This window comes from Desmodus rotundus, chromosome 6, assembly GCF_022682495.2.
Source record: "Desmodus rotundus isolate HL8 chromosome 6, HLdesRot8A.1, whole genome shotgun sequence".
In the NCBI taxonomy this organism is placed as follows: Eukaryota; Metazoa; Chordata; class Mammalia; order Chiroptera; family Phyllostomidae; genus Desmodus; species Desmodus rotundus.
The window spans coordinates 138,772,589-138,891,804 of record NC_071392.1 but is presented as its reverse complement, the minus strand read 5'-3'; the positions used below and the strand labels follow the sequence as shown (position 1 = coordinate 138,891,804).

The following is a 119,216-nucleotide window of genomic DNA, read 5'->3' as shown; positions in this document are numbered from 1 at the left end:
TGTATATTCTCCTACCTATATCCAGAGCAGTTATTTTGTTAAATATTTTATATATTGGGCTTCTGCAAAAGATTTCTTAGAGGAATATAGTTTTGTCTAGCTAGAAAAGTGCTTATACATTTTTAAAAAATACATGTTTTAGTGTCATTGATAAGAAGACCAAGATTTTGGGGATATGAAATTGCCATTGTCATTAGTGGCCAAGCCAAGGCTAAAAACCTCAACTCCCAACAGTCCCGCAATCTCTTTCCTACCGTGTTACCTGATGCCAAGTGTCTCCAAAATGACACTTAATATTTGGTAGATGCGTTGACCAAGACCTTCTTTGTCCAGAACTTTTGTTTCCAGAGGTACATCCTGAGCAAGACTGAGTAAACCAAGGTAAATTATAAGGTAAATTGAGAAATATTTGTCTCGCAGCATTGCTCGAGAGGAAAACAGGAAGGACAAAGCAAGACAAGGCAGGAAGTGGAAAGAAAACTCAGGGAATGGGGCGAAGACCAGGGTGTGTGTGTAGGCGGGTGGAGGTCAGGATCTGCCCACACAGGCAGGCTTCTGCCGTGCAATAGAAATTACAACAGCAATAACAGTAACATTATTTTTTGAATGTTTAATATGGGACATGCTCACAAAGCTAAATGCTTTATATTCATCATCACCTTTAATACTGAGGCCAGTCAACTCTCCATTTCCTTGAGAAGGAAAGAGAAGCTCACAGAGCTGGGAAGCAGCCTAAACTCCACCGAAGCCCAGGTGGCATCAAAGCACATTCTCTGAACTGCTCAGGGATGCCGGGACTTCAAAGCCACAGGATCACGGGGACCCAGACAGCCTTCCAGCAGCATCTCTTGGGACTAGGTTTGGCTTAGCCCTAGGGCCACTGACCCCAACTGAGGGGCACTGCCGGAAGGCTAGCATTAGACCTACCTTGACAGCTAGCTGAACTGGTCTAGGGAGATTCAACCACCTGCTACTCAGATGCAGGAGATTGTTTGATAAAGGACTAAGATAAAATGCTGACTCTCAGGTGGGGGGGGGGGCATTTTAGTCAGTAACCAAGTGGGAAACAATGGTCAATAGTAATCCCTGCATTTGTATAGCCCTTTGAGGTTTTCAAAGTACTTCCCCTCTGTGTGTTTGCAAGATCATTAGCACAGATGTCAGAACCCCTATTTGACAGAGATAAAAGCTCAGAAGGAAGGAAACGTTGGTTGGTTCGTGGAAGGTTCCACACATCTCAGAAGTGGTTGACCCTGGATTCAACCCCTTGTCTTCTTGGGTCTTTTCGTCTCTGCAAAGCACTAGAACGCTAAGGGACTAGAAAGAATTAGAAGCCTGATGGTGGGAGAGAAGCTCCACAGAGGGGCCCAGAATGCACTGGAAAACCAGGCCACCAGCTCTGCAGAGGGCACAGTGCTGGCTGGCCCTGCTTCTCCCAGGCTGGGTGGGGGCCCAGAGGAGCTGTGCCCAGAGGTATTTTTGTCTTGTTGCTTCAACCCAGGCAGCTCCACTTGCAATGATTTATGATGATTTGGGTTTGTTTTGTAAACATAGCCCAAACCAGGGAGGGAGTTACATTCCCAGGGTCTTCCTTCATGGGTGGGATTGCTCTAAAATTATCTTGCTGGTACTACACTGTAAGAGTTCTGAAGTTGTTGGACCTAGAACAGGAGCAGGGTGAGATGCCTCAGAGGTGGCCCAGCCCACCTGCCTCATTTTATAGTTGGTGAAACTGAGGGTACCAGTGGTCTGCGGTGTGCAACCAGCCAGGCCCACCGCCTGGGCTAGAATGCCTCCATACCCTCCAGACCCACATTGTGGAAGAACTACAGCTCTGGGAGAGACTGTGACACAGCAGATACAGTCTGTGGCTTCACAGAGCTTAGGCTTTGTCAAAGGAGATCAATTTTAAATGAATAATTAAAAGTGTGCAGAGAAGGATTAGAGGTACTTTCAGGGTTTAGAATAACAGGTGCAACCTGGCCGAGGGTTGAGTGATGACTGCCTTGAGGGCCTGAGGTTTTGAGAGAGAAGGAGAGCTGGTCCATGCAGCAGTAGGAGACAGCTCGTCTGGGCAGAAGGACCAGTGTGTACTAGAGACAGACAAGAGAACAGGTTTAAGACTGAACACTGGCCAGTACGGGGGCTCGGGGGCAGGAGACAGGACTGGGGAGTAGGGCAGGAGATCTGGTAGGCCCCATGGGAGTTTAGTGCGTGTTCTAAACACAGCATAGAACCATGAGTTTCAAGCAGAGGAACAGGGAAGGATGAGGTTTGGATTGCTTTGGAAGTCAGGCCTCTCTGCTGCATTGGAGGGAATGATCTGGGGAGCACTTGATACTGAGACTGGCTTCATATTCTGTACAAAGTGGCCTCCGTGCCTCAGCATCCTTCATCATCAGCCTATGCACAGCTGGGATAGGGGATTCCAGCTGTGATTTCTTGTAGGGCAGGTGTTGAGAACAGAGCTGGGCACAGGACACATGCTCTGTAAAACCCTTGTGACCTAAATTGGGACAAAAGCCAGACAATGGTGTCCTTGCTGATGTTCAAGGGACAGAATGGAACAGGCAAGGCCTGGAGGAAATGGATGTATGAAGGAGGGATGCCAAGGGGCCGGGTACAACCTGGTGGACTTTGGTGGCTGGCTTGGCTGATGTCTCTTGACTCGGATGGGGGCAAAGCTGTGCTTGCCAACCTGCAGCCAGAGAAAGAGGTGAGTGTCTCCAAGTGTCTGTGAATGCAGGGAGCTCCAGCACTATGAAAACTCTGCCCCACACAGTTTCTGCATACCAAATAGGAACATCAGAATCTGGAATTTTCCAGCCCTGATTTCTCACACTGCTTCCTTTTACAGAGAGGTATACAGTTCACAAGGCTGTGTAACGTGCTCTTTCTTTTTTCAGTTTGTGTCTTCCTATCCACCTCCCTGACTGTCTGTCTTTCCCTTTTTGCCTGCAAAGGAAAGATGTTGCAGTTAGAAGCTTGGGCTTTAGAAATAAGAAATCGTGGGTTTGAATCGTGGCTTTTCCACTTACCAGTTGAGTCACTTCGGGTGTTTCCTCATCTCTTGGATTCTCAGTTTCCCCCTCTATAAAGTAGGTGTATTAATATTTTAATCACAGAGTTGTAAGGTTTGAATCAGGCAATATGTATAATACACACAAGACCTTGGCACACAATGGGTGCACAAGAAGCTCTCTCATTTGTTCAGTGTTTATCTACTAGCTTTTGCGGGCCAGGCCCTGGGCTTGGCACTGGGGTCATAATGCCTATCCTTAAAACACCCCTTTCCCATCCTGATCAGGGACCATGTCCCTGTGTCCCAAGTGCACCATGCGGGGAAAATGGCTCCTCCCAGGAAGGGTCTGGAAAATGGCCCCTGATCTGGAGCTGGATTTAGATGTTGTCTACGCAACACTGTGAAGGACACAAGCTCCATTTTTTGCCATATTTTCATCTTGCAGTTTCCTTGTTCAGTTCTGTTCAAATGATCAGTCATGTTGTGCCTGTTCTCCCGTGGCAGGACCTGAACAGGTTCTACACCAGACCCCGAGGTAAGCTGTGGGCCTTGGCCAGTCTGATAAAGCCAGCAGGACGGCGACAGAGACAGTGATGGGACAAGACCTGCTCCAAGAGGAATGTCTGCAGGAGCCAGTCTCTCTGGTTTGGTGGTAGAAGGCTCAGTGCTTCTCCTAATTTCTGAAGGCTATCACAGAAAAAGGGGTCACATGTCATTTTTGGGTCCCCAGGAGACAGAACCAGGGCCCATGGTAGAAATCACCATCAGGCATATTTGGTCTCGTTAAGAGGAATGGAACTTTCTATTATCTTCCGGTGTCCAGCAATAGACAAGGCTGTCTGATAAGCAGAGCAAGCTCCAGCTCTGGCAATGCTCAAGCAAGGCTGTGTAAACACGCACCAGGGGGCTGTAAAGGGAATTTCTGCTTTGGGTGGGAGGTTTAATGGGATGACCTTTAGGCTTCCAAAGAGCTGGGAGGTGCAAGGCATCTCAGTTTTCATGGTCAGGGTCAGACCACCTTCCCTTGGATGCTTGCCAACTTCTTCCCTCTGGGGAATCACCCTGCAGCTTCATTTCTTCCTGAACCCAGTTCTGAAACCTTCCCACCATCTTGGCAACTTACCAATCCTGGGCCCAACACGTCAGGCCGCTGGGGCATGTGCAATACAGTTTCCAGTCTCTGTTCTCACTGGACAATTTAGTTTTGTTACAGCATCATTTAAAAATCTTCCCTCTTTAGGTATTTGTGTTTTCTTTCTTAGATTTGTCTTTCACATGCATTTCATATCATTGGCATCTGTTACTATACTCTTAAGCTTGGTATTTTGAAAAATCCATTAGTAGTAGAGTCAGGATTCAAATCCCAGCACCCCTACTTACTATAATATTGTCCCAGTCAAACCCCTCAATCTTGGCAAGAGATTCATATCTTAATGTCTGTAAAACAAGGGAATAATAACATCTAGCTCACAGGAATGCTGTAAGACTAAATAGATAATAATGCGCAAAGAACTTAGAACAAAAACCAACTGAGTAAATGTGAAGATCTAATGGCTTTATTAAGTGATTCATGAATATAGCAGCATCCCATGGAACAACTAGAAGAGCTCTTCAAGGGGCTGTCGGGAATGAAAGGTTTTTATAGACAGGAGGGTGGGGTATGGGAGTGATTAACCAAAACAAAAAAAGGATTCTTTTTAGGCCAGGTCATCTCCTTTTAGGGGGAAGGCAGGGGTTTTATCCTATATGTTATCTCACCAGTATTAATCAGAAGATTCCAGACTGATGGATTTAAAATTCCACTCCTGGGAAAGGCTGAATCTGCAATCAAGTTAGTTAATTAGGTTAATAAATTTTGGTTTGGAACCTGGCTTAGCCAAAGTGACTCCATTTTGGCCTGTTGTTTATTTTCTTCCTCCCCCCCCCCCACCTTTTTTTAACAGTTCACAATCCTTCATTTACTTTTTATGTATTAATTTTAGAACTACTTCTTGCACCTTTAGAAATCAGAATCACATCGGCATTGAAAAGGTTCTAGAAGTTTCCTAATCCAACTTAGCTTTTTGCTGCTAAGGAAAATTGAGCCTCAGAGGGATGAAGCTACTTGCTTATCTAGTAACAGAGCCAGGAAGAGGATACAGGGGCATCTGTGCTCTTGACTGATATCCTTTCACGCATCATAATTTTGCTAATGAGAATTAATTAAGGGTTACCATAATTTTCTGGTGCGTTGCTTTAAAAAATAACAAATCACAAACATGTAATTAAATAAATAAACATCAAAACCCTTTCCATAAAATTTGCTATTTAAATAATTGGAAAGTGGAATATTGGATTGTGCACACACAAAAAAGGGCGGCATGCTAAACCAGACAAGCTCAGGGGACGCCAGCACGCCTGCAGACTCAGGGATCGAAAGTGACTACATAGGATGGTCTGAACATAAAAACTCCTCACTAAAAGCGGCTCATGGCAGGTAGTCACGTCCTAAGCTCGTGCTTCCCTGGCAAAGGTCAATCTTCACGATAAGTGAGTCTGCCTTTTGTCTGTTCGCATCTAAGATAACACACCTCTGAAATATCAGAGTCATCTTTTGCAGACCCCTTGGGGCACAGCAGCAGGCACCCGATCGCTGACCACAGAGCCCCTTGTTGTCATCTGGTTTTGCCCACAGAACCACTAGCAGGAGCTGTGAATGTTTACTATCTAGTATTACTGATGTAAAAGAAGACTGTGTGGCTCGATTTTGCCTTTCTATCCAATCCCAGAGTGTCCCTGCTTTGCTTTCTCCCTCTCCCTTAGTCTGCTCCCAATAGATTTCAGGTAACCATCCTTGGGTCTCCTCCTTTAATTCTACTGTATAAAATACATGGGAAAACTGCTATTTTCTGGGCCAATCTGTTGAGATTTTTGCTTTCCAGGACTTCATTAGTTTGGCTCAAATAAATTCATAAAAATTCTCTGCAGATTTGGACATTTCTTATGTTGATAGGATTTCTATGCTACTCTCTGTTTCTGTGTTTCAGAGGGTGTCAGCCACTGGTTTCAGGGGCCCAGCAGCCTTGCAGAGCCCCCCATGCCTCTGAGAGGAAAGGGCCAGCCTGAGATACTCTCACGTGAATGCCTTTTCTTAACAGTTCCCCTAGATTACTTCTTGCAATACCACTTCTAGGGCCGGGGCTCCCAGCCTGTGCTGTTGAAACATTTGTGGATGTGCTACTAAACTTCTTTCATGGGCATCTAACACTTCTTTATGCTTCAGCTGCCTAGAACACAACACTCTTTATTGTAATGATGCCTGGTGGGGAGAACTTTGAGCCAGGTGAATGGCATGATGTCTTGTAGAGTGGGGTCAACTGGCTGTGAAGAGGTACGGGGTGATGCCAAGGCATTTCAAGGAAGACTTTTATGGAATAGGTGGGGCTTGGTTTTGGGAATATATAAGAAAGCATGATCAAGGCAGAACCAAGTTCAAGTCCACCTTCAGCTCAGGACTGAGGGTCACTGAGTGAACCATGCAGTACTGACTGTCCCATGGAGAGACCATGTTAAAGTCAGACCCGCCCACTCACATTGCCCATATTGCTGATTTCAAGTGTGCTGCCCCAAATGTCAGAATTTGAAAGTGTACTGTGAACAAAAAAGCCTGAGAGCCATTGTCCTAAGCATGCCACAGAACACAGTGTTCCCCGGTGACATAATTATGTGCAATACTGAGTTGAACGAAGTTCAACCTGACCCCTCACTGTAGGATTTCTCAGGGCCTTTAACACACTCATGAATAAATATGGCGACTTCCCAGAGCAGGTTAGAATGCTGCCTTTAGTCATCTATCTTAGTCACAGAGAAAAATCATCTCAAGAACATATGTGGGGGCTAGTGCTTCTGCGGAAACACTTTGGCGGGTCATTTTCCAGGAGGACTTCACCTTCTCTCTGAGCAACGCTTAAAGGGTGTTTATACAAAGGGTTAATTCAAAGACAGACCCCTCCATCGTCCCTGGTACCCAACCCAGAAACTCACCTGGCCACCTCACTCTACTTAAGGCACTTTCTGAATGTATTTGAGAAGATTCAAAAGATCACTCACTCCCCTTGGGATGGAGATGGGGCCACTTCTCAAAGCAAAAAGGAAAGCTGGTACCTTATCTACTCTACCTTAGGTTTAGAGCATCTTTTGGGGACTTGCCTCCTTAGCTAGATACTCTTGTAAACCTTGTTTGCTAGTAAGGTTGTTTCCAAAGTGTAGCTGCCAGCCTGCCCTGCACAGGACGCACAGTGTGTTGGAACTAATTTCTCCCCAGCTCACTGTGCACTGTGCAAAGCCTTCATGTTTTGGCCTGAACACTATAGCCTGGAGCTAAACCCTTGGCCAGTATTTTGTTAGCCTGAACAAGCTTGGAATGTCTCTCCAGCTTTCTGGACTCATTTTTTCACATCAGGAAATGAGGCGGTGAGACTAGGTGAAACAAACACTCACACACATTCAGTGAATCTATCCCAGCTAGATGCCTTGCTCTGGCAATGCAACATAGGGTGGTTTGGGGGTTGGTTTGTTTTGGGGTTTTTTTTTTGGTAGATATATGCCAATAAATTATAATACAGCATGCTATCTGCAAAGAGTGTCCCAGAGACAGGGAAGAGGGATGGATGAATTCTGTCTGGATGATCTTTATGATTCTTTCCAACACTGGTATTTTTACATATTGTGCCTCCAGGGTCTTTTCTTCTTGTTCTGGTTGGCCCAGAGGCTTCTGATTCTCAAAATAGCTGTTGGGGGCTAGATGCCTTTCAGCTGCTCTCTCTCTGACTAAACTTGATCTGGTAAAGATTTTGACTTAATGCAGCCCAGCAGATCTATCCTGCCCCCCTCCTCCAAGTAGGAGTGGACACTCCTCCTGACCACGAGTCTACCTTAGACATGGAGCAGAAACTGTGAGCCTGTCACTCACCCCCCAGAGCCTCCAAATATGAGAGAACGAGGATGGGTCCCTGCATGGACACCTCAGGGTTCTAGAGGCAGTGACTGCCGTTCCTCTCCCAGTCTCCCAAACCCTCCCGGTGGGCTGCAGGAGGGCACCCATTCTGCTTTAGCACCCACCCCTCTTTGCCTCCTGAGATTTAGAGATTCACTGTCTCCTTCCCTGGCCTTATTTTTATTCTCCTCCTCTTTTCCTTCCTCTTCTTTCCTTTCACACTCCAAGGGCCATTTGCCGAAGATGATGTCAGAAATAATGCAATTATTAATACTAATGAGCTGCTGGTCATAGTCTCAGACAGAGAAATCAGGACACGTGGTCTGCTAATCCCCAGCTGACCCAGGGTGAATAAGGGAAACCTTATTCACTACTTAGAATACTCTAGAAAGCCTTGACCATTCTCCCTCCCTTAACAACAACAAAAAAAATCCTATTCCACTGGGGACAAAATACCCGGAAGCAGCATTGTTAGTAGCTGTAGCCACAGGCCGCCCACCCTCTGCCCTTCCTCACCTTCACATCCCCAGGGAGGCTAGAGAAAACAAAGAGTGGGGCCCCAGAGAGCCAAGGGTGGGCTGGCACCAGGAAACCGGGAAACCTGGAATGTGGAGTTCAGGAATGGGAGGGCCACCTGGCTCTACCAGCTGGGGGCTTCTTAGCAGGAGGTGATGAGGAGGAGGAACTCCTAGCTTCCCCTCTGAGCATCCTCAGAAATCGGGTGTTCTAATCTTCAGCCTCCAACCTGAGCTCATGCTGCCGTACTCTACCCTAGCTCCTGTACTTCACTGGTAAGTCTGAGGCCATCCGATATTTTCTTAGAACTTTTAAGAGTGTCAACCACCATTTCCCTCCCTGCCTCCTTCCCTCCTTTCCTTCCTTCCTTCCCTCTTTCCTCCCTCCTTCCTTATTCTCTCCCTCCCTCTTTCCTTCCTCCCTCCCTCCCTTCCTTCTTCCCTTCCCTTTCTCCTCCCCTCCCCTTCCCTTCCCCACTAAATGTATGCCTTTTACTGGATTGATATTATCCTTCACTTGTCCCTCCCTGGACCTTCCTTCAGGGCTTCTGCAACACCCCCAGCTTCTTTTCTCTGGGTCTTTCCCCTCCATCTGACATAGAGGCAAAGAAATGCAGCCACTTGCTGACCCTACTTTTCACCCCGCTCCTTTGTTAACCTCATGCCACCACTCTGCCTTGAGCCTACTTTTTCACGAGTAACCAATGATCTACCAATAGCCTTATTTCTTCTTTTAAATTCTATTCCATTCCTTTCGGGCATTAAAATTTAATAAAATTTTTATTATACAAATGATACCCCCAAATAATATTTCTTATTCTAGAGTAGAAAGTGCAACGTCACCAACCCCACCCCATGCCATTCCCCAGAGGCAACCACTATACATAATTTGGTAAAACTTCCTCTGTCCTATAGCAAATATTAAATATGTACAAATATTAAAATTTTTAATTGTTTTTTATTAGAGTTGTCCCAGTTTTCCCCCTTTGCCCTCCTCCGCCCAGCCCACCCCCTGCTCCCACAGTCGCTCCTCACACTGTTGTCCATGTGAATTTACAAATCTGGGGTCATTTCAACACACCCTTCTGCAAGTGATATTTTCCTTTCACACTGTGGTGCAGATGTCTTTCCTTGTAAGTACATGTAGATACGTATCATTTTCAAAGTGTAGCTTTTAAGTATAGGCTATAGCATAATTTATTTAGCCAGTCTTCTTTAGATGGACACTGAGGTGGTTTCTACTTATTTCTTAGTTTATTAACTTATTAGTGTACTCATTCATGCACACGTTTCGTTCCCATCACAAACAAGGCTGCCGTGAACTCCTTGTATGTCTGTCTTTGCAAACTTACACTCAGAGTATTGTTCATGGCTCATCACTCTTTCTTGACCCTGAGTGCACCTCCAGCTTCTTGATCCTCTTTGCCATAGCAAACTTCTCTTTCCCCTGAGCATCCAATGCCCATTCACCTCTTCTTGCTTCTGTCCAAAGTCTCTCCTGGAATAATCACTTCTGACTCGCCCTTCCTGCCCAAGTCTCATGTAGAACCATCCCTGGTGCCCTAGGCCAGTCTTTTCTAATGGCTTTTGCTTAAGCAGCACTTACAATGCTCTGGCCCATGTGCTGGAGCAGACATGTATCATTCCATCATGGAATAGTGGGGGGAGGTATGGACCCTATTGTTGTTAACATTTTAAAGGTGATAAAAATAGAAACTTAGAAAGTTAAGGAACTTGTCTAGAGCACCCAAGTCATTCAGTGGAGGAGGAGCCAAGATTCAATCTCAGGCCTCTCGTACTGTATAACCCATGAACCTATACAACTACCACATCACTGCGCCTTGGGCTCTGGGGCTCATGGGACCTTGCATGTGCACCTGCTATGGCACCTACCACACAGAGTCGTGGCATTTATCACAGGTCTGTGTCCTTCCACTGCACCTGGGGCAGACCCTGGGTCTCTTCTTTCTGCATGTCCCATGTCGAGTACAGAACCTGTCACGTGCTGACATGGATTTGAATGAATGAACCTGTGTTTGCTAAATGAAGAATCCCAGCCCTCCTGGAACCAGCTTAAACTTCAGCCTTCGATAACTCATGTTGAGCTTGAAGTCTGCATCCTGCTAATTGATGAAAACAAAATACCCGTAATACCCAGGGCTCTAATTAACTAAATTATAAGAAGCTCTTTGGATTGGTAGGTTGTAGAACATAATGATTTAAGAAATAGGCTCTGAAGTAAGATGGCCTCTGTTCTGATTCCAGCTCTGCCACTTATTAGGCAAGTTCTTCAACTTCCATAATCCTCAGTTACCCAACCAGTAAAATGGAGCAGATGACAGTTACTTGCTAATTGGATTATCATGAGGATTAAGCGAGGAAATTCATGTGGAATGCGTGGCACAGTGCCTGCACACAGAAGGCACGCCATGAATGCTAGTGGCACTGTGGTCACTAGGGCCAGTATTAGCCCCTCAAAGTGAAATAGATCAAGCATGAACTTCCCTTACCATTCCCCCAAACTTTGAAAATAGGCTGTTTTTTTCTTAACTTTCAATTTCCACAAAAATTCTCTTTCTTGACCTTACTTGCAAAAGAGACATTTATAGAGCACCTTGTGTTTACCAGACTCCTGCCCAGTTGATCCCCCACCTGCTGGGGAGTCTGTAGTACGGGTGTAAGCATTGCCCAGCCTAGAAGCCCAGGAGAGGGTCAAACACCCCTGCTTTTTCCATTTGAGAACTTTACTCGATTCTCTGGAAAATACACCTGTTTTTCTTTTCACATGATTTTCTCTTCACATGATTTTCTCATGAAAATCTCAAGGTTTTGTACCTTGATGTACCAAGGTAGTTTCTAGACTGATTCATACAGGTGCCTGTGCTATCTTTGTTCTTTGAGACAAAAAAAGTTTTCCTATATCAGCAGCTCCTAAAAGTAAGACCACCATTGCTTTTGTGGCCTCTGTACGCCATTTCTACCCACATCTAAGCATTAATTGTTTAGGGGGTTTGTTGCGTTGCTTGTGTTTTGTTTTGTCTTTCCAAATACTGTATTTGGGAAGGACCCTACCCCTGATAACAGAAACCCAAACAAATGAAGAAGAGTGTTCCCTAACCCCAAACTCAAATCCCAACAACAGCAAATTACTCAGTATAAGCTTTCTAGACTTAACCTGTAGATCACTCAATTCCAGAACCATGTGTTCTCAGAGAGCCATGCCTACTGTTTAGTTATCTGAAAAGGAGGAAATTCTTTAGTAATGCCACTCAGCTCTGAAACTTGGGATTGTCTTTCCTTGCATCTAACTTACACACCTCCTATTGCAAACTAAGATGTCCCTTCTCTAGGTGACACACCTGTTCAGGAAATCTAGCTTCAGGGATACAGAGAGATAGACATGAAGGGGAAAAGGCTCGCTTCTCTGGTGAGTGTCTGCAGTAGGTGTGGCTTCATGTTATGCAAACACCTGGCTTCGTGCCCTCAGAAACCTGGCTGTCAGGGGATAGGCCTTCCTCACTGCCAAGTGCTCCTAGAAGCTTATTCGCTAGGGGTCTGCGGGATGTGTCTTTGTTCCTTGCTGCCCTGTGCCCTGGGTTCTTTGTCAGATGCTCTGTCACCTGAACTGCTCAAGCCACTGTGCTCAGGTCAGAGAAGGCTGTGGGCCAAATAGCAAAAACTCTTGCCTTGAGCCCACGATGTAACCTTGGACAAGCCTCTTCTCTCTGGGCCTCAATTTCCTCAACTGAGACGTAAAGAATTTCTTCTGAGCATTTCTGAGCTGACATTCCAGAATCCGTTGCCCAGCTAGGCCCATGACCTAGTTGTGAAGGACAGTGAGAATAGAGCCGTTGCTTGGAATTCATGGGTGGGGTGGGTGGGGCACCTCCTAATAATGAACTTGACTGAGGATTGGAGCAACTTGTTTGTCCAAACCACTGGTATGGCTGAATGAGGCCTGCCACTCCTTTGGCGTTGCTGCGAGGACATATGAAATGTGCTTATCAGAGACCATCAGGCTCGTAAACCTGCCAATTCACCATCCAACACCATCCAAGCACCAAAAAAGATAAAAATTGCACAAGAGGTGGAGCCCACGTGGTAACTGAGCAAATCATATTTCAACTCTTTCTCTTAGGAGCTCCTGGTGGAGGGTATACCCTGCTCTACCATTTTAAGACTTCTTGATACATTTGTCTCCCTGAGTGATTTTGTCCTCAAGAGGAACCACGCAGGAGGGCCCGTGGGGATTTTGAAAGGTAAGTGCTGAGCGAGTTTTGTGCCCTAATGATTTTGAAAGCCCGTCATGCAATTAGGGGCTTGGTGGCTTGAGTTGGGGAATGGGAGTCAGGAGACCTGGGTTCCAGCCCCGGCTTTGCCACTACCTGGCTGTGTAGTCTGGAACAAGTTGCTCCATCTGTCTGGGCCTCAGTGTTCTCATGACGTACCTCTCCGTGGTCTCCTCCTGCCATGGCACATGACAGCTCTCAGCCCCAAAGACAGAAATGTTCCATCTTGGGTGTAGAATGGGGCCAGGTCCGCCCCAATTGTTTCTAGCCCATTTCTTCCCTGGTGTAGACACATACCTTCCGTTGGAGGTTTAATCCCCTTCCCAAGCTCCTCCTCTTGGAAGGTATCCAGGAGCAAGTGAGCAACGTGGGAATTTCAGGCATGGAAGGGGAAGCACCCCAAACTGTTGTGAGAATGTCTCTTCCTCCGGTTGTCTGGTGGGAGGTGCGTGGCATATTTGGGCTCCAGCATTTCATAAAGGTTAAGAGCCCTGGTTTCAGACTTTGCCTGTCTTCTTTCATGCCCTAACCTTGACAATTGTTTCAGTTCACTATTCAGCAAATTTTAAAAACTGCCTGTATTTGCCAGGCACTGTGCTAAACTAAGATATCTTGCATACGTGGTTGCTTTTAATCCCTCGTGGTCCTGTCAAACAGGGACTAACTTTATACCCACTTTGCAGATGATAAAACTGATGGGACTTACCCATAGTCACTCAGCTAGCAAGTGGCAAACCCGGTCTACTGACTCCAAAGCCCTGGCTCTCAGTCCCTACAATCTGCTGTCACCCAAACTTTATTTCATTGAATCCTCATTTAAATCCTTGTTTGCGTTATTCCAAAGCTTCCACTTCAGTGCTTCAGAAGAGTCAGGGCCACTTCATGGATTAAAAAAGCATGTGTACTTCTGAAGGAGTGTGGAGCTGACAGACACTGGACCGTGGGGCGGGAAAAGCCCTGCGGTGTGTCGGACACCAACGACTCAGCTTCTAGAACTGCCTGACCTTCATCGGTACATCTGATCCACTCTGAACCTTGCCAGCCTTGCTTTCCTTGCAAGGATACCTTAAGAATCAGTTGAGAGCATGGCTATGACAGGACTGAATAAATTAAAAAGTGATGAAAGTAGCCTCACCATTATCGTGGTCCTATTGCTCTGTGTCACTCACCAAGCTGACCTGGAAGTTGCACATTGCCTTCAAGAATTTTCAGATGTGCCATCTAATGGTGTGAACCTGGGGGTCCCATGATGAAGCAGTAGGTGGTAGGTTTTGCTCTCAAACACCCCACAATCCTTCCTGCCTGACTCATTCAGAAATGCCACGTTCCGGGATGTGTGGCATTCTGACAGTTGGCACTGTGACATGGGGTCAACCCAGAAAGGCTGGGACGTGGCATTGCTGAACAGATTCAGGCATGAGAAAAGAGAAGAAGAAAACACAACTTTTATAAACAGACAGCCTGGGGCTTAGAAGAGGTGCACTTCTTTGGGAAGTCTGTGGAAGTGTAGCTACCCATCCATCCCCAGGTCTGGTAGTCCCTCGGGGAGCGTGCATTGTCATCTGGCTGCAGAACCCGGGACCCAAAGGCCTCACACTCTTGGACCACTGATTCCAGTTGGATTGGGTAGGGAAATCGCTTGCCTACTTAACCACTTGGCCCTCCAGGGACTGAGAGGAGATGACACCCAAAGGTGCCATCTTCAGTCCTCTTCGTCACTGAGTTTTTCCATTTGTGCATTAATCTCTCTCCTTTCACCCAGCTGTGTGCTAAGAATGGCCCTGGGAGAGGATTTTATTCCTTTTGAGATTCTGTGTATAGGTGGGAATCCAAGGAGGAGAGAGAAGCAGACCCACGGGTCCAGGCTTAGGACAAGAACATTTCTTTACTTAGAGTACAGAGGCTCCCAGAGGTCAAGTCAAAGGAGTTCCAGAGACACTTCCTGCCTCTGTAGGGCCGAGGGACTGTGGGGCACACCGTGGCTCTTGCAGAGGTCTCCTCACGTTGACCCCTCTCTGGTCATGGGGATAGGAGTGTGGTGCCAGCGATATCCCTGATGCCTAACATCAGCAGTTGCACGGCTGCTGGATGATCCTCTGCTGAAGGTGGCATCAGGTAAGTAGCTGTAGTCATGGAAGTGAAGAAGGTGACGGGCCAGAGGATGCTGACAGCAATCGCCATGGAGGGAAGGCCTGCAGAGCAAGTAGGAGACCTGGGCTGCAGGCCCAGCACCCTCTCTGGGACTATTTTATGAAAGAGGGTTAGGCAATATTTTTGAAAGTCCCTTCCAACGAGGCTGACCAACCATCCCAGTTTGCCCGTGACCGTCCTTGTTGTACTACTGAACATTTCACATCCAGGAATCCCAGCTTCTAACTAAAATTTCTGCATCTTGATTGTTCTTGTGACTTTCCTCTGAGCTGCTGAAGCCTCGTCTCTGGATGAGAAAATTACTGGGATTGATCCTTCTCTTAAAAGCATGAGAGCAGAGATGATACTCAAAACATGTAACACCCTCAATGGCAAGGCATCCATCCACCCAGCAAACTAGCCTGGGTCAGAAGCTGCAGGCTGTCCTGGCCGGCTGCTGCCATGCCCAGGAGTAGGCAATCCCACACCAAAACTGAGCTCCCATCTCCAGGACTGTGATAATTCCACCTCACTTTGTAGTCTTGCCAGTGACTTCGGGACCTGCAGATCTGAAGGATTAATGACCCAGCTTCTCTTTCGATTCTTGTTCTCCCACAAAAGGTGGTGACTTCCCAGTTCACTGGTCTGACCAGGCTTAGTCCAGCTTCTAGCATATAGCCTTTAGAGGTGAGTGTGCTGTGGGCTTTGCTGACTAAACCCAGAGAAGTTCTACCCTGCTGGGCGGCCAGTTGTGTTTTCATTCAGAGAGGACCCCTTACAGCATTTGGGATTGAGGAAGCTGGAAGTTTTGAATAATGGCTACCATTCCTATAGCAGAGGGCATTTATCACGTGACCTTTGGCTCTCACTCACTCCATACCTGTTAAGCCCATTGCACGGGGCCTCCGTCAAGCTCAGTGCTAAAGGGCGTTGAAAAAGGAGTTGGGTATGACCCCTAAGGAGGTGCTACAGTGTGGTGGGCAGACCACCCTACGAGCAGCTGTCCTGAGATGTGCTCCTGTGCTCTGACCCCTCTGAGTGCCAGGGCAGCGCACCGGAGGGGAATTTAGCCTGCGGTGGATGGCATCTGTGCAGGGCCTGGAAGGGGAGGAGGAGTTACAGGTGATTATGAGTGGGAGGAAGCCAGCATGCCAGGCACAGAAAATGGCACGCAGAAGCCTGAGCTTTGTCCCACCCCCTCTGGCATTGTGGGTGGTGATGTGGGCGGGGCTGTGGGCCACAGTGAGTTAAGGATTGCTGGGCCAAAGGCCAAGGTAGGCAGAGCCAGCCCTTGCGACACCACTGGCCCAGTCTGCCTGGGCACTGCTAGGAGCCCACATCCTATTTCCCAGAGCAAATGGGGACCCTAGACACCAGCTTCCTCCCTTTTCTTCTCATTCCTCAGAATACCCACCTCCTCTGTGTCAAAGCACCCGCTCTGACCCTGTCTTCACCTCGCCAGGCTCCTCTCCAGTCTGCCACCAGTCACTGTGCATCCCTTCCTAGCCCTCTGGTTGCCACTCCCTTTTCCAGTTCTGCAGCTGCCATGACAGTTCAAATCCTGGTCATCTCCCACCTGCCTGGGGACAACAGCCACCTCATGCATCCCGTGATTCAGGACGCTCTGTCACTCACCATCCTGTGTGTGCTGCCCAGAGGGATCTTTCCATAACAGCGCTTGGTTGACCTCCTGTGCCTTTTCTGAAACCTTTGTGAGCACATTTCCTCAGACCTCACTGACCACTGTGTGCAAACAAGGCCATGTCCATCCGTATAACCCGTTGTCTTTGGCTCCTGCCTCTCTGCTCACATGGGACCTCAGTCTCTCCCCAAGTGGTTCTGGAAGCCCCGGGGGCAGTGCTTGGGCATCTGCACCAGCCCGTGCGTGTTTGCTAGGTGTGCAGCCAGGCTGACACACACACCAGGAAGCGTTTAGACACTTTCATAGTGATCTGGCATACTGTGACCTCTAGAATATATAATTTTTTTATTTTAATAAAACAAACAAACAGGCAACTGCAACAACAAAAACAGCTAGTCCTTCACACAGACAATTTAAGAAGTGCTGGCCTAGGGTGTCTGTCTCATCCACAGACAAGTCTGGCCCCTCCTGTGTTCCCTCGTCAGCTCCCTGTTACTCACTGATAGCTCTGGGGTTGCTTTTCCAATCAATCAATCAATCAATCAATCAATCGAGGACTCAGATCAACTGATTGTTCAAATCGGTCCTGACTGCTTCCCTTTCCTGTGTGCTCACAGAAGAAGCAGCGTGTTTCAGAATAAGTACCTGCAGTTCAGGACATCTGCACTTTTATCATTAAATTGGGATTCCTATTTCAAACCACTGCTCATCTTCTTTCTCTAAAGCACTTTTTCTGTTTAGCTTGGTAATTAAAAAAAAAACAACCTGTAAAATCAACGTTATTAACATGTAAGTTCCACACAATAAAGTGCGCTTGTTTTCAGTGTACAGTTTGATGAATTTGACATTGAATACACTTGTTAGATCACCACCCTAATTAAGGTGTAAGACAATTCCATCTAGGAAGGTGCCCGTTCCTCCCCACTTCCACCGGCAGCCACAGCAGAACCGACCTGCTTCCTCTTGCTATAGGTTGGTTTGGCTTCTTCTAGAATATCACACAAATAGGATCATCCAGGATGTATCCTTTGACGTCTGGCTACTTTCCCTCACCATAACATTTGTGGGGTTTGTCTCTGATGTTGTATGTATTGCAGGCCAACCCTTTCACTTGCTGAGAAGCACGGTGTTGTGTGTACCACAGTCTGATGATCCCCTCTCCTGCTGAAGGATGTCTGGGCTCTTCCCTGTGTTTGGCCACTTAGCTGAAGTTGTCTGAATATTCATGTACCAGTTTTGGGATTTTTTTTGACAAATGTTTTTGTTTCCTTTGGGCAAATATCTGGTCCTTAAATTGTTGGGTCAAATGGTAAAGATTATGTTTATGAGAAACCAACATTAATCCACAGGACTTCTCTTTTTCAATGAGCATTATGTGCTTTCTAACTGGACCCCAGTTCCAGCTGCTCTGGAGACTGTCTCTTGTACTCAGCTCCAGGGACTTACCAACTCATATTTCAGGTGGAGTTCGTAACACAAATGAGGTTATGAGCTGTTGTGGGTTGTTTTGCAAGTAACCTGTGGTAAAAAAAAAAAAAAAAATTAAAAGTATTGATATTTGTAAAATTTTTGCCTTAAAAATATGTATGTGTAGAATGTATTGGGCACATCAGTTATACTTAGGAGAATGTCATTCCCTACACTTTTTAAAGGCCATACCTGCAGAAAGAAACCCTCTAGGGACCTTCGGAGAACCTTGTCAAGTATTTTCCTATCACTCTCAGGAAGCTTTGATTGTGTTTTCATAAATCCCACATGCCTCTGGGTCTTACTTTCCCCTCAGGATGTAGAAAGTGGGGCAATAAGGATGACTTTCCAGGCAAGTGTTGGGGACACCAATCACATCTCAGACTCCCTGTGGGGTCCATCACTGGTTCAGAAGTGGAACTGGGGATTGGTCAGGAGCTGTGAGCAGAGCGTGAACCTGCACCCCGACTTTGCAGTAGAGCAACAGGGTCTCAGCCACTCCGTGAGCCTTTCTCCGAATTGACCTCATGACATGTTAATGAAAGCGAGTGTCTTACATGCCTACTGAGATGCGAGTGTCTGATCTGACCTATGAGAAATGTTTCTTGGCTACTATCTGCATGAAGCATTGACTGCACTGGCCATAGCAAGATAAGCAAAACAATAACACCGACAACAACAAACCAAACCACAAAAATAAAAGACCACCCACATCTACCAAGGAAAGCCCCACACAACTTTGAGAAGATGTATTCTACCAGAAAAACAGAGTCAAGGAGAACCTAGTGATACCACTGCACAGATGACAACACTGAGGTCAAGTTGAAGAGGTGCTCGCCCAAGGCCACATGACTGAGACTGTTGCTGAGCAGGGTTCAGCGTCTGGAACTCCTGATGATCAAGCTGTGCCCTTTTAATTTGCCCCATCTGTCTCAGTAAAGGATATTTTTAGATTGTACTTATTCAATAAAGGACTATGTTCCTGTGACCCTGTCTTATAAGCCTGGGAGCCAAATATTTTATAAGACACATAAATTAAATTGTTGATTCTATGTGCCCCTTAATTGGTTCCACAGGACCATTTGGAGGCTCAGCTCAGACAGGAGTGAAAGTCTCCTCAGACAACTGGGAAGCACGATGAAGTGGAAAACATGACCCCTATCACAGTCCTCATTCCCCTGGGCTTGGTTTTGCAGGTAGTCAAGGACTACCCTCAAAGCTGTCATAGAATTTGAAAGTGTTTGAGCCAGAGGCCAATTGGAGAACATCCCCATGTCATATGTGGGGAAACTGAGGTCCGGAGAGGGGCAAGGATACCCGCAGGGCTGCATTATAGGTGACGGTAGTTCTCTGCAGAGGCAGATGCAGACTTGGCATTGTGTTTCCCAGAAGAGTGTACTTCTGTCTACCAACCCACACAGCCTGCTTAAAAGTCTAGCCTGCTGGTGGGCAGCTTATTCTAAACTTGTTTTGGCCACAATTAGACCCAGATGAGAAGAAATGGAATGAGGGAGGAGGGACAGGGAGGATGTTGGAGTCACTGGCTGTGCCTTTAAGACATGAGGCCTCTCTTTGGGAAGGATAGTATACATAAGCCCAGAGGACTAAAGTCCTTTTACCTGGGATTTGGCTTCAGGACTGTCTCCCCAGGTCTCACCCCTCTTGCTGAAGAGTGAAGTTTGCACTTTCTCAGAATGTTCTTATAAGTTACCAGCAAGTCTCAGGCTAGTTGCAGACAGCAGACTCACGGTGAGGCTGTCAGCCAGCACTGTGGGACAGGGCTCCGGGTCTCTCTCATCCTCGCTGCAGGAGGGCCTAGCTGACATCAGTGTCCCCAAGTGCAGAAGAACAGAAAGGAAAGCTAGAAGGGCCGTTTGGGAGCTAGCCCAGCACTCTCCTTTTACAGGCAGAGAAACAAGCCCAAGAAAGGGAGGTGACCTTCTTGTCACCAGTAATCCCCAAGTTAATGACAGATCTGGGAATTGCCCTAGGCTTCTGGACTCTGAATCCTATGCTCACATGAAGAGATAATATATATGTGCCTCCTGTGTGACAGGCATGGGGCCAGGAGCTTCACCATTCATTCATAGTTATTAAGCCCCTACAATGCACCAGGAAGTAGCAGCCTCTATGCTGCCAGTGAACATCATAGGCAATGAATGGCTCCTACCTCTGCATGGCTGCAGACAGACAAGCGACTGGGTAGATGCAATCCAGGGTGATACCTGTTATCACAGTGGAGATTAGAGGGCCATTAAGAGCATTCTGGATGGAAGATCATATGTGCAAGGCCAGTGAGGATCTGGAGGAAATTTGGTGCGGCTGAGATGGAGAGTCTAGGAGTAGACAAGGACGAGGACGGAAAGGCAGGCAGGACCAGATCACAAACAGCTACGTGTACAGCAGGTTTTGATACTTGAAGAGAAAACCCCTGGGAGATGTTGGAAGGTGGAGTCTCAGAGAAAGAAGAAGAAAGAAGAATGAGTCATAAATTGTGGGGCTGCCCAGCCTCCAAGGGACTCCAGGCCAGGGGCATCTGACTGCTCCTGACTGTTGAGAAAGTTATAAAGAGAATTTGGCTGTTGGGTATAAAGGACTAGATGAGCTCCCTGAAGGGCAGTGATTTCAGCCATAGGTGGAAGTGAGCCCTTGAGCCTCTTCTCTCCCTCAGTGGCCTTAATTCATGTCCATGAAATCCCAAGGTTGTTTGGACATTTGTTTGAGAACCACCACGCAAGTGAACTTGAAGGCCTCCTCACCAGGGCTCCAAAGTCATATTTGGAGAGCAGAGGAGAAAGCTGGGATTTAGAGCACCTTATGAAAGTGGGACAAATTTTCTCCCCTTACCCCCACAGCCTGGAGCAGATGGATACCCCTGCCAGAGCTTAGACATTGAGGGAATGTCACAGAGCAGTGAGCATCTCTTCTGTCATTGATTTATTTATAGATTTCAATTCCGTGGTGAAATTCTCCAGCATGTCATACTTTCTTGAACACATTAATCACAGTTATTGGAAAATCTGTCTGATAATTTTGATATTTGCATCACTTGTGAATTGGTTTCTAGTGTCTTTTTTCTCTTGGTTCTGTTTCTTGGTATGCAAAGTGTATTCAGTGCATGAAACATTACTGATGCATTTGTTATTCCGGCAGGTGGTTAGCTGCATTCAATCCAGTTAGGGGCTCAGCCAAGTCCAGGCTGCATTTCAGTCCTTGTTAGGTTTGCCTGCCCTCTCCCTCACCTCCGTCCCTAGGAGAGGCCCTCCAGGGGTTCTGAGTGAGACCCTGAGGTCTTTGTCAGGACCTTGTCTGTCTTGCCTCCTGATGGACATCAATTTTTGTTTCCCCAGCAAGGTGAGACTACTAAAATCTCTGCTGAGCTTTTCAAACACCTTCGCTTTGGCCTGTTAGCTTCTTGCTCTGATAGCTTGAGACTCAGCAAAGACCCATGGTGCAACACAGAAGAGGCTTGTCTACTCTCTAGAATCTTGGTCCCTGAAGTCCTAGTACCTCTGTTTGATGACTTCAGACAGATTAATTTCTTATGTTGCATTTTATCCAGTTTTCTAGTTGTTCTTGTGGATGCTGCAAGCTTTTTATCTCAGAAGCAGAGCAATGGACCATTAATCCTCAAGGTTAGGTGCAGCTACTCCAGCTGGAAGGTTGCCATGGTTTTCAGCAGCCTGCAGAGAGGCTTCACCACTGGGCTTTTTTTGGCTACTGGTTCTGATTCCAGGGTCCCCAGAGCTTTGCTGCATCACCCTTCCTCAATTTTCTTTGTCCACTGCTCAGTTAAAAAACCCTATTACCTGCCCTGAGGCTTGGATTCCCAGAGGTGGGGCAGGCAGGGGAGAGGGAGCAGGTAGGAAGCTGCCACTAGGTTCTCCATGGAGCAGTATGATGTCCCACATGGAGCATTTGGATATGTGTGGGACTTTTTTTCTTTTGTTGCCACAATGATTGGAAAAACCTACTATGGCCAGGGTTGCTTGAAACAGTCCTGCCCAAAGAGAATTTTTTCTTTTTTCCCCCAAAGTATTGTTTTCCCATTAAGAAAAGATAAGCCCCTTTTACTCACACTCTGGATTCGACCCACTCCTCTCTTTTCTAAGGAATTTTTTCAAACATATTCCTTCTCCCTTCACACCTTCATGTTCTATCCTCAGTGAGATCTATCCCACGAACATAAAAACAAGCTTGAGGCTCTCCAGTTAAAAGCAATACAAGTCAGACACAAGAATTTCCTTCATTTTTCATCCTCTTCTAGCTAACCACCTAACTTCTCTGCTCCCTTCTACAGAGAATCTTGATCCATGTTTACTCCGGGACTTGTTGCAATCATAGCCTGGGCTCAGTGGAAGACAAAACACTTCCTAATTCTATTCCTAGCAGCAGGATGAGGTATCCTCCTCACCGAGTTTCTTGGCCAGCCGTAACCCGGGGACCAGAAATAAATCAGGCTGCACTTGAATGCCTGGGAAAAGGCTACTGCAGCCCTAGCCAGACCACATGCCTCCAGGAGAAGAGGGAAGGAGAAGAGAAAACCAGTCCTCATCTCAGCTGCTCCAGGACATTATGCACCTGGCACCCCGGGGGCATCTGTGTCAGGTCTGAACCTGGCGAGATCCTCCATACATGCCAGTAGACAGACACAAAGCTTGAGTTTCATTTTTAATTCTGTCACAGAGTCACCTTGGCCAAGTCATTGTGTCATCATTCCTGGGGACTGTGGGATTCTCTGACCTCCTCTCTCCCTGCAAAGAATTTCCTGGGTGGAGTGGAGTGATGTCACATGCCAACAGGCAGTGAGGGGATGAGAAAGCTGGCTAACAATGTGTGAGACACAGATACTAAGTGGGAAGGTGAGGCTTGCCTGGTGGTCCCCTTGAGGGCCTGGGTCCCCAGGGTGGGGGAGTCCTGAGATATGAAGTGAGTAGACCAGGACATGAAGAGCGATGCCCAGGACCAGTGTTGGGGCTGCGGGAAGCAGTTTGCCAGAGCCACTGCCAATGCTCTTGGGCTAGTTTTGCTGCCTTCTTTGGGAGATCCTTCACCCACCCAGCCTTCTCCCAGTTGTGATGCTAAGTAAACAATTTGGTGAGGTTGCACCATGAGAAGGCAAGGCACACTGGCTTACTGTGCTTTTCGTTTGAGGCTCACTCTAAACACAGACGCACTCACTGCTAATGATTTTGGGCATCTTCCCACGTTGGGATGGTGGTAGGGTTGTGGTGGCGAAGGATTATGCTGTTTATAAGAATGGCTTCCCGTTGGTAGTGTGAGGCGTACAACATCCTTCAGAAATGCAGTATCCTGTATGCATCATGTTTCATTTGCCTCTGGCTGGGAGGCCATTGAGGGTTTGGACTAACATTAAAACAACTTGTCACTGAACTGAGACGACACTGTTGTGCAGCCTTCCTAATAAATGCCGAAGTCTGTGCTGGAATCCAGAACCGACCTGCAACCCCACCCTCCTTATTCCAGGAGCCCCTTCAATTGGGACTGAATCCTGGCTCTGCCACTGTGACCTTGGGCTCACTTTTTCACTTTCTTTTCCTCATTTGTCAACCGAGGATTACAGTGCCCATCTCATAGAGTTATTATGAGTATTAAATAAGATAATGCATGAAAATGCTTAACACAGCGCCTGGCACAGAACAAGCACTCAGTACATGCTAACTGCTGCTACTACCACGACTGGTAATCGGGAAAGAGGAAGAGGGAAAACAAGGAGGTGGGAACTGAGCACAGGCCTGTGACCCAGCCAGAGATTTGTCGTCACACTATAAAATATGCTCCCTGCCCTTGGCTGGCAGACCGCACCTCCTTCCTTGCACAAGTGCTGGGACATGGAGCTGTGTTCCCTGCCACAGTGTCTCCAAACTTTTCAGAACATGTGCTCTGTCAGTGAAATAATTTTAAATACCTTCTACAATATATGTATATTTCCTTATTTGTAAACTGCATACATGCACCAAGGTACTAGCAAGTACACTATAAAACATAAAAACTAAAACTTGAAAACATCTGAATAAAAAATACTAAAAAAAGCTCTAATATTCCCTCCCCCCAGCACCTTATTTTTAGAGACTTGTGTGCTGGTCTGTGGGTGGGCCAGGGGGCTTGAGAGAGGCCATTCTATCAGTCTGGCTTCTTGTCACCAGGATCAAATGTAATAGCCTTTATAAAGCAATTATATGATTTTCAGTTATGTTTGTCACTATAGTTGGTTAACTCATGTATGCACATAAACAGTAAGGAGAAGAAATTCCCCTAAATGTTATAGTTCAATGATAATATGGAGCTCCACTTTGAAGGGTCTAGTCATCAAAACCTTATAGGGAATCTACCATGCATGAAATGCCATGGAAAGAATTGAGGATGGAGATGAATAAGACATAACCCCAGCCACCCAGCATCTGGGCTTTTAATAGGTGAATACAGCACTGTGTGACATATACAGTGAAGGAAGTATAGCATCAGAATGAGAAGACGGAGCAGGGACTCTCAGGGTAGGCTTCCCAGAAGTGATTGCCTGGGGATGGTTTTAAAGGAGTGTTGAATAGACAGAAGAAGGGGTGCTTGGGCTAAAGATGAGGTGTGGAGTAGCCTCCTCATCCTGTAACCTAAATGCTGTCTCACATGTTCGACACAGTGGATATGATTGGACCGTGGGGGAAGCAAGGAAGCCAAAGATGATATTAGACAGCTGGTCAAGTGCCAGGTCCTGCGGCCTTGTGTCCCTTAATGGACTTTGAAATGAAACCCGAGACAGGGGGGCCTATAGGCAGGGGAATGGAATGGTCAGATTTGTAGGCCAGAAGGATCCTTCGGACAACCCTGTGTATGGAGAGTAGTAAGGCATGAAGCTGGGAGGTTAGGGACTCCTGGGATTCCAGGAGGGAGAGGGAGGGGCTGACTCTGTGGGAGGGACAGTGGGGCTGAAGGAGATGCCAAGAAACTGGAATGATGGAATCCTGTCTTGGAATCAGCAGGGCCCTCTTGGCTCCTCCCGTCCATTGATTCCATAGGAGGCCGAGGGGAGCTCCTTACTCCTGGGGGCAATGGGACTGGAGTAGAAAGCTTCCAAGTGCCAGGTCTGAAGACCCCAACACCTCAGACTTTTTCCAGGCAAACGTTTCTTAAGTTCACTGAAACAATTCCTGAAAGGCTGTCTCCAATCCCAGCAGGAATCCTAGCCCTCAGACCACCGAGCCTGCAGCCTACACCTAGCACAAAGGTCTGGCTCTTACATAGTGATGTTTTGTCGAATTAGTCTTGCCACACTCCCTTACCTCTCCATTTGATTTCTTATTCCTACTGATCCTCAGGCCACCTTTTACTCCCTCCTGACGGTCACTGTTACCCAGCCAGTTTCTCCTTGATGTTTCCAATCAATCCAGCCCACATCCCGGTTTGTGGAGCAGCATCAACAGCTTTAATGTCCTATTTTGACCATGTTGGAAGGAAGCAGGGGGAGAGCTGGTGGGACATGTTTACAAAGTCTGCAGTAGTGTGTACAGTAATGTCCTGGGCCTTCACCTTCGCTCACCACTCACTCACTGACTCACCCAGAGCAACTTCCAGTCCTGCAGTTCCATTTAGGGTAAGTGCCCTATACAAGTATATCATTTAAAAATATTTTTATATTATGCTTTTCTATTATGTTTGTTTAGATATACAAATACCATTGTGTTATAATCACCCAAAGTACTCAGTACAGTAACATGCTGCACAGCCTCAAAGCCCAGGAGCAACACGCTGTACCAGTAGCCGAAGTGTGTAGTAGGCTGCACCATTTAGGTCTGTAAATGGCATGCTATAACGTTCACACAGGGACACAACCATTGCTCAATGACATTTCTCAGAACGTACTCCCCTGGTTAAGCAATGCATGACTGTACTCCAAACTCCAGTGTCTTGAAAACAATAATGATCACTTGTTTGCATCAAGAATTTACAATCTGGGCAGGGCTCAAGGGAAAGGATCATCTTTTCTCCTTGCAACATCAGCCAAAGTGGCTTGACGAGGTGATGGAGAAGCCACTTCCAAGATGGCTCACTCCTACAGTTGGCAAGTTAGTGCTGACTCTTGGCCACAAGCTCACCTGGGGCTAAGGGTGAGGGGCCTCAGTTCCTGCCCATACAGGCCAGTCCTCATGGGCCTCTCCACAGTCTGCTTGGGCTTCCTCACAACGTGGGGGTTGGGTTCCAAAAGACAGAAAGTAGAAGTCATCATTTCTTGAGACCTGGACCCAGAATCTGATACAGCATCACAGAACCTAGATTTAAGGTGAGTGATCTAGAGCTCCTCTCAATGGGAAGAGTATGAAAGAATTTTTGGGTCAAGTTTTAAAGTGCCACATCTTAATTATAAAAATCCATAAAGGAAACTGAAGTCTTTCCATGATTTAGTCCTTGTTAACCAATCCACTCTCTCATTTCATGATAATATCGCTCTGTGCACAATAACCTGCTTTTGGTCCCTCCAATGTACTGTGTTCTCACTCACGTCAGGGCTCTTGCACCTTCTATTTGTGCCCACCTGGAATGCTTGCCCTGTCTTTACCCCAACTCCTAGCTTCAGATCTTAGCATAAAAGTTCTGTCCCAACACTCATCTAGGTTAAGCTCTCCTGTTTTAAACTCTCATTCAATTCCTGGGTCACTAGGTGCATCTTAAGTATGTTTAGAAAAAAGAAGTGATTAAATAAATGAGAAAAACAACCAGTATCTCTTTATTCTGAAATGCCTTTCCCGCCTCCATGTGTTCATGACTCACTTTCACCCCACCAATGTCCAGTCTCTGGAAGCCCATGAACTTCTTCTCTTGCAGCATTTCAACTCTTCTGATAATTCCTCCAGGAAGGTGATAGTTTTCCCTAGAATCCACCCAGGATAAACATGAAGCTGTCAGGACCCGCTGGCTCCACAGCTTGAATGGAAAGGCTATGTGCTTGTTTTCAGGGGCCCTTTGTTGAATGGTTACCGTGTTCTCATCAGCATTGTCCCTCTCTATTTTGAAGCTCTTGGAAGGCAGGCACAGTATCCCTCTGACTCACTTTTCTCTAAATTCTTAGAAAACAGGAAACAGATGGCTTGAGGACCAGAGGGGTAAATTGAATTTTAACAGGCAGAGGGTACAGAATGAGCAAAGACTGAGAGCAGTGGGTGTGCTCCCCGCTGTCTGATGGGCTGGACTTGGCCCTTATCATACCATGGCCTAGGATCAGTTTCTTTCAGGGATGGAGACAGATCTTATGATGGAAAACACTCTGGACAGTAAGCCAGAGTCCTGGTTTACCACCACCAGGGGCTGTCACTTAGCCTCCCTGAGAATTGTCCCCTTACTCAAAAAGACACTTAGACAAGAGGGTAACTAGGAGCTATTCCAGCTACAGTGATTCTGACAGTGATTAGCTCCTCCAGCTCTGTAGGCAGACAGATCAGGGTTCAAGTCAAGGTTTGCCCTTTTGCTCTGTGTGACCTAGGCTAAGTTACTTCACCTCTTTGAGTCTCATTTTTGTCATCTATAATCTGGAAATAATAGTTCTTTCATAATAGAGCTGTTTGAGAATTCAAATGATAAACTATTCAAAGTATTTAGTTTGTGAAGCACCTAATTAATCATTTAAACAAACAAACAAACAGTTATTGAGAACCTCTTACAGAAGGATACAGTGCAGTGAAGTGGTTATAATCTTGACTGTGGAGTCAGGTAACATATGAGTGTAAATACTCGTTTTATCATTTACTAACCATGTGACCTTGGGCAGGTCACTTACACTTTTTGAACTTTAGTGTTCTCATGTCTAGAATGAGGAATGAGTTCTCATCTCTTATCGTGATTGTTATTGTATAAGATATTGTACATAAAATGTTCATCCTGTGCCTAGTATATGATATATGCTTAATAAATAAAAGCTGTCTGTTTAAATTATTATTGCAAATAATCACTCTTTGTCAGGGAAGAACCTACAGTTCAGTTTGGCTGCACACAGGAAAACATGCAAAGGATGATGGGAGATGTGTCGCAAAGAGAGGCTGGGATCATATGTGGTGGTTCTTGAACAGCCAGAAGACGTCTTTGAATTTTATTCCACTGATAATGACAAGCCCACCGAAGAAGTGCAGGATTTCAAAAAGACTAATTTCAATGTAGAACATAGAGGATATCAACGAGAAGATATACTAGAAATGGAGAGACTTATTATTCATTTATTCATTCAATCACTCATTTATTCATTCAGTCTGTCAATTAACAATTACTGAGCTCTTACATGTAAGGCACTAGTTGGTGAGGATGCAGAGAAAGACAGATAATGATACTTAAAGAATAATAAGTGCTAGAGGAGAAAAGCCCCTAAATCAGATTTTTAGGGGGACCCAAACATTCTTCCAGAAGGAAGTAACATTTACTGCATTTTGCTGTGCATAATGTACAGTTTTTTGCCCAAATTTCTGAGGGAAAAATAAGGATGTGCTAATTCTGTATCTATATAAATGTTTTTGACTCTTTTATTTATACTTATGCATTAAAAGTGTAACTGCAGAAAGCAATAACGATATCTGTATGCAAAATAATACCTTGGAATATGATGATCAATTTTGTTTCTAAATATAAATAAATAAAACAATTGAATTAAAGAATTAACACAAAAGGGTTTTTTTCCTGAAAGTTTGGGCCAAAAATATGGGTGCACACTATACACAGCAAAATACAGGTAAATGGAAACCTGAAGTATAAAGGAGAAGAGTATTCTAGCGAGAAGTATCAAGTGCAAATGCATAGGCTGGGGAGCACAGTATAAATGAAGGACTTGAAAAATGTTGGACCTTTAAGAAAAAGAATGAGAATCAGAACACGGGTAATGACCATAGTGATAGAGAAGAAGTGGAAATCATTGTGGAAATCAAAGCTAGAGAATTTGTTGACAAACTGGGCATGTGGGAGACTTAAGAGGAGTCATGGTGACTTTAATGTGACATCTCTTCCCCTGTGAGTGACTCTTACTTTAGTTTGCTTTTTACTTCTCAAGAGCATGTGTGGGTTTTTGCTGTGTCAACTTGGTTTAGTTGGGAGCTTCATATGGTTCCCTTTATGGTTCCTGGCCAGAGTTGAACAAAATAGGAACTTGTACAGGGTTTGGAAGGCAGAAGTGAAGCAGCAGCCATGATTATCCTCCAAAGGTCACTGTGGTCAGATGTGGAGATAAGTACAGAGCTACCTGGCAGGTTTCAGCTCATCCAGCTCTTCTCCTTTACATCCAGCAGTTCTGGGCCTGCCACCTCATCCTTGGACCCCCAGAGGCAGCAGCCTCGGAGAGGTAATTGTATCCCTCAGACCTCTTCATGTACCATCCCTTTGTGAGCTCACTTTGGCAGCTGCAGGTGCTTAACATTTCAGATTTACTAAGACTGACTCCTTCTCTGATCTTTTAAATAGGCTTTCAAGACTTTCCCTTCCCCAGCTTCTCCCAGAATTGTTCTAGGTCTAATTTTTTATAATTTTCATAATGCTCATAATGAACCTACTCCCAACTGAACCTTGACTGGTATAAGGCCTAGCTAAGGATGGACTGATATGGCTGTTTATTCCCTTTAAAGAGAGATGTAGATTATTGTCTCATCTAGTCCAGAACCAAATAAAGATGTTTGTTTGAGACTCTGTTTTCCTCTCCCTTAACTCTGTAGACCAAAATATAAGAAATCATAAACCAGATGACTAGGCAATAACATAAGACAGGGGGTGGGGTGGGGAGGAAGAGTGTTCCAAGAAGAAAGGAACAAGATGTGCAAAAGATCCAGAGGTCACAATGCCTTCGTGTCTACCTTGGGGTTGTTGTGAACATTAAATGAGATAATGAGTGTGAAGGCATTCAGTAAATGGTATAAAGATGTGCAGATATGGAACCAAATTGGAAGGACCATTTATAAGAAAGACTTTGCATTCTGCTCTTCAGCTGTCCTCTGGGTTCTTCAGTTGAACCTCCATGCTCCAGCCGTCAGACAGCTAGAATTTCAAAGAACATAATTATGTGGTTAGTGCCAGCGGGGTCTAGAGTGTTTGGCTCAGGGAAAACCATTGTCTGCTCCTGAGCCAGTAGGAAAAAGGAACTGAGAGTACCTAAGGACCAGTTTGTTCCCCTTTCCTGCCAGAACTTTTCTGAAATGGAAGTATCCTGGCAACCTCAGAATTACTTCACCTTTCCTGTTCTTGACCCTTTCAATGTAGTTGTTCTCCTCTTTTCCTGGGACAAGCCAGGCAATAACACTCCTGAAGAATCATGACTCCAACACTTAACTTGCTGTGTGAATGTGGACAAGTTACTTTAACTCTCTACATCTCAGTTTCTGAATCTGCAAAGTGGGGATAATGACTTATAGGCTTGTTATAAGGATTAAATGAGCTTCATGTGCCAAGCCTTTAAAACAATGCGCAGCTTATAATGAGTGATCGGTAAATGTTAGTTGATATTATGATGATAAAATAAGAATTTTATTATTACTATTACTAATCATAAACCATAAGTCAAAAGATCAATATAGTCTTGTTAGTATCCAAGTCAAATGTTGTGATATTCTCCATAATCTTTATTTCTGGCATTTTATTCTTAGAAAAATCAAGTGACTCAGAAGTTCAATGGTTCCTGACTAGAAGGAGCATTTCTCATCAACTGTAGTACGTGTAAGGAGAAATTGGTCTAGTTCATCATTCAAGCCATGATAACCATCGAGTGGAATAAACAAGTGTTTAGCCTGGGTTCTCCACCAGCTACCACTCCACCTTTCTCCTTGCACTTAAAGCCATGTAATGTGTCTCCATGGGCTATCTCCACTTCTTCACCTTCTACTCACTCTCTGATCAGCTAACCTCCTCCTCTTTCTCCCCCTCCTCTTCCTCCTCCTCCTTTCTTCTTCTTCTTTTCCTCCTCCTCCTCCACTTCCCCCTCCTTTCATTTACATTTTAAGTAGCAAAGGATAAAACTTTTTGGAAAAATAATAAAAACATGTTTGTTATATGTTGTTAATAATTAAGGGAGAAAAATAATGAATAAAGGAAAGGAGAGAGAGTAAGAAAATGAAGTAAAACTAGAAAAGGAAAGAAAAAAAGGAAGGAAATGAGAAGAGACTAAACAAAGAAACAAAAAACCCTGGTAAAGCAAAATACACATTTGGGACCATTTTAATACATCCTTGTGGTTTGAATTTTATCTGACAATCAAGAAATTTGAAGAAGCCATTGTGATTCCATAAGATTAGTTTTTATTTTTGTTTTTCTCCAGGGCAAATTTTCCTAGTTATTTTTATTGCTCTGTGGGACATAGTTTTCATAATCTTTAATAGTCCAGTTACTCTTTGGGGGCTGTGTTCAGTTCCTCAGCATCCCTGTTAAAGTGCGGTGCTCAGCATTGGACAGGCTAGTCCAGACTGTTCCTGCCGAGGGGGCTGACAAACAGATGGTGCAGTGGGACTGTCACTTTCTGTGCTTGTCATGGGGGAGCTTCCATTTTCTCTCCTTTTCTCCCTGCCTGTCTTTCTCTCAAACATTTTTAGTCCTGATTCTAAAACTTCTTGGTCTTAGATCTCTGTACTTAAAAATATGATTGAGGACTACAAATAGGTTTTGTTTATATAGGTTACACCTGCTGGCATTTACCATATAAGAAATTAAAACATATAGTTTAAAAATATTGATTTACTAATTCATTGAAAAGTAACAAAATAACTCCATTACATGTTAACACAACATATGTTTATGAAAAATTTTCAAAAACAAAAATAATATCAAGAAAAATGACATTGCTTTATATCTTTGCATGTCTTTTTAACAACTGGCTTAGAAGACAACTTGCTTCTCATGTCTGATTTTGCATTTAATCTGTTGCAACATGCTGTTTTGTTGAAGCATGTAAATAAAAAGTCTGTTCTCACTCAGAGGCATAGCTGGGAAATGGAGGAATACTTTATCAGTCTTTGCAGATCATTGTGGGGATTCTTCTTTGGTGTTATTATAAACTTGACAAGTGGTAGTTTCTGAATAGTTAGTTGCAATGTGGATATCAATGAATTTTTCACATTTTATTACATATTGCCCATTAACCTAACTTTAAATGCATCTTTTACTATTCATGATTTTGTACCACCATGCATTGGTCGTGGGAGAAATGTTCATTCACTCACTCATGCTAATCTTTCAAATGTTAACACATTCCATTCTACTATATAAAAAAATCACATTCATTAATAGTACAATCTTATTAGAAAAATATCTAAGTATTGGGAAGCTGACAAGCTCATGATAGCAGAAAAGTCTTCCAAAATTCACTGGAAAGCTTGCATTTTATCATAGGCAACATTGGCAGTGACTTTCCTTGAGGTAAGTAGCTCACTTCATTCATTTTTGAGAAAATGTCTGCAGAATGCCCACATCTGGAAAACACTGTCAGTCAGTCAGTCAGACAGACAGACAGACAGACAAAGGCAGCTCATACTCACTGCAAATCCACAAGGATGCATTTTCTGCAGACGACTATCACACCGCGGAGCCTACCGAAGTCCCTTACACCTTCAGGTACTTCTATACTGTCACCCAGAGTATTAAAAAGAATACTCAAGGGTCAAGATGTAATAAAATTGACAATCTGCACTGAGTCACAAAACAGGGTTAAGTGAAACACGCGTTTTTCTTTCTGCTAAAGGACACAGTGGCGGTTGTGATTTGGGGGCCACTGCCTGGGCTCATGCTGAGGCACCAGCAGTTTTACCGTCATTGCATCTGCACCATTGGTGTTAATGTCAACACCGTGACAAAAGCAAAGCAGTGTTATCTTCACCATGGGTTTGGTTTCCTGGATCCCTTGAAAGGATCTCATGGCCCCCCAAAGGTCTGTGGACCCCACCTGGAGAACCAACTGTGTTTTCCGAATTCATTAGTGATGTTGAGTCTCATGCTGATCTTGCCAGCGGAGGCTGGGCTATCATCAACAGGCTCAGGGTCTTCAAAGAAATAACACCAATAACAACAGGAACTAACACATCTTAGGTGCTGGTCAGATTCTTTTCACAGATTATCTCCCAGCAACTCTTGGGGTAGGTTCTAGGTCGTCCCCACTTTCAGATGAGGAAACGGAAAACCAGAGAGGGGAGTTAACTGGCCAAAGATCACACAGGTGGTAAGTGGGAGAGCCCATGCTCAGCACCACTTTGCTATTGCGGGGAAGGCTAACAGGATGGGATTGGGAAGAAATTGCATGTCAGAGAGACAGGAGGTCAGAGCAGTGGCTGAGAGCCTTGGACCCGAGGGTCTAAGTAGTGATCCGAGGCTTTCCTCCAAATCTGTTTCCCATCTGACACTCACAAAAGCCCTCTGAGTTGGCGGGTCAGAGTTCTTAGCTCCAATTCAAAGGTAAGGCAGTTCCCAACCTCAATGTCTCTGCAGTGGCCAGGGGGAAGTGGGGTGGGGACAGTGGGAAGAGGGGATTGCAGGAACTATTATAAAGGACACATGGACAAAATCAGGGGGGATGGTGGGGGTGGGGGAGGGAGGTGGGTTCAGCTGGGGTGGGGGGGAGGGAAGGGGAGAAAAGGCATACAACTGTAATTGAATAACAATAAAAAACAAAACAAAACAAAAACCAAAAAACAAAGGTAAGGTAGTTGACGCTACTTAATTAGAGGAGGAGACCCTTGTAGCCCCAGGGAGCTCCACCTTCTCACCCAAGGCCCAGGACTTAGGACCTTCCTGGCAGCTTTTCCTCCTTGGGGAGTCCTGCTGTCACGTGCTGCAGGGGGCACTTGGCAAAACAGGCAATGGCGCCATCACTTTTAGAGAGAGAGAGAAAGGCAGGGCGGACATGTTAGCCCTGGCTCTGGCAGGGGCAAAGTGGCCCGCGGTCCACACGCTGGGCTGGCCAGTGGTGACAGCCCCCTCACCGCGGGGCCTGTGACTGAGGCTGTGCGTGATTCCCCATTCTGGGGATGCCATACCAATCCAGCCAGAAACAGTTTATCTGCCAACAGAAAAGGAGGCGCGGAGAGGTGCGGGGAGCGAACAAGACAGAGGAAAACACTGAAGCCTTTGAGGCCGCTGACAAGTTCGAGAGCAAACGCCCCCCAGGGGAGTTCGGATCTCTCTCTACAAAAAGAGAAACTGAGTCCTGCAGCAGGGAAGGAACTTGCCACACATCACACAGATTGAAAAGTAAGAATGCTGGCCCCGGATGCTTGATTCACAGCCCTTTCCGAAAAGACCATGTTTAGGTAAATAAAAGCAAGCGTGCCTGGCAACCAAGTTTGCTTTGCAAGAAGTTCCAGCTCCGGGGACACGTGCCTGTTCTGTGAAATGCTTACGCACGGGCACGGAGACCCAGGGTGGAATTCCTTTGGTGTCTGGGGACCCCTCTGCAGCATGTGTGAGAGCGTCCCTTTTGCACACCCCTCTGGGCGTTTACATGCCAAGCAGGTTTTATGTGCGTTCACGCAGACTCTTTCCCTTCCAATGCCTCGATTTTCGCCTTTGTTCTTTTGTTTATATTCCCTGGACAATTGACAGTTCCTGAGAGTTACAGGCCTCCTGGATGCGGAAGAGGGGAAATTTCAGGACAGTTCCTGAACGGCCCAGCCTTCAAAGCCTCATGCAAGGCCAGCAAACAGCCTCCAAAATAAGGGGGAGATCCTTCCCGAGTCAGGCTGGCTCCAGATGGGAGGCCTGGACGCTCTCAGCATCCTTCCTGGTCTCCTCTGCCGGGGGCAGTGCCCCCCACCTTCCTCACGGGGCTCCATGTAGAGAAAGCATTTTAGGACTAAGGGAAGAGTGCCTGGTCCCCCCATGCTGCTTCTTGTTAACAGGCTGAGCTCCGAATTTTAACAATTAGAAATGAATTCTTTAGCTTCAGGTTTTGTTCACCAGGGCAAATGACAGGATTATATTGTAGGACTACTTCTTCCTCTCCTTCTTCCCCCTCCTCTTCCTTCTCCTTCTCTTTCGTCCACAAATATTGATTGAGAACAAGCTACATTCCAGGTCCTGTTTTAAGAGCTGCAGATTCAACAATGAAAGAAGCAAACTCCCCGCCCTGGTGAAGCTGACGGTCCTTTGGGGAGCTCAGATAATATGTCATGTGATGCTAGGCTGTGTGTGAAGCAAAGTGTAGGGGAAGACCCTAGAGAGTGGCAGAAGTGACCATTTAGACTGGGTCGTTAGAGGCAGGTCTAGTGTTAAGGCTAGGGTTTGGAGGAGAGACCTGGCCGAACCGAGAGAATGTGCACCAAAGCCATGTGGGGGAAGACAGAAGGGTCACCTGTGACATGGGCAGGGTCTGCCTTCCACCCACGGACCACATGGGACCTCAGCTTAGTCCTGTTCCCAGGTGAAGTTCTCCACACTCTTGAAGACCCTTCTTAGGTCCCAATTAAACCTGTTTATCCCAGTACAGCTGGCTGTTATTTCAGCCTAAAGTTATCTTTCAGGGTAAATTTATTTTAAATAAACAAACAAAAAATCCTCCAAACAACCATTCTACAACCTGGGGATAGTTAACTAAATCTTTGTTTCTTCTTCTGCCCCTCTTAAACCTCCTAAGGTTCAAGAGCTAGAGAGTTGAACGTGCCCTCTGAGGTCAGATGACCCAACCCACTCATTTTAGCAATGGAGAAAGTCAGGCCTAGGCATGGGAAGGGCCTTGTGCATGGCTGGTCATGGGGCTCATTACATCATGGCGGAGTGGGGACCCACACCCAGGTGTCCCACTGATACAGTGCTTCGAGCCCTGCGTGCCACACACCACCTCTAACCCACATCTATTTTCTATACTTGCAGAATAACAATAATAGCTCACATTTCCCCAGGACTTGGGTTTCCTCTTGCAGTGTTGTTCTGTTCTTTTCTGAGGACATTTTCTGAGAAGAAAAACTCTCTGTAGGTTTCTTTCTTTTTTTTTCTTACTTTAAACTAAATATTATCTTTTGGCTCTGTGCTAAAGGTTTTATACCCCGGATTTCATTTAACCCTCATAATCCCTTTGTGAGACATTATTATAATTGTTCTTATGAAAAGACTGGGAAGCTCAAGTTCAGAGAGGTGAACTTGCCCAAGGTCACCCAGCCAGAGAATGGTGGAGCTGGAATAAAACCCAGGCAGTGGGACCCCAGAATCTGTGTCCTTCACCAGGCTAGTCTGCTCTTTACCTGCAGCATCTGTCACCAGAGTGCTCCTGGGAGAACATTTGTCTCTGACAATTTTTGTTACTTTCCTCACCTTCATTATCATAGCAGGTGGGCTAGGGCAAGGAGCCTATTGTCCCCCAGCCTTTCTCTAAAAGGCTGCTGACACATAGGGTGACATGCTGAGCAGTACCTGATTTTGACACCTGGGTTACAGGAAATGCAATACAGAATGGTTGACTTGGCCCAAAGACTACAAGGTCTGAGCTGGCTGGCAGCTATGGGGCATGAACGCTCTGTCCAGCAGCAGCCCTGTGACTTGGCTGGGGACTTGCTACACCAATCAGACCTTATCTCTTGGAGAGCAGTGAGATGTTCGTTATCAGAGGAGGCAGTGACAGATGCCCACTGCTTATGGATGTGTGAGCCAATCCAGTCACCGAGAGTGGACAACAATCCAGTGACTGATCAGTGTTCTGGCTTTCATGGGGTTTGGCTCTGCGGCTCAGATGGTGTCCTGTCTTCCTGACTTCTCTATGAATTCTCAAATGAACTCCTAGTAAATGAGTAACAGGAGTGGGTCTCTGTCCATGCTCCTAGAGAGGCAAATAGCCCTCCTAAGACCGTGTCCCTTCAGGTGCAGCAGTGGGCTCTGCTGATCACCCTCCAGCGCCTGCCCATGTGGGGCAGGACTTCCGCAGTCATCTATTTCACTGGCTCTGAGATCAGTTTCCCAGAGGGAGGCCTCATCCCAGCAGGTCCCTGAGCCCACCTCAGACCTGCTGAATCCAAATGTCTGTGGGTGGTGCCTGAAGGAAGCATCTTACCCAAACTGCGTGGATGCTTTTTATCACTTTTACTCCCAAGTGATTTTTATGGATCCTAAATGATCAGGGAGAGCTGACTAGGTTCTCCCTGGGTTCTACCAAATGTGGGGAGCATGCATTGTGTGGAGAGTGATGGGCCCTATTCTGTTGGGGAGCTGGAGGTGGGAAGCGCTGGACCACAGCAGCCAACACGTATTGGTATGTTTGAGGAACTGCTTGTATCTGAAATTGCAAAATGCCAACCATGAGTTGAATCTGCAGGTTGTGGAAGTTTTTTTGTTTGTTTTTTAAGCTTTTGAATTATGTGCCAATCTTAGTGATCAGAAGATTTCACACACACAAATCTGTCTTCTAACTTTTCTTGAAAATCTGGACAATCTAATAGCGCTGAGCCTTCCTTCTGTGTGGCGGTGATTGACTGTTGCCACCTGTATATCGAGCTTGAGTGCCTCCGTTGACTTCAGAGCCCCCTTCACCCTCGAGTCTCTGCAAATTTGAGGCTGTGTCAGTGGTTCAAGGAAAATGGGAATGAGCACATTTCCTGGGGGATATGAAGAATAGTCCTTCATGTTTGATAGGTCATTGTGACTGACTTGCAAAATGATGCAAGTCAAGATGGCTCCCTTTACTTGTGCCTGGTCTTTAGGCCATTTGAGTTGGGGCCTTGGACACACCCCCAGACCCCTCTGTGGGGCTATACCTGGAAGCTGAGCATCCACTATAAAACCGGACAATATTAGACACTGACTGTGGAGTGCAATATCTTTGTTGTACAGATGAAGAGGCAGTAGCCCTTCTGGAGGTCACCCAGGAAGTGGGGCAGGGCCAGGATGCCAGCCCAGCCCTCACTCCAGAGCATCCAGCCTTCCCATTCTCCTTAGCTACACCTGGAACTGTTTCCTCCCATTTTTCTTCACACTTGGCCATATCCTTTTCTCCCCTGGATGTTATTTAACTACGTAGTCCAAGTACAGTGCTAACTAAATGTTTTACAAGCATTTGATTTAATCGTCATCCCTATTTCACAAATGAGAAAGCTAAGGTTTACAGAGCCACTTTGCTTATCTGTAAAAGAGAAGGGATTTAAACCCAGGTCTGGGCACCATCAAAGCTTCCCTGCTACTCTGTCTTATAGTGACTAGCCCAGCTACCCTGCCAGGCAGGTATAGCTGTCCCCATTTTATAGATGGGGACAGCAAGAGGGTAAGTGGCTTGTCCAGGATCGCAGAGCCAGTCATTGATACAGTCAGGACTGAAATCTAGGTTTGGCCCCAGGGCCGGGCTTATAAACCTTGGCCTTTTTACTGCTCTTCCGCCCCACATGGATGCATCTGAGACCTTCCAGAAGTTCACATGCCTTGCTGGGTCTGTCATCACCCTGTAGGACTTAGTAGCACATAGAAATTTGGATGTGTGATGGGGGCTGGGCCCATTCTGTGGCACACTGCGTGTACTTGTGTAGTTTGTGATCCTGCCACATCCTGTGCGAAACCTAGTGAGTGCACGAAGCCCAGACCCTCAGGCGCAGTGACCTCCCCCATCTCCCATCCCACCAATGGGGAATCTCAGTCCATAGACAAGAAGGGACTTCTCCAGGGTCTCATCATGAGTGTTAACTCTCAAAAGACCAGAGCCAAAACTCTCCAGAGCCCAAACTAGGGCCTGGGTTTTTTCCTGCACTAGCTTTTCCTTTCCAACACACAGTGCTACAACAGTCCCTTCCTATTCTGATTTACTCAGTAAAATGCAGTGAGATGCCGCCATGCCCTTCTGTTGTCTGTATCTAACTCTGTGAAACACGGTGGCAGTGCTGTATGTCTTTGTCTCATTTTGTGGAAGAGGTGGCTGTAAACTCTGATCACTCAGAATCCTAAAACACGGCAGAAGGGCAGGATTCTCTCAGTGGTTTTCACACCATGCTCCAAAGAACCCTAAGGTTTCCCGTAGGCACTTCTGAGATTTTAAAAATAATGCCATCTTTGTCACCCAAGATACAGATTCAAACTGCCTCCAGAACATCTTGATTACTCATTTAAAAATATTTTTTATATATTGGTGTTTAGAGTAAGAGGTCATTTTAAAACAAGCGTCCTGCTGTTAAAAAAAGATATCAAATTTCTTCTTCTAAAATATCATAAATTAAGGAGCTGCAGGATACATCTGCTCGGAGGTAGAAAGTGACCATGGATCAATGTCAGGTATTCCAGCAGAGTGGAGGAAACCCAACCTTCACTTTGGGCTTAGCAAGCACCTTGCTGAAAGGTGACCCTGCCTTCGCAGCATTCCCACCCTCACCTGCTGGAACAGAGGTGTTCCCTCGTCCCTGCGGGTGTGCTCTGACCTGCCCCATTTCTGCCATGCCAGCCCTGGAATGCCCAGCTAGCCCTTTGCAGGAGGGTCTGAGCTTGCTGGTAGCTCTCAATGGTCAGACTGGCCTATGGGGTTCTCGACATCTCCACACTGTGCTGGAGAACACAGAGACCTGCCCACGGATCCTGGCCCTGGGGACCTGGGCGCAAGGATTGCTCAGGAGGTGGGGGTATTGTGATGGTTTCTGGAAATGATGCTGTGGATGAGATTTCCTTCTCTGTGAGTTCAGGGGATGAGAAATGTCCGTTCACACAGGATTAAACTCGAGCGAAGCAAACAGATGAAGCAATTACACTTAGGTCTGTTCTCTCTGCATCTCTCCAGCTGGGGCAAATGAGTGCCGGCACGCACACAGGGACTCAGACTCAGACCCAGGTTTAGCTGTAGTTCCTAGTGAAGTCATTTGACTAGTCTAGTCAGAGACCTGGATTCTCTGCTTCTCCACCTCTCCTGCTTGTTTTTTTTCTACAACAGGTAAATATCCATGGGCTTCTCCCCTGCCCTCCCTGGCAGCTCACCAGCCCTTGACCCCTCCCCATACTCATCTCAACACCATAAGGCCAGACTCCATCAGATCCGCGAGTTCTCAGAAGTGCAGGGCTGGAGGGGGTCGGGCCGTCCCCTGCAAGCCTGTCTTTGTACACGTGGCAGAGGGTGGGCCCGATATCTCAGGAGGAGGAAGTGGCACTTCTATCTTCCAAAGGAGCACCCAGGATTTCTGCGTCAAGCTGGAAACCTGTCTTAAATCAGATTTCACAAACAGCGACCCACTGCCACCCCACCCCTGCCTCCCACCTCCAGTCCTCTCCCCACGTTTTGTTTCATTCATAAACTGTGGGATGCTGCAAAAATATTTTGTAGTTTAAATTTTTTCTTTTCAATTACAGTTTACATTCAATATTCAATATTATTTTGTATTAGTTTCAAGTGTACAGTATAATGGTTAGACAATCATCTACTTTACAAAATGTCCCCCCCAATATTTCCAGTACCCAACTGGCGCTGTACATAGTTATTACAATATTGCTGACTGTATTTCCTATGCTACTTCACATCTTCACGACTTTTTGTGACTACCAATTTGTACTTCTTAATCCCTTCACTTTTTTCACCCAATTCCTCAACCCTTCTCCCATCTGGCAACCCTCAGTCTGTTCTCTGTATTTATGAGTCTGTCTCTATGATGCTCATTAGTTCAGTTTGTTCATTAGATTCCACAAAAAAGTAAAATCACATCGTATTTGTCTTTCTCTGACTGTTTTTTTCAGTGAGCATAACACTCTCAAGGTTCATCCAAGTTATCACAAATGGTGAGATTTCATTCTTTTTATGGCTGAGTAATATTCCATTGTATATATGTACAGCTTTTTTTTTATCTACTCGCCTATTGATGAGTACTTTTTCTTGTAATTTAAATTTAGTCAACACTTTAAAATGGAAAATTTTAGCCTCCAAAGTCTGTACTTCTGGCTTTTGTTGAAAAGCTGCCAAGTCTCATAAACTGGATCCCCATCCCCTGCATCAGTGTTCTGCCGAAGGCAAAGAGCCACTGCTTATTGTAGCTGGAGAACTGGCTCAGTTCACTTCTCTTTGCCGTTGGGCCTGTAGGCATTTGTATTTGCAACCTCTGACTTAAATAAAAATAATAAAATACTATTGATAATTGTTTGTGTATACGGAGGATTCTACCACCAGTAGACACCATGCTGAGAACTTCACATGTGCCTGTGATTTAATTCTCAGATGAAAAAGTAGAGGCTTGGGTGGGGTAAGAGATTTTCCCAAGGTCACATACATAAGAGAAGCAGAGCTGGGATTAGAAGTAGATCTGCCCAACTCTGCAAAGTATGCTGATTCCAAGGCCCAGGAGACTCTGAGTGGAGATGGTTTGCAAGGAGGTCACCCTCAGACTTGCTCCAGTCCTTATCTACATTGGAGTTTCAGACCAGGAGACTTTGCCACTTGCGTGCTGGCAAGTGTTCAGATTTTGCATTATTTTCTTTTCCAGGCCCCACCCCTTCTAGAAGCTCCTCCTCCCGGCTTCTCTGTTCATGCTGCAATGGCACACTTCTTCTTTTTATTTTTATTTTTTAAATTACAGTTTACATCCTGGCTGGTACGGGTCAGGGGACTGAGTGCCAGCCTATGAACTAAAAGGTTGCCAGTTCAATTCCCAGTCGGGGCACATGCTTGGGTTGCAGGCCAGGTCCCCGGTAGCGGCGCACGAGAGGCAACAACACATTGATTTCTTTCTCCCTCCCTTCTCCTCTCTCTAAAAATAAATAAATAAAATCTTTAAAAAAATAAATTACAGTTTACATTAAATATTATTCTGTATTAGTTTCAGGTATACAGCATTGTGGTTAAGCAATCATCTATTATATTCCCAGTACCTGCCTGGCAATCAGCCAGGTAGGCACTTAAACTTCATCTCTGACTCACCTTCCTGGCTCATTGTTTTAAATCAACATCTGATGATCCACTCAACCCCGTTTGTGTTTCAGATCGTTGTTTTCTGTCTCCCTCCCACCTCAAGTCCACTCTGCAAGGCATCCTGGTCTCAATCTTATTAAAGCACTGGTCAGACCCCCTTCCATCCCTCCTTCAAGGCCATCACTCGCTCCCTACTGCCTGCTGGAGGCAGACTGCCCTTCTCTGACCTGGCCTTTGAGATGCTCCGCCATCCCAGGGACACTTCTCCAGCTAAGCAGAGCTGTTCCTAATATCCCAAATGTTCCCAATGCCTTCCATGTCTAAGTACTTGCCCCTTCTGTGTGGAATGCTCCACTGTTCAGCCCTCCTTGTGGAATCCCACCCTATCTTTTAAGATCCAGCTCAAAAGCCACTTCCAGGAAGGCTTCCCTGAATAAAATCCTCCCCATCCCACACCACCCTCATTCCTGCTCTGCAGCCAGGTAGGCAAACCCTCACCATCTGACCACTATTTATGGAACATCTGTTACACGCAGGCACTGTGGATACTCATTCATGCATTCTTCCACCTTTTGGCAACTACACCCGAAGTGCTTACTGTGTGGCTGGCACTTTCTCCATATAAGAGATACAACACTCACTGCCATGATATATGGCACATATTACTGTCCTGAGCAGTAATTTTCATTCATTTGTTCATTCACTCGCTCATTCATTCAACATTTTTTGCGCACAAGCTGCTCTTTGATGAAGAACTCTGCACCTCCTCTTGGGAAGCTCCCTGTCCAGTTACTATAGGGTAGGGTCAAAACTACTGTGTGAGATATCTGATATGTTCATATTTCTGTCTGCTTGAAACAGTAGCCTCCATCACTTCCAAGGAGAGAGAGAGAGAGAGAGAGAGAGAGAGAGAGAGAGAGGGAGAGAGAGTCAGTCTTTCCTACAGTCAGACCATCAAAGCTGCTTAACAATTGAAGTCAGACATATGGAAATTCAGCAAGCTGCAAAGCAAGCAGGTGCAGAAATAGCAGGGAGTTCCTTCAGGCAAAGCAGAGCTGGAGGGAGAGTGTTTATAATTCCTGCTCCTCTCCCCGCGGCAATCCTGTAGAGCTGAACTGCCTTCCAAGTCCTCTGAGGAGAGAGGAATGATCTGCTGACCCTGTGCTCCCTGTGACTGCTGCTGGGGGCTTTCGCCAAGTGTTTATGGAGACACTGTGAGCCAAGCCCTGCTCCTTCCTCCAGGGTGGTGCCGTTACAGCACCTCCAAGACTAACCTGCCCAGGATTTTTTAAAGGAAGCCAGGATTAGGCTGCGCCCTTTGGAATTCCCAGCCCAGGTCCAAGAGAAGCCCTCCCCATTCCCACCCCACTTGGCAGTAACTGCATGGTATTTCCTTAGACAATTATAAGACATTTCAAAAAGTAAAATGGAGTCACAGGGATGTAAAGTCACAGCATAGAAAATCTAGTCAATAATATTGCAGTAACTATGTACAGTGCCAGGTGGGCACTGGAAATACCAGGGGGACACTTTGTAAAGTACATGATTGTCTAACCACTATGTTGTACACCTGAATGTAAATTATAATTGAAAAATAAAAAAAGAGAGAGAATGGGAGGAAATTTGCTGAAAAGAGCCCCAGGCAGGCTACTTAGAAACTTCATTCCCTTCTCCCAGTCCCTTCCCCAAAAAGGTATGATAGGTTCTTAGGAATCCAGCTGGAGGCAATGGTCTTCAGGGTTTTTTTATGGAACAAACAGCTTTGAGAATCACAGCAAATTTACAAACTCTCTCCCCACAAAAATCCCTCCTCTTCCACACACAGCTTGGAATACAATTTAAGGGTATTTAAGGGCTTTCTGCAGTTCACACACGGACCCAAAGTTTGATGTCCCCAAAGTGTTGCATGCAAACACGATGATTTTAGGTGGCAGGTGGACAAATATTGGTGTACATTTTAATTCCTGAGTATTTATTTTAATATGCACTAAAATCACAACACATCAAATTTGTTATCATGTAGATGTTTTGGGATGCAGCCAAACTAAAAAATGATGGCTACAATTGAAGTCAGTTTTAAAGGGAGCATTAAGTAAGTCATCAGTGAATGGTTCAGGGGACCTATGGCTGGAGAAAGGCGGGGAAGCACCAGCTAGAGGCTCAGCTGCCCTGTCCTAATTTGTGGCATCTCCAAACTGATTCAAAAACCTCTTTGCACATTTCTGGCTGGTGTGGCTCGGTGGATTGAGTGCCAGCCTGTGAACCAAAGGGTTGCGGGTTCGATTCCCAGTCAGGGCACATGCCTGGGTTGTGAACCAGGTCCCCAGCAGGGGGCATGTGAGAGGCAACCACACATTGATGTTTCTCTTTCTCTCTCCCTTGCCCTCTCTCTAAAAATAAAAAAATAAAGTCTTTAAAAAAAAATGTCATTGCACAAATGAGGAAACAGGCCCAGAGAGTTCAGTGACCTACCTAAGCATTCCCGGTAGTCCCAGGTAGTCCTAGCATAGCAGATTCCTAAGCCAGGGCTTTTTCTTTCTTTCTTTTTTAAAAAGTATCATTTGTTTTCTTGTTTTGTACTGTGCAGTTTAAATCTCAGAGAACAAAAAGGGATTTGCCTGGGTTCATTCTGGGCGGAAAGAGAAGCCAGGTAGAACGTTGTCATTTTATAAGGGTTTTTACAAGTGTTTTCCTTACTCTCTTCTCCTTGCTTATATTTATAAATGAAAAAAATGTTTCAAGATGCTTGTCATTCCTCCCACATTGTTCCCAGTTTGCCTACATAGAGTCTCAGGAAATGATTTGATGTTCTCCCCTGAGGATATTCTACTTGGCTGGAGTCAAAGACAGAATCAACTTTGCGTGTTATGAGGCTTCTTTTAATTTGGTTGACATTGTGCTTGCTGGTCTGGTTGGCAGGTTGAAAACTAATGCTGTATAATCTGAAGACTTTAAGTTCTCTCTCTGGGTTAGCCCCACCAGGAACATTGTTCTGGTTGTGAATACTCTTTGCTTTAAGAGGGACATGGACTTAGGGGATCATGGCCAGAAAGAGGGTGACGGGGTGGAGGAAGCCATAGCTGGGATCAGAGGGGCAGCAACAGCTGAAGGAGCTGGCATTGGCCAGTGGCTTGCAGATGACTCCAGGGGCCACTCCAAGGTCACCATCTGCAGATCACTGAGGACTGCTGGGGAACAGGGCAGGGAAGGCCAGGGCAGGCATGCCGTGCTGCAGGCCTGCTATGCTCCCGGCGGCAGAGTACGTGGCATGTGGAACAGAGTGGGCAGGTGGGCACCTGAGGAAAGTGAGGACAGGTAGGCAGCAGCTCCAGGTAACTGTTGTCATGCAGAAATCTGAATTTGTATATGACATCTGATTTCTAAATGATGACAATACATTTTTAACATATTTGAAAACATCACGTGGCCAAACAAAACACACCTGTGAGTCAGATCTGACCTGTTGACTACATTTTGTAAATTCTGTCTCTACAGTCATGAGTTATTTTGGGGTTCCTGGTTGCTAGTCTGGAGTCCAAGCCTGGGCTTCCCTTTTTCTAGGGGGTGGTTTCTATGGCAAGGTCCCATGTTCACAGTGAATTAGAACAGCATCTTCACCACTCTTTAGAGCAAAGTGACATGTTCCAAGAGTTGGAGGACTCCTTCTAGGGGGGGGAGGAGGGCCAGGCAATGCCAGGGAACCTGGCAGAGATGACAGTATTCCTGGAACTGTCATTGATGCAGAGGCAGAACATCCAAGTTGTCACATCATCTCCTGCAGTCCCCCAGTTGCATGTTGGAACAAGTAGCTTCTCTGGGTCTGTTTCTTCCTCTATGCAATGAGAGACGGGCTTGGATGGGGTTCTGTGATCTTATGACAATCACTTCTCCCCACCTTCAACCTCACCCCCTACAGGACTTCCAGCCCCTAAACCCACGTCCCTTTCTGCAGTGAGTTCCCAACCCTAAGAAATCCTTCTGTAGACCCTGCCTGGGTCAAGTCGCCCCCTTCTTGTCACCTTAGGAATCTCTCTGCTTGTAATGTCTTCCTTGTTTCCCTCCCCACCGACTCCTCTTCATCCACTCTGAGATGGCTTCTCCTGACCCCAGGCCAGGTCTGTTTCTGGGTCCTGTTGGCTTCCCTCGGAGTACTATACTTGTGCTACTCATTTATCGGTGTGATTATCAGGTGAGTATCATCTCACTGGGTCACATTGTCCTGATGGTCTCTTCCAACCCTGCTGATGTTCAATGATTGTGGGGTAACCAGCCAATAATGTCACAGCCCAGAGAGTAGTGGTTCTCCAGTTTTATTTCTTCCCCAAAGCACCCAAGAGATTACAACACACTCCCAGCACGAACTGGACCTACTGGATTCCAAATCATGCACACAGAGGCGAAGGGCACAAACCTGATCTTGACTCTTTTCCCCTGTGGCCTGGTAGCTGCCTGGTTTTTTAGATAAGACCCACCAAGCCTCAGTTTTCTGGACTGTAACCTGGAAACAACAGCCAAATCACTAGAAAACAGTCGTGCAATACATGGAAACCGAATTGCGGGTCAGAACGTCCTTATGCTATGAATCCTAGCTGGAGTTTAGGGTGTTTGCTCTCTTCACCAGTTGGCACTCTCTCTCCACGACAGGACTAAGGGAGACAGGAGGCAAAGTCAGTGTTCTGAACCAGGGGCATTTTTCCTCCGGGGGATGTTTTGCAATGTCTGGAAACACTTCTATGTGTCACAATGTGGGGCAGAGAGGTGCTATTGGCATCTAGTGGGTAGAGGCCAGGGATGCTGTAAACAGCCTACAATGTATGGGGCAGCCCCCGCACCAAAGAATTATCTGGTATAAAATGTCAATAGTGGACTACACAGTAACCCAGGGACACAGACTACAATGAAAGAAAATAATTTTACACTATATATACATGTCTGTGTGTGTGTGTGTATGGTATCTACACAGATTGCATTCTGCATACTGTATACTGTATGTGTATAATCTTTCATGTCTTGAAGTCCATGTGCATACAGTCAGCTGACAGCCGGCCCAAAGACAAAGCTATGGCACAGACTCCCAGCCACGAGCCAGACTGACTCACCCACCGGAGGCAGACTTACTGGAACGGGAAAGTCAGCGTTTGATCTACGCACAACTTTTCAGGAAAGTAAAGTTTCAGGGAAGCTGGGGTGTCCCTGGTGTCCTGGATAGCGTGATCATGAAGCGTGACATAAATGTGTGCCCACACCTTCTTCCTGCCTAAGCTTTCCAATACCAAGCAATTCCCTCAGAAACTCTTTACGCTGGCTCACCTTCCCCTCTTTGGCATTAATTCCCTCATCAGTGAAATAAGTGTGGGGTGGAATGGCCTTGCAAGTTTTTATTTTTTTCCTGTTGGTACAGTGATGACGCTTAGTAACGCAAGATTGGAATTCCCTTGTGGAGGGCCTACTCTCCCAGCCACTGTATGAGGCAGGAAACCAGAGAAATTGGGGACAGCAGCTTGGGAATTAGAAAAATCAGGCAAAACTGGGTTGGAAATCCTAGCTTCTCTTACTTCTACGTAACCCTTAGAAAGTTACTACTGGAAATAGGCACACTACTTATCTCAATAGGCTGATGCAGGATCGAATATGATGTTGTGTGAATAGTCTGAAACAGAGTAAGCACTTGATAAATAGAAACTGCTATTATTGTTATTATCATACATATATATGATAATATATATACATATATAATGACATAGAATATAATGTCATTAATGGTGACAATATTATAGGTATTGGGTGTTGGTGCTAGGGATATGATTAAGAAATGTTTTTCTTTACTGGAAGAATTTTAAATCTACCCAGAGAACCAGATAAGTGATACAGAGGATGTTGAAATGCAAAACAGAGGCATGGCCACTTTGCATTTAGGAAGGAGAAATTAATCCCAACTGGAGATCAGAGAAGGCTGTGCTTGGTGGAGAAGGCAGGGTCAGGGGTGGAAGCGTTTCAAGATGTGCTGGGAAATGCCCTCACCTAAAATATTTTCTGTATTCTAAACCTTCACTTTCCTAAGTAACGATTCAACGGGACCAGGAAGTTCCCTTTGTCATCCACGGTCAGCATGAGGAACTGATGGATTCCACCAATACTTTGTTAGGCCCGACCTTTCCGGGGGGAAGGAACTGGCAAAGAAGGAAAAAGAATATTTTGTATCTAAAAAGTGTTTTTGGTCACAGGACACAAGTGCACATAAGAAAAGAACAGGAAAGAGCAGGAAGATTCGGGCGGCCTCTTCTTTTTGTTTTTTATTAAAGTGGAATTGACATGCAGTGTTATTTTAGTTTCAGGTGTACAGCATAGTGATCCCACCTTTATATACCTTATGATGTGATCACCATGATACGTCTAGTACCTACCTGCCAATATACAAAGTCACTGTGATGGTATTAACGACAGTATTTTTTGGACTATAAGACGCACTGCCCCGAATTTGGGAGGAAAAGGGGGGTGCGTCTTATAGTCCAAATGTACCTGGCTCGAGGGCGGGCGGTGGAGAGAAATTTTTTCCCCTATTTCCCTCCTCTAAAACCTAGGTGCGTCTTATAGTCCGAAAAATACGGTATACAGAGTGGGCAAAAATAGGTTTACAGTTGTGAGTACACAAAACACAGAGTTTATTCTTGTGTGATTATTTACTAATTATTGTACTATTTTCCATAAAAACATCTGCAAATCTACTTTTTCCCATCCCGTATTTCCTTGGTGCACATTAAATCCCTGTGCCTTACTTATGTTGTAACTGAAAGTTTGTGTCTCCTGTTACCCTTCACCTTTTCCATATGTCCTTCTACCCCGTCCTCTTTGGCACCCATTAGCTTGTTCTCTGTATCTCTGAATCTGTTTCTGTTTTGTTTTGTTTTATTTGTTTGTTCTGTTTTTTTAATGTTTCACATATAAGTAGAATCATATAGTATTTGTCTTTCTCTGTCTGACTTATTTCAGTTAACATAATACTCCCTACACCATCAATGTTGTCACAAATGGCAAGATTTTATTCCTTTTTATGACTAACAGTCCATTGTATATGTGCCCCATCTTCGTTATCCATTTGTCTGTAATGAATGCCTAGGTTGCTTCCATATTGTGCCTATTGTGAATAATGCTGTAGTGAACACAGGGGTACACATGTCATTTTTAAGTAAATAAATCTTTATTTATTTTACTTTTTCAATTACAGAATATTCAATATTATTCTTTATTACTTTCAGATGTACAGCAAAGTGGTTAGAAAATCATGTACTTTACAGAGTGGTCCCCTGATGCTTCAGGTATCCACCTGGCACTGTACACATTTATCACAATATTTCCCATGCTGTAATCTACATCTCTGTGGCTGTTCTGTAACTACAAAATTTTTAAAAAGATTTTATTTATTTATTTTTAGATAGTGGGGAAGGGAGGGAGAAAGAGGGAGAGAAACATCAATGTGTGGTTGCCTCTTATGCACCTCCTACTGGGGACCTGGCTTGCAACCCAGGCATATGCCCTGACTGGGAATCAAACTGGTGACCCTTTGGTTCACAGGCCGTCACTCAATCCACTGAGCCACACCAGCCAGGGCTGTAACTACAGATTTGTACTGCTTAATTCCCTCACTTTATGTGCTCAGTCCCCTAACACCCTCATCTGTTCTTTGTACCTATGAGTCTGTTTCTATTTTGTTTATTAGATTCCCCATCTAATTGAAATTATATGGTATTTGTCTCTCTCTGTTGGACTTATTTCACTTAACATAATACCTTCTAGGTCCATCCATGCTGTTGAAAAAGGTAGGATTTCACTCTTTTTTACAGTTGAGTAGTTTTTATTGTGTAACTATACCGCAGCTTTTACACCCACTCATCTACTAATGGGCACTTGGGTTGCTTCCATATCTTGGCTATTGTAAATAACACTGCAATGAATATAACAATGCATATATTCTTTTAAACTAGCATTTTGGGTTTTTTTCAGATATATTCCCAGAAGTGGAATTTCTGGGTCATAAGGCAATTTCATTTTTAATTTTTTTGAGGAAACTTTACAGTGTTTTTCCTAGTAGCTACACCAACCTGCATTCCCACCAACAATGCAGAAGGGTTCCCCTTTCTCCATATCCTTGCCAACACTTGTTTTTTGTTGATTTATTGATAGTCATCAGACAGGTGTGAGGTAGGATTTTCATTTCTCTGATGATTAGTGACATTTTTGTTTTCTTTGGTGGTGCCTCTTCTAGCCAGGAATGCAGAGAGAGAATTTAAAGAGTGAATGTCTTTGGTTTAACCCTTTGGTTGCTCTGTGAGGCTTGCACATCGTTCTACATCCCACCACTCCCCGGGGTTCTCACGGAGCAAAGCAATTTTCAGAGGAGGAGAGGGGCAGTGAAGAGTGGGGTTTAGAAGCCAAGACAATGAAGCAGGTCCTACACTGTGGAACAGAACCACAGACATGACGTTGCAGCCCAGCCTCCTCCTTGTAATGAAAGGGCCAGCTTGGGCACAGGACAAAATGTTCTAGACTTGGGGTGGGCAGCCCTGGACTGCTGTCCTGGCTGATCTGCTGTGGTACTACCTACTTCACAGGTTGTGATGGGATTAAACAGGAAGCCTCAGGTGAAGGGACTATTGTAAAATGCACAGTGCTCCATGTGAAACAAAGATCCTATTATTGTTGTTATTTCTAAAGATAAAGAGACTGAGGCATGGAGGGAAAGGTCTTTGCTGGGGCCCAGCATAGTAAAAGAGTGGGCAGGCTGCAGGCACACCAGAGCCACCTGAACAGCCCAGCTGGGACGCTGCTCCAGCCACCATTGCCTGGGCTGGGGCTGGAAAACACAGCCAAAGACACTTCCGAGACGCATTTCAGTGGCCCAGCCTGCTCTGCTGCCCAAGCACGCAGGTTTGTTGTGGGAAGCCCTGGGGAGCTGGGAGGAAGAGCTTGGGAGAACATGGGGGAAATCGAGCCCGCCAAGAGAAATGAAAAACACATCAGCGGGTGTGAAGGGAAGAGGATGTGGAGGCACAATCCGTAGTTTCAATGTTTCCGTCATCTGAGGCAGAAAGGTGAAAGCGACCTTCTGCAGGGCCAGCCCAAGTCTGAGCCCGGGCGGCTCCAGCAAAATGCCTGTGGACTTCTCTGTCACAATGTTTGCTGAAACAGTGACCGGGACAATGTCGCTGCATTGCCTTTGAGGTGCAGAATTTCCACAGTTCGGTTTCCAGGATGGTTCGTGGAAACCAGCTTGCCTGTACTTTGGGGATGAGGCAAATTTCTTGACCTGTTGAGTCAAGAGGCAAGGATGCAGGGCAGCTGACATGCTAATAGGTTGTGGTTTGCTGAGCGATGTAATGGCTCTACTCGAAGTCTCTGATCCCCAGCAAGCCATCTAGATGGGAACATGTACTATCACTCACTGCTCAGTAATCGCTTTCATATTTTACATACATGCTTTTCAGCCTCTAAGGTTTCCCTTTGAGAGCTGTTATTGTTTCTGCTTTTAATATAAGGAATCTCAGGTCTGGAGAATTTTAGACTCAGCCAAGGTCACACAGGCAATAGTCACAAAGTTGGTATTCAGAGGCATGTCTATTGCTCTTCAAAGACCATATAAAATTGTGATAATTGCTTTTCTTGCCCCCTGAAAATGGTGTTGTCATAGACTGTGTCTTCCTTGTTTCCCTCAGGAGCCTGTCCCATGTCCCAGCTTTGGATGGGACACAGATGTGTGGTGGAGCTGGCTTACACTCTCTCGAAGGAGTCAGTCCTGTGAATCTTTTTCACCTCCATGCTCAGTGATGTCATGTTGGGACCTTGACATAGGCCATGGTAGGAGTATGTGTAAATAGGCACACTACAAACCAGGGGCTCCCCCAGCACCAGGGGCTGGCCTCCTAGCTCATCACTGGGTGTTGTCTCTTCTACATCACCAGCTGGGAGAACAAGCATTTAGAAACTCACTGAGTCATTTGACCTTGTCATGACATCCAAGGGCATGAAAAATGGACTTGTCTCATTGAGCTGGGCTAGAGTGCTTGGGTGTTGGTGAGCATCAGAACCACCCCGAATGCTAGCAAAGAGGACGAAGAGCCAGGCCTCCCAAAGCAGGACAGCTTTTGTGATTCTGATACCCACCACAGTTTGAGAACTGCTGGTCTTAACATCAGATTGGGATCCACACCCACCCCCCTCTGCCAACCTGCCTCACGATGATGAGTAACGTAGACTTGAACCAACAAAAATCTTTAAAAAAGCGGTGCCGTCTAAGCACCCCCCTGAGGGCTCATCTCTGTGGCTGTAAACCGAGGATGATTCTGCCCTCGCACCGCAGCTATTGAGCCGATGATGCTAGTAATGATGTTATCAGTGGGGAAACTGTACGATGTATGGCGTGGGGATGACAGAAATAGGAGGATGAACTCACCTTTGGCTCTGTTTTCCTGGGAGGGCTGGGAACACCCTTATTTCCCCTTCTGTGCCCGAATCCTATTTTGAACCTGGCATATTTTGGCCGAGGGATTAAATGGCCAATGGGGTCAACAAACCTATGTGATAGCCCTGCCCCTAGCATTTCAGCAGATCTGCCTGCTCCCAGTGCCGACCACTGGTCTCCAGCTTGGGCTGCAGACACCCAGCAGCCCCCATCTCCTTTTCCAGAGTCACGTCTCAAAATTTGTCACTTAGCCTTTTATATAGTAACTGTCCCACCTTAGGAGGCTACTTGGGTTTAATTTTTAAATATCCCTTTCTTCTCTGTGTTTTAGAGTAGGGCCAACCAGCCCTGGCCAGTGAGCTCTCCTTATGAATAATAGATGAAGTCCCCGAGGCTGTGGGGCAGGGGTTCAAAGTTCTAGTGTGCAATTGTCGTGAACTTGCCAGCTGACAAGCCCTCTCTGGGACTCTGCTTCTTCATCTGGTGTTCCCCCGTTGGGAGCTGTTGGCATTTTGTGTGGGATGGTTCTTTATTGCCCTGGGCATTGCAGGAAGTTTAACATTCCTGGCCACCAGCCACCAAATGCCAGTAGAGTTTGCTTTGTCACCATAAGCATTCCAAACATCCCCACACATTTCCAAATGTCTCCATGGGGCTGTTCTACTCTGGGACCATGTTCTGAAGGACCTCAGTTTCCTTTTCTGGTAAATGGACCAGACAGGTTCCCCAGAGCCGGAGGAGCTTCATTTTAGGGGCAGCCACGAGAATTACCTGGGCTGGGAGGAGGGGCTGAGTGTGTCTCTGCCCTGCTCCCACCAAATTCTGCTTCGATTTATTTAATCTATAGCAGTTCCACAGAATAACTTATTTGGAGAAAACCTCCTGTGGCCAAAAAAAAAAAAAAAAAAAGTGTGGAAACCACTGGACTGGACCAGAGGTTGCTGCATGACAGCCCAAGGGTCTAATGCACTCTGTGTACATGTTTCGTTTGGCATGGAATTTTAAGATTTTTCTCTTAGATCTGGATTTTAGGCTTCTCAAAATAAAAATAAAAACAAAAAACAGGAAAGCGGGAAGGCTTGGCAACACAGAGGCCAGAGTTTTACAAGCCAATGGCGGGTCACACAGCTGAGTGCCGGCTGCCCACCGAGGGGCCTGCCCTGCCTCTCATCTCTTTACTTGTCTGGCCCCGGAGGCTTGTTGTTCAATGTTTGGATTAGATCAGTGGTTCTAAATCCAGAACACATGGGGAACTTTTAAAATTCCAGAGCTAGGCCCTGGGCCAGACAAATTTAGTAACTGTCTCTGGGGTGGAACTGAGGTAGGAGTACTTCCAAAATGTCCCCAGGTGATTTTACTGTGCAGGCAGTGTCGAGAACCAGTGAACTCAAGAGCATCTTGAGTTTGGGAAACCAGTTCCCAAAAGCCCCAAAAGGGGAGGGGGTGTTCTCGACCCTTCTTCCCTGAGGACCCTCAGCTTCTTTCTCTTCTTCTGGAAACGTGAATTCCCCCCAGTCACTCCCATCTATCCTCTTGCTCAGCTGGTGAGTTGGCAATTTGCAGTTATACCTACCTGGCCTCCCACCGGGCTTGATGCTTTCTGGTTAGATCCAGTCAATGTTCTGTTCTTCCCAAGAACCCGGAGGGCTCCCAGCCCACTCCTGGGGCCCTACCCCACCCACAGGGAAACTCAGCAAGCCCCACACTCACCAGCTCCAATAGAAACCTGAAACACTAATTTGAAAGAATAAATGCACCCTTTCATTGCAGTGTTATTTACAATAGCCAAGATTTGGAAGCAGCCCACGTGCCTGTCAGTAGATGAGCGGATTAAAAAGCTGTGGTACACTTACATAATAGAATACCACTTGGCCATTAAAAAAGAATGAAGTGTTACCTTTTGCGACAGTATGGATGGATCTAGAGGGTATTATGCTAAGTCAGTCAAATATCATATGATCTCACGTATATGTGGAAACTAAAGGACAAAATAAACAAACAAACAAATTAGAAACAGACTCATAGATACAGAGACAGACTGGCAGCTATCAGAGGGGAGGGGGTTGGGGGACTGGGTGAAAAAAGTGAAGGGACTAGGTGAAATAAAAAAAACTCATACATATGCACAGACAACATCATGGTGCTTACCAGAGGGAAGGGGGGGGCAGGTAGAAGAGGGTAAAGGGGGGATAAACGGCGACCGAAGGAGAATTGACTTTGGGTGGTGAACACAATATACAGATGATGTGTTGTAGAATTGTACATCTGAAACCTATACAATTTTATTAACTAACGTCACCCTAATAAAGTCAATACAATTTTTTTAAAAGAAGGACCTCAATCCCCCCTCTCTCCCCTTGCTCCCCTAAGCCATGATAACCAAAAGAGTCTCCAGACATTGCCAGATGTCCCTTAGGGACAAATCACACCAATGGAATAACACTGCTGTCAAGTAATTCAAGTTCTTACTTTCTCGTAAGGCATATCTAATATTGGCTAATATTCCAATTCTTATGCCACCCACATATCTATACACTCTCAACCTGTGTCCCCGGGAATGCTCGTTTCTCTTTACAGTAAATTGGTGACTAATCCCCCCACCCCAAATGTTTATGAACACATTAGAGTGGAACATCCATTCATTCAGTTGTTCAAAGCCTAGAAGTCTTCTTTGGGTACTCTGACTCTCAGTTCCTGTATCCAAGAGATCAGCAAGTCTTACAGGCTCCATGTTTAAACATATCCCAAATCCCTTCATCTTTCCATCTCCATCATTACTAGTTTTCTCTATTATTTTTTTTGTCTGAACTATTTCAAGCGCCAGATCAGATCATGTCCTTTACCTGCTTATGAACCTTCAATGGCCTCCCATTCTTAGAATAAAACTCAAACTCCTTACTAAAGCCCATGAGGTCCATCTGGTCCCAGCCAACTTCTTTAGCCACTTCTCATAGGACTTTCCTCTTATTACATTCCAGCCAGATAGGCTGCCTTTCCACTCCTTAAATATAACAAGTGCCTTCCTGCCTCTGGGCCTTTGCACATGCTATTCCTACAGCCTATACCTTTTTTACACCCTGGTTTCATAGGTGGTTTCTTCTTAAGCTTAGGATCTCAAGTGATGTTTTTGCAACAGTCACCCCCCAACATAACCTCAAGTTATTCAAAATCTATTAAATAAAATAAATAAATCCATTATACTTTATTACCTTTCAAGCATTTATGACAAACTCATTATCTCACTTATTTTTAATTTCCTTGTCATCACTCATCTTGCCCCACTAGCATATTTGGGGGCAGATAACTCCTTTGTGCTATTCATTGCCGTGCCCCAGGACCTGGTGCAGTGCTTGGCACACGGCATAGGCACAATGAATTTCTACCAAAGGAATCAGTGAATGAACACCCATAAGCTTCAGGTCCCAGACTGCTAAATGCACCCATGGAAAATGATTGACGATCTCCTAGCGCTGACATTTTAAGATGCCCCAGACCCTGTAACAGCAAAATGTCAATGCAGAGTGGGCCACTAGAAATTCTGTGAGTCACACGGGGGGCTACTACTGTCCTCGTGCCTCTGTGACCATAATAGACCTTCTTTTCTGGAGGATACTGATTTCTTAAATGTTAACACTAGGAGGGAGCTTACAGATAATCAAAGCACAATCTCTTCATTGGATACCCTTTGTCATCCACTGACCAATATCACTTGCCGCTGAGATACATTAAAAATTACAGTGTGGTAAACACAATACAATATACAGATGCTGTACTATAGAATTGTACCCCTGAAACCCATATAATTTTATTACCAATGTCACCCCAATAAATGCAATAGAAATTAAATACAATAGAATATTAAAAATAATAACACTAAAATAAAAGTTTAGAAAAGTTACAGAAGACAGGATCAATTTTGCTGAGCGCGTCAAACCACCTTGTGCCCTTGTTAAGAACACTGCCAGTCTCATGGGCCTGGTTGGCATGGCCCAGTGCTTAGTCAGAAGTTGTGGTCGAAGCCTGTACTTTCTGCTGGTAGAAAGGAAGCAGTTTTCAGTGTGCCCTAAGGCTGGCAGAAAAACTGGTCTCAAAGAGTTTGTGATGATACTTCCTTATACCTACGATCAAAAAAGAATTGAGTTATCTAGAAAAGTCTGCACCCTCTTAACAAAAAATAGATGTGGATCAGTGCAAGGCTTTTGTTCTCCATCAGTGGTATGTAGAGGAAAAAGTATGTGAAATTGAGTTGTCAAAGATTATGAGGAAGAAGAAATAAGAGACTAAAAGGCAAGAATGGAGGCATAAGAATAATTGGAAAAGGAGGAAGGAAAAGTTGAAAGTAAAAATTGTTATATGAGACTAATTTGAAGTCCCAAGGTCAAAGATGAGAGGTCTGGTCCAGGAAGGAGGGAGGTTCGCCCAGCTGTATGTCTCCCTCTGCCCAGAGTCTTACCTGTGGCCACGGGTGAAATCCGTCCTCTCTCTGGTCCTTTGTAAAATGAAAAGAGTGGGCGGAATAAATGGCCTAGCAGTAATTTCTAGAGTCTTTTTATTTGTCAATTTTTGATTCAAAACCACAGACAGATCCTCAAATACAATCCTTTCAGGTATGTGATAATTTATTCAAAATCAGTCAGTGGTTTTTGAAGGCCAATGGGCAGAATGAAATAAGGGGCAAAATGCAGAGCTCCTTCCCCTAGGCAATTGGCAAGGCATTGCCAAATTCCTGATGACACCTGAATACCACCCCAATAATAAAACCCCTTACATTTGTATTTGTGCCTTTTGAAACTTGTAAAGTGCTTTCACATATTTTATTTCATGTAATTCTCACAATAAATGGGAGAGGAATTATTCTCAAATTACCAACAAGGAAACTAAGATGCTGAGGGACAAGTGATTTGCCCAAGGTCACCCAGGGTGCCAGTCAGCCCCAGTTTGTTCTCTGAGCCCTTCCTCATTTTCCACCTGTTCTTAGCATCACAGGGACCAGCATGCTCCAGGCTCCCTGCCCTGCTGCTCCAAGGCAAGTTTGGCTGGTAGGAGTCAATAATAGTGAGATAGGCCAGTAAGACAGGACGAGGGGAATAGGGAAACTGAGATAGAAGGCTGAACAGAATGGCCAAGGAATTTACAGCCAGATACCGAAGGTCCCCTCATTAGAGATAACATCTAGGCCCCATTTGTATTTCAGCTGCAGGCCTGGAAAAGCAGCAGAACCAGGTGATCCAGGACTAGCTATAATGACTAAAGGACCCTCTGCCCTGGAGCTAAACAATTATCAGAGACCATGACCCCGCCTCCCACAACAGGACACACCTGGAAAGCTAATGAATACCTATAGAAATCCTTCCCTGACACCTCTCCTAAGATTCCCACCTGCCAGAGAGAGGTAAATGCCTCAAGAATAAAGGGTGCATGCTCTCCCTCTTGGGAGTAACTGGCATTGTTCCCTTTCCTCCTTTCTCTTCTCACCTCTCCCCCAACAGGTATGCTAAGGGACCCTGAGACTTGCAGTCAGGGAAGCAATGGGCAGCAGCAGCAGCTCGTCCAATGCTAATCCCCTGAACCTGTCCCCAAAGCCCCCTTTTCTCTGACTTCCCAGTGAGCTAAGGCAGCCTAGCCTAGGCTCTCCTGTTGCTTCTTCTATGCTAAGCCCTTCCTTGTTTCATGGTCCCCAGTTTTAATAAATAGACTCTCATAGTCACCTGGACTCATGTCGTGAAATCTTTCCTGCACAAAGTCAAGAACCCACACACCATCGGCTGGCCCTAGGCAGACCCACTCAGGGCCACGCCCCTGTCTGTGGGGTAACAATAGAAAACTGAGGGAGAGGAGGAGGAAGCCAGCTCAGTCTTCTCTCTGTCTCCAGTGGCATCTCCATCAGTGGCTTCCTGTGCTCTGTGCCTCCAACTCCTGCCAAATAAATGCCCTGGTTTCTGGGATCTTGTAACACCACCTTCTCCTGTGTCCCTCCAGTAGTTTCTTCCTGCTGTTGCTAATCTCTGGTTCCTCACCATCCCATTTAGCTTCTCAGTCCTTCTATCAGCTGTGCATCCAATGCCTTATATTAACGTGTTGAAAGCCCTGGGGTGGTTTCCGTCTTCCTGGTTGGGCCCAACTGCATCCCCTGGCTGGGGAATCCTCTCCATGAGGAGCTATGATCAGGGCAGAAATGATGTGAGGCAGACCTGTGTATGCATGTATGCGTGCGTACACGTGCATCCCACTATCAGATGGTAAGAGCCTTTGCACCTGGGAATACAGCAGCTCTATCTTTGGATCCGGAGGCTCCGGCATGGTGCCTGGCTTGCAGGAAGCTCCAGTAAGTGTTTGCTGACCTAATACATTTGTTTGTTAAAACAAACCAGGCCAGAGTGGCTGTTTACCCTCTGTGTTTATTGCCAAGTGTTTATTTAGATATAAGAACTACTGGTCCTTCTAGTATTTAAAATGTAGCAACGAGCCATTTGACTGCATTCTACGAAGCCACACAGGGAACAGCATTCTCAGCAATTTCTGGAGGATCTTTCTGACTTTGAACCACAATAGTCACTTTAGATGAGATGATATTAGTTGAAACTGGGGAAAATGAACAATTACCAAAGTCAGGAAGTAGGCAAAAACTGGTTGGTAGACACAGGGAAAACCATTCATTTAAATTGTCCATCTTCACACATGGATGCAGGCAGGGTTTAACAGAGTGTGACACTGGACTGGGAGTGGGAAAGCTGGGTGCTGGTGCCAGCTCTGCCACCCACCATGTGGCCTTGAGCAAGTCATTTCTTCCTGGAGCTTGGTTTCCTTGTTGGTAAAATGAAGAGGGAAGATGAAATGCTCTTTTGCTAAAATATCCAATAGCTGCTCCATGTCTAGAGGATCAAGCCCAATTTTGTTACATAAAAGAAGATCTCACCTAATCTTACCCCAGGTTACCTTTCCAGCCCTCCCTCCCCAGCCTGCAGTGCCACCTGCTCAGCCACTCCTTGACCTTTACAATCCTGTTTTCTCTACTTATAATTCTCTTTGCTCTTCTCTTTACCTTACTTCATGGCTCAGCTTAAATTTCCCTCCTTTCTGCAGTGGTCTCATGTTTCCCCTCCTGTTGGGATAAAAAAAATATCTTGTCATGGAGAGGCAGTCTGGGGTGCTGGTTTAGGCAGTGAATTTGGCACATCCCGAGTGAGTGCTTTTAAACCTGGGCCTGCAATTTACTGTTGTGTGACATGGGAAAAGTTACCATATTTTGCAATGTATAATGTACACTTTTCTGCCCAAACTTTTGAGGGAAAAGGATGTACATTATAGATGGGTAGTACTAATTCTGTATCTATATAAGTGTTTTTAATTCTTTTATTTAGGCTTATGCATTAAAAGTATAACTCTAGAAAGCAATAACAATATCCAGATGCAAAATAATACTCTGGAATAATACGATAATCAGTTTTGTTTCTAAATATACATAAATTAAAGTTTGAATTAAAAAATTGAAATGAAAGATTTTTTCCTGAAAGTTGAGGCTGAAAATGTGTGTGCATTTACACATGGCAAAATACAGTATATACTGGCAATGCCTCAGTTTCTGCATCTGTAAAGTGTTGATCGCGATAGTATCTATATGAAGTTTCTTATGTCAAAAGACTTAGAGTGATTCCCATTTTCCTGGTTGGACATAGGCTAAGCTATCTGGTGAGGGAATAATAGATAGTATGAGAGCCATAAACAGGACAGAAATGGACTGAGGCAATATAGTAGACATATGTAGGGGTGTCTATTTTCTTATGAAACAGCCAGAGTCTTTCCACTGTCACCTAAACTTTTTGGATATCTAGCCTCCCACAGTGATTGACATGGCAGGCACTAGTAAATGTTTGCTGGCATTTAATTCTGGCAGAGACTAAATTAAATAATGCATTCTGTGCCTAGAAGAGCACATGGCACATTAAGGTGCTTGGTGATGCAGCTGTTGCGATCATTAATGATTATCTGGGTTCCACTGGCTTTTACTTTCCTGTATGACAGCAGCTACTAAATTGTCTTATCATTCCATTGTCATGCATCCGTCTTTTTATTAAACTGTGAGCTACTAAAGGGTAGGAAACTGTTGTCAACTGAAATGTATTCCTTCAAAATTAATTTGTTGAAGCCCAGAGCCCCAGAACCCCAGAATGGGGCTGTATTTGGAGCCAGGGCCTTTCAAGAGGTCAGTAAGTTAACATGAGGCCTTTAGGGTGGACCCTAATCCAATCTGACTGGTGTCCCTCTGTGAAGAAGAGAGTAGGACACATACAGAGACACCAGGGATGTGGGTGCACAGAGGAGGGACCACGTGAAGTGGAGGAAGGAGGGAGGACTTAGAACCAACCCTGCTGGCACCTTGGTCTTGGATTTCCAGCTTCCAGAGCTAGGAGAAAATAAATATCCATTGTTTTAGGCACCCAGTCTGTGTTATTTTTTCATGGCAGCCCTGCCAATCTAATACAGAGATTTATGTTTTATTCATTCATTCAGCAAATATTCAGCAAATGGAACATGTACTATGCTCCAGGCACTGACTGGTGAAATAGGGCACAGAGGGCTGAGAAAACAAAGACAGAGAAAGGGCTTCTCAGAAGCTTATAGTCTGGTGGGAGAGATCGACATTCAAAAGATCATGTGAGTAGCGTGGAAAGAGTGAGAAAGCAGAGGTCAGTGTGCTCTGTGGGAGCCCAGTGCTGTGTGGGGGGTGGGGATGACAACAGAAGGATGTTTCTTTGGAGGTGTTGTTTTACTCTCAGCACGACTGCTGTGCTGTGCCCACAGCCCATCCTCTGTAAATGTGGGCTGGCTTTTAGTGGCAGCTCTGATCTCTCAATTCTCTCTGTGGAATAACAGATTTCTTAGCACTCCAGGCAGAACAGCCCAAGGGCAGATGCTACTAAGTGCGGACTTCATTGGGCTCACAAAACTGGGGCAGTGGAAAGATCGATGGATGAGAAGGAGAGGAAGTGGGTTCTCATCTCGGCCCTACCACATGCCGCTGGTGCAGTGATCTGACAACGCCCTTCCCTTGTCTGGACTCCATTTCCTCCTCTTCAAAAATGCAGAGGTCGGTGGAGTTCATCTTGAAGATCTCTTCCAGCTCTGAGACATCTTTTCTGAGGTCTAGTTCATGAAAGATGAATATTGAAAGGAGGAAGAAAGGGACAGAGGGAGGCAGGGAGATGGGAGAGGGGTGTTGAGCCTCCACCAGTTTTGTTATGAGACCCTAGCCAAGAGGTTGCCTCTATCTGGGGGTCAGTTTCTTTTTCCTTAAAAAGTGAGGGAGTTACTTACCTTTCACATTCTTTCTGTTCGCAAAGATTTTATGTCTACCAGTGTTTGGACTCTTGAATCTTCTGAACCTGAGTGTGAATTAATTTCAACAGGAAAATATCCCTCAGCTGAGAGGATGTAGTAGATTCATCAGGACAGGCCTCTGTTCCCCACTCACTTAATTCAGGTAGGAGCATGTCAGCTGATTTACTTTTCAAACAGGGTGGTTTAGATACACAACCATTTACTCCCCACATACCTTTGACTTAATAACTAGACCATTAACTAGTCAATCCCCACTGAAAAAATCCACCGAAAACATACAAAACTAACAGTCCGTCTGTTGACATTTCCTGCAAAGAAAGTGACAACTTTTATTCAACTACTCACAGTGAGGAACAAGTACCAGAAGTATCTTAAAAACCAAATTTTGTTAGCAAAGTTTGGACAGAGAGCAGATCAATTAGGAAAAAAATTAAGGTATCAACATCCAACAATAGAGAAATGCTTATGTTAATTTTATTACATTCCTATGAAATTTTATACAGCACTTAAAATAGCATTTTAAAAGATTATTTCACAACATTTGGAGATACAATATAATAAATATAAAAAAACAGGATACAAACCATAATTTAACATAATCTTAATTTTTATTAAATACACAAAATATGTGTCATACATATACATAAAAAAGTCCTGAAAAAAAGAAATACTCTGAAATATTAACAGAAGTAATATCCAGAAAGAGGAAGTACGAGTGATTTTATTTGCTTCTTTATACTATTCTGCATTTTCAAATTTCCATCAATATGTATTCATTCCTTTGTTTAGTCATTCAGCAAATATTTCTTGTGTCAACTATGAGCCAATTATGTTGCAGATGTTAGTGATAGAGGTTAATCTCAGCCCTCCTGCAGCTTAGCCTCTAATGAGTTAACCCAAGTAATGAAGAATAATCAGTCAACAAATAAGATGATGTGGATGGTGTCATGTGCTGTGAACACATCCAATCAGGGTGATGGGAAGGGGGTGAGGAGGGCCGTGCACCTGATTCACACGGATGGCCAGGGAGGGCAGCCCCGAGGAGGGGCCGTTAGCCCTGAGCCTGAGTGACGCAGAGCAGTTGGGAGATCGGGCAGAAGATTGTTCCAGGCTGCATGGACGTAACCACACTGAGTGCCATGGGTCTGGGAAGAAATTTGGCTTCCACTGCAGGCTCAGTGGGGGCCACAGAGAGCTTTCACTTGAGGAGTGACAAGGTCATACGCTGCTCAGAAAGATGACTCTGGCTGCAGAGTGGAGGCCGAGTAGAAGCAGGGAGACCTCTTATGAGACATGTTTTTCTTTACAATTTGCCAAATCTGTGACATCGGTTTCCACTACTGTGAAACAAGAGAGCGTTGGGCAAGGTCAATGATTTCTAAGAGCACTTCCAGCACTTAAAAGTAAAAGACATGATTTTGTGTAAGTGTTGACCATTTTTAAAAAGGTGTCTAAGCATCTTAAACACAGGGCCCAAGACTTGTTTCCCTCCCTGTATTCCCGGCGCACCACCTGGCACCTCGAAGGCCCCGGTGAAGGAACACAGTGCTGGCTGGACTCTGTGGGGAGTGTCATCAGTCCTCAGGGACAGTTTCCTCTGTGCTTCCTTGGGAACTCACCTGCCAAGGCCTTTGTCCTGAAGGCAACAGGAAGCCACCAAAGGCTTTTCAGCAAAGCTGACTTCTGCCTGTAGGGAGTTTGCTCAGGCAGTGTGAGGAAGGGGGTCTGCAGGGGGCCAGGTGTGGGAGCAGAGAGAGAGAGACATTGTTGTCCTAGAGAATTTTTTGTGTCACAACCCCTGGGCTGTGACTTTTCAAGGGAGCCCATCTGTGACAGGAGAGACCTGCCTGTGGGAATGGGCTACCTTGGCACAAAACCACCTTTACTGGGGGCTGCAAATGCTGGGAGGGGAGAAAGTGCAAGACTCCGCCTATTTATAGTTGGGGGAAATGAGGCACAAAGAGACAAAGTGACTCATGTGCCAAGGATTTCTGACTTCAGGGCCTTCTCTCAGCTAATGTGAAAAGCAGACTCCACTTAGCGTGTCATCCACGGAGGGGGAGTGGCTTTGCCTGTGCCAGATGGAAAGGAGCATTGGGGTGGGGCGGGGTGGGGAAGGGGGAGTCAAGTATCCCCAGCAGAAACCATGACAAATGCTCCAATACCTTCATTTTGACACTCCCATAATCCAAGATGGGCTAAAATTGGCTGTAGAGTTTGTGTTATGCAACCAGAGCAGATCAAACAAAAGAAATAAGCACAATTTGAGTCAGCCAGATAATAATCCTTGTGGAGTACATGCAAATCCAAGCAAAAATAGATCAGAGATACTTTCCCAAGAGACACAGAGCCTGGAGATCCTGGGACCAAACCCTTCACGTGAAGGATGGGGTGGGGCACCGCCCCACCCTGGAGATGGACAGCAAGTTTGCCTGCAGAGCCCCAGCTGGGACTCGGACCCAGCTCTCCCCGTGCCGAGGTCAGGGCTCATCTGACTCCTTCACAACCAGTTCTGCATCTAACTCTGTTTTCCAAACCTACAGACAGGCACGAGGGAAGGGGACAATTAAAGTGAGTTCAAAGCAGCTTGTATGTACCGCGTATTGCCATGTTCATACACCCAGCTTTAGTTTGGTGAGGTCTTTTTCTCATTAAGTAGTGTGGGCCATTAGTATTACTTAAATACCTGCATTCGCCACCCCAATTCAGAGGCACAGCTCCTGGAACCTAGCAGCAAATCTAGCACTCCCCACCCCCTTTATCTTACAGATGAGGACTGGAGTCAAGGAACAATGAGGCTGCTGTCACTGAAACCAAATCAGGAGACCCAGGTCTAGTGCTCTTTGTAGACTGTAGGAAGGAAAGTGGTGTTCTTTAATGTACATGTCTTACTCTCTGTTCTCAAGCACAGATTCTTGAAAGGAAGGTAGGAGGGAGCTGGACAATCTCCACCTTGTCACTTTGGCTGGGATCTGACATCTCAGCACTCTGATTAGTAAATTTCTGAAGAGGAGCTTTAACTTTGACAGTTTTTGCCACCATCACGGTCACACTTATAGTTATTCATTAAATAAACATTTACTGAATGTCCACTCTGGTGGGTCTTTCATGTACTTATAATCTCCTCTAATTTTCCTAATACCATGATGCAGTGTCATCACTCCTGCATCACAGACATTTGTCCCATTCATAGACAGGACGGGGCAGAGCAGGGATCGGACCTGCTATTGACTTCTGTTATGCTGAGCGCCTCACGTGTGGTGATCTGGACCACCCTGCTGACGCTGTGTGCCGTGGTCTCACGGTCCTAGAGGATCCCGTCCTCTTCTGGACTGCTGAGTGCAGCTGTGAGCTCCCTGTTACTCTCATGGAGGCTCGGGATGGGATTCCTGGCAGCCAAGCCCTGCAGTAGCTGGGTGAGGCTGTGCAGAGGCCCAGAGCAGAGGAAAGATCATTCACTTGTAAGGACTGATCTCCTTGAGGGATTTGGCCCATAGATGTGAAGGGAACACAGCAAGAATGAATCCAAAAGGGATGGACTCAGACTGCAGAAAATAAAATAGAACATGGGACATAGTTTTAAAGAAAGTTTGCTGGTAGAAGCCCCTCTGTGTTTTGTGGGTACACACCTTTCAGAACAGAGCCTGTGAATTTCCTACACGGAACCAGAATTTCCTCTCATGTCCCTGTTGGCATTTCGTTTCTGCTTTAATGTCTCCAGAAACAGGAAGTAAATTACCTTTCAGACTATCGTAATTTTTAGAAAGTTCTAATCTTCGTCTGTCTTCCAGACGTGTCCATGCATTGGGCCCAGAGCTGCCCGTTGGTTTGCAAAAACTAAATCTGCTTCCTCCCAGCAGTGCTCTGGATAGTTTGAAGACAACTTTCACTTTTTATTCCAGTGTCCCTCCGTGTGTGCTGAGCAGAGAGGGAAGTTTGCACGAAGTTAATGGGTGTCCTCTCTAAAACAAACACATCGAAACAAACAGACAAAAGCCCATAAATAGCGCTCTGTGGGCCTGCTAGGTTAATCTAGGTCAACCAGGTATGTTTCCTGCAAGGCCATTCAGAACGGTTACCGCGCTGCTGCCCCGTGTGAGCTTCAACCTGGAAAACACTGGCCGTGCAAAGTTTCCCAACATTTGGCCTCCCCTACTTCTGTGCTCTCACCGTTTTTTCTCCCAATGTACCTTTCAATACTTTCCATATATGCCACCAGAAACCCTGTTTGGAAAAGTCTTCCCAACACAAATTTAGGTTCTTATTATCATTGTCTCCAAGCTTAAAAGCCAGGTTCTTCCAACTCTTTATTTCAAGATAAAGTGTTGGGTTTTCTCGAAATCTTTGCTCTTGTAGGGCTGTCAGAATCAAATACAGGATGATCAGTTACATTTGAATTTCAGATAAATGATTTTTTTTGGTATAAGTATCTTCCATGTAATATTTGGAACATACTTATATGAAAAAAGAAGTTGTTGCTTATCTGAAATTCAAATGTAACTGGGTGGCCTACATTTTTATTTGCTAAATCTGGCAAACCTAGAAGGGCCAACCTTCTTCCCTTGAAAAATGTGGACCTCAGAACTGGACACAGTTCCCAGCCACGTTTTTAAAAGGAAATTAGTAATATTTTTATGAATGGCTAGTGGCCAGTCTGAGGTTGATAGATAGCAGATAGCTTTCTGGATCCACTGGTAAAGTCCAGACGCCAATTTTTCAGCCCTTACCCCTGTTCATAAGTATGTGTAAGTTTCTCTGGTGTTAGTATTAGCAACCTGCAACCAAATACCATTTATAATTCCCTTTTCATTGTCTGTCTTCTCCATGAAACTGTAAGAAACTAACAAACAGGCCAACCATGCCCTGGCTGGGTGGCTCAGTTGGTTGGAGCATTGTCCCATACACCTAAAGGTTGTGGGTTTGATTCCCAGTCAGGACATATACCTTGGTCACTGGTTTGATCGCTGGCTGATACCCAAATGGGAGGCAACCAACGTATGTTTCTCTTTATCTCTCTAAAAACCAATAAATATATTCTCAGGTGAGGATTTAAAAAAATAGAGACCAACAACCATGTCTACTTTGGTCACGGTTGTACTCCTGGTAGTTAGCACTGGCACGTATAAGTGTTCAAAGATCTTTTGAACAAATGAATACATGAATTACTCACACTTTGGAAAGCTAAGTAAACCAGGCAAGCTGACACTCCAAGAAGAAGAGATTGTCAATGGGAGCTTTCCTCACCGTCGGGATCTGTCATCTTCCCCAAGCTTTCCCAGACCCATGAAACCCTGTTCACTTGCGCTGAAGCCAATTCCGTTGGAAGATATGTGTGCAAAACAAGAACATCTAATTGCTATGACTAAAATAAAACATTTCGACCAAACACAAGCCATTTTCCAGAAGTTAAAATACTTCTTGAAGCCTGCAATTTTTATCGAGGTACGGAACTTGGCCCTTCAAAGCAGGCTGGCCTGTGCCCAGCGGGTGCGGGGTTGGAGCAGATCACACTGGGTCTTCCCACAGAAACATCCTGGTCTGAGAGGAGTTGTGCAAAGTGAACAAGGACAGTCTCAGTGGCGGGGCAGGTACAGGAAGCAGGGCACAGGATTCCACAGCTCTGACTTGGTGAATGTGCATCTGGTGTCCGGCACAGGCGTGGAGCCAGAAAGACTTGGGGCTTCGTTCTAAGTCATAGTTGGTAGAGCTGGACGCTGCCCACTCCTCATTTGAGCTCACCAGTGCTTGGGGCTTGTCAACATTGGAAGCATCCTGGGGACTCTCCCTGAGCAGGCAATTACTAATCTGCAGCATGACAACTGTGGCTTCAGTGATGGGAGTGTTATGTATGAATTTATTTATAAGATAAGATGTAGCAGAAAGTAGAGAAGCACAGTGAGAATAGCCCCAGGTCCTAGGAGGGTAGCAAAGTATAGTCAAACTTGTGCTGTTTCCCGAGGATAAGTATGAAGACCAAGTTCAAGTCCTACTGCAGCCATGTGTTAGTTCCATGCCCTTAAGCAAATCTTTTAACCTAAGTCTTTTTGTCTGCAAAATGGGAACAACTGGGCTGACCTCAGCACTGTGAGGATGAGATGAGATGGCAGATACAAAAGCCCTCTGGAAACTGCTGAATGCGGGATCAATAGGAGAGGTAGTTACAATACAGTGTGCCCTTGAGCACAGCGCTCTGGCTAGATGGATCTGGTAGGTCCCTGCTAAGACAGCGCAAAATAGCACCCAACTGGGAGAAAAGAAGGATGTTCCTTACACGCCTGAAGCAAAATAAAAAGAGCTTCCAATTACATTATATAATTTCTTTTAATTATGGAAGAAAACACTCACCAAGCACACATTTGAAAACATACGTTCTCAGTGGGTAGGAGCCTTTGGACTATGAAAAAATCACTTGGGAACATCTTTATGGCCCTGACATGGGAGGCCATAGGTGAGCCTTCAGTTTGGCATGAATGTTCCTATTGATTTCCTTGGAGTCTGTTGCCTGCCTTGGCCAAGGCCTTTCCTGGCTTTGCTGGTAAGCAGGAGCCAAATGTACACAAGTATAGTTCTAGTTCATTGGAAGAAAAATAATGCACAGTGTTGTGGCTGAAAAATTCCTTGCTACTTCCCCTGCTGTGAGATGCTACACCCACCAGAGGAAAATTCGTTCATGTGTCAGTATGTGTGTACGTGAGCTTACTGTGCCAAGGCAGCAAGGGGCAGAGCTGGGCATCGTGCCTGAAGAGGCTTTCCTGCTGGGCTTTGTTTCTTCCTCCAGTGTTTCATTCCCTGCAGCGGTCACTTAGGGAGCACGCTGCTTCAAGTCCCACTGCAGTCCCCACCAGGACCTGCAGACCTCGGATTCCCTGTCCTTATGTTTACTTCTCAGCATTGCCAACTCATTGCAAAGAGCACTGCAGGCCTGGAGCTGGGCAGAGGTTCTGCTGACGACTCTGGGAGGGCACAAGGAGATCTTTATGCAACTTGACCTGCCCGTCCGCCCATCTGTGCCTGGGCCAGGAATAGTCAATGATCGTGTTCTGGAAGAAACCCCACCTTGTCACTGGGTGCCCTGAGCCAAAAGGAGGAGGAGCAGGGCTGGAGGCACATGCAGGAGGCAGCCGCAAATTCTAGAGCTGCGAAGTCACAGGGCTTGGCCCTGAGCACCACTTCCCTAGTCCCGCCCCGAGGACAGGCCTAGTCCTGATGGTGCCCTGTGAGGAGGGTGTCTGCCTGCCTCCCCACGCCCACTGGGTTTATATATACCACACGTATAAATACATATGGGTGTGTTCACAGAGGCAGCGTTTGCAGGTGAATGCTAATATGTAAATATGCAAATATGTAAACTTCTAAGAAACACACAAGTATCCTGTGAACCCACATGTGTGTACTGATCTATGTGAGGATGCTCTGCATGAGCAGGCACACCTTCAGAGACAGTCTCAAAATACAAATCTGATCTCTGCCATAAACATATCAATGGCTTCTAAATGCACTCAGGACAAATACCTTAAGAGGGCCTACACGGCCCCTCAGGGTGGCCCCTGCCTCCTTCGGCACCCTGTTGTGCGTGCCAGCTGCATTGGCCTTCCTTCGCTCAGACCTTCCTGTGAACAAGGTTTCCTTTCGGCACAGGACATTTGCACCTGCTTTTCTCCCTGAGTGGCCTGTTCTTCTCTCCTCCCTACCTTTCCTTTAGCTCTCAGCTGAAACCTTCCTTCTTTGGGAGAACCTTTACTGAACTCTCCCTATTAGCCAGATGTTCTCAGAACACCCCCTATCTCCTTCATAGCACTGACCACGATGGTAATTTTGCATGCATTTGACACACTGACTCAGTAAAAGCAAAGGTAAACTGTTTTTGTTCACCCACTGATCTTCAGCACCAAACAGGTCCTGGCACAAAAACACACAACAACATGTATTGAGTCAAGGGTGTATATGCTTGCCTAGGAAGAGGGGTCAGTATAAGAACCAGACCTGAGGTAGCAGTGGGACCATGACTATTTGACATGGCACGTTTGCTGATTTGGAGGACATCAGTGTGCTTAGGAACCCTCACGTATGGATTTATCTAAGAGACAATGGTTAGATCTGGGTTTGTCACTGTCCTATAGGTGTGTATGTATTCACATGGGAGTAGACATAAAAGAACCTCTAAGTGAGCGTATATCTACGTGAAAATGCATGTGTGTATCTGTATCAGTATGGGTGTTGGCATCAATGTCAAGGTCTCTGTGTGTGTGTGTCTGAGTGTTTATTTGGGTGTGTGCATCTGTAGAGGTGTGTGAATATGTATGACTAATGCTCTTCTCTGCAACTGGGCGGGTCCCCTTTCAGATTTCTAAGTAGGAGGGTTATGTACATTAGGCAAATTGATTCATATAGACCTTAGTCTGATCTGCCTTAACCAAGGCGAGTGTCCGGGAGCAAAGAGCCCATCACCGGGGCAAAAATCCCTTTTTCTTCCTGTGCTACTCCCTCCTGGTCTCCGTGCAGAGGCTCTGGGGTCATGTGACCTCAATGCTACTTTGAGGCAAAACTGTGTACTTACAATCAAGTGTCTAATTGCTCAAGACACTTCTCACCTTCCTTTTTTATAATAATGCTGCATTTATAAATTGTTTTCGTCCACACTGTTTTATTTGATAACACAGGAAAATTAAGATTCTGTTTGACAGCATCATTGTTTTCATGAATGCATAGAGCTCTACAGGACCTCTTTTCAAATGCCTACATCCTACATTTTGTGCTCCTGAGTGGGGAAGGGTGGGGAGAGAAAGATGGTGTGATTTCTAGGTCCCCGAATTCGATCCTCAGATCACCTGCTTCACGGTCCTCTAGAGAAAGTTGTGGCAAAACGCAATCACCAGCCCTCGACCACAGCCTGTTAGATCAGAATCTGGGGGACAGGGGAAGAGGTGCCAGCAATGTGCATTTTCTCAGAAGTTCCCTCAAATCATTGGGTTGGGACCCACTGCCATAAAATAAAATAATATCAGGAAACTCACACCAAAACTGACCCCACTAACCCTTCCACAGTCCCACAGAAAGAGGTTTCAAAGGCTGACCACCCAGGCCCTGGAGGCTGAACCTCGGTTCTCTTAGGCTAGGGAAGCCAGGTGAGCATTTGGATCAAAAGGAGACACTGTGGGAACTTACACAAGAACGGGAGTCTGAATGTTTGTGGAAAGAACAGGCTTATTGGTGCAATACATCTCACGAGAACAGCAAGTACCTCTCAAACAAAACAAAACAAAACAAAACAAAACAAAAAACAGGATTGTCTGCAAAATTTAGAAATGTCTAATAGGCTTTTTATGAAGAGAAAAACTGGGCAGTAGAATGGAGACAGAATTGGGATATGAGGGAATCTCCCCAGAAAAGGCAGCTGTGGCTTTTGGACACAAGGCCCCGGGCTGCGAAATCAATATGGTGTGGTTGAAAAGAAAACAGGAGTTCCCTGGGACTCCGTTTTGGCTTTGTCATGGGCATCACTGCTGTGATTTTTTAAAAAATTGTTTTTGCTTCTTAGATAAATGAACACATTCGAAACTCCAGTCTTCCCCTCACAGCACTGGAAAAATAATAATGAAACAAGCAGTAGAGACAGTACTTTGCTAGTCCCTGAACTACCTCGTGGCTGACCCCGCCTCTTGTGGCTGGGGTTTCTAGGTCAGTGCTCCAAGGGGTGATGGGTTCCATCAATGCCCCTCTCATCCTGATAATATCCAACATGAAACCTCAGGTGCTGGCACGGGCCTGGGCAGGGAGATGGGAAAAGCGCCCCATTTCCAGATGTCAAGGGTTTTCTGACTCAAGTAGTGATTTGACTCAGCGCAAACTAGTATTCTGTTACTGGAGCCTTTCTCTGCTTCCTACCTCTCCAGGGCAGCTCATTCCTACAGAGCTCAATCATGATAAAGGACAGCATGCTGCTAGCTGGCAGGGCTACCTGGTTTCCCAGTTTCTACTTAGCCACAACCTAACTAACTGGCATGGGCTTGCGCCTTGGTTCCAAGCTCAGAAGTTAATCAGGTCTCTCCGGAGGGGAAAAACATCCCTGGAGAATCCACAAAATGCACCCATCAGAAATGTCCTCTCAGCGTGGTCTCTCTCCTTCTCTTGATCTGACCCCTAAGCATAGGTCCTCTGGTTCAGTACACCTGGGTTTACTCCAACGGGTTCTGGAATCTTTGGCAACTTAACCCATTCGAGTTTCAGTTTTGTTTTTTATACCATAGAGGCAAATATAATCATTAGCCATTATTATCACAAGAGGTGCCCTGTGGAATAGAAACCTGCTGTTGCATTTTTCAAATACTAGGTATTGGTCACCAAGTAATTTGAATAGGCTTATTTTAACACCAGTCCATAGGCCCAGGCAGAGGCCGGTAACCTGGCAGAGAGAACCTTGCCCTGGGGGCTTCCTGGTGAATTGCTTTCAGTCAGAGCCCAGGTGCAGAGAGCATGGTTTCAAAAAGTCAAGTATAGAAACTTCTTTTCATCCATTAGCAAGGGGCAGGGAGGAAGCATTCTGTTTAATTTATAAAATGTATCTCTGTAACCTTGTTCCTCAAAATGTGGTCCATGCACCACCTGTGTGGAAAAACCTGCTGAAATTGCTAAAATGCAGATTCTTGGGCTCCGGCTCAGATCTGCCAATCTAGAATCTGGGAGTCCAGATTCTTTTGTATGCCTAAAATTTGAAAACTGCTGGCCATTGTATATTGCCAGGCCAATAGATCAGAAGGAATTATGATATCTGGATCATATTATGCATAAAATATATAAAGGAGGCATGTAAAAGCATTAGCAGTGGGTTTAAAATTCTATTAATAATCTAGTAATTCCATTTTTATTTAAAAACATATTTTCACACACTGGATAGCCATGCTCAAGACAAGGACTGGGCCCATATGCTTCCCAGCAACAATGGGTGTGTCTAGCTGGTAACGTTATGTGTGATTTAGCGCATTTTGTGCTTTCACAATTTTTTAAAAAAATGTCCTACAATGAGTTCTATTACCTTTTTAACAAGGAAAAATGTGTGCTTTTAAAATAAAAGCCATGCAGCCAGATGCACAGCTGTGAAGACTTCCTGAAATGTTACAGAATTTTGGAGAAAGAAGGAAACGTAGGACTCATGTCAACCAAACTATTTCTCATTAGAGATGATGAGACAGATCAGAGCAGGCAGGTCTCTGGTTAGTGGCTGGGCTAAGCCAGGCCCTGCGTCTCCAGGCTCTTAGACCAGAGGGCTGGCTCTGAAGTGCTCGGTGCTGGCCAGGGACCTGCCTCCCTTCCTTCCAGGCCTGTGAGGGTGACGGAAAGACCACAGGAAGTGCAATGATTTTGAGGGTGGGGTAGGATGTAATAGCCTTTGCAGAGCAGACTAGGCAGCCTTCATTATTCTCTCTCTGGGAGTTAGTAGGTCATTTGCAAAAGGCATGGGAAGAGCAGCTGATGAAAAGGTCTAATAGTTTGGAAAACTGCTTAACCTTACGGCTCTATTTCTGGATTTCCAGCAGGGCCAAGGACTGTTGAGATCCTGATTTCCCTCAGAGGTTTTCTTGTTTAGGAATGCAGTGAAACCTCGGAAATGTAACTGAATTGGGGAGAAGGCTAGCTGGGATCAGGGAACGGTCTGAATACTTTTTAAAAACATTCAGGTCTATTGTTTTCAAAACCCCAGAATCACAGATTTGGAAGGAGCTTAGTCCAACTCCTGCTCTGTGCAGGAAATCCGTGTGCTTCATTTTGCACAGAACTTCACTTGGGTTTCCTTGAATGCTCCTGATGACAGGAGGCTCACTATTCTGTTGTATAACCTCTTTCACTCTTAGAAAAGTCTTTCCTTTACATGAGCTGAAATGTACCTTCCTGCAAGGTTCTGCTTGCCTTCTAGTTTTTGTATACAAACGATAAGCCCTCTTTCTCCAATGGTTTTAAAATAGCTAAAGGCAGTTATCATGCACCCATTAGTCCTTTTTGCAAGCTAACCACCACCAGGATATTCCACCCTTATTTATATGACAAATGCTATCAACTCTACTTAGAAATATAAACTGCTGTTTCTACTTAGCCTCTATCTATCTATCTATCTATCTATCTATCTATCTATCATCTATCTATCTTCAGAGAGCTTAGAAACCACCTACTTGCACTGGCCCCATTCTTTTACAGATCCAGGCCTCCTTCCACCTTACCCTGCCTGCCTCCTATTATTCATAAGACACCCGTACTTCTCTAGTTCTTGAAAGTGCTTGGGAAGTTTGTTCTCTTAGGTATGTCAAAAATCCCTCCTTCACATTATATTTGCACTGCCAGTGAAGTAGGGACTGGTACAGAGCTGAATTTAGCAGACGTTATTTGTCAGTGAAAAGTCTCATTCAAAGTGCTTCCACCCTCCTTGCTCTTTGCTGTCTGTCTGAAGATCATCTATCTCCCTTGTCTCGAGTGATGGTTCGAATGGACCGCGCACCTATAGGGCCTCATAGGCCTGCCACATTTTCCTTAAGGTTCAGCTCACTGCTCAGTTTAGGAGACCTTCCTAACTCTGCAACCCAACATCTGTTTCTGCTTGCCCCTGTGCTTGTTTAAAGCTTTCGCATCCTCTTTTCAGTGCGGACTGATTTTCTGAAAAGACAAAAAGCAAAGACTCAGAAGAGCAAACCAGGCATTTCAGCGGCTGGTTTCCTGTCCCCAGTCCCCAGCAACCATGCAGTCACGTGCTTCAGAGGGAACATTCCTCCGTGCCCAAACCACAGCACTCTCCCTCTTCTCTTAACAAGGCATTGCATGTCCAGTTCTTACACTTGTTCTGGTGCTGATTAGAAGCTGCCTCCAGTTGCTTCCTGGTTTGCATGTGTGCCAGGTAGGCCCCATGGGTGCTGGGCTCGCATGGACCTGGGTTCCCGTCCTGACTCTGCAGCTGGACAGCTGTGTGGCTTTGGAAAGTTACTTAAGCTTTCTGAGCCTTAGTTTTCTCAGTTGTTAGATGAGGACAATTATGCTACCTACATCAAAAGGCTTTCAAGAAGACATAATGCCTAACAGGTGTCTAGCACAGTCCCTAACATTTAGTAAGATTACATACAAAGGATCTGTTTAATATTAGTAATAAGATGCTACAGAAAGCAGAGACTGAAGCCTATATTTTTCTCATACTGCACACGGCATGTTCTCTGTAACTACCTCCCAACTGATTTTGGTCTAGGTTGCTTTTGGCAATAGGTTCATCAGAAACCTTCTAAGCATCTTGTAATGACAGTTCCTCTTTCCAACTCCTTTTTCTCAGATTCCTTCCCCCAGTAATGATCCCGGGGTGGGGGGCACCCACCCTGTCCTGCCACTTTGCACACCTGTCAACTTGCATCTCAAGATAAGGTTCTCATTTGACAGACTCTGAGAACTTGTTGTCCAGGCAAAGAAAACTTTATGACGACGAAGCCAACACAAACCTTATGTAACCAACCTGTCAGCAAACAGAGGAACAGGGGGACACTGACAGATTCCTGTCCCTAGAAAGAAACAAAGCAAAACAAAAGGAGGTAGAAAGCAAAGGCCTGAGATGTGCCTAAAATGTTCCCGCTTGTCAAGATCCTTAAAGCTGATCAAAGTTCTGAAAGTATTCCTAAAGGGACAGGAATATGGCTGTACTCCCTTTCACCTGGGGGTCTGAATTAACTTGCGTAGCTGAACTTGTAACTGAAATTACATCAGACGCTCCTGCAACCAAAAGAGCATATGCATGTGTACAGACATATATACATATATACTTTACTAACAATATTTATGAGGACAGAAAAGTTTCCAACTGTTTTTTTTAAAGTAAGACCATGGGAAATTTCTATCTAGAGTGGCTTGAAACCCCTGGCAGGTCACAAAGACTTAAGGATCTCCCAGCTGCCCACATTGCTGAAGATACCCTTGAAGATATCCTCTGTGGACTCTTACTGAATAAAAGAACCTTCTTTTTCTTGTCCTTACAGCAGATTATTTGTTTATTGCCTGAATTTTGAGTTAAAAGCCAAAAAGCAATACACACATCCACCGAAATGAGTTTGTTTATGTGACACCTCCAGTCAAAGCCCCCACAGTTAAGGGTAAGGGCAGAATTCAATGAGCATGTGGTAGAGAGAATGCACCAGTTCCCAGACCGCTTGACAGCTGGTTTCCCTGGTTGTAGCCCCATCCTTGACAGCCTTGGCTTCTTACCTTAGACAGGTCATTCTGCTTCGCAGGCTTTTGGTCTCTTCTGATGCCAAATGCTGTCTTTGGGCTCTTCCCAGTCTGAGATCTCATGAGGCTATGAGGAGTGGGGGGATTAGGTGGAGAAGCTACCTGCACCTCTGGGTGTGGGGCCCAGGACTGAGGGAGAATGTGGTAATAGGTAGGAAGGCCCTCAGGAAAAACTAAAAGTGCTGAATGGCAGACACTTTCCAACTCTCCACATTCCAAAATCACGGGCACCTAACTTTCTTCAGTGCTCACCCAGACACCCATCACTGAGCTGACAGGAAGCAGAAGGGGCCAATGCTTTTCTAGCTGGGGACCGTGGCTGGGACAGAAGGGAAGAGAAAAGTGGAGTCAGCTTCATGAGCGAGTGAAATGGCAATGAACCCTGCAGGCCGATCTCCAGGCTGGCGTTGCCTAGGAGGACGATCCACTCGGTCAAACCTGGGCCAAGCTCTGGCTCAGACACACAGGCAAAAATAGAAAGAGGGTGAGAGAAGAAATGTGTTTACTTTTGTGATTTTCCCTTCTGTGCCTTCTAACAGCATTATCTCTCCACAAACCGGTAGTAACTGCTCCCAGGCCTGGCTTCCATTGATAAAGCCTCCCAAATGATTCACAGACATAGGCAGTGCCTGGGCAGCTGGAAGGTGAGTTTGGAAGGCAGCAGAATGGACTGAGAAGAGCACTAGCCCAGGGCCTGTCACTCACTGGAGAATCACAAAAATCCTTCTTTGTGGCTGAGCAAAGGAAAAGGCTTACATCAGATAGAATCTCAAAATCTGTTCAGGTTTTTGAATTACATCTGTGGTGTCAGCCAGGGGCGACTGCACCCTTCAAGGGGTATTTGGCAATGTCTGGGGACATTTGGTTGTCACAACTCGGGGGTGCTACTGCTGTCTCATGACTAGAGGCCAGGGATGGTGCTGAACATCTGACAATGTACGGGACAGACCCCACTGCAGAGAATTATCTGAGGCTGAGAAATCTTGGTTTAGACTAAAGGAAGGAGAGTCAAAGGGAGGGGGACAGAAGGGACAGAAGGAAAGAGAGAGGAGGGGTTAAAACCTTGTTTCTAGGTCATGGGGTATGGATCAGTTAAGTGTCTTCCAAAGTCCTTTCAGTTTCCCTTGAAATTACAGGGTGAAGTTTAGTAGGGTTTTTTGTTTGTTTGTTTGTTTGTTTGTTTTACAAGAACATCTGTCTTATTCTTCAAATGCCAAGCAAGCCCCAATGCAGCACAAAGATCCCCACTATGAGACACAGCAGAGACACAAATGTAAGCAGCTATTAAGCAAGTAGAGCTAGAAGGTGGGTGGCGGGGGCACATGAAGGGACACAAGGGATGCTCATGAGTCCATTTCTATGAGTCAGTGTTTCTGATGTAACAACACAGAATAGTCACTGCAGGACCGGTGAGACGAGCTAGGCTGGGAGCGGGCAGAACTGACCTGGGACCCTAGAGTTGGGAGAGGTGCGCTTCGGGCCACCTGCTTCAGCAGACTCAAAGGCAAATGTAAGGGTTAAACAATCGGGGCATGTCACTTCCACGCCAGTCCACATTAAGTCACCGGGCAGTTATTACAAATAGTTACCTGTGGTTTCCAGTGGGGGAGGCAAGCACACTCCAGTCAAGGAGTTTTGGAGAAACAGGTGCAATGAAGTCATGGTCAAACAATTTATTTACTGTAAACTTTAGACTTTGCTCAGGAAAACAACGGAAGCTCCCCCTGAAATCCCTGCCTACAACACCCTGTTTTAGCAAATAAGAGTAACTGGGACAGACCATGTTCACAGCTGTATGGTCCAAGATACTCCGGATCCTCCATTCCAAGGGTGTAAGAAGGAAGGTCTCCTTCAGATACAAATTACCAGCAGCAATATATTACCCCTAATACTGGACCAATGAGGTAGATACACAGAAAGTCATCAAAACATAACAGCTCCAGGTCCTCTGGGACTGAAGCCCTTCAGACATAAACTTACAAGTTCCATGCAAAGAGGAACTCAACTGTACAATCACTCAACAATCACTCGAATACATTTTCTCTATTTTTACAGCTTAAAAAAATAAAAAAGGGGCAGAAGGATATTCTTCCTCCTGCACATCTCTATACAATTTTATTCTAAATTTATTACACTCAAGTTAAATAGTCTGTTTAGTGTCTTTTGAGGGATGGGGGGGGGTCTTAAAAAGTAGAAAAACCACATCAGAGCAGTGAGTCATTTGTACTAGAATTCCTCCCTTGTGAATCAACACTATCATTAGGCACAGTACCTTGACGGTTCACAAAGTCTTCCCTGCCCGAGGCATCATCACACAGCAGTTTGTGGTCTTTCTCCTGTCCCAGGTGACAGCCACTCTGCTCCCCTGTGTAGTCAGATTTGTCATGGCTATTGTTGGAGTAGCCATTCCCATAGGCCTTCAGAGAAGACCTGCGCAGGCACAGAAGCTCCTGGAAGGCAATCCTGAAATCTGGGCTCCGGCAGTAGATGAGGGGATTGAAGGCAGAGTTGACGTAGCCCACCCAGTTCAGGAGGATGTAAACTTCCTTAGGGATGAGGTTATCCTGGATCACGTGCACAATGTTGACGATGAAAAAGGGCAGCCAGCACAGGGTGAAAGTGCCCATGATGATGCCTAAAGTCTTGAGGGCTTTGTGTTCCTTCAAGTAGAACTTGGAGGACCTGCGATGTCCATGCCAGCTCCTCCCATCCTGCTCCACTTGGCTGAGGTTTTGGGCATGGAATCGGCCCTCGGATTTGTCGATCTTTTGGAGTTGTCTTTTGGCCACCTGGAAGACCCTGGAGTAGACGAAGATCATGACCACCAGGGGCAGGTAGAAGGAAACGATGGAGGAGGCAATGGCATAAGCTTGGTTAGTGAAGAAGTCACAGCAGGTCTCTTGTGCATAGCACTTGATGGCTTCTTGGTGGGTGGCCCGATACCAATGCATCTGGATGGGCAAGAAGGAGGTAAGGCCTGACACAATCCACACCATCAAAATGACCACCCGGGCCTTATTCTTGGTCAGCAGGCTCTGGTACTTGAAGGGTGACGTGATGGCAAAGTAGCGATCCACCGCGATCACGCACAGGGTCTCAATGCTGGCCGTGACGCACAGCACGTCAATGGAAGTCCAAAACTCGCACCAGAAGTTGCCAAAAGTCCACATTTTCATGAGAATGTGGCTGGCCCCAAAGGGCACCACCGCCAGGCCCATAACCAGGTCAGCGCAGGCCAGGGAGGTGATGAAGTAGTTGGTGACCGTCTGCAGACGCTCGAACTTGGCAATGGCTGTGATAACCAGCACGTTTCCAAATACAATGGCCAGGACGATGAGCGACATGACGATGCCCATGCTCACCACCCACGCCTCGTCCCGTTCCTGCGCGATGTCTTGGTCAGGCGCATGGCTTCCGTTGGGCGCCAGCAAAAAGTCGGTGCGGTTCCCGGGTTGCCCCATGACGCGCAGGCTGGCAGGTGAACGCGAGGGCTGCCGGTGCACTGGCCGCGCCTCAGAGGGCGGACCTCCGGCGGGGCGCTGCGGGCAGCCAGGGGATGCCTGGAAGCCTCATTCAGCTGCTGTGGGGTGGGTGTGGTGGGGGAGCGTCCTGCACTCAGCTTGTGGGGTGCTCTGGGCTCGCGGTATCCGTCAGTCCCAGCCTGCGACCTGGAGCAGCCGCCTCGGAGTGCGCGCTGCCCGTTATGTGCACAGGACTTTAGAGGAACTGCCTCTTCGGTGACGTGTGGGAACTTTCAGCCAATGGGGCATGGGTAGCCCCAAAGAGAGGAGGCCCCCTCCCCTTCCCGCCCCTCCCCTCCCTCTCCCGCCCAGTCCTGGGGCTGGCCCGGGCGGGGCCCTGACTGGCTCTTGAAGGCTGGAGTTGGAGCTGGCGAACTTACCAGCCAACCCGGGAGCTTTGGGCTCCTCTGTGGCTGCTACCTGGCTGCCCTGGGCGCCTGTGCGGCCTGAGGTCTCAGGGCAGAGGGCGGTACGCAGGCACTCCCCTACATTCGGAGAGAGAGACAAGTGCTCACGGAGACACGCACGGACAGGCACACATGCACCCCGACAGACGTGCTCAGGCTTATACGGAACCACAGCCATCGACACTGAGACACACCCGTCCAGCACACCGACAAACACCCTGGCTCCTTCGCTCCCAGGCTGACAGGCGCAAAGTCACCCCTGCCCAACAGAGAGATAAACACAGCAGCACCCAGAAGCGGAAAGGCATGGGCACACACAGAAAGAAGCAGGCAGAGCGCCCCATTCAGGTTCTCCAAAACCCTCACTCATGCACCCCGACCTCCACCCTCACACACACACACATAGGGACACAGGCATATTCCCTTTCAAACATTTGGCAAGACCACAGGAGGTGACTTCAACAGCTGCCAATTTCCTCAGCACGCTTGCTGTCAAGTACTTTGGGTGCCCTCCTTGGAATTCTGCAGGCATTGAGACATACAATTTCACCCTTTGGGTTTCATTTGGAGTCAAGGTATAGTATGTGCATGGGTGTGTTTGGAATGGAAAGAGAAAGTCGTATGCTTTAATTTTTAATTTTTGGGAGTGTGGCATCACTCATTTTTCTGTGGGAATGAAAATGCGTTGAAAATGGAATCGTTTTCCTTTCAACCTCAACTTCTTTAGTAATCCCATCGCAATTAGAAAAATGCTTTCTTTCATCTGCTGTAAATTGGCTGACCTGTTGGGCTGAGCCATTTGAAATTGCTACTATTCTGTACCTTCTGACTTTGAAAGATGGCAATGTTGTATGGCTCAGATTATTATGAATGTTAGCATTAAGAACACTTTGAAGCCACAGAAAGCAAAAGATAATTTCCCCTTAAAAAAAAAACGTCAGACCAAGCCTTCCAACTAAGGTCTTTGTCTATAAAATGCTGTCCTTTGCATCTGGCACATGACTTTACTGTTAAAAAGAAATTCATTTTCAAGGTTTGATTTCACATGCATTTCAGTGTCTTTGAAAAACTGAAAGTATTTCATGCAGTGTAACCAACAGACTTTGTTGGTTACATAATAACATAACAATGGCTAACATGTATGGAACATTCTGCTATGTGCTTTTCATGCATTATTCCATTCGGTTCTTCCCACAGTCCCAAGATGTGTGTGTGTGAGGGGGGTGAGACTATTTTTAGCTTGATTCACAAATGGGGCTCGAAGAGAAATATAGCTCGCCCAGGGGCACAGGGCCAGCAAGTGCCAGAGGCAGAAGCTGAACCCAGGTCTGCCTGAGTCTAAAACCCATCTTTAATTTTTTCAGTGTTCTGTGTCATCATATGCAGAAAGGGATGGCGTCGGGAAGAAGCACCACAACTGGAATTGGAATGCCCAGGTTGGAGATCCCGCTGTCTTAGAACTTTCTAGCTCACTTCCCTTAGGCAAATCAAAAAGATGCGGCCTAATCTCCTCCATCTCTGAATGGGGAATAAAGTCACTTCCCCTGGGCTGAGTGAGACTCTAATGATATAATAAAGGTGAAAATGCTTTGCACATATAAATACCACATGAATGTGAGTTATAAATACCGCACAAATATGGGTTATAAATAAAACTTATATAAATTACTTAGCAGTTCAGAAGATGTTAGTCTTCTCTAGTAGAACAATAAAATACTTTACTCTAGAAGCAAAGCCCAGAAACATGATTTAACCTACATGTCCCCTTTAGCTACCTCCACAAACAGAAATGAGTTTTGCAAGACTGATGCCTTAAAAAACAAATAGTTCCCATAAAAGCCACAAATATTAATTAAGGATTTATTATGTTCACATAGTTTTCAAAATATACCCACCTCATGTTTGCGTTTTCCCAAATTGGTTCTGGTATGATGCATTTTAGGAAGAGGCGGTGTCAGTTATGCAACAATGTTTCTTTAAATATACATCTACCCCAAATTGTGGAACTAAGTCATTTAAAACATCCTTCCTATTTGTGAAGCTATGGAATAAATAAGCATGTTGTTCAACCTCCCCACAATAAAAAAGAACAAAGAAAGTCCTTTTAGGACAAGTCCTAATTGATCATCTAGATATATACATAAGTTACTTAAAAATTTGCCTTTGGATATTTTGGGAAACACCTTTTAAAAAACCCACAAACACTAAAGCACGAAGGGAAGACTGCTTATGTCAACGAGGAAGCTCCAGGCCTTTGCCCACTAGCCTTGCCAAATGGGCAATCTCTCTGTCTTGCTCTCCCTCTCTCTCCTTCTCTCCCTTCTCCCTCTCTCCGCACCATCACTGTGTTGGTAGAAATTTCAAGATGTCTTCAAGCCCAGGCCAAGAGTCTTCTCCTGACTTGTTTCTGAATTACAGGATTAGACAGAGTGAGAACGAGAAAGAATTTTAATAGATCATTTAGCTTATTCCCCCCACTCCAGTTTGCAAATGAGGAAACTGAAGTGCAGAAATAAGAAGTGTCCTGTTGAAGATGGCAGGGAAGATTAGCGGTTCAGGTCTGCTCCTAGCGTCACGTGTTTGGACTGCCCAGCGCTGTCCTGTCACTTCTCAGCAGAGGAGTTTGGCTGGCACTGCTTACCGGGCTTGCGGCCTTAGAGAGTTAATGCTCAGTTGAACTGGAAAGTTCTTAGCAAACTAAATACACCTTTATCTGATGTAAGAAAAAACAGGCTCTTTTTATGGTGATTGATAGTGTCTAATTACATATTTTGTCAATCCCTTAAGACATTGATTTGTCATTTCCTGACTGCCAAACAGGAAAAAAAAAACCAAAACAAAACCAAACCACGTTTTGATTTACCGAGTGAATGTTTGAATAGCGTAAGGCTATGTGGCTCCAGAGAATGTCCTCACACCAATGGCTGGACAGCTTAGGAAAATCTTATTCTGGTCTTGGTTTAGATAAGATTCCTTCCATCTTTATGACCCTCTGAGCAGAGAAACATCCTTAGATTTCTCTCTAAATGACGGTCTTTAATGTCTATTTTTAATATTATCTCTGCACAGTTTCATCTCATGAAATGTGCATGAAATAAGATTAAATGCATGTAAAACGCCTAGCCTACTGCCTTGGAAAAGAAATAGCTATTACTGTTATTATCTTCTTTTTGAATCAAAATGCACACATAGAATGCATATTTGTCTTTTTATATCATATTGTGAAAGGACGCTTTGAACGTGGGTAATGAGTAATTTATTTTAAATCTGAATTGCTGCGAAATAGAATGAAAGGGAAACAAAATTTGGTTCCTTAGAAAGGAGAATGATAATGAAAATCACCACTATCATGAAGTTATAGAGCTGGGTGGGATGTTAGCAGTAATTGAATGAAGTATCTCACGGCCTAGTCAGCTCTTTACACAATGCAGGCACTAAACTCTGAGACAGCCGTCTCTAGGGCTGGTAAGCTCAACAGCTCTTATCAATGTGTGTTTCTCCAGCCTTTCAGATAGTAAACTGAAATCCATCTTCTTAGAGCATCTACCCATAATCTTAAGTCTGCCCCCTTGAGGCCACTCAAAACAAATCTCTACCCTCTTTGCCAAGACTGTCCTTTAAACTTTTGGGGTAATTCCCTAGAGTTCTCTTAAGCTCTGTCTTCTCCAGACCATTCCCTTGGGTCTAGAGTCTCCTTTACCATCATGGCAGGTCTGTGACATTCATTCCTGGGTTTGTCAATGTCTAATCTTACCATCAATACCTGGAATGATCCTAGAACAAGTCATGCAATGATCAATTTACAATCACCTGGGCAACCACAAAGTCAGCAAAGCAACCAGGAAATCTTTCAGAACAGCCGATTATACCAGATGGACTTAATTTCCTGCTATGCTAGCATTTTATGAGAGACATGCTAATAAATTCTCCACATCTCAGGGGGACTGAACAAAGGGAGATGGTATTAAATTAAAGCAGGAGAGACTTCAATTGGTCATAGGAAAGGCCCATTGGCCTGAGGAGATTCAATCATTCAAAGGGGCTAAACTCTAGTAGCTTTTCTCAGTTGGATTTTTGCAAGAGAACTAAACCCTACAGAAAATTATTTCAGTGACTATTCTTTCCAAAGATGGTACATAGCTATTACCTTTCTAGGGACCTAGAGAGAGATGAAGTCATTCCATACAATGTAATGGATGCCTTAGGGCACAGGGCTGAATTCTCTTGCTGAATCTGAGCATGTTGACTGGATGGGATCTCCTTTAGACAGGAGGATGATGAGTGTGTCATGAATGCTTCTTTGTAACCGAGGCAGTTTGGGGCAGAGGAGAGAGCAGGGGTGGCAATCTGCAGAACTAGGTGCTGGTCCCAGAACAACTATAATGTTGTATAAAACCTTAAAGAAGCTGCCTTCTGTTTTTGAGCCTCAATCTTCATTCACGCAACAGGAGTCTGAGTTTGGGCTAGGAGACATCCAACGGCCTTCCTGTTCCAACCTGAACGAGCCTGTGTTGGGACAGAAGCACCTTGAGGTCCATTGAGTAGATGAAGTCCATTGAGTAGATGACTCTGAAGAGCCACTGAGGACTTGGCAAGCAGAAACCGTCAGTGTCCTACAAAACAACTCGGCTGTGGTTTTCCTCTCCCCATAGTTCACCATTGTGATCCCTGCGAATATATTTCTTAACATTGGGTTGCTTCTAAAACTCAAATACATTTATTTTTAAAGAAAATTTTGTTTTACTCCATTACTGCACGTGGAAAAACTGGTGTCATCTGCCATAAATAGGAGGTGACCGTGAGCACAAACAATGTTAATTATTTCTAGCTAGATTTTATTGCTGCCAAAGTTCTGAACCCAAGGCCTGCTCTCTTTTTATTGAAAAAGAAGATTAGCAAGTCCTGGAGAGATGCTAATGGTATTCTCACACTAAATGGGACTTCTTCCACCTGCTTTACAAGATTGAAAAAAAATTAAAAAGGAAACAAGTCCTAATTAGCACACTGTGATTTAATGCAATGTTGCTGAAGGATGTAAAATAATTTCATTATAGCTAAAGGTTTTGCAGCCCTAGACTTGTGCTGATGAGACGCGTTGCTGTGATGGGGAGAGAGTGGGCTTTGGAGCCAGATGGCTCCGGGTTCCAATCCTGGTTCTGCCCTAAACCAGCTGAGTCCTCACACAATAGGCTTAAACCCTGTGGGCCCCTAAGTGTTCCTATGTAAAATGAGGCTAACCCCCTTTGGATGATTGCTGGGGGAATAGAAAGAATGTGTGAGAAGCTGGGCTTGCAAAGAAGAGAGGAAACCAAGAGATGTGACAGGAGAACAGATCAGCATTACTGGGAGCGGCTGAGAGCTAGGGGAGGAGTCAAGGAGTGGGGGGTCATTGCCATGCAGGGGTGAGTGAGCAGTGGCCTGAGAGTCTGCAGGACAGGAAGGGGTGATGGTTCAGATATGGCGATATTGAATTTGAGGTTTTGGTTGGGCATCAAAGTGGAAGTTAAAATATCTTAATGATTATGCCGCAGGTTTGAAGTGAGGGATCATTACAGAGAAGTGTTCCCTGAATAGCTGTACTCTCAGAGGGTGCTTCTGATGGCTATATGAAGTCATGCATTTCAGGAACTTAGCACAGTGTTTCGAAAAGAAAACTGCTTAATATTGTCATCATCATCATCATCATCGCCATCCCTATTGTCATCGTTACCATTATTCTGGATTTCTAGAACAGCTTCAATTTCAGGACATTACATTTGTTTCTTGAAGGGCAGTATTTAAATGAATAAATAAATTGGTCCAATGAGGGGGAAATCTTTTGTGAGCATCAAACTACTGACCTTGGGTGGAGTTTTGGGAGGTGTCTGGGTGGGATTTCCTGATAGCGGCTGCTGAGATGAGGGTTTGTGTGCCAGTGGTTGATGAAGGGAAGGGCCCCCAAGAGAAACCAGTCGGGCGATGGGAGAAGCCAAGCCAGCATGTGGTTTCAGATAAAGACCCAGGCCTGCCTGGCCCTGTGAGGAGCTTGGGAGCAACTCTGGAGCCAATTGCTTGGTGGGACATCCTGCTTCCTCCAATTCTACAACTTACTTATTCTTCCTGTATCTTGATTCCCTCCCCTGTAAATTGGGGTTACTGATGATAGTATATCACAACCTCATGGAGTTGGTATGAGGATCACATGAGTTAATATTTGCAAAGTGGCTCAAACTGGCCTGGCACATAGTAAATGCTAAATTAATTATTGACATTAAACCAAGAGAAGCCAAGGACAGGTCTGGTAGCTACGGACCTCAGGAAACCTCCCACAGGGAGGAGGGCTGAAGATCCCCTAACTGCAAGCTGCCCAGTGCTGGAGTATAAGAAAGGACCTGCCTGAAAGGAGAAGTGAGAAGATCAGCAGCATCTGCTGGAGAGGAGGGCAAGGAGGAGGACTGAAGGGGAAACAAGGGGAGGAGTTAAACTGACTGGCTGCAAAGAAGGGCAAAGGAAGAGAAATGCCTTTGGTCTAATCAGTAAAGGAAATAGGGCTGGCCTGTCTTCAAAGCAGCACCTTCTCCTGGGTGGCACCAAAGGACAGGTCTCATTGGGTTGGGGACAGGATGTCTCGATGACCCAGCTAAGTGAGCAGTGAAACACTCCCTGGGCTCCAAAGAAGAATAGTGCTGTCCCGGCCCTCACACCTGTGTGACTGCGCCCCCCTGGGCCTTGGTTTCCTCCTCTGTCCAATGAGAAGTTTGAATGAAGTGATGGCATTGCAGCCAATCTGTGGCTGCTAAGGGGTCTGAAAGACAATAGGCATTGTTTTTATTTATTATGTATATTAGACACCAGGAGCTGGGCTTAGCACCTTACATACATACTCTCTTCTTTTATTCTCTTTTCTGTACAACATTTCCAGGTAGGCACAGATATTCCCATTTTACAGATGAGAAAACTAAAGCTTAAAGAAGCTCTGCTCAAGACTGCCCTAGGTTATGTGGCAGGTAAAAGGAGCACAAGGGCCTCAAACCCAGCTCTCCTGATCAAAAGGCTTAATCTGATCCACTCACTGAGGAGTCAGGTGCAGAAGTCCAGACTCAAATGGAGGGCTGTGCGCTCAGGCTGCTGAGGTGGAGGCGCCCTGGTGGTTGGGGTCTCGCAGCTGAGTTTTACCAGACTGCTTAGGCAAAAAGGTCGCAGTTTCCAATCGCTTATGGGAAAAAGGCTAAATGACCAAGATTTTGGACTGGGCTTCCTGGTCATGATTCCTAAAAAGAGAGGGAGGATGCTAGAGGTTCTAAGTCATCGGCCATGAGCTTCTAGGCTTTGCCCAAGCCTCTTTCTCCAATCACAGCACTCCCCTACTCGACCTACTTTTCTTCCTGCACTGGCCCTACGCCACCCCAACACACACGTTCACACTGTGTCTCACCGACTGTAGAGAGGAATAGATGCCTCTTCTGTATGCTGTCACCCCCTAGAGTAGCACTGACCTATTATTTTCCTTCCCCATTTCTCTTGCTAATGCTATGTTATTCATCTGTGTACTCCCAAGACCCCAACACAGGGTCTGGAATACAGAAGGCAAGCACTGCGCATGCATGTGTGTGCGCACAGACCCCTAGATATTCTGAGCCTACGGGGCTGAGTGGTACAAAGGCTTGAACAAGGCAGGGTCCTTGCCTTTAAGAGACCCACAGGCCAGTAGTGGGGGTTGGTACATAAACTTGACTTCCAGGTAATGGAGTAATGCCATATTAGAACTAGGAACTTGATGTTAGGGGCAAAAAAGGACTAATCCAGCACCCCATCTCCCCACATAAACCCTGGGGAGGAGGCATAGAGGAGACCTCCAAAAGATCAGGTAAGCATCAGATAACAAGGAGGCTTTAACCAACAGATGAATGGGATTTTTTTCAAAAGAAAATAAGCTGGAACAGCTGTTTGGAGAGTTATTTGACAGAATTTATTAAAATAAAAAATCTACATAGCCATTCACCTAGCAATTCCATTGCCAGAAATTAGTTTATTAAATGTCAGCTGTATAGACAAAGACATAGTTTCGGAAAACCAATTGCTCAGCTCTGGGCGGTGTGGCTCAGTGGGTTGGATCACCCTCACGTAAACCAAAGGTTGTCAGGTTCAATTTCCAGTTGGGGCGCATGCCTGGGTTGTGGGTTTGGTCCTCTCTTCCCCCTATCTAGAATCAATAAGCATGTCCTCGGGTGAGGATAAAAATTGGAAAAAACCTGATTGCTCAGAAGGGGGAAATGGTTAAATAACTCAGAGGAAACCCATATATTGGGATGTTTGGTTATTGAAAGGATGAAGTGCATCTACATGTGCAGACTCAGGAAGTTGTTCGTGCTTTGTCACGAAGGCATAAAGCATATCGTATACCGGATGTGTACAATGATTCCATTTTTGTTCTGTTAAAGAACCATACATACAAGAATTTTTAGGCATCTTGTTACTTCTAGGTTGGCTGGAAGCCCTGGCAGGGCGGGGAAGGGGGGCATCATTTGCAGTTAACTGTGTGACATAGTGAAGATAAGAAGGATAATTATGATATGACAGGGTGTGTGATAAAGGCTATGAATGAAGTATAGCAAAAGAGACCTGCATTCCACTGTGGGTCTTGTTAGTTATGTGAAGGGAGATAAAAAGGAATCACTGAAAGTTTCATTCAGTTGGTGGCCTTGAAGGATGGATGTGATGTTGGCAGTCAGGGATGGAACGAGGGACCACCACTCAGAAGGAACAGTGTGAACGGATGTGGAAGTGGGAAATTTAGAATTGTTCCAGGAGAGCTATGACACCCGGGATATGAGGAGGGAACAGCCCAGCATGAGCTGGGTTATATATTTGAACTCCTCTGAGTGCTGGCATACAGAGCTGAGGCTTAAGAAAAATTATGGAAGGTGGTGGGACAGACCATGAAGAACTACAGTCAGGAAAAGCCGTTGGTGGGATAAATGAGGCAATTTCACAGAAATGTGCCCAGCAGCCCTGTGCCAAGAGAGCAGATGAGAAAAGACACCAACCTGGCAAGGGGTGGAGGTGTCGTGGGGTTGCTGCTACAGCTTTTTGCTGGGTGCCAGGTCTTTGTTTCCTCCCTTGTAAAGCAGAGCGTTACTCCTCTCCTGCCTGCCCCAGATGCACTAATGTGTGCGGCCTGTGGGGCTGGCTGACAGCAAAGGCTTCATCCCTACAGGCGGTTGTGGTTATTACTGCAAAAGAGCACAGGACAGTCCTCAGCCAGTGGAGAGTTCCGTCCACAGGGAGGAGGATGTGGCAAGCTGTGGCACAGATGGAATGGTCACCTGGGCATTGACAGATACAAGGGGGTGAGTGGCTTCCCATGCAAAATCCAGGAACAAGACTAGAAAATGAAATGTCTTATAAAAACTCAGGGTTGGAACAGATGTGGGTGGACACCATTACCGTCCCATGGAAATTTTAAATGCATACACCCTTTGACTCAGCAATTTCCCTGCTAGGAATTTCTTTTGGAGATACATGGAAAGGATATATGGAAAGGATATACACTGCAGTATTGTTTAGCATAGTAAATAACCTAAATGTTTGTAAAAGGAAAATGGCTAAATTAATTAATGTATTGTTATACTATGGATTATTATGCAAACACAGGTGTTTGTAGCAGCTTTATTGATAATTGTCAAAACTTGAAAGCAACCAAGATGTCCCTTAGTAGGTGAATGGATAAAGAAACTGTGGTCTATCCAGACAATGGAATATTATTCAGACCTAGAGAGGAATGAGCCATTAAGCTATGAAAGACACGGAGGAAACATTCATACATATTGCTAAGTGAAAGAAGCCTGTCTGACTTCAACCACATGACATTCTGGAAAAAGCAAAACTACGGAAACAGTGAAAAGACCAGTGGTGGCCAGCGATTGGGGGGAAGGGAGGATGAACAGGCAGAGCACGGAGAACTTTCGGGCTGTGAAACTCCTCTGGCTGAGACTGCAATGGTGGATACAGCTCATTAAACATTTGCCAAAATCTTGAGAATGCACAACACCAAACCCTAACCTGTGGACTTCAGGTGATGATGATGCGTAATGTAGGTTCATCAATGGTAACACATACACCACTCTGGTGGGGGAGGCTACACATGTGTGGGGCGGGGGCATGTGGGAAATCTCTGTACCTTCCTCTCAATTTTTCTATGAACCTAAAGCTGTTCTAAAGAATAAAATCTAGTATATATATTTTTAAAAGAAGTAGCTCTGTAACAGCTGGTACGAAAGAGTATTCACACTGTAAACTGAAGAGGCTGTCTGCCCAACAGTGTAAAGTGCACCCCTTTATGTAAACAAACCACTATATGTAGTGTCCACCTAACAAAACAGATATGCATTAAGAGGGAGATGTGTAGAGATTCTACAGGTTTGTATAACTCTACAGTGGAATTTTATGCTGCGGTTTATTTTTAGTTATTTATTTTTTCCTCATCCAGGACATTTTTTCATTGCTTTTAGAGAGAGAGAGAGAGGAAGGGAGAGAGAGAAACATTGATGTGAGAGAGAGAGACATCAGTTGGTTTCCTGAACTGGAGATTGAACCTGCCACCTGGGTATGTGCCCTGACCGGGAATCAAACCCACAACACTTCGGTTATAAGATAATGTTCCAACCATTTGAGCCACACCGGCCAGGGCTTATGCTGAAGTTTAAAGGAATGGGGTAACTATACATGCTGATTCCTAAAGACCTCAAAGACAGTAAGTGAAAAGGGATGAAATAAAACAGTATGTGTTTTACCTTTTTGTGTAAATAACATATGTTTCTATTTCTGCAAATGTATTTTGGAAAGACACTGAGAAAGAGCAACAGTGTTTAGTACAGGGGGCTAGGGCCTGGGAGACGGGGCAGGCAAGGAGGGCAGGACAGCATACTTTTGCTTTCAATTTTTTACTCATCTGTTCTGTTTGCATTTTTGCTATGAGTGCTATGAGAAAGTGAAATTTAATTAAAAAAACTAATGTCCCCACAGAATTCTGGGATATACTGTCAAGGCCATAAAAGTCCTTTCCTTTGACTACCTCTTTTTTCAGTGAGGACATTGACATACAATTTCAGCAAAAAGTTATTGAACCCAATAATAAATTCGTTACTATGGAAACCAGGGTGGGGAGGGTGATGAGGGGATATGCAACAAATCACAGCCAAGAAGTAAAAGTAAAAATTATCAGAATTTTTGGACTTTTTGGTGGCGGAAGAGGAAGGGTGTGAGAACAAACCAGGAAATGAAAAAATAAAGACAACAAAACACTTGAACAAATGAGGAAGCTGTGAGAGAAAAGACTGAGCTTGCTAAAGTAGTTTCTGGGGCCTGCTTTCTGTTCGGTGTGTCCATGAGTCCCTGCCTGTGTCTGCTGATGTGGGCCTTTTTTGATGGTCCAGTGCATTAACGGGTCTATGAATCACTCTGCCTCAGAACTGGAGTGCCCTTAAGGATTGCCTAGCTCAGTAGAGCCCTGGCTTTGGCAGAGAGGCTTCAGACTGAGCCACAACAGAAAAGGCAGTGGTGGGTGGCCTTGGGTCCACCTGCTCCTCACCCCAACCGGAGCTGCTCCACATGCAGCTGCTTTCTATATCCTGCTTCTGCATAAAATTAGCTCTGTGCAAACCTTCCATTGCTGAAAAGACACCCACAGATACTCCAACCCTTCCACAGTCTAGATGGGGAAACCTGGTTCCCCAGTGAGGAAGACACTTGAGAACTATCACAGAGATTGTAGGAGGAATGGCTCTAGAACCTGGGGCTTCTGACTCTCGGCCTCTCCTGCGGTTTTTTATTCTAACATTTTAGTTGAGACTGAAAAGAACAAGAGGCTGGAGGCAAGTTGACATTTCAATGGCTTAAACTGAAAGGGAATGTTGCTGGGAAAAGAAGTTAGATTCACAAAAACCAATAAGGAGAAAAGAAATGCCACAAATGAGAATAGTCAGAAGAGGAAAATTTAGCTCAAATATTTTTGAGGATGAATTGAGCCATAAAATGGGCGCTCAAAGATTTAAATGCCAGGGATTTTAAAAAATATTAGCTGGTGCTGCCAGCACATCCAGGGTCTGTCCAGAAGTTCATCCATTGTTAATATAACAAGAACAGTTTGCACGACATCGATGTAACCTGGCAGCCAAGGAGAGTGGACTGGAATGTGCATGTGTGAATAATGATGACTTCACTGTGCTAGGCAGTGGGGTGGTAGATGCCGTTGAGTGAGCATGTGTACTGTGTGGCCTTTGCATTCAAAATTACTGAGCGAGGAGAGCATCAGATTTTGCATTAAGCTTGAACATTCCTCGGTGGAAACTATTCAGATGATTCAGAAAGTCACAGCTATGGGCAACTGGTGATTGGCAGCTTTATCACGACAACACGCCTGTTCATGCATCACCTCTAGTGCAGAGGTTTTTGGTTGAAACATTAAATCACCCAGGTTACCCAGCTGCCCTGCAGCCCAGATTTGGTGTCCTGGGACTTCTGGCTTTTCCCAAAACTAAAAATCACTTTGGAAAGGGGAGAGATTTCAGACCATAGATGAGATTTGGGAAAATATGATGGGGTAGCTGATGGCAATTAGGAGAACTGTGTGAAGTCCCAAGGTGCCTACTTTGAAGGGGACTGAGGTATCATTGTCCATATACAATGTTTCTTGTATCTTCTTCAATAAGTGTCTCTATTTTTCATTGTACGGTTAAGGCTGGGCACCTGCTGGACAGACCTCGTATGTTTTGATGACTGACAATAGGCAGGCACTTCTTCAGATGCTGTTGATGGAGGGATGAGTGAGTCAGATGCAATTCTTGTCCTCACTGGGTTTGCCCTCTAGTGTACAGCTGGGAAGTTTGCATAGAACAAGAGTGTGGATTCACATTCACAAGGTTTCATTCAACATACTCTCATGAAGGACCAATTATGTGCAAAGTGCAGCAAAGCCTGATGTGCCCTCTCTGGCATGAAAAAAGATAATTGGCCTCAGCTTCTGTGAAGTTCCTAGTCAAGAATGAAATCAGCTGCTTAAGAAGGCTGAGGAGCTGCAGAGGGCAGAGACTGAGGGCATAGCTTTCCAGTTATGGTTACAGTGAAGGGGAGAGTGGAGGGGGGGGAGGCTGGGTAAACAGAGCAGCCAGGGGAGCAAGGTGAGTGTTGCTAAGAGGAAAGGGAAGGAGAAAGAGCAGAGGCTCCTGTTCTGCCCTGGAGCTGACATGCTGAGGCCTCAGGGGGAATATTTGGTGTGCAGCCCAGACCCTCAGAACCCAGAATCCTAAAGCTGCCCAACCCTCTGGGCATAGGTGGGGAGCCTGGGCCCACAGGTGAGAAGGGGCTCAACCCAATGTCACCCAGTGAATGGGAGGCAGTGCTGGGAGCAGAACCCAGGGCTTTGCCACTGCTCTGTCCTGCCCCAGTTAAGGCACATCACAGTGGTTCAATGCAGGAAAGTTTTGAAGTCAGGTTGACCTGGGTCTGTATTTCCCTTCTGCCACTTGCTGCTGGCTTTGTGATCTTGGGGAAGTTTCTCTCTCAGCCTTGATATCTTCATCTGTAAAATGGGGCTGGTAATTATAATTACTATGATGGCTTATCTCTCAGGTGACTATCACTAATTCCTTTCTTCCTATATGCCCATGCCATGTCCTGTCAAAAGGTGGAGTTTATTATTTCACCCCCTGGAGTCAGGTCTCACTTGTGTTTGCTATGACCAATGCATACAGCAGAAGTGACATTGTGGCAGTTCTGGGGCCAGTCCTTATGAGGACTGCCAATTTATGCCTATCTCTCCTGAATTACTTGCTCTGGGGGAAGACCTCCCCCATGTACACTACCCAGAGACATCCATGCAGAGAGGAAGCCCAAACTTGGAGGACCCCCAAGAAAAGTGACACCCTTAGTCACTCCAGTATAGGTCTAGCCTTAAGGTGACGCCAGCGCCAGCCACCGTCTGCCTGTGAAGGCAGGAGAAGCTCCAAGAAAAACCCATCCAGTTGAACCCCTTCCACAATCAAGAGACAGAATAATAAAATGATTGCTGTTTAAGCCACTAAGTTATGGGGGTGTTTGTTACCCAGCAACAGTAAAGGGACACAAGTCTTCTGAGGCTCTTGTGTGGATTCTTGAGACAAAAATTTAGGACAGAGCCTGGGATATGTGGGAATAAATAAATGGTAGCTTTTTATTTTCAGGAACTAAAAGCAAACAACAAATTCCAAACACCTGCGTCAGTCTCCTATAAAAACATGTGTCTGTGACCCCTCAAGGGAGGCACTTGCTGACCCAGACTGCACAGCACAAGCCTCAGCCCGCCTCCAGCCCACAGCCCTTCCTGGTGCACTTGCCACGCCAGCCTGCTCAGTCCTTCCTGTGAGTCAGATGTTTGCACATGCTGTTCCCCATGCCTACAAGCCCTTCCTTCCCCTGTTGACCTCATGAGTGCTTACTTATCTCTTAGCTCTCAGCTGAATCCTCATTTCCTCTGGAAGTTGACGTCCCCACCTTCTGGGACACGCCCTCCCTCAATTCACCATGCTCCTCTCCTCAACACTTATCTCAGCTCTGCACCTTTGCATTTATTGGTGAAATTATTCACTCAATCTCTTTCCAGAAGACTCCCTCAGGGCAGGGACAAGATGGATTTTATTTGCTTCTGCTGATCACTTTTGTCCCCAAACCTAGCACCAGCCAGAACCCTTGCCACATGTACGTGTTTGGTTTTGCAAGCAAACCTGCCAGCTCCCATGTTTCCCTCATGCCTTCTCTTCTTCAGACTAGGCATCCCAGTCCCTTCAAGGTATAAGACTTGGTTCCAACTTTGTTCCTTTTCCCTTCCCCCTACTTCTGGTCCAGACTACTCAATCTACAAGCTGCCCCAGAATCAATGGCTTATTTAGTCATTTTGCTATTTCGGGAGGAGGCATCTCTCATACTAAGCAGTTCCTCCTCTGTAGTTGTCTGTTACCAAAGAAGGCACTTCCTTCCTCATACTTGAACAGTGGGTCCTCAGGGCTCTAGGTGTGACTGCTACAATGATGCCCCTCTTGGGCTCCTGGCCTCTCCCTGCATCAATACTCCCAACACCACACACCCTTCTCTCCTTTCCCACTTCCCTCTTCACTGTTCCAGTCATCACTCACCTGGAATATTCTCTTTTCGCCACCTCCAGGCTCTCCCCTCTCCAGTCCCTCCTTCACATGTGCTGCCTCAGGAATTTTCTGAACTACCTATCAGCTCCTAGTGCTACTTTGCTGCCTAAGACCTTCCATGAATGCTCCCCTATCCTCTTCACCTTTAGCAGAGGTTTCAAATTGGCAGCACAGGCCACATCTGCCCTACAGATGTCTTTGGTTTGGCCCACAGAGTTAAAAAATTAATTAGGCACTAACATTTAAAAAAGACTTCACATAAAATTCCAGATGCCCAACTTCTCTTTAAAATATCAGTGACCCAGCCACACTGGAAATACAGAATCATGGGTTGAGCTAAGAAACCTTTGGGTACATGGTCTTGAGTTTGCCACAGTCTCCACCACTCCCTAATGTCTCTGTCTTTCAGGCCAGTGGTCAGCTTCCATTTATCATGACACTTGCTCATCCCAGCTGTTTCACTTGTTATACCACCTTCCTAGTTTCTGCAGGCCCTTGCAGTGTTACCCCTGCCTTGCTTATAAGAATTCTTGATTTCTGAGTCTGTCAAGAAGTAGAAAAGAAGGAAAAGAATAAAGAACATTCTTACCAGTGAGTCCTTCATAATCCATAAGCATTTGTAATTCACAGAGAAGCTTTCATTGTGTGTGTGTGTGTGTGTGTGTGTGTGAAGGTGAACTTATGCTTTATTTCTATTTTCTTCCCCATGCTTTCCTATAGTTTCCAAATTTTCTACACTAAACATGTGTTACTTTTGCAAAGCCAGAATTAAGTAAGGGATATGCCTATAGAATGTTAGCTATGTCTACGAAATCTAGAGTGCTTAGCTCTCCTTTCTACATTTACTCACACTATTGACTCTGTTATCTAAGTAGGTCACCTCTTATCACCCAATACTGCTATTAGTTCATAAATTAAACTACATTTAAATCATCTTCTTAGAGGTTTTTTTTTGTAATTATTTTACTGAGGTCAAAAACATACATGCATGTGCAAAAATCTTAAGTATACTCAATAGATTTTCATAAATGCAGTTTCATGCTTCACGCATTTTCATCAAATGACCGCGCTTTTGTAAATAGGACCCAGGTTGAGATAGCACTTGCACATGTGTGAGCTCATTTGATCCTCAGGATCTTGAGAGGTAGTCAGGAGTTCAGGGCAGGAAAGCAAGGCTCATAAGAGCAAAAAATCAAGGCCTCGCTTTAGGGCTCCTGGCTGGGATGTGGCTTTGCTGAGACCTCAGCCGAGACTCCCTGCACCATGACTGAACTCCCAACAAGGCAGAGCAAGGCCAGGAGGATAGGACCTGGGAAAATATTGTTGATGTGAATCAGACACACAGGAGATTTAGGGCCTGTGTGTACACAGATGTGCTCTTTCCCCTGGCCTCCTCTCCACCTGCCCCTTCCCGCTCCTCCACTCCCTTACATTTCAGTTATTTGTTCATTTAACTGAATGTGAAACATTCCCCTTAGTGGCTATTTTGGAATCCGTTTGTGAAATCTAAGGCAGGCACCATATTGGAGCAGTGCGGCCCGGACTTCCTTCCTCTGCCTTCTTTGGCACATGTAAACGATGGCCGCAGAAAGGAAAAAAAGGCAATGTCACATTTGTTTGATGGCTAAAGCCTGTGTTCGGATCTTCTAGAGTGACATCGTTCAGAAATCCCCAGCAACTCTCTGTCAAATCTCTGCTCATATTTGGAAAGGGCCTTAGAGATGATCTAGTTCTTTCCCCCTGCCACAGAGGAGGGGCATGACACTCAGAGGAGGGAAGCTGCTTGTCCCAGGACACAGTCACCCTGTAGCGTAGCTGGGGTTAGAAACCCCTGGCAGAATCCCAATTACATGAAATCTATCTACCTTTGTATCAGGTCTTTGCTTGTGCTGGCTATGGGTCAAGGGACTCTCGGCTCCTATCCCACATTCCTGTCTCTGCTCTGTGGTGCTGGGGCTAGAAGTCTGCAGACTGCATTGCTTGGAGTTCCTTGCTGGGCACCTAATGTTTCCCTCTGATAGCAGAGGACAGTCATGACTCTACCTTCAGCAACTTTCAGCACACTTTGTATAAGCTGTGGGTATTTTCCAATTCAGAGGTCCACATGGCAGCCAAGTGCTTTCTCCCTCTTTGAGATCTCAGCCTCGGCATGCATGACACCATCCTCTAGCCCTTAATTTCTGGTCACTTTTCCATTTCCCTTCCGTTCCCCTAGTCTGAGGTGTGGTGGCAGTTTCCTGCAGTTACTCATACCTGGATTTTCTCGTCATTCCCTTTTTTGAATTTATATCCATCCAATGACAGGGCAATTGATTCCCTGTGTTAAATAGCTTTTATTTGAAATACCTAGCAGAGTTCTGATCTTCAAACTAAATACCAGTGTGTATGTTGCTTAAAAACCTTTGCTTTCTAATTTTGTAGCTTTCTTCTTCTAACCACCCAAAAGAACATAAAATAGGCGATGCCCAGAATATAGAAAGGAGTATCAGCCTTCATTGACTCAATAAATATTTACTTAGAACCCATCTGGACTCTGAGACTCAGTATTAACCAGTCCTTGTCTGTCATGTATTTGAGGTCTTGTGGGGTGCCAGGTCAGTAAACAGGCAAGCACAGTGCAAAGTGATAAGGGTTGTGGATTTGTACATACAGGGACACTGGAGGAACATGTGAAAGGTCCCCAACATTTTTTGTGGGTTGGCAAAATGTTGGGGAGGGCTTTTCCAAGAAAGCAACATCAAACTGAAATCTGAGGGGTGAGTAGGAGTTTGCCAAACAAATTAGTATGTGTGGGAGGTTGCTGGAAGAGAGATTATTGGCAGAGGTGATAACACAACATGCCAGGGCTTGTACAGGTTGAGTTCTGTCTCTCCAAAACTTACATGTTCAAGTTCTAACCCCCAATAGCTTGCAATGTGACCTTATTTGGAAATAGGGTCATTGCAGATGTAATTGGTTAAGATGAAGCTGTGCTGGAGGAAAGTGGGCCCTTACAATATGGGTGGTGTCCTTATAAAAAGGGATAAATGTGGAGACAGACACACACGCACAGGAAGAATGCATGTGAACGTGAAGACAGAAACTGAAGTGGGGCATCTGTCAGCCAAGGGATGATTGATTGCCAACAAACTGCCAGAAGCCAGCAGAGAAGCCTGGAACAGCTCTCAAAAGCAACCAAGCCTGCCAGCACCTTGATCTTGGACTCCTAGCCTCTAGAACTGTGAGACAATACAGCTCTGTTGTTTGAGCCACCATTTTGTGGTCCTTTGTTATGGCAACCCTGGGAAACTAATCCAGCTTCTCATCATGAAGGGTATTACAAGTCCCGTCAGAAATACTATCCTGTGAATGAGCACTTATACAACGGGCTCTGTTCTACGAGCTTCATAGGAATTAAGTCATTTAATCATCACAACAACCCCAAGTGGTACGTACTATTATTACCTCATTTGAGAAATAAGGATAATGAGTACAGAGCGTTTAGGTGATTTGGTCAAGGTTACCCAGTTAATAAGTGAAGTTATGAGATGGCTTTGAATCCAGGCAGACAATGAATACCTGAGCACTGCCTGCTATCACTATGCCGTGGGGGTTACTGTGTTACAGGGAGAGCAGTGGCTGTCACTGGAGATTTCTAAAGTCAGTTGGATTGAGGCACAGTTCGCATGCAGTAGAATTTACTGTCTTTCTCTGTGCAGGTCTGTGGACTTTGACAGATGCATATAGTCGTGTAGTCACCACCATCGGAGAGTGTCAGGAGCAGAGTGGCCTGATACTGCATGTCACGTTTCATTTTAGAAACGTCAGCCTGGTTGCTGCAGTATGGGGAATGAACCGGAAGGGGCTAAGAGTGGAGACCGAGATAAAAGACGGTGGTGGCCTGGACTGTGGCACAGTGGTGGACCCAGAGAGCCACGATGGATGCCAGTGCTGTGGAAAGGCAGAGTTCATGGGCCTTAGAAACCACTTCTCCGGGAAGCGTTTACCATGTAAATTTGGGTCAAATACCATCTAAATGACCCCAGATCACCTGAGCTCTTTCAATAAAGAAATTTAAAAATCTTAATTAGCTGACCCACCAGCAATAACGCATACTTACCTATTGCTGGCCGTTCCCTGTAACCGACTCTGGCTGAGAGTCGCTGAGTTAAGCTTAGAACAATTAGTAATCACAATCCAACCTGAGCATGTTATATAATTTTGAGGCTACTAAATTACACTAAAATTACATCATAAACTTGGATTCATGATGGAACATTTACTGACACAAGGGAGGAGCGGCTTAAACAAAGTTCCCACGTGCACTTGAGGAATACATTTGAGGAATTTTCAATAGTCACTTCCCAACTGCAGGCCCTTTTGAGGCATTAATGCCTTTAGTTCCAACTTCACGAAGCCTGTGTTTGCTCATTTCGTATGCCTTCCTTCGAATTATTCCCTTCTTTACTCAAAGATCCCCCTGCCCCGTATCCACATGGCTACCATTCTGCACCTGTCACTCAATCTCTCACCCTACTTTATTTTCTTCTTGGGGCTTATCTTTTCCTGGAACTTTTCACCTGTTTATTCTGTATTCCTCCCCCCAGCCCCCACTTCGAAAGCACATGCTCCATGAATGCAGGGACTTTGTTTATACTGGTTATTGTTATAGTCACAGTGACTGGAATGGTGCCTGGTCCATAGTGAACACTTAATAAATATTTGTGGAATGAATGAATAAAGCTATAATCCACCATGGAAAGACCTCTACCTCTATGATCTGGGCCAGCTGCTTCCATTTGCAGAGGAGAAAATTAAGGCCCAGGGAGGCAAAGACATTTGCTCAAGGTACCAATCAGTTGGCGCCAGGTACCCAAGTTCTCTGGTTCCGGGCAGACCTCTTTCTGCTGCTTTATGTGGCCTCTTGAGCCTGTCCAGTCCCAGCACAGCAGAGCAGGTTAAGAACACAGACTTCAGGGACCATCTGACCTGGCTTAAGTCTGAAACTTACCACTTGGGCAGGTGTTGCTTTTCCTCTCTGAACCTGCTTTACCCACATGTAAGTCAATGATAAAATAAAACCTACCTACTGGCATTGCTGTGAGCCTTAAATGAGATAATGCAGTCTACATACTTTGCACAGGGCACAAAATAAATTTTCCTTAAATACTAGATATTGCTATTCCTTCCTAAGAATGAGCAATAGGCATCATATCTGTTCTGACTTCTGGTAAGCGGGAATAATTTCTCACTTAAATTTTAAGTTATAGATGCAGCAAAGTACCAGGGGATATGTTAATCATGATAGAAAAAGGGGAAAGGAGTTCCCTGTATGGAGGGGAGAAAAGTATGGAAAGAACTAGTCCCCGTGCTCATTACATCCTACTTTCCTCATGCATAGGCTGAACTCCACAGGCTCTACACTGCTGCTGTTTGTGTCTGACATCCGAAGATTCATCCCCTCGAATTAGAATGAGGTTAAAAAGGTTCATGCTTGGTATAAGTGAGTTGAGGGAAGGTAAACTGGGGCACTCACCCCTTTTTCCCTCTAATAATGGTAGATTAGTTTGAAATTAATTCCTTTCTTAATGAATAGTCCCTGCAGGTCTCCTACGTGCCAGGCCCTGTCGTAGGCAGGGGAAGGGCTTTGTCTATGAGAACCAGAATGGACGGATTCTCCCTGCTTCTTTCAGGCACAAAAGTGCTCCTAGGCCAAATGCTTTCCAGGACAGAATATTCGTTTCCTCGGGCTGCCGTAATCTGGGCAGCTTAAACCAACAGAAATTCATTGTCTCATCAATCTGGAGGTTAAGGGTCCAAAATCAAAGCACTGGCAGGGTTGGTTCTTTCTGAGGACTTTGTGAGAGAATCTATTCCATGCCTCTCCTAGTTCCTGGTGGTTTTGTGGCAACATTTGGGGTTCCTTGGCTGGTAGATATTTTATTTACCCTGATCTCTGCCTTCATCATTGCATCTCCTGGTGTGTGTGTGTCCCTGTGTCCAAATTCCCCTTTTTATAAGGATGTCAGTCATATTGGTTTAGGGCCCATCCTAATAACCTCACCTTAACCTGATCATCAGCAAAGACTCTGCTTTCAAATAAGGTCATGTTCACAGGTACTAGTGGTTGGGACTTCAACCTTTTGGGAGAAGACACAATTCAACCCATAATAAGCACCCTTCCAGCCTCAGATAGCAACTTGAGTCATCCCTACAGAATGTGTTCTCTTGTCTCTATGAAGTGAGGCTCACAGTGTCCCAGTACCGTGTGCCCATGTGTGCAGCCAAAGGTCCTATTTTCTGTGGCTCAGGCCCTAACAGGGTTGAGGTGAGTGAGGTACTTGCCTCAGACACAAAAATTAATTCAAACATACCCACGGTGAGCAAAACGTCAAATTTTAAAATAAGGACAGGACCCAACAAGGCCAGGATTAGGGTGAAGTAAGCAAGGTGAATCATGAAAATCCAGGGTTGGTGCCTGCCTTTATTTAAAATTTGGATTTTTTGTTCACTATGGATGTTTTGTATTAATTTTGATTTTAAAATATATTGCATGAATATATGATTTATCTTAGTGCCCCCTTAAAATTTTCCCTGTGGGTGAATCCTTCACTCAACCCTCCCTGGTTCTGGCTTTTTGGTGTGGATTCTGGGGCGGGTGGTGGGGGGCACACTGGGGTCTAAGACCAGCCTCATAACTGGAAGTCAGGACATCTGGGCCTTCATCCACGCTCCACTAGTAATTACCTATTCATCGCTGAATAAGTTACTTCCTCTTTCTAAACTTCAGTTTCTTTGAATGCAAGATTATGTGAGTAGACTCCATGATTTTAAGGTACAAACTAAGGGTAAGATTCAGTGATGCTAACTAACCAGAGCTCTCGCTGGAGATCTGGTGAGTTTCTCCTCTGATCCTATCTTTGTCATTCACTGTATGACTTTGAACAAGTCACTTCCCAATTAGACATAGGCAGCCTTCCTTATCTCCAGTAGGTAGGGTGAAAGTGAAATGGTCTGCAAGACTCCTTTGAGCTCTGCATTTCTCTGATCCTTTTTCTGTTTGAAAGCAAACAAGAATATCCAAATGCTACCAACAGTGATGGCAGCCAAGCAACAGTTTCAAGGAGCCATATTTTAACAAAGGGACTTACTCAAGATCAAAGTTAATTATCTGGCAAGATGTCAGGAAGCCTTCTTTACAGGGAAAGAGAATCCAATGTCAAACAGACAACGTCTAACTATTGTTTAATTTTGAAACACCCTCATTAGAAACTCGAGCTCACGTATTTTGTTGTTGAAAGGAAAGCACAGATCAGGGCTTCGGTATTTTTCACTGACATGTTGGCGTATCATCCAGTGATAGCGAGGGATCCCTCGTGGAAGCTTGGTGTGAGTGTTGTGCAACCTTGAGAGAGGCTCATCCTACTTTGAAATTCTTTGTCGCCTGTGAAGTAAGGACAACAAAGCTTGCTCATGGGGTTGCTGCAGAAATCAACTAAGGTATGAGTATATGTGAAATGGCAGTTTAAACAAAAGAGTTTATCTAAGTTATGAACTCTCATTTAAAATTACTGGAGGGCAATTAGAAAATGCATATCAAAGATATTTTATATGACTCAGTAACCCAGCCTCCAGGTAGGAAGCCTGGGAAACTAATTAAGAAATGTAGACAAAGACGTAGTTGTTGCATATGTATTGCAGCATTTTTATAATGGAAACAAAGAAGCAAAAGGCCAGCTTAATGGTGCAATAACAGAGGATTGGTTGCATGTATTGTAATACTTCCATTTAGTGGAATATTATGCAGATATTGAAAATGACTTAATGGAAATTTATTCATTGACATGCATAGATTCTTAGAACGTATCATCAAGTGAAAATTACAAGGTAGAATATATTATAAGCCCATATTTGTAAAAATGTGCCTGAGTTATCTTTGGGTGGTAGTATGATAAGCTTTATTTCCCCCCTTTTTTGTTTACCTGCATTTTTTGATTTTTCTGCAATGAATGTATGTATATATGACATAACATTCTTAAGGCTATCATAAAAACAAATACAGATACATCCAAGAAATTGCTCTTTTGAAAATAGTATTGATCTCATGTTTAAAAAATTAACAAATATCAGAGATTTCTTTTTTTTAATTTTTAAGAAATGGCATTGTGAGGGATCTTAATCTAGAAGATTATTTTCATTTTGCCTAAATTTTCCTACTCTACATTCTTTTGCTGAGCCCTCTGCTTCTAATCATTCATTGATTCATTCACTTATCCTTTGAACACTTACTTAACACTTATGTCCTGTACAGCGCCACAATATGGGAACATAGTGGCCCCCTAGCTGCATTCCCTCTCAATGTCCCCAACACAAACTTGACCCACCTCTCAAGCTCCCAGCCTTGACTCTATGAAGTGAGACCCACCTTTCATTCCACTTCTCCCCCATCTTGTCATAGTTGCTGCTGACAACCATCTCCAGCTTCCCGAAACTCTCTCCCCTACAAAATCCTACTCCCTTCAAGTTCTGATTTTACTCCTTCCTCTTCACTACCACAACCAGAGCTTGGAGCAGGCTCCGGACACCTGCTTCGTCATGTCATCTGACTCCAAGCTTTTCCTGATTATGTTCCCCAGTCATAACACTTCTAAACATCCAAGCCCATGTGTATATTTATAAGTCATCTACATGTACCGCTTTCAATCCATGTAGTAAATATTAGAATGCTAATTTCTTTAAGATTTTTTTGAACAATATAAATCTAAATGAACATCATAATATTTTCTTCACACACTCTAGTGCACCATCTGAAACATTTAGGGATCTTTGCTCTCTCCTACAGTTCTGAACAGGATAGCAAAAGTGAGCTTTTCATGTTTTTATTTATTGTGAACTTTATCAAACTCTGGTAAGTTTACATTGACCTCCTATTACCTGAAAGTGCCTGATCCCTGGTTTCAAGGTCTATTACTTTTTACACCCCTGTTTTCATCTCTGAACAGGTCGTAGCTGGTTTTAAGCTGAAGTCGTTAAACTGGGGTTTCACACTGTGTGTTTTATGTGAGGAGTCCCGTGATCAAATAAGTTTGCAGAGCCCTGCCAATTTCAGCTCCTTGTGGGAGAGTCCAGATGCAAATTAGCACCCTAAAGATCCTGAGAGGGCTTCCGGGGAGAAACCTGGTCACCTTTTCTGAACAGAGCATCTCCCAGGCTTACTCGGCCCTTTATTGTGTAAAATGTATTCACACACCTCAGAACTAGTGTTACCCTGAGGAACTCTGGAGAATGCAAACTTACACAGCTTGCTGATGTCTCCCTGCATCACCACACGTTTGTGCTGTCACTGAGAATGACTCCGTCCTTCCTGTGAGCCACACTGCCTTCTCCACACTGGAATCCACCTTTCCTCCTTAATGAGGTCATCCCAGGTGAACCATGGTAACCCACCAAACCAAGTTAGTTTGTTTTTATTTATTTATTTACTTTTAATTAAAATTTTTAAAAATTACAGTTGGCACTATTATATTGGTTTCACTAATATAACCGCTATTATATTAGCATAGTGGTTAGACATTTATATGACTTATAAAGAGATCCCCCCCCATAAGCCTAGCACCCACCTGGCACCATACATAGTTATTACTATATTATTGACTATATTCTGTGCTGTACTTTACATCCCCATGACTGTTTGGTAACTGCCAATTTGTCCTTCTTAGTCCCTTCACCTTTTTCACCCAGCCCTCCAACCTCCCTCCCATCTGGCAGCTGTCAGTTAAAATCCTGGGGGGTATAGAAATCCCCTGGTCTCTAGTGGATAGCTCTGTCCGCGACAAGGACATGGTAGTTTTTTAAAAGCACTGGTCACATACGTCATTCCTCTGCTCAGAACCCATCAGTGGCTTCCCAAAACATGCAGAATAAAATACGGACTCCTTTGAGCCCAGGGGTCTGACTTTTCTGCTTCTCCAACCAAAATTCTAGACCTTTCTTCTTTCCAGTCACACTGGTGTTTCCTCAAAGATGCCAAGCTCACTCCTATTTCAGGGTCTTTCCACTTTCTCTCCCCTTCACCTGGGACACTGTTTGCCCAGAACGTCACATGGCTTACTCCCTATCCTCACTCAGGTCTCCAGCATACATGACCTTCTCAGGGAGGTCATCCTGGACTTCTGGGCTTCAGGCCCCCACTTCCCCCACTGGGTACTTTCTGACTACTTCTCTGCTGCTTTTTCCTTACAGTTTTACCACTACCTTCCTTACATCATATAATCTTGGGTCACATAAGACCCAAGAGAGAAGGGGATTTGCCTGCCTTCACCACTCTATCCCCAGAGCCTGGCACATAGGCTGGCACATAGTAGGAATTCAAGAAATATTTGTTGAATGAGTGAATAACTAAAAATAGTTCACCAAGGTTCAGATTCTGGTAGTTTGCATGCTTTAGTAGAATAACTGGGTGTCTATTTATGTTTCTCTCTCCCACAGAGCTAATTGTTTTAATAAATGGGACTGCCTGATTATTTCTGTTATTACACTAATCTCAAGAACCCAACTACCAGACCATAAATTTGGGAAGAAATGGATAGTATTTTATTTACCATTCCAAAGCTCATAGATACAAGCACAGGACCTTAAAAATAAAAGCCACTGTATCCCTGGTCGTTGTGACTCAGTTGGTTGGAGCATCATCGCATAAACTGAAAAGTCGTGGATTCAACTCCCAGTCAGGGCACATGCCTGGGTTATGGGTTGGATCCCCAGTTGGGGCACATATGAGAGGCAACCAATCAATGTTCTTCTCTCACATCAATGTTTCTCTCTCTCTCTCTCTCTCTCTCTCTCTCTGTCCCTTCCCCTCTCTCTAAAATCAATAAGCATGTCCTCGGGTGAGGATAAAAAAATAATAATAACAAAAATAAACAAAATCAACTGTAAACGTGCTTCCTTATAGGTCTGATTAGCACAGTCTGTTAAATGCTTTGAAATACAAAGTGTTTAATAAATTGTTTGATAGTAACAAAGCTGTATTTTTCAAGGTGAAATGCAATTTTGCCCTGAAGGAGTGAGGCTGGGCCACTCTTTCCAGTTAACTCAGGAAAATGTCAGCAGCTGAGAGGAAAACTGGGAAGTAGGACTGGGGAGAAAGGAGAGGCAGGGTCCTGTGGGGTGAGTTGAGGATTCAAGGAAAGAAGAAGTTTAGGAAAAGCACTGTGGGAAAATATGTGAGGGAGAAAATTGAGAAAGGAACAAGGTGCTTGACTCAGAGTGGCATGGGGAGCTGCTGCTCAGGGCGGGGAGAGAAAGTCGCTTGAGGTGAACCCTGGAGACGCTGCGAGGGCTCAGCCCCTCTTCCCCAGGGCAGCCTTGAGAGTTCCGGAAGGACTTTTCAGGTTCCCTCCTCTGGGCTCAACACTGCTCTTTCCTGAGTGGGTAGGTAACTCCATGCTCTGTTACTTGCCTAGGGTGCAGTGAAGCTGTCTGTCTGGGGAAGTCAGGAACTTAGTGGGTCTGCAAGGTAGACCAGGCCTGACTTTCATTCAGCCCCTTCACTTTCTGCCTGTGGAGTCAGGGGTCACGGATCCTTGTGCCTCGGTTTCCACAACTCCACAACACCCACTTCAGAAGAGCGTTGTTAGAATTAGATATAGTTTTTTTCAAAATTAAATTCATTGGGGTGACATTGGCTAATAAAATTATATATAGGTTACAAGTGTACCCTATATATAATTTTATGATGCATCATCTGTATATTGCACTGTGTGCCCCCCACCCAGAGTCCAATCTTCTTCGTCACCATATATTTGACCCCTTTTACCCTTTTCTACTCCCTCATCCCCCCTTCCCTCTGGTAACCACCATACTGTTGCCTGTGTCTATGAGTGTTTGTTTTTCTTGTTTGTTCATTTGTGGCTTTCAGTTTTATATCCTACATTAAAAAAGAATTAGATATAGTTTCTAACACAGGCTGCTGTGACTTCCCCAACACATATATTATAGCCTGAGCATTGTAAATGGCTATACTGAAAAAAAAGAGTCAAACCCCGGCTAGTGGTTATTGCTGTGAAGAGAACTGTGTTCTAAAAAGCTCTCCATAAGCTATGGAGCTTTTGGCATTCTGTAGACAGCATGTATTACTATTATTACCTGCTAGGAGCCCAGTAATGGTTTCGCACTAGGCCCAGCTCATTGGGTTAGCTTTCTACTGTCCTCTTTCCATCTCTGTCATTCCCTGGGACCTTATTCACTTTTCACTGAATGACACTTAGCAGTTTGTACCAAGTGCTTTTCACTTACATGATCTCATTTCATCTTTATAGCAAACCTATCAGGTGGTCGCTCTTATTATCCCCATATCACAGATGAGGAAGACTGAGGCTCATATACAAGATGTGATTTCCTCGAGGTCACATGGATTTTATACCTCTAAAATCTGTCTTTGTCTATTTAGCATGACAAATACTCCTCCAACCTTCCACTGAACCATTGTGTTGATGGAATAATAGAGATAACTATGCCTTGGCCACGTGGAAGAGGCTACGTAGGGTATGGGGTGAGGAAGCGAGGGTGAGGACAGAGGAAACCAGGGCGACCTGGCTCTGAATCTTGGTTCTGCCCACTGGAAAAGTCTCCTAAACCCCTCTGAAACCCCATTTCCAGTTACCTACCCTCAAATCCTGAAAACGTAGAATAATTGTTTTCACTCATGGGGTTGTTATGAGGATTAAGAGGGACAGAGCATCTGAGCATTAATCCTAGCTTAAAATATGCTGAATTAACTAGAAATTACTTTATCTTTTATTTCATGCGATTTATCATCGGTCCACAAAACACCTATTCATCTTTAGTGCAAGGAGGACGCCTCTCTTGGCAGTCTGTGGTAGATGTGGTAAAGCCCCCCGAAGGCTGGAGGAGCTTGGCCTAGTGGTTTGAGAGAAGAAGTTGAGTCACAAAAACTGTTTCCAAAGTGATTCACTTTGCAGCTAGCATTTTGCCTCAGTAGGAGTCAGAGCTGGAAAGCAGGGTGACAGATCCACTGGTGGGGAACGGGTTGGGGCTGGGACATCTGCTTTCTGTGGTGAGCAGCTCTGTACGGACCATGTGGTACTTGACTGGATGAATTGTTTCAGTTTATTGTGGCTTCTGATGTTTACATGTTCCCAGCTTCTTTCTTTTACTCTTCAAAGATGCTCTTGGAAACATCAGCGTTCTTGCTGTGTGTTCTTGGTCAGGTCTCTTCCCCTCTCTGAACCTCATTCATACATGCTAAATGTGGTGTCTGTGTCTATGTTCCCAAAGGTTTATTGTCCGTTGGTGTTCAGACCCTCTGGCATGGGGGCTGCAGGCTCAGGCGTGTTCTTTCTGTGTGAAGGAGAAAGAATGACAGGATCCTGCTGCCCATCTTTTCCTGGATGCCGACACATCTCCCTGTGATTTCTGACTGGTCCCAGGGCACCCCATGCCAGTTCGTGGTTTTCCAGGCTGCTTGCAACCTTGCCATCCTCCTGGTTGGGGGAAATGGTATTGGTGCTGGGCAGAGTTAGCATTTTCAAGGGTCCAAATATCCCAGGGGCCACTTGCTTCTCAAGGTCCCAGGTGATAATTCAGAGCCAGATGGATGGCCTCGGCATCAGACACCACTGCTTGTCAGGAGTCACTTCCCATTTATGGCTGGTTGTTGTGGTTACCGAACAGATAGACATATATGGAATTGTATTTCTTTCTCCCTCCTTCTCTCTCTCTCTGTCATTTTTTTTTTAAATAGTGAGGTGGGGCCATTGTGAGATTAGCTGAGCACCATGAGTCACTGGGTACAGGGCATGTTTCTATTTGCCTTAGCATTTTGTTATTGTTATCGAAGTGTGTGAGGCCCCTTGGATACAGAGCCATGCTTGACCGCCTCTCCTCCTCCAAATGGCCTCCACGTCCCCATATACGTCACAAGCATCATGAGGAATGGCTGTGTAGCCATTCAGTAACGTTGAATTTGGGCCCAGAATTCTGTATACCTCACCAGTTTGCAGGCCTACAATGGTTGAAGAGTTTGGAGAATTTTCAGAAAGCAGCAGAAAGAGAGAACACAGAATTGGGAATCAGGAGTCTAAGCTCAACTACTAACCGTAAGATAAATTTTGAGGCAATGATTTCACCCCTTTAAGAGAGCAGGGTGATGGGTAGGGCAGGGAGAGTAATGGGGGGGGAAATGGGGACAACGGTAATTGAACAACAATAAAATTTTTTTTTAATTTAAAAAATAAATAAAAGTTAAAAAAAACAAAAAGAAATTAAGTTCATCTCGCTTGTCAGATCTGGTGAATCGGTAGCATGTGCCAGATGGGGTGTGCTGAGAATGATGGGGCATCATGCAGGCCCCAGGCAAGAAGACCCTCTGGGAAGGTGTCAGCACCAGGGCTCTGTGTGTAGAGCACTGGGTTTGATTAGCAATGTCTGCTCTGGGCTCTTAGGGCAGGAATGTCCGGGGAGCGGAGTGTATGCCATTCGGGCAACAGATGATCTCTAAAGCCCCATCTAGCTCCAGACCCTGCACAGTTAGAAACTAAAGAAGATAAACTTACCCAAATCTGTCACCACTTCAGTTTTCTCAGTGGGACCTAGTCACCAGGGCACCTCATCGTCACACATTACAGGCAGAGTGAATATCCCTGGGACTTTTGCCCAACACACATTACATCTGATTAAAAGCTCCAAGTAAGAACAATTGGAAGTCCAAGCTGCTATAAAAAAGATGTCCTCCACAATTCTCAAGGGGACTAAATGCAGGATGGCCGAACAGTATGTGCCATTTGGGACAAAAGTATGTTCCAAATGCTATTTTCATAGTGTAAAGTGCAAAAACCTGTCCAGTTTCCCTTCCTCCAACCTCTTCGAGCACTTGGCTCATGGTAAGGGCACATGTCTGAAAAGGGGCACTAAATATTGCCAGCCATAAAGCTGAGGCAGCCTTTTGAGAAGTCTAAATGAGGCTTGGATGGAGAGAGGAGGAGCTGGCTTGGCAGAAAGTGATGTGGGAATCTTTGAGAAACACAAACTCTAGTATACCACCTGGATTTGGGGGCTGCTAAAAACTGAGCTAATCTCCACTAAATTAATAAAAGTATGACGAATATAAAACCCTCTCATCCTCTAGCCTAGCAGGCCTACATTCAGACAATTTTATTCAGGTCCGAGCATCACTTACCAGAATGGCGAGATGGTTTGCAACCTCCCGTGACTCTCTGCACATTTGAAGGATTGAGAAGAAGAGAATTGGGGAACCACAGGGGATCTTAGGGTTCCCTCTGGGTGTCACTGCTGAGTCCCATTTCCTCCTTCTAGATGGGGTTCCTCCATAGTGACATAGTTTGTGTTCCCTGGGAAAAGAGACCCTAAGATGGAAATTGGCTTGGAGTGTTCTTCGGAACAACAGCTGTGTAGGAGGAAAGGAAGTAGGATTGGGTGGAGGGAGACAGTGGGCTGCAGTGTCTGAAAACAAAGACCTCAGACCACTCCATGGGGAGCTCTGGAGCTGGAGGAGTCCTTTAGGGTTGTCCCAAATGGAGGCACAGGAGAAAGGCTTCTATGTTAACTAGTCACTGGATGTGGGCTGGCTACAACCTGGAACGGCATAGCATGAGCAGGCAGCTCCTTTTGCCCAGAGGAATGACTCGGCGGTGAGCCACCAGCAGGGTAGCACTTGTGGCATTTAGGGGGAGTAAATGTCAGGGGGAGTATCAGTCCTAAATCTGATGGCACACTGGGGACCCATCACAGCACCCATGGCAATGAAGCCAAGGACATGGCCATCAGTGGCCCTAGATTTGTATTTTTCTAACCCTGTGACTTCAGAAAGAAAAGAGGACCAATTCTGGCTTTAGTTTTTAAAAGCGTTGGAGAAATACTCTGACTGGATTTGCCCAGGTCTCCAACTCTGGCCAGATGTTAAGGAATGTTGATCTACTGATTTTGAATCTTGTTGACTGTGGTGGCCAGGTGGGTGGATCTGGTTAGCAGAGGAAATAGTGAAGAACTACTGTGAAGGGACAGCCACCCAGCTTCTGTCACATCGCCTGTCCCAGGAATGAGGGAGCTCATTGGTTCTGTGCAGCATGAAAAGACAAAAACAGAGCGCGTTCAGCTCTATGGAAAGTTGATTCTCCTTTTGTAATTAAAAGGGCTTTCTGTGGAGGAGAAGCTTCCAGAACTGGAAGCATTCCAGCAATGGCCATGTGTGTGTGTCTCTTTCTCCAGTACCCTGTAGAGAGACCGTCTGTGTTTGGGTTGTATCAGAATCAAATAAAGAGCTTTGAAATGATACTGATTGCCGGAGTCCGTCATTAGAAAATCTGATTCAGTAGGTCTGAGGTGCGGGGTCCCCCCCCAGGACTCTGTATGTTTTAAAAGCTTCCCATTTGAGTCCCCTATGCTGACAAGTTTGGAAACCCCAGCATACCAAGCAGGCGTTAGCAGCACTGCTCTGGTCGAATTGTGGGTGTGTTTGCAGCAGCATGCCACTGTGCACTGGGGAGTGGGGGGTGCAAAGGAACTGTGTTTGCTTGTCCGCCCTGTCAGCCCTGACCCCCAAGTTTGCCTCTAGGCCACCTCTGAGGAACAGAATTTAAAACCCAGCAGACTGGGTTGCTAGACTATCTTTGAGCCATAAAACTCACCGATCCTGTGGGTATTTCAGGTAGAATAAACCAAGCTGCTGGCATTTCTAAACTGGGCCTATTTGGTGAGAAGAAAAGATTTCTTAAACTTGTGTTATGTATGAATGCTCCCTCAGGCTTGCCTAAGGGGCAACTAATTATGAGCCCATGATTAAGAAAAGGGAGCGAGTACTTTGAAATCTCTAGAGTCATGACAGGTCTCTTCCGATTCAGTGGAGGAGACAACTGGAAAGGGACCAACGATATTCCTCCTTCTTTAAAAAAAAAAAAAAAAAAAAAAAAAAAAGTACAGGCTTACATAACACCACACGGAATTGAAAATAGGCTCTTTTTGAAGCTGTAAACTCTTGTCTGTGGTTCTTCCTGTCATTGTCAATATGCAAATAGAGATTTTATTCAGTTCTAATCCCTGGGTTTATCCAATCTATTATTTTATTTTTTCCACTTAGTATTATTTTGTATATGCATCTGTATGGCCTTTATAGTTCTTTCTTTTATGACTACATAGTACTCCATTGCTTTAATGTGCCGTGCTGGACACATTGTCATACTCTAATTTGGGGCGTTTGGGTGATTTCCATTTTGTCATTGTACATGGCAATGCCAGGTGCCATCTAGTACCTGTGCTCACCTGTGACTGCCCCAGTGCCAGCATTCCGACTCCAAAGCTCTTTCCCTGACTACAAGCTTCTCTCTCAGTTCACTCAATCCCCTAACACATGAGCCAATGTCCCGCCTGTCTGGCTCAGCCACCCACCTGCTTTTTCCGATACCACTGAGGAGCTACCGGTCACTATTGCTGTGTAAGGTTTTCAGTGTTAGCATATAAAGATTCCCCAAGAAATGTCTGCTCTTCGGGTCATGACTGTGATGGTCCATCATGACAGTTGAATTGGGGGCCAGGCTCTTACTTATCTTTATCCAACCCACCAACCAGGACTGTCCGACTCACAGACATCATTCTAAAGTTACTTGCTCAATGAATGGGTAACACTCATTATTTTTTATCAAATATTGTTTTGCATGTTAAATAACAATCTTTTGTAGCTTTTTAATATAAAAATCACACTGAATTTCTAGATGACAGAAAATAATTTATTTTTCCTTTTATTATCAATGAGTGTGATTGTATCAAAAGTTGATGGAGAATTTTATCACAGGTCTTTTTGATGGTTTTTGCTTTTGTTTATTGCATGAGTAGTTTTCTTTGAAGTTTTCCAATTTTGCAATGGTTGGATGAACTCTGCTTAATCAGAGAATAATTCCCCTACCACATGGATGAATTCTATTTGCTTACACTCAAATTAGAATAATCCCATTATAAAATCCATTACTTAAAGTCATTTCTTGTTATTTGAAAACATGGAGTTTTTTTTTTATTTTGGTAAAACTTGAAGGAAAAATAACCTGTAATAATAATTATCTTTTTGCGGTAACAATAACAGTTCTTTAAAACTTTTTCCAAGTATTACCTTGGTTCATTGGTCAGTTTACACCTCTATTTCTTTTGGGGCTCAATTTTGATCATTTCTAGTTTTATAAAGGCTCCCCCATGACACTTGAAAATTCCTCACAGATTACTGTCATTTATTATCTATTAATTTACTTAAAAAAAACATAAGGCAGTCTGAGCCAGGTGCACACGGTGAGAAATAAGACGGTCCCTGTCCTTTTGGAGCTAATAGTATTGCACACTCAAAGAAACAAGTATTAACCAATAAAATTATGGAAGGCATTATGTTATCTCATCTGTAGTAAGTGTTACAAAGGTGCACTGGGAACATAGGAAAGGCCGGGCTAGCCTAGTTTTCTAGAACGGAACATAGTAGCTTATCATAAAGGCATGCAGCAATCTATGTTTCATGTGGATCAGCCGATACTAAAGGAAGTCTTAACATTTTTTATTTACAATGTAAAAGCAAATCTCCAAGAAGAGGCCCAGAAAAGTTCAATGACTTGTAGTGTTCTGTGAGCAAAGCCAAAATTATAATTTAAATCTGAATTATATTCAGTGTTCTTTTCGAAACTGTGCTAACTCCTACCACACACACATACACATTCACACATGCATCTCTGTCTGTATGTACAGATATGTGGTATAGGACTTAAATGAATAAAAAGTACATTTTATGAGATATGAGTCGATTTAAATTTTGGATTGCACCCATACATGAAGAATACATTGTATTTAATCCCAGCTCTTTACCTACATCGTCACAGGTCACCTGAATTCTTTTCCAGAACTAGGTGAGTTGTACATCACTAATTATGGAGTGGTTATTTCATCTATGCCTGGGAAGTCTCAGCTCCTGAATCTAGGGAACACTTTCCTGCTGCTGTTCCCCTTGTTGGGGTATCTGCCTCCCAGGCCTCCCTTCAAGGCCTGAAAGGGTTTTCATGGTGAGAATGTTATACTGACTCACACAGCCCTCACCCCTGGGGGCTCCCGGGGCTCAGTTGCCAAGATGTCAGCTGCAACTCCTCCTGCACGTCACCCAGGGTGTCCCTCACGCTCGGTGAAGAGGTCTGCTCTCAGGACTGGCAGCCTCTCCTCTGAGTTGGGGCCACGCAGGAAAGCCATGTTTAGGGTACAGACCACGCCCTCTCCTGGAAACTATTGGAAAGCAGATCACCAAATAGCAGGTTTAATTCTCTCAGTGACAGGTTCTTTGTTGGTAAGCAAGGATTCTGCATCAAACCACTCATGGGTAGGAGCAACAGTAGGCTGGAAAAGCAAAGGTCCAGCTGTCAACCATCACTAACATTTAAGGTTAGTACATTATGTTTACTTCCCTAGAAAAACAATAATAAATGTATTGTGTCTATTGATCATTACAAGAGGCTCCATCTGCTATAAATAACACATCCAGATCATGAAACTCAACGACATCATTAGGCTGCCATTCACCGGTTGATCATTTGATTCCTGTAGAAAATGAGAAAGCAAATGAATTTGGGCACTGGCTGCATGGAGGGTGAATGTTGGCTTCATCCCTTCGAGCAGATCACCTGGGAAAGTCGCATAATCTCTCCTGAGCCTTGTTTCCATGCTCTGTGAAGTGGGAATGATACCTCCACAAAGGGTACTTTGTGAGGGTTAAAGAAAGGAATAAAAACACCTCGCACAGGGCACGCCTCGTTCCTGTTGACACTCAGTACACATCAGTTTGCCCGTCTCCACCTTTCCCCTTAATTTTTCAAACACAGAAAGTCTGGAGGGTGCTTTGTGTGACTCAGATCTCTGAGAATAACTAATTTTATAATTGTGAATATTTTATGGGAGTATTTTTAAAAATACTAAGCCAGTTGTTTTTTATTTCAAGTAACCCCTAATAGTACCTAAAGTTTTAATAGCCCATAGTTAAGCAAAACATAATCTGATAGGAAAATATGGTTTATTTCTAGAATGAAACAAAAACATCTTATTGAGAGGGAAAAAATATTTCTCGAATCTGGGCTTTACATGTAAAGAACCAAGCCAGGAAAACTGCAGCGTAGATTATATATCAATCATGGATTTAGAAGGATGAGGATATGAAATAAGGGAAAATCTTGCCCGGCCAGGTCAGGCCAGGGAGTGGTCCAATATACCAGGGTAAGGGTAGGAGGCAGGTGGAGACACTTCAAAGGTTTGGGAGGTACCAAGAGCTGGGGGTAGATACCAGGAAGTGGCAGGGGAAGGCTGTAAGCTTCACATTTGGCAAGGCACCAGCACCTCTGTCCACACGGCAGATCAGTAGAAAAGCGGGTGCCTGAGGGAGGTGTATGGGGGTGAAAGGGTGGAGGCGGGAGCTTGGGGAATGCCAATCACAACAGTTTCATGAGTTTCCAGGGCCCCCCCAGAGGGAAGTGTGACAGAGCTGAGTGGTGTGGCAGGCAGAGGGACTGGGTTGCGCTGAGAATGTCTTAGATTGCAGACATCTCCCAACCAGAGTCGCTGGTTGGTCACTGGACATCAACGGTGGGTGCCAGTGGCTTGCCCTCACCCAGGTCAGGGAGTCTCGTTCAGCTGAGACCAGGGGACGGTGCCCAGAGTCCAGGACCAAGAAGCTTCAGTGCGGTTTTGGATTCCAGCCCAAGGCTTTGACACTCCTTGCTCCCCTGCCCCCAGGTGCCACTGCAAGGGAAGGGGCGTGGAGTACCCTGTGTGGGAAGAAGAGTGCTGACATGGAGTTTGACTTATGCACCGCTTCAGTTGGTACCCTGGATGGGAAAAGTCCTAAGTTTCAAAATGAAACTAACTAAATTTCTGCACCTATTTCATTGGAGAAGAGGAAGCTCAGAAAGAAAATTGAATTCTGTTAGCAAAATAAAGAAATAACCATTTCTGCCCATTTGATTTCTTGAGAATGGTTTCTATACCTGCTTCAAACACATGCCTTCAGCTTTCCTAAGTTGATCAAAAGGAAGAGGACTTGCAGATCCTTCATTCCAAGGAGCAGCTTTTAGTGTGGATGTCTGCTTACTTGCCTGTTTCCCCCACTATCGCAAAGGAACCTGAGGCCAGGACTCTGTGCTATTCACTTTCCCTAGTTTAGACAAGACTTGGCTTCAGGTTGCTCAGAATGAAACCTTAGCTTTGCCACTTGGTAGTTATTCAACCTCTCAGACCTCAGAGTCCAGAGGGAAAATGATGATACTGGCCTCGTCGTGCTGTCTGAAGGACATGAGCCACGTAAGAGTTCAGTACTTCACCTGGATGAAATGTTTATTTCTCTTTTTAACACTGTTATTCTGATCACCCTCTCCCTCCTCCTCTGGACCACCTCTCAGGGGATTTTTCAGTGTCCTCTATAAATACACTTCAGGCATACCTGCTCCATAGCTGCTCTCCTTGAATTTTAAAGAAAACACAGCTTAAACTCAAGCTGGGTCTCTGCAAAGACCTGATTAAGTTTCCATCATGTAGAATTTGAGCCAAGTATTTAAAAATATTTTGTTACATTTATTGCATAAATTAGCTTAATTATTTACATTATCATACACCTGTTGCAGTACATGATATAATAATCAGGCAATGTGATAACATTTCTAATGGAAAATGCTCCTCCCCCTCTCCTAGAACCTCAGTCTCACCGTCTCCGGGCAGCTGCTGCTGTCAGCACTTTCTTGCATGTCCTCCCAGAAACCTTTTGTGCACATTCACTGATATACAGATGCAACTGGAACAGGGCTGAGTTGCTCCCTGATTCTGGTATAATGAGTGTCTCTCTCCCAAACATGCAGGTTTATAGCAGATGAAATCTGTTGTGCTTGAGAGAGTGCCTTCCTTAGGGTGGGGTAGTGAGACCCTTAGGAGCTTAACGGGCATAAACAGTGGGAAGACTGGGTCCCGACTTAAGGGCCAGGGCCCACCACCATCATTACCACTGTGGCTCTCACTGGCCTTCCAGGTGGGCTCACGGGTGGTCCTCATGCCCTTTTCTCTGCCCTGAGCCCAGGCTCAGCTACAGAGACCCTCTTGATTCTCTCAAGAACACAAGGCTTAGAGTCCATAATCTACAGACACTTAGCAGTCAGTATTACAGAAAGTTTCCTAAAACACCACAGCACTACTTAATCTCGGGAAGTTGCCTCTGAGTTGGACTCTTTTCTTTCTTTAACCATGAATCCTGAGCTTCCATCCCTTCTGGGAACACTCAGAAGAACCCCCTAGATGCCCAGAGAGGGCTGGGTGGGGTTGTCATCTCCTCAGCCAGCAACTATTGATTTTGGCTGCAAAACCAAGAGTTATTGACCACCAATCCTCTAGAGCAAGGGTGTCCTAAAATCTTGTCTGCAAAAAGAAGAGCAATGTGCTCAGAGCAAGGAATACAGAGACATAGCTTTCACGGTCACGTAGTTTATGTCTAAAGTGGAAGAAAGTCAAAAAGGTTTTAAACAGCATGCTAAGCATTAGTATAAAAGGATGCACAGATACAGTGAAACACAGTGGCAATCTCTAAATGAGATTTGGGGGGCATGATGGAAGGCTTCATGGAAAAAGTGATACATAGAGGCAAAAATGTTTGGAACAATAAGGCAGTTTGTATAGTGGGAAGTTTTCAGACACCAGAGTTGGACACACTTGGGCTGCAATTGTGGCTCTACCATTTTTGTCACTTGTCTAACACCGGGCAGGTGACATACATTTCCTTTTTTTAAAAAATATATTTATTGATTATGCTATTACGGTTGTCCCATTTCCCCCCCTTTGCTCCACTCTATCCTGCCCACTCCCTCCCTCCCACATTCCCCCCCATAGTTCATGTTCATGGGTCATACATATGAGTTCTTTGGCTTCTACATTTCCTATACTATTCTTACCCTCCCCCTGTCTATTTTCCACCTACCATTTATGCTACTTACTCTCTGTACCTTTTCCCCCTTTCTCTCCCTCCCACTCCCCTGTTGATAACCCTTCATGTGATCTCCATTTCTGTGGTTCTGTTCCTGTTCTAGTTGTTTGCTTAGTTTGCTTTTGTTTTTGTTTTAGGTGTGGTTGTTAATAACTGTGTTTGCTATCATTTTACTGTTCATATTTTTTATCTTCTTTTTCTTAGATAAATCCCTTTAACATTTTGTATAATAAGGGCTTGGTGATGATGAACTCCTTGAACTTGACCTTATCTGAGAAGCACTTTATCTGCCCTTCCATTCTAAATGAAAGCTTTGCTGGATAGAGCAATCTTGGATGTAGGTCCTTGCCTTTCATGACTTGGAATACTTCTTGCCAGCCCCTTCTTGCCTGTAAGGTCTCTTTGGAGAAATCAGCTGACAGTCTTATGGGAAGTCCTTTGTAGGTAACTGTGTCCTTTTCTCTTGCTGCTTCTAAGATTCTCTCCTTCTGTGTAATCTTGGGGAATGTAATTATGATGTGCCTTGGTGTGTTCCTCCTTGGGTCCAGCTTCTTTGGGACTCTCTGAGCTTCCTGGACTTCCTAGAAGTCTATTTCCTTTGCCAGATTAGGGAAGTTCTCCTTGATTATTTGTTCAAATAAGTTTTCAATTTTTTGCTCTTCCTCTTCTCCTCCTGGTACCCCTATAATTCGGATGTTGGAACGTTTCAAGATGTCCTGGAGGTTCCTAAGCCTCTCCTCATTTTTCTGAATTCTTGTTTCTCCATTCTTTTCTGGTTGGATGTTTCTTTCTTCCTTCTGGTCCACACCGTTGATTTGAGTCCCAGTTTCCTTCCCATCACTATTGGTTCCCTGTACATTTTCCTTTGTTTCTCTTAGCATAGCCTTTATTTTTTCATCTAGTTTGTGACCAAATTCAAGCAATTCTGTGAGCGTCTTAATAACCAGTGTTTTGAACTGTGCATCCGATAGGTTGGCTATCTGTTTGCTGCTTAGTTGAATTATTTCTGGGGCTTTGATCTGTTCTTTCATTTGGGCTTTTTTTTTTTTTTTTGGTCTTGGGCTGGCCTGTTATGTAAAGAGGCGGAGCCTTTGGTGTTCACTGGGGCGGGGTAACGCTGGTCGCTGCACTGTGATGCTGTACATGGGGGAAGGGCTGAGAGGGAGCAATGGTGCCTGCTCCACTCTCTGCCAGATTTTGGTCACTCCTTTGCTACCCACAATCAAACTGGGACCCTCTAGTGCTGATTCCTGAGTGGGTGAATGGGCTT

General features: G+C 45.1%; 1 protein-coding gene across 6 annotated transcripts; it reads right to left on the bottom strand.

Annotated features, from left to right (window-relative positions):
- Nucleotides 1-18,008: 18,008 nt before the first annotated feature.
- On the bottom strand, nucleotides 18,009-79,573 carry ADRB2 (adrenoceptor beta 2). 6 transcript variants are annotated; one of them, XR_008427089.2, is made up of 3 exons: nucleotides 78,152-79,573; nucleotides 63,252-65,594; nucleotides 62,914-62,972 (listed from the first exon to the last, which is right to left on the bottom strand). XR_008427089.2 is itself a non-coding variant. In XM_045185025.2 (2 exons), exons 1-2 carry the CDS (start codon nucleotides 79,338-79,340, stop codon nucleotides 18,024-18,026), a joined length of 1,257 nt encoding a protein of 418 aa, XP_045040960.1. In that variant the 5' UTR covers nucleotides 79,341-79,573; the 3' UTR covers nucleotides 18,009-18,023. The 6 variants fall into 6 exon arrangements, 4 of the variants coding, with proteins under 4 accessions (XP_045040960.1, XP_045040961.2, XP_045040959.1 ...); XR_006653502.2 differs by lacking the exon at nucleotides 62,914-62,972 and having other exon boundaries at nucleotides 62,979-64,482; nucleotides 65,372-65,594; XM_045185025.2 differs by lacking the exons at nucleotides 62,914-62,972; nucleotides 63,252-65,594 and adding an exon at nucleotides 18,009-18,091.
- Nucleotides 79,574-119,216: the final 39,643 nt, after the last annotated feature.

What these genes read in the sequence shown, in the direction of transcription:
- ADRB2 (XM_045185024.2), bottom strand. Translation starts at nt 79,340, where the DNA reads ATGGGGCAACCCGGGAACCGCACCGACTTTTTGCTGGCGCCCAACGGA. An exon ending in AGACTTTGTGAACCGTCAAG is followed by an intron (nt 65,595 to 78,151) that starts GTACTGTGCCTA and finishes TGTTTGTTTTAG; the next exon opens with AGAGGACACCCATTAACTTC.